General features: G+C 39.1%; 1 long non-coding RNA gene, 1 other non-coding gene and 1 pseudogene across 5 annotated transcripts; 1 reads left to right on the top strand and 2 right to left on the bottom strand.

Moving 5' to 3' along the window:
- Positions 1-8,540: 8,540 nt before the first annotated feature.
- On the bottom strand, positions 8,541-68,476 carry LOC121824631 (large ribosomal subunit protein uL1 pseudogene; annotated as a pseudogene). The gene is made up of 4 exons (XR_013046784.1): positions 67,724-68,476; positions 65,327-65,875; positions 52,321-52,574; positions 8,541-10,011 (listed from the first exon to the last, which is right to left on the bottom strand). The product of XR_013046784.1 is annotated as a large ribosomal subunit protein uL1 pseudogene (transcript).
- LOC121824916 (U6 spliceosomal RNA) lies at positions 11,663-11,764 on the bottom strand. Its single transcript, XR_006066915.1, has one exon. It is a non-coding gene; the product is annotated as a U6 spliceosomal RNA (small nuclear RNA).
- Positions 68,477-83,049: 14,573 nt separating the features above from the next.
- LOC121824781 (uncharacterized) lies at positions 83,050-92,150 on the top strand. Of its 3 annotated transcripts, XR_006066762.2 has the most exons (6): positions 83,050-83,169; positions 85,828-85,914; positions 86,447-86,510; positions 86,601-86,748; positions 89,868-90,021; positions 91,697-92,150. It is a non-coding gene; the product is annotated as an uncharacterized LOC121824781 (long non-coding RNA). The 3 variants fall into 3 exon arrangements; XR_006066761.2 differs by lacking the exon at positions 91,697-92,150 and having other exon boundaries at positions 89,868-91,598; XR_013046783.1 differs by lacking the exons at positions 86,447-86,510; positions 91,697-92,150 and having other exon boundaries at positions 89,868-91,598.
- The last annotated feature ends 23,676 nt before the right edge of the window (positions 92,151-115,826 follow it).

Here is a 115,826-nt window from a genome sequence, read left to right as displayed (position 1 = left end):
TGTCTCTTAATCAGGAATCATAGCTTCTGCCACAGGGCGTTAGCTCCCTTGCACTCTCCTACACCTTCAGTGTTTGCTTAGATTTTTCTAGTTCAGCAGCCTGGAGTAGCCAAGGAGGCCTCCCAGCAGTCAGGGCTGTCCGGCAGGTGAGAGACAGAGAAAAATCTAAGGAGGCAGACAAGATTTATGTTACAGCGACATTCTGCTGAGTGCTAGGATTGGATTATTATATTACAACTTCATCAAAATCATTTGAGAAGTCGATTAGATTCTGACTTTGCAGGTTAGAGGTCTGAAAATTAAAATAAGAAGTAGACTGGGGTGTTTATGGGAGCTGTTGGACCCAAGAGCTTACACTTTGACTGGTAGGCAGATCTTGATTTTGAAAGCTCTCGGAGAGTTTAGAGCAGTGGTTCTCAACCTTCCCAGCGCTGTGACTTTTTAATATAGTTCCTCATGTGGTGGTGACCTCCAGCCACATTCCGTTGTTAATTCATCATCATTAATTTTGCTACTGTTATGAATCATAATGTAAATATTTGTGTTTTCGGTGGTCTTAGGAAACCTCTGTGAAAGGGCCATTTCAACTGCCAAAGGGGCCAAGACCCGTAGGCTGAGACCCACTGGTTCAGAAATCTTAGTAAAGTGATATAATTCCAGGAAAAATATACAGCGGGCTGTCTTGAGAAGTAGGACTGGACATTTCCACTGCTTCCAGGACAACTGGAGAAAGCATTCATACTTTCAGGGCATCTCTGGTAGCAGCTTGTGCACAAACAACAGAAAATTCTGATAAATATTATAAATGAATTGATTAGAAACTATAGGTAGACCACAGGACACATATTGGATGCTCAAGGAATGTGGGTATCTAGAAATCCTTAGGAGCATGCTAAGTGTCTACCGGCTCTGGAATGCTCTGTTTCTGTTTTTCCATCACATGGTCTGAAATTCAAAGCTGCAGGAAAGAGAGCAGGTTGTGTAAGAGTTATTGAGGTGCCAGCCTTTAGGTTGCACACAATAACAGAGAAATCAGATGGAAGAGCCTGGAGTGATGTGTGAGTTTGCTTTCCCGTTGGAGTTCACCAGACGGGGCAGACAGTTACACAGGAGGATGTAAGATGCTATAAGGATTGGCTGGGGAGGGAAACTGATCAGACACAACCACAAATGTTCTTGTACCCTTCTCATCTCTGTGCTTACCACAGCACACAGATCGCCGTTTGTGGACTGTTTTTGTATTTGCACATTTCTATAAAGATGTGGCCAGCCTCAATGCATTTCAAAGAAAAATATAAATGACTTTCAGGTCTTCTGTTCTGAATTATTTATGGCATGACTCCCTTCTTTTTGAACGGTCTACATCTGATCGTGGAAAATGACAGTATTATAACCTTCCATCAGACAAAATGTTAGCTCTGTATTTCTTTATTTACAGACACTTTGTGTGTGTCTGTCTCGTATTTACCATTGTAGCGGATGCTGTGGGAGACAGCAAACCTCTGGGCAAGGTGGCATTACCATTTTCTAGTTGGTATTGGATGTAGGAAAAAATAAAATAGAATAGATAAAGGTTTATAAAATTGCATAATCAGATAAAAAATATGTCCATGTGAATAAACATAGTGTGGTTGAGAGTATAGCTTGTGCTAATATGTGGAGAGTTAGATACAGAATACATAATTAGATCTGAAAGGATATATTTGATCTGGAAAAGAGATAGATTTTGTGATTGGCAGCTAGTTGACCTACATCTAGACTATGTTCATCTAATTGACAATTTCTGCTATTCATTTGTTCCAGGAGATAGGACAGAGATTGATTTAGTCATCAATTACTCTTCTGTGTATCGTATGAAGAATTCATTCCAAGGTCATTCCTCTTGCTCACGGCCCTGTTCTGTAGCCTTGCAGAGAGATGCTGTTATTCCGCCCTTTGTCACCATCACAGACTCAGTCCACCTGTCTACTGCTCTCTTTCCACCATTAATGTCATGAAATGCCTCTGGCAGCATAAATAACTTTATTACTAAGCTGTAAAGTAGAGCAAGAGATTAATATTGTATGAATTGCATTCCATTCAACATTTTTCCTCTAATGGGAAGAGACCTCAATATAGTCTAGAAAATATATCCTTAAAACTGCTGAGTAGCACGTATTGGGTGAATGGCATTAGCAAGCCCTGTAGCTGCGGGAAATTTTGATTGCGGGAAATTTTGATTGCAAGGTTGTTTTTAATAAATTCAGGTTTACTTCTGGGGTCCTTATTTTCTTCAGGAATTCAATTGATTAAGGCAGCCTAACTCTCAGGAGTAACTACAAGAAATTAGATTTGACTGTGAAGTCTAAGCAAGGCCCTGACTGATGATATGACCCTCTCAGCGTCATCAGGAGGCCAGCGTGACCTGCTTTGTTATGGGAGGTAATTGACATGGAAAGCTTTTGAAAACTGAGGTTTATAGGAGCAAGAACAAGTCAATGATGTTTTGTTTCATCCCAGGTATTTCAATAAGATGTTAGTTGTCAGGTCCTAATGCTGAGTTACGAAACCCAAGTTTAGGGAAGATATTAACCTCCTTTGCAATAAACAGAAGTTAAGCCAGAAAGGATAAAAATAAAATTCCCTATAGATCAGTGTGATTGCTCTTTAAGGAACAGAGGAAAAAAGGCTTTTCAGAAATAACAGACTCAGCTTCGTTTGATGTGAGTTTATTTCTCCTGGGCCATTTAATAACTCCATCTTAAAATTTCTTTTTCTTCTTCTTCTTCTTCTTCTTCTTCTTCTTCTTCTTCTTCTTCTTCTTCTTCTTCTTCTTCTTCTTCTTCTTCTTCACTTGAAGATTAGAATTCATTTTGCCTTTTATTGTAAATGACTTCAAACGAAACCTTCATCAAAATTAAAGATACTGGGGTCCAGTCCTGAATTTTCCTGCCCAGTGAGTTTTAGCCTTGATATCCCCAGTGGAAGAAACACTTGACTGGCAGTATTGATTTGTACAAGACCTTTCCTGAGGGCTTCCCAGGGAGTGCTCCATTCCTGGATCATTAGCACGGAAAAAAAACTCACCCTCCTCTCTGCTCGAGAATGGATTCTGCAATGCAAATGAGCATAAGGTTTTAGGGATAAATCAAACTTCTGGTCTAGTTCATGAATAAAGTAATACTTCTTACCTGTTCCCGTGTCATTATCGGAAGCACACCACTCATGAGACATTTCGAAGCACTGTGACCTACAAGGTAAACACCTGGCGTGAGTCAGCAGCTCTCAGAAGAAATGTCTTTGCTTAGTGAGACCAGAGCTTCGCTTTCAGATTCTGACTTTGACAATGACAAAGGAGTATCACTTGGAGGGCATATTCCCACTGGCATTTCGCTGAAGGGTTATGGCTTGGAAGCACTCTAACCTTTAATGCCCATGTTGGATCTGTCAGACATTATTAATGCATCATGAATGAATTATAATACAAATGTTACTGTGATGCAAATATAAAATTCCCATTTGCAGTCCCTTCCAGTCATTGGGGAACTAGGCTGTAAGTCTTAGAGAGGTCTGGGCTATGGTCCTTGTTAGTCACTCTTCTGTCCTCAAAGCCACACAAGGAGATGTCCAAAATTTTAGTATAATATTTTATATATATATATATATATATATTATTGTTAAATGTGTTAGAAACCCAACTTGTAGGTACTTAAGCAAAAAGGAAGTAAGCTGTTATGTGTGGTCAACCCTAGAATGAAATGTGTGCACCTGGCCTTAGGAGTGACATTGAGGGACCCGAATCCATAGGCCTTGTCTTCACCACTCAGTGTCTTTCATTAGGTGAATCATGACCATAGGTAGCTCATGGCTTTTATCAGTGCATTAGCACCAAGGAGCTGTCACATCCCTTCTTTGGCTTGGGGTTTCTTTAAACTGCTCTTAGTGAGTATGTGCGTTAACTCTTGTCGACTTAACACAAACTTCGAGGCCCATGAGAAGAAAGAACTGAGGTTCTGAATTTCCTCCACCAGATTGGCCTGTGGGCACGACTGGGTGGTGTTTTCTTGATTTATTGTTGATGGAGGAAGGCCCAGGCAATTGTGGATGTTGCCGTCTCTGGGCAGGTGGTCCCAGGCTGCATGCAGAAGGAGACCAGCTGAACAAGCATGGAGAGGAAGGCTCCAAGCAGAGTTCCCCTGTGGCCTCTGCTTTAGTCTCTGCTTCCCAGATTCCTCCCTCGCGTCCCTGCCTCGGCCTCCCTGGATGATGGACTGTAACCTGTAAATCAAATCAAGTCAGCCCCTTCCTCCCCATGTTGGTCTCATTAGTGTTTTATCATAGCAATGAAAAGTAATGGGGATGGTGGGGAAGTTAGGGACCCAGACAAAGCTTGTAAGGAGTTCTTTTTATCAGGAATTTGTTAGTTTATGTTTTAAAAGTCAGTTGTGAAAAGTTTAAAAAAAGAGTGTTCATAGACATTTAATCATACTTTTAGCTTGCTAATCTTTTAATGAGAAACAAGACTTAGGGGCCTGGAGAGATGGCTCAGCGGTTGAGAGCACTGACTGCTCTTCCGGAGGACCCAGGTTCAATTCCCAGCGCCCACATGGCAGCTCACAACTGTCTGTAACCCCAGTTCCAGGGAACCTGACGCCCTCACACAGACGTACATGCAGACAAAACACAAATGTACATAAAATAAAAATAAATAATAATAAAAAAGACTTTTCCTTTTGTTTGGAGAGCCATCTGATCCTGCACTATCTAGCTATGATTTCTTGAGGATGGAGCCAAGATATAAATGCACTGGTAAACAACCCTCATAGAGATCCTTTCTAGATGTTTAAGATTGTCTCCTTAGCTGAATATAGTGGCATTACCTGTGATCCATTTGACGGGCTTGTTTGGTTATCTTTATTTGGTGTTATAATTTCCCGTTATGAGGTTTTCCCAAAGCTTTCAGGATACGTTTGGCAAGAACCAAACTTTGATTTCTGCCATGCTTACTTTCAGATTTAACGGAATTGTGTGCTCACGACAACTGGTAAAATTGGCAGTAATATGCGGGAATGAGGCGTTAAGGTTGAGGAGCAAACACCTCGAAGGGATAAGTGAAGCTGGCAGATGCTCTGAACAGTGATGGGTAGCCACCGTGGTCACTGGGACCTAGGTGTCCACTGGTCTCTGAGACAGTTTGTGAGAAGCAGACACCTCCATATAAGAACGTATATACCACAGTGTAGTAAACTGTGGTCAAGACATGGGAGCAAAGAAGAGCCAAATTGGAGCTTAGGACAGCAAAAGGTGGAAGATTCCGGTAATAGAACAGTTCAGATCCTGAGCCACTTCCAGTTGTCCAGGGTTCCAGATGCCAGATGTTAAACACCAAAAAAAACAAAACAAAACAAACAAACAAACAAAAACACCAAAACACCAAAACACCACAATCACAAAGTTTTTGAAAATTGTTGTGTATTGTAAATGTTTAGATCAAGACCATTCATACACACCAGATGCTACTCATAGGTCACCAAGGGCCTTATTCAAAAGCCACCTAAGCAATAGGGCTCATTGAAAATTGCATGAATGGCAAACACCCTGTGAGAATATTTATGTGACTCTATGAATACATAGTGTTTGAAGATAATGCCAGCATCTCAGCATTGAAGTAGTTCTAAATGTTAAACTGTGGCCAAATGTTTCCCCCCATGTGAGCATCCCCACTCATGTGCACCTGGATAGGGCACATTAGGATGAATGAAAGCAACAGTAACCAGAATAGATAATCTCATCTCATCTTCTCTCTCTCTCTCTCTCTCTCTCTCTCTCTCTCTCTCTCTCTCTCTCTCTCTCTCTCTCTCTCTCTCTCCCCAGTGGGAAGTGAAACACATCATGCAGGACCTCACAGAATTTTAAAATAAATGTAACAGAGAACCCAACAATTCTCCTTTCTGAGAAAAGCCACTGGCAATGACCAGACAATGCTTGCATTTTTTCAATTCTTTATACTGCTTTCATGTAAAGCTGTTATCCTGTCTCAAGGCATTGAGTGACCTTAGAAGTAAACATCAAATCATTGTTTGCCCATCAAATCCGATAATAAAACACTGAAAAAATGTCCTTAGTTGAGGAGCTTGGAATGTTGAATGATTTAGCCCTAAAAATGAAATTGTGACTTATGTTAAATATGAAAAATGGTTACAGAAAATACCCACTACAGGAGATTTGCACAGATTCTGATCTAGATAAAGCATCCTCGCATCCCACAGGTTCTGAGGCTCTTCTGCAAGCTCCTGCCACCATCACTCATTCTGACATAGTCTAAAGGGATTTGGCCAGCAATGACTCTCCCTCCTCTGTGTTTTTGTCCTGGCAGGTATGGCTCTCAGTGATAGATGTCACAAACATGCACAGCCAGCATGGATATAAAAAGGCTGTGGTGTCTCAGAGGGAAAAAAATAGCAGGGAAAGTGATAAAATGTGATGAACAAGCTTATTTTCTCACAGTTACTAGTCACTTCACTTTTTTAAAAGAAAAAAAAAGGAGTGGATGTTGGAAAACATTATTAGGAAGAATAACCTTTAATTGAGGGTGATGTCTTTGACAGTAAATTGTGGGTGGGTTTTAAGGGGGATGGATGCTGCTTTAATGAGCTCCCATAAACTGGGAGGAAAAAATCATGACACAGTTGACAGTTTTCCAGCATGAAAACTTTCCTTTTAGCCCGAATCACGCAGTTTGATTCTTCGGGCTTGACCAGGCACTGACAGGACTAATGTGTTGACTTAATACGATTGACTGGGTGGATTAAAGAAGATTTGAAAATATACTTGGCATGTCCAAGGGTCATACATACATAAAATTCATTTGTGATGTTTATTTTTAGTTGTTTTTTTTTTTTTCTCGACTAATCTTGCTCTTCCTATGGGGTGAAAGCCTTTATTTAAGTTCTAAAATTATAGGATTAGTTATTGATCATTCACCTGCAACAAAATAAGAAAGCCAATGCAAAATGGTAGATGAGGTAGAAATGATGAGATGTGAAGGTCACTCTTGGAGATGTAGCATTAAGATTTAGACTCAGACAGCCGAGGCAGGCCTAACATGACGACGTGCTTGGCTGGGCTTAAGAGATGCACCTGTACACCTGTCCTCAGCATGACTTGTCTGCTTCAAGCTGAGAGTTTCAGATTCAGCCCAGTTCTGCATCTACTCTGCTGTCTCATGTTTGGATCCCCAAATGGCATAAATGTATTTACAGAGAAATATTTTTGTTATAGATGTGTTTTTCTTTAGTCCTACCAGTTTGAAGTTATAGCTCTCATTGAAGTAATGCAGAGTTAATGTTGAATGACAAATTGTATATTAGTGCTTCCATTCTCCAATACTGGTTTTGGTGATAATTCATCTGTTTCTAGGTATATGTAGCAGCTTATTGAAGAAAGTATTCTTTTGTTGTTGTTTTCTCATATATTAAATCCTGACTGTATTTTCTCCTCCCTCCTCTCCTTCCAGTCCCTTCTCCCCCATCTCCCCTCTTCCCCAGATCCACTTCTTCTCTGTTTCCCTTCAGAAAAAAGGAGCAGGCCTCCCAGGGATATCAACCGAACATGGCATAACAAGCTATGATAAGACTAGGCACAAATGCTCATATCAAGGTTGGACATAAAGGACCATAAGGTATATGTAGAGGACCTAGCGCAGGCTCCATGATTGTCACTTCTGTCCCTGTGAGCCCCTATGAGCCCTGCTTAGTTGATTCTGTGGGCCATGTTCTTGTGGTGCCCTTGAACCCTCTGGCTCCTACAATCCTAAAGCAAGTATTCTTTACTGTGACCTCCAGTAAATAATTTATCAAATGTGAACTTAATACATTTAAATTTATAACATAGATGTTTATGAGATGCCCATATTATGTTATTATGTTATATATATTTATACAAGTATTTATATAATACTTATATTAGTTATATAAAGAGTTTCATTTCACAAAGCAAGCTTACCTTATTACCACTAGTAACATTTTTGAACAAGGATCCATAGGGTGTGTAGAGCTCCTATATTTGTGTGTGGACACTGTTATGACAGCCCAATCTCACACAATCCCATAGAAGAAATATAATGCCAATTAACAAAAGTAACTTCCTCATCTGATCACTTTGTGAAATCAGAGTCTGTTCACGGGACCCTAATACAACACCATAAGTCTTGGACTTAAAGGTTTTTGAGGCATCTAATTGACTTTAGGTAGTAGTGTAGGGTTATAGAGTATCTCAAAGAGAAGAAATTGGAAACAGGTCCCTATCCAGGGCTTTTGGTAGTCCTAGGCACTGCAAGGAGAGGCATCTATTATGGACAAGGGAGGTGTTAAGAGCACTATTCACTCATTCCTTCCTTTTCATTCTTTAACAATGTAAAAATCTCTTTTGGTGTCTCTAGATTGACAATACCCCATCTTTAGGTTCCTTTCTTTCTCTTTCTTTCTTGTTTTCTTTTTTCCTCCCTCCCTCCCTCCCTCCCTCCCTACCTACCTACCTACCTCCCTCCCTCCCTACCTACCTACCTACCTTCCCACCTTCTTTCCTTCCTTTCTCTTTTTCTTTACCGAGGCTGTAACAGCTCACAAACACCCTACCCCCAATCACAGGCAGACCAAGGGGATGGTAGCACTAATGTTTATTGGGGCACCCTAGTACAGATTCTGGGGCTTGCCCATGGTGCTAGTTCTTCTTGAGCAAGGACACCAAGAAATTGGCAGCCAGATTATCATCAGTCCTCTTCATGTGCCCAACAGCAATGGCCAGACACAGCACCTTCGTCATCTGGACCTTGATTATGGACTTCACCTCATCTACTTTGGCCACCATGTTTTCATTGTGTGTCAACAGGGAAGAGAACTTGCCAGTCTCGCTCAGGTCTGGGTCCAGGATACATGGGATTTGCTTGATTAGAGACTCAGAGGCAGCATACTTCTTGGTCAGCTTTTGGACCAACTTCTTGTTCTTTGTAAGCTTTCTTCAGCACTTCACTGTCCATGTAGGGGATCTCCACGGCCTTGGCTTCATCACAGTGCTGGTGGTCTCCAGGATACAGAGAACTTGGGGTGAGAAGTGCACTTAAACCTGATGGTGCTCCAGAAGTGTTTGTCCTTCTGTGGGTCACAGCTCTTCAGGCTGATCTGCAATGCCACCATTTCCAGAAACTTGTGGCCCTTGCTCTGGTTCCTGTGCAGGATTTCCAGCACTTGTCTAGTACAGGGTATTGTGAGAGGCTTTGCTGCCCATGGCTGCTCAAGCCACAAAACCTGGAAAAGAGCCTTCCATCTTTTCATTTGATGTCCTGGAGAGAATTTGGTCAACTAAGTTTGAATGAATTATCTAGATCTACAATAATCAGTTATGGACAAGAAAGAAGAAAATAGGATTTTATAACCCAGATAAGAACATTTCCATTTCTATAGCCTTCGTCAAAACACAAATCACAACGGGTGGACACCCCAATGAGGCAAACTGCTACTCTTAAGTGGCGTTGACTCTAGGTACAAATATCTTTGGGAATTTGAACCCCAGTTTTGAGCTTCTCAGATTTCAAGGAACATTGACAAGTAATAAGTCTAAGAATCCAACAAATGAAAGTCTGATTACTCAGAACTGCATGGGGAGTTTCTGGAAAAAAAATGAGGCTAGAGCCAGGTCTGTAGTACCATGATACTTACTCAGTGCAATAGACTTAGAACCCCATTGGTGCTAAAAATTGGTTCAAAATGTAACAAGTCTCTTCATCATCCTCGTTAATATGATGCTCTCTGAAAAGGAAGGCTCCCTGTTGCTCATTGGGCACTGAAAGGGCTTGTTTGATCCTTGGCTCTGGAGCTCATCGTCAACCAGCAGTCTGTAATTTCCTGCGATACTCCTTTTGCCTTTTTATTAGGAAGGAGAAGCATTTCCCTTATTTCATCTTCAGAGATTTTTTTTTTGTGTGTGTCCTTTATAATTCTTCAAAGTGATTGAAGAGTAGCTCTGTAGCGACAGCTGTAAAGCAATTTGTGAGCCTTCAAAAAGATGCAGTTCAAGTAAAATTTATTTTTCTGTGTTAACAAAGTAACACATGACACCAAATGTATCCTGCCCAGGTCTCCTATCCAGAACCCTGGCTGTTCCAGAAAGATGTCTCCGAAAGTATATCTTTAAGACATGGAAAAGATACTGGTAGCACTAAAGAAAAAAATCTTTTATTTATTATTTTTTTTGTAAGAGCTAGTGGGATTATGAGAGCTATTGATTGGGAATATTGGTCCCACACTAAACATTGCATTATTCTTTTTGGGTTTCTGTCAAGACCCTGATGTGAAGACTTTGCAATTAACAGTTGAGAACTCTGACTTGGCAAAAATCATTATAGTAACCATTTTCTACATTTCCCCCATAAAATTACCGCAACGAACACGAGTACTTCAATGAGGCATAATGATGCAAACCTGTAATCCTAGCACCAAGTAAGCTGAGGCAGGAGAATATCAAGGTTTGGGCTGTTGGGAGGCCCTACTGGTCAGAGGTTGCAGTCTACAGTGGCCTGGCAGCTCTCTCTGAGCTTGGTGCAACATAGAGGACTCCTTCCCAGCAGCAGAGGCTCCCTGCTCTCTCTCTCTGACCTTATTTGGAGAATATCTCTAGGTCCAGATGCCTGACTTATCTCAAGTATGACCCTTGACACAGTTCCCTGTGGAAGCTTTGCCCCTGCGGCCCATATGGTAATTAGACTTTATGATAGGCCGGTGTTTCCACATATGATAACTAAGACTTGTACTAGGAATCTTATGATAGGCGTATGCTGTTTAATGTAGATTAGGTTCTGCAACAGACACTGCCCTCACCCTTGAGTAACATTGAGCTGTAACACTGAAGCAGAGTCCTGGAAGGCTGTTTCCATCATACCACAGGCAGGACGAGGCCCTGCTTATCGCTTCTGCCTTTTCTGCCCTTGTGGCCTGGTAGTCAACAGACCACAAAGAAAGAAGAAACCTCCACAGGGCCAGTTTGGGATACACACTGAAACCCTGTATGAAGATATAATAAAAGAAAAGAAGAAAAAGTATGCTGTAAAAGTCTCTCTTCTCTCCCCCACTTCCCCCGGCTGTGTGTGTTGTGTGTATACATGCACATCTATGCATGCATTCCAGAATATGCATTTTGTTTCATGATATGAAGCATGCTCCTCTTTCAGCAAAAGGAGGTTCCAGGAGATACTGAGATGTAAGGAACTCAGTTACTGGTCAGAGAGGAACTTCTATGGAGGCACCAGTTCTGTTTGGTTAGAAGTTAGTATCTGGTCGCCATCATCATCACAAAGAAATCTCTGATTTCTCCTTCAAAAGTCTTAGTTCAGTTTTAACTCTCCTCTGATGTTTCTTCCTAGCATCCTGCTCCCTACAGGAAGGGCTTCAAATGATCCTTTATTTTCCAAACCTAACTGGATATAATTCTCTCACATACACATTGTTGTCCCTACACAACCAAATCTTTTGAGGTTTTCAAAAATTAACTTGGGCTGTTCTCTCTTTAAACCATCATTCAGCCTAATGAGGCACCGAGAAAGATGATAAAGGTAGATTTTTTTTGTTAATGAAAATAAGCTTTATTACATCAAGTAATAAATACAAAGATACAACAGTTTCAGTTGTCTAAAAATATGGAATGCTTCACCAATTTGCATATCATCCTTGCGCAGGGCTGTACTAATCTTCTCTGTATCGTTTCAATTTTAGTATATGTGCTGCCGAAGCTCGGCAAGAAAGATTTTTTTTTTTAACCAAAGAATGGTCCAAACAGACTCAACACTTTGTGGGGGAAAGGAGAGAGTTCTGAAAATGTTCTTAAGCTTTTGGGGGCTCACTGATCTCTGCCTTCAGAGAAACTTGCTCTTCCCTCAGAGGCCTCCTCAAGCCTCTCCTGGATTGTAGGCAGTCTGTCATTCTGTCATTCAACTAGCTCTCTCTGTGGAAATGTTCTCTCCTCCATTTAAATGGAGCAGGGACACAACCTGCTTGAGGAAGAACATAGAGCACGTGGCTGAAGTGGGGACTAGCAGAATACAGAAGTCTGCAGGTGTCCAGACAAATTATTGATCCCAGTTCACCATAAATATTCCACTAGATTCAGGGGGTAAAGTTATTGCTTTTTGAGAGTAGTCTCCTAGAGGGAGCACACCATGAGAGATCGGCTTTTCAAAGACAAATATTAGATGATTCCCCAGGGTGGGGAGGGATGACTCCCTTAGGAAGTCATTACTTCCATGTTGAGCTCTCAACAACCCACTCCCGGGCTTCAGTCTAATTAAAGTGTACACATTTTAGGGGGTGTAAAATAGAGATGCTGACATGCCTGCACTTATGCCACTGACACAATGTTCCGGGTGTACTTGATATAAATGGTGCTGACATAAGCCTTCTCCTTGACAACAGCTGCTGGAGGTGCCTTCTGGCCAAATCCCCAGGGCTTAGCTCAGAGCACTGTCTAGGCTGAAAAGGGAAGCATCTTCTACCAAGAGTTAGTACCTAGTCTTAAAGTTTTACCTATTGATTTCTCGGTTACTTAATTCGCTCATATTAGCGAGTCCTTCTGTTGGGGTATAGCTTCTCTTAATGCCCATCACTAGATGAAGATAACTCATTATCTTTACACCACAGGCTTCTTTTGCCTTCAAAAGGTGACAAGTACTTACTGAGTTTGGGATGGAAAATGAAGCCATAATTATTATTGTGTAAAATGTGTTATTTTATGCAGATCCGTATTACTGTTGTTTGAGATCTAACATGTTAATTGACATGTTAGCCACCATTGCTGATAATTTAGCAGATGAAGGCAATGAAATGAAAGGCTAAGATCCTCGTAGAAATTTAGATTCAATATAGTACACACTTAGACAAAGGGTTTAAGACAACCTGTCCCTGTGAACATATGAGTCTCCTCCACTGACCCATTATGTGACTAGAACCTGCATTTGACTGCATTTGGAGGCACAGTGTGTGCAATAAGGCTTTTAGAAAGTGACACCTTCATCCACAGTATCTTCCTTTGGTGCCTCTCACTGATGATTTTGTAAGGTAGCCAACTGTCTGAGGTGTCCGTTCAGGTTCTCCACAAAGCTAATGGCAAGATGGGATTTTATATGGAAGAGATTTATGGGGAGAGCCCCACGAGGCATAAAGGAGGCAGAAACAGGAGGTACAAGTTGAACCGGCAGATCCAGAAGTGTTAGGGGTTCCACTTTGAGTGGGATAAGGAAGCTCTAAGATCTCTGTATGCTCCATCCTTGCCTGGAAGAAGCTCAGAAGAAGCACAATGGACTTGAAAGAACAGGACCCAACCCTGTCCCCACGCAGGGTCTCTTCAAAGGAGATCCAGATAGTCATCTCTATAGCAAACAAAAGGGGTCTTTCTGTGTACACAAAACCTGAAGTTCCTTTCCTCTGGCATGTCTGTTGTGCTACTCTGGGGCCATTAGGAATCTACCAGGCAATGTTTTGGGTACAAGTCATGGGATATTAAATGTATGGCTTCACTTCTTACCTCTTTCAGCACAAGACTGTAGCCATGGTAACTGTGTTGTCAAGAGGGAGATCAGATGGACGTTATCCACAAAGTTTGAGTAAATCCTGAGACAATGCACAAAATTGGATGAGCAATAAAAAACTAAGACCAAGAGGACAATATGTGCATTCTCTGCTGCTCACTTCCTGAGGGGAGGATGGGTGCATGGAAGACCCGCTTCTCTAAGCAGTGGAGCAGAAAATGAACCACTATCTCTGGAAGTCAGGGAGATGCATTACAAAGGCATGGCGTATCATGGAGGCAGAGGGAGGTGTTCTGAGGAGGGAAAAAATGGCAAGAACAGGAGGAAGTTCTAAAGAGAGGTTTCCTGGGTAGGAAATGCAAAACTTCAGAAAATGAGAGTTCTTAGAAAAATCACTCACTCGTGTAACCAACAATTGTGAGTCAGTTAGTGTGCCAGATACTGTTGTGGGTGATCGGGACATGGTAGAATCAAAGCAAAGATCCCTTTGTCTGGCTCAAGTTTTAGCAGGAAGATACTAACATGTACATAGAATATAAAAAACACATAGGTAACCTATCTGAAGAGGTTTCACATAGACTAACTTTGTTTTTCGGCAGGAGTTGCCTTGTGTGTGATTACTGGGAGCCAAGTCTGAACCCAGTTCCCTTGGCTCCTCTAAGATTTTCCCTGAGTTTCCTATGGCTTCCCTGGGGAAGGACTCACCTTATTTGCAGAAATTCATCAACTGTAATTTCCAGGAAGTCACTAGCAGAGTGAAATGACCCCGGATATTTTATTTAGTTAATATATTTGATCTCCACTAAAGCCCCGCATTCAATTGGATTTTAATTATCTTCCCCAAACTGCTTCAGAGGCTATATTTAAAATGACATAATCGACTATTGCCAAATCAAAACACACAAGTCTTCAGTGGTAAATTTAATGGAATAAATCTACCAAGATGGAAATGTCACCAGCTAAAAAGAGCCATGAGCCTTCACCGTCATGACCTAAAATCCATAGATCTCCTTGGTCATAAATAGTGGATGACACAAGAAGATGTACTTCACTGCAAGGGTGGAGGCATGTCAGTCCTCTCTTTGCTGCACTAAACAACGCCCATGATCTTTGTTGACAGGAGGAGAAAACCACATGGGAAATAATGACTTCAAGTATGAAGGGTCACAGTCAGACCCTGACCGCAGCCCGGAGCAGCAGGCATATACAATTTTTATTAGCTTTAGTGATAGTCTGTGTCTCTTTGGAAGGGATCTTTTAAGATCTTCTTGGTTTATCTTTTTAGGAAAAAAAGCAAAACAAAACACAGAACAGATGATTCATAAGAACTGTGACATACTTTAAAAGAGAGTAAAGATGAACTCTCAAACTATTTCTCCAGCCCAATCTCAAGACTATAACTATACTAGGTCGTGTGTGTGTGTGTGTGTGTGTGTGTGTGTGTGTGTGTGTGTGTGTGTGTGTGTGTGTGTGTGTGTGTGTTGCCAGCAATGATCTCAGGACATGGGGCACATTAGCAAGTGACCTGCCATTAAGCTCTATCTCCAACCCCATATATTACATTATTAACTTCTTAAAGAAGCAAAAGTTAGTGGCTCTGAGCAGTAGAAGCTTCAAATGCAGTGGAACTACACTGATCACTCTCAGTTATAAGATGGTGGCGGTGACAAGTGACAGAACTTACAGCAGCTCTGCCTATGCCTGTTACAACAGCCACTTCAGGGAGCAGCCACCCTCACTCGCCAGCTTCACCCTCCTCTGCAGCTCTTCTGCATTCTGTTCCCTCATCTGGTGAAGCTGCGTTTGTGGGGGTCGCCATGAGGAGGGCTCCATGGCCCTTCTTCAGTTTGACTCATGTTCTTAGAGCATGCCATCTGCTTGCTTCTCCGACCCTCTCACTTCCTTCTTCCCAGCCCTTTGTTTTTTACATAGAGGTAGTAAGTACCTGGTCTAGTAATTGTTATGCTTCTCTTCAGTATCTCTTCGATATCCTCCACTTTGTATTTTCCACTGCATGCCCTTAACGTCTATAGCCTTCCTGAAAGCTTAGTCTTTGAATACACCACTGTCTGCTAACCATCTGTTAATGGTGATCATCTGCCTATCGAGTCCAGAAGCCTGAAGCAGAATTCATGTTCTTTTCCTTCTGTTCTTCCTATGTTTATTATAGCCTCTAGAGTTTCTCCGTCCTTTTAGCTAGGAATTGTGGCTATAATAACCTTCCAGTTCTTATTATCTCTCATTTCTATATTTCATAACTCAGCTAATTGGATCTATTGTCTATTAATCATTTTTCATTTCACCCATAGTTCCACCTTCTGAATTTAGGAAGACTGGACTATCCCACTAGCTTGTCAGCTAGAATCTCTCCTTTGCATTCTTCAAGAAATGTTGATCTTATTATATGCCAACACTGTGCTAGGAGCCGGGGGTATAAAAGGAATTAGACTAGCCTTCTTCTAGGAATGCACAGTCCTGTGGGAAAGAAGGATGTGAACTTAGTTCACCTAGGTGTGCCATGGTGAACACCAGACATATGGTCCAAAGTGAGGAGTGGTAACTTTGGCTTGCCGGAGGTAGGCAGGAGTTAACGAGGGCTTACATGGAGAAGGTAGTTTAGAGGCTAAGGGTTTGGGTCAGATAGGGTTTCCCCGGGCAAAGCGATGGGAAAGGGCTTTTTGGTCCCAGGTATACTACATCACAAAGACTCTAAGATTTGGGGAGTGTTTAGCTATCCATTGAGCATGAACATAAGGCAGACAGTAGATAGACAGGAGACAGGTATGTGGTGTGGGCCAGATAGTGTGAGGTGTTCAACAAAGCATGGGGGCTGTGCTCTACAGAGTTGGAATGATCGATTTCAGCTCTTACATTGGCTCAATGCTGATGGTTCAGTAGACTCAAGAAACTACTATTGAACTGCGTTTCTATAATTCCTTTGATCTTGTCTTATTTCTGGCCCTGGTCTTAGAGTCCTTTAGCCAAAGTCCTTCTCATAAGAATAAACAAATGCTTAGATCTCATCTCTACCATTTAATTAGTCATCTTTTACCTTTCTTATTAGAATCATATAAGACTGATAATACAAGATGTGTGCAAACATCCTAGAGAATAATCTATGAATACAAATATTTTGGGTTTTTTTCCCCACTTTTACTAAGTTCTTGATAAATCTCAGTGTGCAGACTTTTTGCTTGTTTGCTGTTCCAGTTTGGTTACTAGGCAGTGGTAAGTTATCTCCAGATGGGACTAGCCTTAGGTAACATCCTGAGTGGTAAATCATTTTCTTCCCTAGGGACATAATGGAAGTAGATAGAGCCCTCACGACTGGACTTGGATGTGGGGGGACAGCAAGTGAAGCTCTCCTGTCTGTCAGCTCTGGAGGAGCTCCTGTGTCTCACCAATGGGTCAGCAGCAACTCAAACTGTTGAAGTACTTCACATAGGAAGGGTACAAGTACAAGGCTGCAGATACCCACCTATTGTCTCAAGTGGAAAATGGATAGTTTATGGAATTGTAGAATAAGCCTTTATTGGATTTGAAAATGTTCTTTAGTGTCTTGCAATTTATTGCTCACTTTGACGCAAGAATATCACATCGACTTTCTGTACTGGGCCCCCAGATATGTAGTAATTGTGTAATTTGAACCTCCTTACTAATTCTTGACATGTGATTTGTGGAATCTACTGATTGATTTCTGAAGGTCCTCAGGCTTCCTGAAGTAGATGCTCATTTTGAGCAAGATGTACATTTTAGCAATAGCTCCATATCTTTTTATCAAAATTCAAGTGGCTCTTTCAACCTACTAGAATAAGATTCTTGATAAGTCTGCTGAGAAGTAGGGCACAGATCATTACATTTGCTAGAAAAAGTATACAGAGTAAGAATGGATGACATTGTTGTAGAGTTGATAACAAATAGAGAACTTCTTTTATAAAAATGTTAAAACTGAGGTCCAAGAAATTGTAATGATTTTCCCAAGGTCAATTATACGTGGAACAATATAATTTAGATTTAATTGTGTATTATCTTCTTTGACGAGTTTTCTCTCACATTTTCATTGTTAACTTTAATTTTAAGTTAAAATACAATTACATCACTTCAACCTTCCCTCTCCTCCTTCCAGCCCCTCCCATGCTTCCTCTTTAGTCCCTCTCCCCTTCAAATTCATGGCTTTTTTTCTTTAATTATTTTTTTACAACAAAATATTGATTCTTTGGGAATTTCATATCATGCACCCCAATCCCATTCACCTCCCAGACTCTCCATATCTGCCCTCCACCCCTACAACAACCCCGAAAAGACTCCCCCCCCAATTAATTAAAAACAATATAAAACAAAACAAACAAACAAACAAAAAAAAAACACGCCTCCATTTTCCCCGACTCTCCAACACCTCTTCTAGTGGCATTGAGAGCTTCGGCATGCCAGAGTATACCCTTTTGTCTAATCAACCCTGCCTGAACATGTTTATTGCAATGAGTCATTGGTCCATTAATACTGGACCTCACCAAAACTCCTCTTGGATATCCTACCATTGCCCTGAGTCATGGAGATCCTGTGGCTATCATTCTGCAGGACTAATCCCTTCGTGTGCTCCCGCAAGCCATGAAGGTAGATGTTAGGGTAGGGCAACCAAAGGCCCAGGATGTGGGTCTGGGTGGTAGTTAAGCTGGTCAGTCTGGGCCTCTGAGGACCACACCCCTCAGGTGAGGGGAGGAGTCAGCTCTCCTACATCTGCGGTGAGGGATGGGATCATCTCTCCCTAGTGCAGGGAGGTCTGGCTCTCGTGGGACCCGCTCTCCTGCTTCAGTGTCAAGTGAGGAACAGGACCAATTATCCCACGGCCAGTGAAGGGTGGGCCAGCTCAACATGGCCCTCAGATTTCAACATGCATGGTTTCTATGGGACCCTGTGGTAGCATGGGCCATGGACATCAACACAGATCCCAGCTTCAGCAGGACCACGAACCCAGACAAGGTCCTGGGTAGCAGCTTGGGCCTGTACATCACCATAGCCCTGGTGGCAGCATAGGCATCCCAGATCACTATGGCCCCAGTAGCAGCATGGCCCTCTGACACCAACATGGTCTAAGGTGACTGACCAGATCCTGAGCATCCACACAGTCCTTAGTTGGTAACAGGAGCCACAGACATCAACTCAGTCCCCGACTACAGAGGGCCAAGAACCCAGATATGGCCCTATGTGGCAGTTTGGCCCCAGACAACACCATGGCTCTGGTGGCATCACAGGCCACCGAGATCAGTATGGTCCCAGTGGCAGCCTGGCCCTCGAACACCAGCATGGCCACAGGTTGTGGCCTAAATCCTGGGAGTTTGTGTAGCCTTTGGTGACAACATGGGCCATGGACATCAACACAGGCCCGGGCTGTGGTAGGACCGCAGACCCAGACATGGTCCTGGGCCCAGATGCCACCATGGCCCCAGGTGGCAGTGCAGGACCACTCAGACTGGCATGGCCCTCAGACACCAACGTGGCCTCAGGTGGTGGCCCAGACTCCTGGCATCAGCATGGCCTTTGATGGTATCAGTAGCTACAGATACCAGCACAGACCCTGGCTGCTATGTGGCCGTAGACCTAGACATGGCCCTTGGCAGCAGCCAGCCCAGGGCCAGACATCACCCTGGCCTCACGTGGCAAGCAGGCCACCCACATCAGCCTGCTCCTCACCGCCTTCACTTCTTCGGTTCTGCCTCTTTCCACAGCACATGAACATTCTTCTCTTTCTCTTCCATTTCTCCACCATATATTTGCTCATCATAAAGGCACCTACCTACCCAGTACTGCATAGCCCTGGGTGGGCCTGTGGATATATCTTCAGCCAGCCTGGACTATGAGGACTCAGGCTGGCCTGTGGCTGTCTTTCACCTGCCTGGGCTGAAGTGGCACCAGGCAGGCCTGTGGATGCCTTCAGCCAGCCCAGACTCTTAACTGTTGTTACATATATATGCATAAATGTATAGATGCACTCCCATGAGTCCATATAATATTGCTGCTGTGTATATAACATTAGAATGGATTTGTAGGTGGTACAAGGAAGTCATTGTGCTATAAAATGATGACTTATGACCCAAACGACAAAGGTGATAATAAAGGATGATTCTAGAGAAAACCGAACATTTCTAAATTCAGGCCAAAGGTTAGGAGTGTCACAGCAACATGGAAGAAATGTACAGTTACCTACCATTACTGCTCATGCAGTTGGAGCAGGCAAATTATGTCTTCAAATTCTGGATAATGTCAAGGTCATGATTAGTTTCTGTCAGCTTCACACAAACCTTGGTATACTTACACAGAGGGAATCTTAAAGGAATTGGCTTTATCAGATTGGCCTGTGCGCACATCTGTGGGGCATTTTCTTATTGCTAAGTGATATAGGATGATGTCTCAGCCCAGTGAGGGTGGTGGCATCCCTAGGCAGGTGGGACTAGGCTGTATCAGAAAGGTAGCTGAACAAACCAGAGAAGCAAGCCAGCAAGCAGCATTCTTCCATTGGATTTTGCTTCAAGCTCCTGCCTGGAGTGCCTTTCTTGGTTACCCTGATGATGGACTAAAACCTGTAAGCCAAATAGACACTTTCAACTCTAAATTGTTTTGGGCTAGTGTTTCATTACAGCAAGACACAGTAACTAATGGGCTTACAGATTTTATTTATTTATTTATTTATTTATTTATTTATTTATTTATTTATTTATTCATTCATTCATTCATTCTGGTTTTTCAAGACAGGGTTTCTCTGTGTAACCTTGGCTATTCTGGAATTTGGCTTTTCTGGAACTCGCTCTGTAGACCAGGTTGCCCCCCAACTCACAGAGATTCGCCTGCCTCTGCCTCCCGGACTAAAGGCATGAGCCACCACCACCACTAGCCTTGAGCTTACTGATTTAAATCAGAAACATTTAGTGTGCCAGGGAATTTAAAACTGAATGTCAGTTGTTGTTGTTGTTGCTTAATGAAATATTCTTGAAATGATGGAACCTCAATTTGTAGTCCTCAGAACACTTGTTTTTTCTTCCACAGGGCAGCCAATTTCTTTATAGGCTGACTAAAGAAAGATACTTCAGTTATCCTGAGCTATCTTTGCTTTGGCTACAACAAGTGAAAAGTCTTGTTTTTATACCTTTGTTTATGCTTACCATGTTGCCCAAATTTTATCCTCTATTTTGCTGATTTACAAAAGATTTTGGAACAATTTATTTTGTTAGAGAACCAGAGTGCCCTCTACTGTTTATTTTCTATCATTACAGACACATTAGATGCTCTCTAGAAATACAAGCAATAAATTTATTTCTAATAAACGATGGGTATTTGTGAAAAAGGAAACTACTAACTAAAATTCTGTGAGGTACTTACATGTCTTATAATTTGATCACTAAATAAAACCCAAGTGTTTGCCTTAGTGATTTTCAATTATGTATTTTATTCTAAATTTCTACATTATGTATGCAAACGCTTTCAACTTTTAGCATCAGTTTCACTTTATACATTTTGTTTTCTTCCTGTGTTACTTGACATATTTTAAAAATGAAAAAACAGGCGTTTCTAATTTAAATTTCTAAAAACATAAAATTGTGAAGGCTCAGTTATGATTTTTTTCTCAATACAATTAAATTTATTGAAAAAAAAAAGGTCTTACAATGTCACATGGTTTACAAAACTACAGAGAATCGAGGAATACCAAGAATGGGAGAAATAAGTTTCCCCAGGGAAGAACACACCAGCACTCCAGCTGGTCCTCCAATCCCAAGTGGTCAGCCCTGAAGGCGTACATACAAGTAACATTATACAGACGGATCAGGCTGTACATATGCAATTAGGAATATACATACACATACATATATATTCCTAAATACCTAAGTATATACATATTCTTATATGTATGCATATATATTATACATACATATATAACAACAATGAATGAAAAAAGAGGTCATGAATTTTTAAAGAAAGCAGCAAAGTAGGTATTATAGGAGTTTGGAGGGGGGAGGAGAAAATAATGTAATTAGACTATAATCTCAGAAAAGAAATAGTTTCAAAAAGATGTCATGTGATTGGCATTCTGAATAACTTAGAATAGCCTTTTAAGGTTACATATCTGCTTATTGTGAACACAAAATATTTATTTTTACCAATAATCCCTCTCTAAAGGATTTCAAGTTACTTCAGACTTATTTTCTCTGCACTGTACTAGCAGCAGCATGTAGAGAGTAAATATCTCCTGGTCTTAAAATTTCTGCCAACTAACACTTAGAGGCCCAGGATCATGAGAAAATATTCTTTCCAAAGCTCATAAATCTAATTAATTCAGAGGCATTCTCTCGTTCTCACTCTTTTCATAGGACTCTTGCATCATTGCCAAAGCTTTAAAAAAAAATTTTTTTTTCTAGCTTTTTAGTTCTCCCACAAAGAGGCAGACCTTGGCGCTGGCCTTTTGGCATCTGCTGATATTTTCATAGACCTAGGCTGAACTTTCAGTCTGTTCCTGGAACTTCAGAGGCTGACAATAGAAACAGTGTCTATTTGTCATACTCACCCTTTGCTTTTAATCCCTTTCACAAGCCACTTGAAAGTACAGTAAGAGGCAGTTTAGGGACAGGGAGGGGAAGCAAACGGGTGTCCCCTCCTCAACTCTTTGCATCTATTTTCATTTTATCCAGAAAAAACAAAAACAAAAACAAACAAACAAAAACCATGAAGCAAACACATTAAAACTGGTAGTGACAACGTGCCTCTGGCTGGATTGCCGGCCAGAAGAACCTTGATCTCATAATGTAGTCACTTGAACTTCTTTCTCTGTGCCAGAGGCAACCACATAGGTTCAAGAAAAGTGGGGACGGCTTAGCAGTGCAGGGCAGAAGCAGGAGGTACCTTCCAGAGAGCCGGGGGCTCACACTTAACAAAACTGCACAACTCAAAATTCCCTTGATCTGTGATCCTTCTTGGGCCTTTAAAAAGCACTTTCACTTTTCCTCAAGCCCAAGGGAATCAGCTTTCAGTTCCTCTCCCCTACCCTGCAGACTCTCCTCCAAGGGAAGAGGCACTGGCTACTGCTGCTGGGTAACTGCTCTGGGCTTTTGTTCCAAAGTTCAATCCTTCTGGATCAGAGCTCCAAGGCCTCAAGGCCACTGGCCTTGCATGGCTGTGAATCTGGGTAACAGCAACTCCCCAGCAGGGCAGACAGGTTGCACTATCATGGCTACCGATCTAAACGGTAGTCATCATTTAAATCCAACTGTTAATAAAAATGTCAGGTGGGTTAGCCAGATGATTACAGAAGGATCATTTATTGTAACGGGGGTTTTTCTGATAGACTTTCATGTCCTGGTTTTTATTGTGACATAACCTCGAGTCACCTGGAAGTGGGATCATCAGTTGAAGAATTGTCTAGATCAGACTGGCCCATTCCCATGTCTGTGAGAGATTGTCTTGATTGATGATTGATGTAGTAGGCCTGCCCACTGTGGGTAGCACTACCCTAGACAGGAGAACCTGTTCAGTAGAAGAAAGCTGACTAAGCATGAGTCTGTCAGTAAGCAACACTCCTTTATGGTTTCTGTTTCAGTTCCTGCTCTCACTTCCCTCAGTGACAGATTGTGACCCGGAAGTGCGAGTTGAAATGCCCTCCCAAAGTTGCTTTTGGTCATTGTTTATCACAGCAACAAAAAGCAATACAGAACATTGTGTCAGCTCTGTTTTCAGCTTGTTATGTATATTCTTGGCTGCCAAGTCTCAGCACATCCACAGTGTAGATCATCTTGAGTTTTCCCGTCAGCTACTGAGAGTTTTCTACAATGTGGCTAACTCATGCTGCTGTTGCTTCTGATATTTCTAGCAAAACTTTTATATTAGTTACTTTTCTTGTGACTAAGACAAAATATTGACAAAAGTCATCTAAGGCTGGAGGCCTTTATTTTTGGTGCACAGTGTGAGGGTATGGCCCACTGTGGTCTGGGAGGCATAGTGGCGGGAACATGGGGCAGCTGCTCATACTGTCCTCAGTCAGGAAGCTGAGGGAGAATGGTGGCCCGCCCCCAACAGACCTCTTTCTCCTTTTGATCCAGTCTAGGACCTCTGCATCTGGAATAACGCCTCCCAGAGTTGGAGGCTTTCCCAACCTCAATGAACCCGATCTATAGTCCCTCACAGCCATGCCCAGTTTATTTTCATGGTGACTCTAAATTCCATCAAGTTCACAAACAATATTAACCATGACAACATTCAATTCATAATGTAGATATACACACAGAAGTGGAAATGCAGAACCAACTGAATATAAGGAGAGCTGCTATTGTATTAAAATCCTACTTTTACGTGGCCTTTGAAGATCATTTTGCAAGCAAACAGGATAGAAGTAAATGACAATTGTAATTGGTGAAATTCTTTAATGTCTTGAGGATCCATATAAATTTGACAAAAATGTTGATTTTGTTTTCATGAGAAGGTACAGATTTGAACATTATGCAAAATACACATTATCACAGCATAACATACCTCATTAATGTGGATCATTTTCATGGATTGGTTAGAGATAAATTGAAGTAATTGTGGGTGGATTCTAGGCTATAAAGGCAATGCCAGTGTTAGGAGCTATAGGTAGAGCATGTTTTATGAGCTGTCCTGAGTTGTGGAGTCTCATTTCTAGATTCCTGGGTTTCTTTCACTAAGGTCAGTCTAGTTCTAGGCTTGCTCACTGTGACTCTGGTCTTTGCTTCTTGGCCGTTTAATGGGGGGGAGTAGGGGGTGGCACACCCACAGAATACATAACCATGTATACGTGTACATAGAATTTCATACACAGATGAAATCAGATGTCATAAAATCAAAACAAGGTGCCTGGTTCAAAGCCCCCCCCCCCAATTTGTCTTGCTTTCTATCAGTCTGTATTTCTGTGCTTCTTTTTCCAGTGAGAACCCAATGACCTCGCGGCATTTACTCATTTATTCAACTATCTAATACATTTAAAATAGGTTAGGAATGACCTTATATGTGCCACTATGACAACAACATGTAAGCTGTTCGCAGCTCTCCCTTCACCTCTAATCCAAGAATAAGGGTATGCAGTGAAATGTGTCTAGAAACTGTTCACTCATTTCTTTTTCCCCTTGTCGTGACCTGGTATTCACTGGAAAATCAACTAGGTATGTGCATTTCATTTGTACTCCCTCCTTCATCTCACTGATTTTACTTCTACAATATATAGAATATTAATTAGCATGATTTCAAACCCAGCTATGTGAAGTGCTATAATCAGAGTTCCTCCTTCCTGTATTCTTTTTGTCCAATTTCTCTATCCCCCATAAGTAGCCAACTGGACTGTCCTCTGCTTTGTTTGTGTTAAGAATTTTTTTCCTTTTTACAATAGTTAATATACTTTACATGCTTTTTCTAACTTTCCCACTTAATTATACTGCTTGTAAATCATTCTTTATCCTTACATAGAGTTGTTTTTAAGACAGGGTTTCTCTGTGTAGTCCTGGCTGTCCTGGAACTCACTCTGTAGACCAGGCTGGCCTCGAACTCACAGAGATCACCTGCATCTGCCTCCTGAGTACTGGGATTAAAGGTGTGCACTACGACAGCCAGGCTAGAATTCTTTATTATTCTATTTAAGTGCTCTGTAGTACTCATTTGCTTGACAATCACCAATAGTATTTTACGAGTAATCTTGTACAAAGATATTTTCATATCATGTTACTGGGGAAATGTGGTCAAGCTTAGAGATTTGTGTGTTGAGATGTGGAGCTTTGTCCTTTAAGTACCACATAGCCATTGCCATCTTGAAACCAGAGCAGTGGGGTTAACTGTACAAGACGCTTACACTAACTTCTCCTTGTGGAAAGGAGAAAGCCTCCTGAGGCAGCGCAGCTAGATGGCTAGATCATGAGTGGCACATGGTACTCGTGCACAAGGCATGAATGTGTCTGTTCCTCCAATGTTCCTGACAGTAATCCCAGTTAAACTAATTGCCAGACTAGACTTGGGAAAAATTGTTTCTTTGGTCTGTGGTCGGTTTCCTATCAGGGATGAATGGTATTTGTTGATATCTCCCTGAAGATAAGTAGTGCACAGTTAGATGAGGTGGGTTAGAGACAGACAATTTCCCCTCTGTACAGCTATTGCCCACATCTCCTGGCCATAGACCTGTTTATCACCTCACAAACAGAATGGATTGTAAAACTTGGGGATGTTTTTCCTTTCCAGTTTGATGTGTGAAAAGTAGACCTTCCTTGTGGTTTTCATCATTTATTTCGGTGTGGATGTAATTGCCGATCTTTTCATATGATTAAGGACCATTTTTTTTTTTTGTATTTTTTAGTTGTTTGCTCAAGCTATTTGTTCAAGTCTGTCCATATCTCCACAAGACTTCTCTATGTCCTTATCTTTAAGTTTCAATCTCAATAAATTTAAGAGTAGTGGCTTGTTGGTGATACATGCTGTAAGTACCTTTTCTCAGCTTCTTTACTCTGGGGTGTACTGGAAGGACTACACCTACTTCAGCAGCCCTGTACTACATTAAACAGGCCATCTTTGTTCATGGCAGTTGAGATAACATCTACTATTCAGTGAATTCCTGTGTAGTTCAGCTGACCTCTGTAGGTTCTTAGTAATTTCTTAGCTATGCTTGTCTTTACCTGTTAGTTTCTAATTTTCAATAGAAAATTTTAGCCAACACAAAGGTAGATGGACTTTAGTATATTGTTAGTATAATAAGTCTGAATCTTGGGACTTTGTTTTTTATTTGTTTGTTTTGGTTTTTTTTGAGACAGGGTTTCTCTGTGTAACCGCCCTAGCTGTCTTGAAACTTACTTTGTAGACCAGGCTGGCCTCAAACTCACAGAGATCTGCCTGTCTCTGCCTCCTGAGTGCTGAGATTAAACATTCCCTACCCATCAGGGACTTGTTATATATTCCTGACTGTGAAAAGCTATTTAATCTCCATACAGATTGAGTATTATGAGATCACTGAACATGACTGCAATTTAACAGTCTTTAAGAGACATCGCTTCACTGTTTTTCCTACTCCCTGTCCCTGACACCGAGGAAGGGGAAACCGTGACACTGCCATAGAATTAGCAGCTGAGAACGACCTGCTGCCCCATCACTTTTTGGATTATTTTATTTCTCAGTGGTATCTACTCATGACCATATCATTAAAGACAACTACAGCCAAGGGGATCTGGATTTTAAAAAAAGACAACTGCAGCCTACTGTTTCTACCTTGGGATGGATATACACTAAAGGGCTCCTGGCTCCTAGAGAAGGACAAAGGGAAAGGGACCAATCCTAATTACACTATGGTAATGACATGGGTTTAAATTGGGCTAAGAAAATCTTAGGCTAATTTCACTTCTTTCAAATCTGATTCCAAAATAGTACTTGGTTGGGCTAGGGATGTAGCTTGCTTACCTTGTGTGTGAGGCCCCAGGTTCAGTGCCACCACTGGAAAAAAAAAAATCTAACAACTACAGTGGCAATCATGTTTATCACAATAGATGTATCTTTTCTTCCTAGCAGGTAAAAGCATTTTAAAACTCATTTTTGTAAGAAAGGTTTCATAAAAACCAGAGCCATTTTCTCCATTAATTCTGATTAGTTTCCTAATCTCAAGGATAAACATACAGAGTAGTTGATCAATAGGATTGTGGACTCCATTGGCATAGTCCATTTTTTTTAAATGCAATTCAAGTATGTCATGTCAACTCAGATTTGAAACTTTATGTGGTTATGTGAATGAAGCCAATGAACTGTCACTTGAAGGCTTAACCTTCCAGTCAAGAGCCATTGCCCTGAGTACTGCACACCTTCCACTGTGGACAGTTTTACCATTTTAATAGCTATCTGAATGTCTTCTGTAAATTATGTATTTGTTGAAGTCTGTATTGTGGTAAGTCTTACACACAACTGTTAATTTTCTCTGTAAGTGTCCAAAATTCCTATTCTCTTCATATTTTATCTCAATATGGAGTCTACTCATCTATGCTTATATGGTTCTTCATTGTATTTTTAAAACCTGTAACACTTGGCAGTTTCCCCTCCATTTGCAGGTAATAGATATTCCACATTTGACCTTTTAAAAATATTTCACTCTTCCGTATGTCAATTGTCACTTGCCCTACAGAAGCTTGTACAATGTTCTACACCCTCATCACCGAGAATAAGAATGCTTACAGGGACACTATATTATCCCCAGATTAGGAACTACTAGACAGTAGGATTCATGAATGGTGGCTTATTCATATAATGATGTATTTCTGAGTAATCAGTTTTGAACTTCAAATTTTCAAATACAAGTAGATTTCCACCTTCAGAAAGTTTCTGGTTTGGTGAAGACAATTGTTCTTTTTTCTAAACATATACTACAGTGAACTGTATAAAATTCTTCATGAATACCAACTTGGCTCTTTGGTTATGGACAAGAATTGAGGTTCCTATCCCTAAAACTATCTGATCAGTAACTACCCACCCATCCTCATCAGGATCTGATTAAATTCATGTGTGGTGTGAGTGCATGCGTATGTGTACACAGGTGCTTGTGTGTTCACACCTAAGGACAAGCTTGACCGTCAGTCTTCACCTTCTATCTTGTTTTGAGACAAGTCTCTTGTGCACTGCTGCCTTGGCTCTGCCTCCCATCTTACCACAGGAACACCAGGGCTGTAGATACCCACTACTCCACCAGGCTTCACATGGATTTGAACCCAGGTCCTCAGGCTTGTGAAGCAAATGTTTCATCAGCACTGGCCATCTCTCCAGCCCCATTATTTAGAATTTTAATGTTAAGTCAAAGCTGAGAAGCAAGCCTGGCTTCTGCTATGGCATTAACAGTTATCATAGTAACCACTAGTCACAGGAGACATTACATTCCAGAAGCCTTGATGGGGTCAAGAGCAGATATTTGAGCCCTTACTGTGTAGTGTAGCTTAGCAATGTGGCAGACGCCATGACTCAGTCAAGCATAAAATCGTGGAGTGGGTTGGGATGGTACAGCCTAGCGTAACTGCAGAGTGCAATGCAACCAACCATGTCTTATCAGACATTAGGCAGTAACTGGTCTCTTTATGCATATACATGTCTGGCTTGCAGCTGTATTAAAATTCTGCAAAAATTAAATGAGATTTCAAGGAAATTTTATTAGTTCTTTGAGAATTTCCTATTTGATCTTATTTACCTCCTCCAATCCTGCAACTCTTCCCAGACTCACCCAGCCACCCCACTTCCTTCTCTACTTTGTATCCTTTTTCCTTCCTATCAAGACCAAATATTCTTTAATGTGTGGCCTACATTGAAGTTGTGGTTGCCTTACCAGGTACTATGTACACACTTAGAACAAATTTGCCAAGCTCCACGTCTGGGGTTGGGGTTTGACAGCTCACTCTCTCCGGTATGCTGGGATTTGGTCTGGCTTGAGCTTGCACAGTTCCCATTCACTGTCACAGGCGCTGAGTTTGCAAGGACAGACAGATGCCCTGCTGTGTCCAGAAGAGCTTCCTTGGCATCCACTGAAGGTTCTTTTAGAGGGTCTATGCCTAGTGTTGAAAGCTTTTTAACAATGCTTTAAAGTCACAGCTTTTTAAGAACTGAATGACACTGCCACCAAGTCCCAAGTGCTGCTGTCAGATTCTCAAGCGATAATCATGATCAGACTACACAATATCTGGGTTTGCCCTCATAAACCTTGGAATTGAAAATAGCATTTTCCCCTGAGCCAAAGAAGAGCAACACTTTAAGAAACACAGTTGAAGTTTAAATATCTAAAGTTTTAAATTTCTTTTATTTTCTTAGCAAACTTGTTAAGAAGCTATATATCAAATTCCCATATCATGGAAACCAACATATCAGGAATTCACTCTTTTAAAAACACAATCTCTTTTCTTTTTCCTAAGATACCTGCCCCTTAAACTGAGGTCACTATTAAAAATTAAAGTTTTAATTCAAACAAAACAAAACAGCACTTTAGTGACAAAGCCTTTGAAAAATCTCAACATTGTAGGATGTGTGGAGTCATTCTAAAGGCACACAATCTACTCAGGAAACTTTTTAATCTTTAATTTTGATTATTTTTAGATGACCCAGATCATATGTATCTTTTCCAGGCCTATAGTGTCTCGGGGGTACAGTACAGATAGCATGAGAAGTTCCAATTCCAATGAGAATTAGACTATCTGTAAGACTGTGTTTCCTGTTCTACTGTGATTTGGGCTGAAATGATCTATTGTTGAGTGGCACTGTCCAAAGTGTAATATCTCAAATGACCTACACATGGAGCTGCACAGTCCCCAGATGAGAAGTATTCTGTAAAGCCTGGGATTTGATCTATAACAGGGTCAAGATTTTTTTCTTTTGGTTAAATATAGGATTAAAAAAATTAAAGTGATGTTTGATGAAGAAATATTTCCTTAATGAAAACTTTTAAAAGACTATTTCAAAAAATCATAAATCATTCTCCACAGTAAAATTTCAGCTACAATAACCATTAAAATAAGAACACTAAATGTACAGTCTATTTGTATCCCTGTCTTTAAAGAAATTTTTATTTCAAAAATTTACCGTGATGGTGGAGGACTAATTTAAATTTTATTACATTTATTATTCAGCATGTGTATGCACACATCAGTATGCACATGGAGGTCAGAAGAGAACTTGTGGGAGTTGGTTCTCTCCTTCCAATATACAGTTCTTAGGGATTAAACATCAGGCTTGGTGGCAGACACCTTCGCCCACTAAGCCATGTCAAAGGCCTGACGATGGCTATCGAAATCCCTTGAGGTATCACAGGCAAGGAGCTAGCTAGCAGTGGCTTCTGTCACACCTCCCCGAGTTGAAAGCCTCCTTCCGGCTAGGTGAGCCAGTCTGCCCTGACTTCACTCTTCAGTGCAGTGTGGAAACATGCCAACCCCATCCCCATTTTTGTTTGTTATTTATAGTAATTAATACTATAATAACCTACTTTCTATAGTTTCAAAATGAAGAGTTTGAATATACTCAAATTGAGAAATTTAAGTCAAACTAGTTTTATAGAAATAGATTGCCACTAGACATACAATTAATGTATTAAAGATTTACTAATTTGTACAAGAGTGGACAAGGAGATAATTGATAGATGAATGAAATATGTAAAACACTTATTTTTATTGAGTTTTAAACAACACAGGCTTACAATAAATTGTTCATTAAAGCTTATTCTTCCAATAGAACATTTACCTCTACTCATAGTTTATTCTTTTAAAGTGTTTACAGCGTTTTTAAAAGAACATACAAATATAATGAAAAGATAAAGCTACAAACCTGAACAAAGGTTCAAAGCAATTAAGTTTACTTGTACAACTACAATATTTGCATTTATGTAACATACACTAAATATACATACTTTTACATAACTGGTTAACAATCTTTTCAGCAAATACATGTGATATGTATATATAATATATCAAAACAAATAAACAAACAAACAAACCACTGACCTCTCAAGCATGCTTACTTATACAAGTTAGCGATGTCACATTCAGTACTGTTCCAATGAGAACATACTAGGAAGAAAATGGTTTATGCCTGGAGGCAAACCTAGAAAGGTTAATGACCCATCCAAGCTGAGTGGCTTAGCTAGTGCTTCATCAGTGTCTGTAACAGATTCAACACCAGTTTGTCCAAATACTTCCTTGAACTCACATGTTGAAGTCACTGTACTTATACTTGTTTTTACTAGACCTACATGAAGCAATACTTCTTATTGTCTTATATGCTATATTTAGGGATCAGGGAAAATAAAATGTTCTTCTAATATATTTAAGGCAATAGAATGTCTTTTAGTTTAAATGACTGAGGTATGCTAGCATACCAAGGTTACAGTATGTGAATAAATATGTATAACATTTACTATAAGCATTAAGTATGTTAACCTCTTAAGAGCTTGCTGTATAAGAACATACTTCATTTACATTATCTCTGAAAAGAAGACTTTTTTTTGACAGTGATTAGAACAAAAGCAAAACTTGGGTTGGGAATGTAGCTCAGTGGCAGACGCTTGCTAGAATGCCCAAGGCAAAAGACTCAGATTTTAGAGACGTCCAAATTCTAGATGAAGTTAAATTATTTACTGGAAAAAGAAACAGGTTGCTATTTTTCAGGTTAAAATTGAACCTGGAAGCTAGCTGTACAGATTGATTAAAATTCTTTTCTTATATGTCCTCTAACTGCACCCCACAATCCTATCTTTTCAGGAAAAGTATATTTATATTGTCTTTTAATAGCAGGCTTTAGTCATATTGCTTATCATACCATTCTTTCTGTATGAGGATCTACACTGCCTCTGATCCCTGATAAAGTAGCAAGTCCCAGTCATGAAAACACAAACTCAGTGGGTATGTAATAAACCTTTTATAAGATATGGTTTTTGGATACAGTTCAGGCTAGCCTAGAATCTGTCATGGTAGCCTAATCTGGTTTTACATCATTATCCAAGAGTCTCAGCTTCCTGAGTACTGGGATTTTAGGGACACACCATCATACCTGGTCTTCTTAAAGAGTTAAAAAATAACGGATCTCGCAAAGCATCATGCATTTCTTACCATGAGTGAGTTAGTTCACCCTTTTACCTCTTAGAGTTGATCTCATAACAGACCAGTGACAAGATTAACTATAAGACACAGGCCATCTAAAATTCCTTTCTCTTTAGTTGATTTCCAAGGCAGAGAGAGTAAACAGCCTTCTCCCAGCTTTCTTACTTTTCACAGCTGAGAGTGTAGGATGTTTACAGTATCTGTCACTCAGTGCTCTCTAGAGCAGGTTGGTGGTGAGCAGCACAAGCTTCAGGAAGCCCAGCAGCATTTGGAGAGACAAGAATGTGTTAGAGCAGACGAAGCTTCTAGGTCTGGAGCCGGTGAGAAGGCTGCAGACTGCTTCCTTTCCTGATGACTGCTCAGTTCCTGTTCTGCACATGCCAGGATTTTTCTGGGGTCTGTGGGGTTGGCCCTAACCACTTGGGCATTTGATTAATTTTGAAATTTAACATTCTATGCTTTCCCAAAATAGTCTCAGAAGGTTCCTTTCTACTTATAACTATGCTTTTAACTTCAGGAAGACAAGTCCACCTTCTCATTATCTCAGCCAAATGACTCTGTTGTGCTTTACTCCTGCATAGAACTGAGAAAAACTGTTCAACTGTGTCTGCAGACAGACACCATTCAAAGGTTTAATTACTGATAGCCGGTTATCTTAATTATGGGCTATAAAGTCATAAATCAATCAAATGAGCAGAGTAAACATGTCAGTTGGGATACAAATTACATGCATTAAAATGGTGCACTAACTATTCTAACATAATGCTGGGAATTTAAAGTCTTATATGTGGAAGGAAACAAATCTATAACTGGCAGCGTACACATAAACAGAGCCAGTCAATCCCTAAATTCTTTAACAATGAATGACTCAAATGGTTCTTGGAGGTCATTTGCTAAACTGATTTGTTGGATAGTGAAGCAGAAAGTCATCACTGATACAACACACTGAAAAAGAAGCCTACATGATGAGACTCCCACCTATGAACCAGAGTGGCACACATCTCAGGAACAGACACAAATCCCTCATTCATGCATTAGACAAACATTTAGAGGTACCTGCCACACACTAGCAATGTTGTAAAATGCTAGGTAAGGAGTAAGGAATATTACCAATCTTTTCCCTCAAAACAACCTAATCTACAGGCCATATGCATCAATCTCAGTGTAGAAGGGACTGTGGTGGGTCAAGACACACCCCTGAGTTAGATGCTAACTGAGACAATGCTGAATATTAAGTAAAGTGGTTAGATGAAGGTATGTTGTAGGGACCTGAGAGGGCTGTACACTGAGGAGGACAGTATATATTGACATTTATCAGAAAAAAGTCATGGAGAAATAAAAGTCTATATTGAGACCCTCCAGAACTCAGTAGTTAGAAGATGAGGGGTGAGAAGTGAGGCTAGTGAGACAGGTGCTAGGGAAGGAAGATGGGTGACACAAGTGCCAGGCTGTGTAACTGGGAAAACAGCAGAGGATGTGGGTTATTTTAATACCAAAGCTAGAAAGCACAAATAGGAGAGCACTCAGAGAAAGCAGAGATGGGGAAATCGAGTTCATTCCTCACACAGGTTTTAGTTACAACACTTCCCAAGGAGAAGTAAGTGCTGAAAAGCCACACATCAAAGCTGACATCCCCTAGAATCTGGATGGAAGGCTCACAACCCCAGCGTGCTACATATTGGGACTTCTGGTGCACCTGAAGGAATGGCATCTCAAAGAACTTCAAGAAGCACATTCTTCACTCAACTGTTTCTGCACTTTTGATCACCCAACTAGCTAGCCCCATACTGTCAGATCTTAAATCCAGAATCTCTTCCAAAGCAGTCCCCACTGATCTTTGTCTAAATCTGTGCCCTGTCACCCTGGAGGAACTATCTATTCCATTCCACGTTACTATGCTCTGCATGCTTGTCTACCACCAACTCATAGTTCATTACCATCATTATTATAACTTTCTATCTCTGAGAAACCAAGCTACTTGACAAGTTAGTTTACTTCATTCTGTTTGAAGAAAATCTACAATATGGAGCCAGAGTTTATTGGGTATAATCAGTAAATATTTAAAGAATAAATATATGAATGTTGCTATCTAATGTCTGGTATTTTAATGCCTTCAAGGTAATTATTTGGACACACTAACAGATGAACTTGTTATAATTCATTCATATATATTTTAAAACTTCCGTTTAGTGTTTTAAGTGTGGAAAATCCAAGTTAAACACACACATACACACAAACACACACTTTGGGATCCTAAGGGTTTGAATGATGATATGTATGAATTTTCAATGATGTAATGAAAAAAATGTTCAAGTAAAATTTCCTCACAGCCAATTTCAGTCATATTTCCATGTGAATCATGAACACAGACCACTTTGACACCGTTAGTCACAATAAACAACTGTGGGTCTTAAGTTGAAAAGTTAGCTAATTCTGGCTATAACCATGGTGATGGGTATGTGGCAGTGGCCAAATCAAAGGTATTCTGACCAGTGTTTAAAAATTGAAACATTTATTAGACAACTGTACAAGTAAATCACTGTTTTTATAGTACTATCAATCTTTGAGCTAAATCTTGTACATCTACTATAGGCATACTGGAGCAACTTTAAAAACAACTGTCATTAACAGAATATCAAATTGTTAATAGCATGACTTAAGATACTAAGACTATTCTGTCTCTCTAGTGAATGCTTTAGTACAAAGTAGCTTCTGACAACTAGCCATTGTGTTTCAAGTCTACAATCAAGCAACAAAGTACGTGCATGTGCTTTTGGGAAAGGGTATCTGGCAACCACAGAGGAGTAACAGCAGTAATACAACCAGAGAAAGAAGAGGGGGGCTGGGTAAAGATGATTTTAACCTTCTTGTCAATACTAATTTTTAAAAAGAGAATCTACTCCTGCAACATTTATACAAGTTTAAAAGTTGCATTGGTGTACTGTGATTGTATGGTGTTTTATCATTGTCCAGCATTCATTTGAAAACTCTGGCTTCACCAGAAATGGAATAAAACTGCTAACTCTGTCTTTGAATACCCTCAAATGATATAAAATGATAAAATAACATGGCAACACCTCATGATGTGCCAGGCATGTCCTCTCAGAGTACCTGCCCTTAGAAGCACTTCCTGTGATACTATTATACAGATGTTTCCAACTTTAACACATAACCATGTCTTCATTCTTTTGGCCTAGTCCCCTCTGGAGGAAGAGGTTAGCTCTTTCTCTCAAGCCAAATGTAAAAACCAAATGTTGGTTGCTGTCTCCACCAAAGCCACATGCTACACAAGATCATGTGGTGACATTAAAGGGAGGCCTTTTGTGACATTCTAATGGATTAAATGATTCCTTCTCAAAAAGTGGTCTAGAGAAAATAAATCACACCAGCAGGTGTCACTACAACGCAAAGCTCCTCTGCTTCTCTGCCCTAGTGAGGGAACGGAGCTCTCCATTACAGCAGTGAGCTCAAGCAGACTCCAGTGCTGCTGGGTGACACTGCCACACAGTGGCTGCCTCATGTAAACAGGAGAGAACAGGCAAACCTCAGCTAAAACATACTGTACAGTACACAGGGGATGGATGCTAGAAATGACTTCAAATGCATTGAGTGGATATTTTGGGAGGTCAAAGACTTTGGATATTCAGGTCTGTCCTTTTAGTAGGCAAACCTGAGGGATCACTCTATGGTGATGTTTGATGGAGACCGACTGAAAGCGAGTGAGCCCAAGTGATCACTCAGCACTAAACTCTCCACCTCCCACACTGAGCTTGCCTCCTGAGGAAGTAAAAGCAATCGTTGGAGATATTCATAATTAATAAATCATAATATACAAGATTTATTTTAGAGATGAAACTACCTAGGCATTTAGTAGCATTTTGTATCTTCCTTTAACTTCCTAAAAGCCCATGACTACCTATAGAAATGTTTATAACACTATACTTTGGGTTTTAATATAGATGTACTATAAGTGTCAATAATCACACAAAGCAGTGGCAAGGTAAATGGACCTGTATATACGCACATAATTACATGTATATAATTATTTTATCCACGTTAAAATTGACAATGATTTTAAATTGATTATAATACATTAAAGAGGCATATTATAGCCACAGAATAAAAATCAGCAACACCACTTCTTAGGGCAAGTCTAAGCCAAAGTATTGATGTGGCTGCACAAAAGCTAGACTTACCTAAACACCTCCAATGAGGAACGCACTATGCAGCCTCTGGTCCATGGCTGCTATATTTCCTTTTGTTTATGCTTTAATCTATTCAGTTTACTTTCCATTATAGCAGTTTGGTTCTTATCAATTTGTGAATGACAAAACAACTATCTCTGTATTGTACTGGCTTTTAAAATTTAAGGTCATAATGAGCAACAATCAAAGCTTATTTATTGCATTAGATTGCACAATCTTCTACATGGGTAGGCACTGCATGTACTTCTCAGGAGATCATGAAATGTCTATAAACCACTGTCAATTAGTGTTACAACAGGCAACTGTGGAATCAAGAATGCCTGCTGCTAGGAGCTATAATATGACTTACCAGAGTAATAAAATAATAAAATGCAGGGATCACTAGGTTTTTGTAGTCATCAAAACTAAGGTCAATAAATATTTTGAGTTAGCATTTTGCAGCTAATAAATTATATATGTATACATATAAAATCCTGGCATGGCTCACAAATCTGTTATGCTTAAGCAAAGTGCCCCACCCCCAAAGAAAGCAAGCAAACAAACAGTAAAAACAACAAAAAACCTTACTTTTTTTTAACTTGAATATTTTTAAGATAATTTATCATGATAGCAGACTGGTAGAAACAAGGATCTACATGAGAATTATCAGTTAAAATGAAAGCAATTTCGAGAGTAATTTGGCATAATGTATTGTATCAATGTAACACATTCACTTAAGTCATCCACAGGATATCTATTTATGACACTTTCCTAAGTACACTGTTACTTTCAATATAACATAATTGCATGGCTACAAAAATGGACCAGTACTGAATATGTAAAAACATAAAACATTTACGTTTGAACACTAGGATGGTAAAGCATTCCTTTGTGGACCTTTTGTTATACTTTCTCAACGTTTCAATAACTTTTTATGACAAAGAAATAATGAGATCTCACAGACTCATGATGCTGAGTCTATGGTGAGAATTCTTTTTAAGGAGATGAATAAAAGACATTTGCTGCTGCCCAATAACCCATTGCTTTGAAACAGCAGCAGCAATGCACATATTTCTCAGGTAACCTACTATATTTGGTGAAAACAGAGCAGAGGGCGTTTTATACTTTAGGCAATCTGACAGTGATCCTTGTCACAGCACCGAGGGCAGTATCCCAGGGCAGGGTTTTGTGGCTATTGTATATTAACATGACACAATGTTTTCTTCTGATGAAAAACAGAACCCAGGAGAACCAAGTGAAGAAAAATGTGCTAAGCTTATACAACAAACTAGCACTGAAATACTTTGGACACTGTCTCAGTGCAGAACTAATTTTTAAGTCTTTCTCATCATTGACAAACATTAAATCTACCAGTTTTTCCTTTCCATTATATTAAAGATGGAAGCTTATTTCCACTGGAAAAATTAATTTATGAGGAAAAGAACTGTGGCAAAGGAATTGTTTTCGTATTTTCATAAAATAAAAACTTCTATCCTAGTTCACTCTTTTTCCTCATTAAAAAAAAATCAGAGAAAACTGTAATCCTGTCACTGAAATTCATGTGAGAACTGTATGTTTCCTTTCTAACCCATCAGAAGACAGAGAAGTTTGCAAGAAAAGCATGAAGTCCAAATACATCAAATGCACACACAGAACCCTGCCTGGCTCAAAATCTAACTGCTTAAGCCCCGTGCTAAAGTGTCTTTGGGCAGCAAGAGACACCTAAGAGGATTTAAGAGCAAATTAATAAATAAGCAAGCTATGTGTCCCTAACTCTCTCCTCCCACAGGGATTGAAGAAAAAACAACACTAATCACATCTTCAGGAATGAGCAGTTGCCTTAAAGTGGGCCTAAGAAAGTGGTCATTTCTTTAACTGGATGAAATCAGAAATCTAACTGAATTCCTGGCATCATAATACCTACAAAGAGACAAATATAATTACTTATGAAAATAATATACAATTTTACAGTGATGGTAAATTCCCCATATTATGGTATCAGTTGTAGAAGCCCATTTTAGATGGATGAGACGATTTAGAAGAATAGTCATGTATGGCCCTTCTTACTAAAGTGATAGTTGACCAGAAAAATAAATGAAATAAATGTTTATCTGGCATTTTTACTTATATGCCTAATTACGTCTAGACATTTCCACATCTCTATGTGACATGCATACATGTGTGAGACCTATGTATATATTAATAAGAGACTGAAAGAAATCTGGAAGCAAACAGACCACCAGGAAACACAAAGAAGCATTTAGACGATAGCAGTGTTGAGAAAAGGAAACATTTATTTTCCCTTGGGCAACTGAGTGACACACAGACCTTCTATATTTGAGCAAAAATACTCTAGCCTAGCATCCACAGGAGACCTGGGAACCTAGAACCAGGCTTCTGCAAGCAGTAACCTCCAAGGGACCAGACATTTCCTTTTTCCCAGTCTTTTAAAAGGGTTACAACATTTTAGACTAAGAATAAGCTGCACCAGATAAGGGAGAATGAACTGAGATAGGGTTAAATAGGAGTCCTGGCCCAGTTACCTTGTGGTTTTCCACCTACACACCTTTTGAGACCTGTGAACAGGACTGATTAACTCAGAAGTCGGCTCAGGTATAGTGTACACCTAAACAAAGAACTTTCAGAGGATGATTAATATGAACTCTCTGAGGCAACAGTGAGCCAAGTGGTATTGCATAAGCAATTCTCTGAAAACTCTCTAAAGAGCATCAGACTTGGTCAATGTCGAAGACTGACTCATTGTTCTAGTATTTTCCTCTTGGTAAAATAATCAAAATTCTAAGTTCAAGGACATTTACTTCACACGACAGTGTCACTTTTAGAGTATGTTAACCAGACTGTGAAAGCTATTACTAGTATGCACCCGAATTACTGACATGAGAAGTCTAATATTACTAATTAATGCTTTAGAAAGCAAGCTGCTCCAAATTTCAGTTTCTTGGGGTTTATTTGTTTCACAGTTCTATCAGTTTCCCAATCTGTCTAGACCTTGATAAGACATTTAATTTTAGACTCTCAAAAACTTGAAAGGCTTCCATTTTAGCATACACTATTTCTCAGCTCTGATGGGGCCACCACCTATTCAGCAACTGCTTCTCACCCACTCCTGACAACCTTACAATGTCTGGCGGTAATGGACAAGAGAGAGCAGGGAGAGCACCTGACTTGTTCATAGCTATACCAACAACCCTAGCACAGAGTCCTACTTAGAGTAAGAGATGAACAAGTATTCATGAGTGAACACACATCTGAAATCCTCTGCCTTGGAGCAGCAATCATGTTTTAAATTTTTTTAAAGGTATAAGAGAAGGTAAGAGGAAATTTGTGTAATTTGGGTGTTGGTTTTTAATTTCCTCTTTTTGAATGATTAGTGGATGGACAGATAGAGAAAATGTGTTATGCAACACATATCTGACCAGGTCTCTCAAGATGTCCTTGTGGAAAAATTTAGTCAGAATTCTAACAGTTGTGGAGAGTCTTACGTGTAGAATAAATGTGTCCTAAAGGAACTGATAGCAACAGAAACCAGCCAAGCAGAGTGGTGAACTCCAGTCTTCACTGACTGGACTTTGGATATTTACTGTATAACATGGCAACTTCTGTTCAGATGGCCAATTAAAGTAGAGAGTAAAGGTTTCCTAAACTGGACATACACCTTAAAAAGCTTATGACTTGGGGTCCACAAAGACATGGACTAAAGATTAGCACAATGAACCACATCAATGTCAACAGAAGGCAGTGTGTCCTAGAAATTGCCTGTGCAGTACACTTGAGGTAACTGTTGCTAGAGGGCTTCTCTCCAGGTTCCCCAAGCCCCACAGTCCCACAATCCACTTATAATCACTCAGACGTTTATATCACTTATAAACTGTATGGCCATGGCAGGCTTCTTGCTAACTGTTCTTTTATCTTAAATTAACCCATTTTTATAAATCTATACCTTGCCACGTGGCTGGTGGGTTACCAGAGTCTTTTCATGCTGCTTGTCCTGGCGGTGGCTGCAGTGTCTCCCCTCCTTCTTCCTGTTTCCCCAATTCTCCTCTCTCTTTGTCCCACCTATACTTCCTGCCTGGTCACTGGCCATCAGTGTTTTATTTATATATAGTGATATCCACAGCATAACTCCTGTGAGGCTTAAGAATAACTTTAAGTACCTATTCAAATTCAGGTCATGGAAGAACAGAAAAGGACCCACTGAGGCAACCGAGCAACTCAAGAGAGAACAGGACAGTGTCTTCATGGCTATGAAGCCCAACCTGAGTAATACTAACTGAAAAAGGCAACAGTCAGGGAGAGTCATGCTATCTTTAAAAGTCAGTCAAGTATTTATGGAACCTTTTCTGGCACTGTTCTAGTGCTGTGGGGATAGAGAAGTAGTAGGCACAGTCCCCACGTTTTAAAGACACAATTCTGTCATAGGAAGACTACAGTTACAGTCCCAAGCCCAAACAGCAGAGGCCTCAGTGCACTCAACAGGCACAGCACAAGTGTGATCTATAACCACAGCCTGAATTTACCAAACACCGCTGAAAAGGGGCTGTTTCTTTCTTTAGAGAAATCAACAAGGTACAAACACACTTTAGAAATTACCTTTTTGATTTAGTTGTTTTAGTTTAAATGGGATATAATTCACTTATCTGGAAAATGAAATTATGGGGATTAATTCTTTCCTAAAAGCACCCTCCCCCATAAGCTGAAATGTACAGACCAATCTATAACATCTGAGAGAAAAGAGAAAAATAAAAATAAAAATAAGGTATTCTAGATCTTTTGTGGACTTGAGTACTTTAAGGTCATGGTGTAACCAGACTCGGTAGATATGACAGGATCACAGATAAGGAAGAGATTTGTCATTAAAAAAAACAAAAAACAAAAAACATCCTAGTATACTTAATAGCTGTGGACTCCTATAGTGCGTTCTCATCTTAAGTGGGGTTCCCAATATACAATATTCTTATTTCTTGGTGCCTTTATTAGGACTTTATATAAATACTAGAAAAAAAAATGCCTGAAAAACGAATATATGTCACTCCAAAGTTGTGACCTTTTAGCTGGTCCCCAGTGAAGCAGAACTTTTCATAGCCAGGTTTATGGTCTCCATGCTTTTCTAAATCTCTGACTCTTCATTCTCTTCCTCCCCTTGGCTGTGCCTCCCTCCCTGCCTGTGTTACTGACAAGGATTTCTGGCTAGTGATAACCTCCATCATTCTTGTGTTCAAAGCCTGTAACTACTTAGGACTTGGAGGAAAGGACTCACCTTGTTCCTCGGCAGATGTCCTCTGTACTACTAACCAACTCTCCGGTACCAGCCCTAAGAACTTTGTGTCCTCAGCTGCCCTGGAGAATTTGTGTGACTGGGGGCAAGCAGGAGATGTAACAGGAGTATCTTTTCCCCTAGTTTGTGTAACTAATTTTTAATGTAAAGCTATTTGTGTGCAAAGCTTTTGAAACTATCGGGTCTTCTAGTACACGTGTGAAAGAAAAGAACTCCATTGTTTCTGGCCTAGTTGAAGGCATTATAAGACCTGTAGTTGTTGAATAAATTCACCTTCCGAAGAGATGGTTACTTCCTCACTAATTCCCCTCAAGCAAAATATTTGAGATCAGTATGAAGAGACTACATACAGCTCTTTCTTCTGCCAACTCCCTTTCATGGACATGACAAAATGGAAAAAAAATATTACACAAAGTCCAATAAAGCAGACAAATGCTCCCAAGTCCACAGACATCCTCGTTCTTAAGTACCCTCCCTCTACTGGGGGGGGGGGGAACTTCCTTAGATCCATTCAAATAAAAAAACACTCATTACTACATTGAATTTTATAAAATCCCATTGTTAAAATACTTCCTGTCTAACTCTTGCCAAATGGGAGGATTACTGCTGAAAGACACAAGGCATTATGTGACCTCCTCCCCCTCCCTGATGAATGTCAGGGTTACACTCTGGCACACATACAGCTCTATTTTCTACAGAGGATGCAGCTTTCCAGAGATGTGAAGGATCTGGAATGAAAACACTGGCCTTCATCAACTCACTTCCTCTATTGGAAGGGAGTCTCCCAAATAGCAGCCTAAAGGAAATACTGAAATGAAGTCACCACTGTTTAAACACAACATAAAAGTAGCTTGATGATGTGACTGTCTCACAGTGGTGACTCAGGTACAGCAGTCAGACCTAGGAGTAGAGTCTCTGTGAGATTTATTGTAATACCTGGGAATGAAACCCAGGGACTTGTACACGCTAGACACTGAGACTTTTATTAATGTAATTTTAGATGAACATCTGCATAGGTGCACACAAAGTAGGACTCTAAGTACTACTTTAAAAAAAATATAAATGCTGGGAAACTTAGAATAATGACTAGAAAAATACAGAAATTATTTGCTAGAGTTGAAAAATGTTCATTTAATAAAAAGGTACAAAGCTGTGTACAAAAAAGGAGCAAAGTTTTCTAGCAAGCAAGGCTAGTTGAAATTTAGTAGTTCACTATGGAAGCCATTATTTGTTTAGTCAGCAAGCGAGAATTCTCACTGTGCTATACAGTGCCAGGGACAGTCTTTATCTTAATGCCTACTGTTAGAAGAACAAGTGATTATAACTACAAAAATATTACTTCTGAAGCAGCTCCTGAATATATAGCACTACATATCTCTAAGATCTGTAAAGCATAGAAGAGTCTTATTAATTCAGAAATGAATGTGACTGAGATGGCAACAGAGTTCTTGAAAACATGTTAACTAAGTGGCCCATGTGTCAGCCGACGTTCTTGCTACATAACACAGGAGAGCCTCCAGACTATAATTTCAACATATCCTTAATAACATCAACATAGACTAAGCCATGGGAAGCTTGCATGGCATCCTTTTTGACTGGGGTGTTTCACTTCTTATAAATAAATATTTTTCTCATCACACATTGAAATTACTTCCCTATCAAAAGGTATGTAAAATGAAAAGATTGTTAAAGTATTCATATATTGCCATAGTTTTGAGGTAGATGTATGAGCTGTGATGGTTAATCTTGACTGTCAACTTGGTGGAATTTAAAATAACCATAGAAACAAACCTCTATGCACTTCTGTAAAGAGATACCTTCCCCCCCTAGATTCAGTTAAATAAGATGGGAAGACCCACTCTGCATGTATCCGGCACTGTACCATGGGCTGGGGCCCTGAACTGAGTGAAAAAAAAAAAAGTAAGTTAAGGGGTAAGGTCTAGGACTCACCTCTCTCTCTCTCTACTTTCTGACTATAGGTATAATGTGACCAGCTACCTCACAGTCCTGCCACCATAATGATAGACTATGTCCTCAAACTGTGACCCAAAATAAGGCCTTCAATTTGGTCCTTGACTGGTATTTAATTACATCAAGGAAGAAAGTAACTAGTACAGTGACTGAATAATCAGAATAGTACTACTGGATTACTCACACTTAATTCTGCCAACAGCTAAAATGTTTACATAATAAACCACTGTTCATTTATAGAAGATCCATATGGAATCAAGGATGTAAATATATAGAAAATCAAAGACCAAAAGGTGTAGTTGTATGTGTGCATCTGTTTATAAAATACCTTTGCTTCCTGTGCTTATCTTCTGATTTTCTTCGTTTTAACTCTGAAATATAACTTAATTGGAATTAATACTTCACTGAGGTTTAGAAAAAAAATAACAACTTTTTTTTTTAATTTTTATTTACACAGTAGGCAGTCAAATATGTCTACCAAATATTTTTCCAATGTATGCAGAAATATTTGTGGACAAACCTGAAAGTAGTTTTGTAGTGGAAGAGGAAGGGAACAAAGTGCTTTCACTACAGAGCGGCATTTACCACGCGTAGGAGCCCACGCTTCGCTAGCTCCTGTGCCCGGCCAGAGCTGGTGCTGGTTATGTCAACATGAGTTCTTTCGTCTCTAGCACAAAGCACTGGCTGTGGCCACCAGCTATATCAAGGAGGCAAATCCAGAGTCCAGCCCAGGACAGGTAAGCAAAATGAGCAGTTACTTCATGGTGACACCAGGTAATTACCTTTCTAAGAATTAGAGAAAAGTGGTCATCTCAGAGAAATATTTAAGGAAGAATAAATGTTAAAGTTTGAATTCAGGGCTGGGGATAGAGCTGTGATATACAATACTTGTCTATTGTGCAAAAGGTCCTAGTTTCAATTCATAGTACTGAAAAGAGAAGTTTAAATCCCATTTAATTACAGATGGGAAGGCTACAAGCCTATCCAAGAACCTACAAAATAGGGGTGCAATAGAGAAATACCTTAGAGGAGAAAATCAGGTTTCATTCACACCCTTAACTCAACAGTCTATGAAGGTGAAGTACATGAAAACTCAAAGTTCCTGCACAATTTGGCAGATCATGGTTCTATTTAAGAAAATGTTTTAGAAAACTGAATGATATCCCCCTAGAATTTTTTAGAGATCTTGGTGAAGAGGGGATTTATGGAATAGAAAAATGATACCCCACTATGGCTAACTTTGCCCAAAGGGCCTCTCTCTCTACATGTACAGTATGACCCAGCCTCTGGAGAAGAACCTGGAGAAAGACACCAAGGCAGGCAGGAGATGATGGCAGCATGAGAAGCCCTTACTGAACAGAATATATCATTTCATTCAACAGCTGCCGAAGCTCATTAACTGTGCTGGCATGAAATGATTCTTTACAACCACAAAAAGAAAGGAAAACAGACAGCAGCCTATTTACAGATGCAGCAAGAGTGCTGTCCCTTGTTTGAAGCTTTGAAGGGACACAAAACAAGTCTGCATAATAAGTTTAACCTATAATTCAACACTCTTTTTAAAAGTGTAGCTTGCCATTAAGTTTGGAGAGCTATTTTTGCACATTTTCAAACTTCATAAATATTCTAGCTTATTTCCTCACCATACTGCTTCCAGATAGCCTTTTACCTGCAGCAGGCCAGCCAATTTAGGCAATCTCTGCTGGTAAGCACTCACCTTGCACCCCAACATTTCTCTTCACACCTCCCTTGTATTTCATTTCCTCAACCTGTGGAGAGTATGCTTCATATGCCTTCACACCCTTTCAGCTCAAACTGGTTGGTCTTTATCATGGGAGCCTCAGTAGCTTATATTCTTACTTTAGATTCCTTGCCACTTACTGAAAAGCTCTGAGTAACTCAACCTGTCTAGGTCTCAGTTTTCTCATTTGTAAAAATGTAAGATTTCACTTCTATCACAATACTTTTGTGCTAATTCAGCTGTGACAGATACAACAAAGCACTCAGAACAGTGCTTGGCACATGGCATCTACAATTTTAACAATGCCACCAGCAGTCCAGGGCACCAGGGAGCAATACACTTTTGTCATAATCACTTCCAATGCCATCACTGGGAAAATTGCTGAAAGGCAAGTAGTAGCACCCAGGGGAAGAAAGATGTATGTAAGCATCTTTCCTTGCCTGTCTTTCTCTCCTTCCCTTTCTTTCCTCTCCACACTCTCCAGCCCGATGGTGGGTTAGGGAAATGAACACTGAAGGCTCAAGAACACATGGACATGGTCCTTATCCCTTTTGTACAGACTTCCTCAATGATGCGCTTCTGCTTCAAGTTTAAAGAATTTGTTATGGACAGGTCTTGATTTTTATTTCCCCTTCATTATCTAAAACTTTCTTGTTCTTTAATAGCCCATATACAGAATAAAGGAATGTGAAACAAATTATTCCAACCTGGCTCATTTACATAGTATATTAGAGTTGGAAAAAATGTCCTGCTTAGTGGTGATAGTTTATTGTTTTTCCTCTTCTTGGCATGGAATTCTTGTCGGACCTTTTCTGGGAGGACTGACTGGTATTAGGTCGGATTCAGGAAATGCTGGTCACTGGTCCACCTCACATTGTCTCACTCCACCTATTAGTACCACAGTGGGCAAAGATTTTTTTTTCTATGTAAAGCCTCAACTAGCCTTCCTACACATGAGGCATTTACTAAAGAAAGCTGATAATCATTAATTTTTTTAAAAAGTCATATTCTGGTAGAATCGAATTCTATGTCTAAGGTCTTATCATTAAACTAAATTCAAAATCCAAAGTATGTTTCATAGAAACAAATATTAATCTAGTGTCGATTAATATACTTTAACTGACAACTATTTCCTACAAGGATCATCTGGCGGCTGCTTACCTCTCTGTGACTCTTACTCACTACAGTGAGTATCCTTGAATACCTCCTAGTTTTTTATTGACACACTTTTTGATCATTTACTTGCTGTTTCCTCTGCATTTACACTGTGGACAGCAATTTGTAGACAAATGAGGCCACAGCATAAAAAGGAATACAGGCATTCTTCACCAAGGAAATGATATTTAGAACCAAAGATAAAGTATGAGTGGGCGTGCATGTGTGCAAGTGTGCAAGTGTGCAAGGACTTATGTGTTTGGGAGTAGCAATGAGTGATGTAAGAACAATCATCTGTCAGTGGAAGGAACTGAGGCAAGAGGAAGGGCCCAATGGACTAGAACAGCATAGCTGGGGTTTAAGGAGGCGAGGATGGCAGAGGATGGGCACAAGCCAGATCAGAAACACCTCTTCAGAAGGGTCTCTCAAAAGGAGGCAATACAGTGTTTTTGCACCTTGGTACTGAATTAAATCTACATCTAACATACAATATTTCTTAAAACTCTAACTTCTCTGGCTCTAGTTCTACTACAGTTTTAGATGATAACTTGAAGGATATTAATTTTAAGTGGTGTTAATTAGCTAGTCAAATAGAAACATTCAATAATAATTAAATTTATACCAACATGAAGAAATTCTATTGCATAAAAAAGAAAAGATAAATTATGCTTTAGCAGATTGCACTCTGATTAACTGAATTTACATTTTAAAGTCTCCTTAAACTTTGAAAATTTCTAAGAACTCACTATGATTTTTTCAAATTATTCATAGATTTAGCCTGAATTGTAAGAAACCAATGAAATCAACCCAAAATCTAAAGCTATAGTATGGAAATTTGGAAGACTGTTTCAAGATACAGTTAGACATTATCCTATGAGCAATCTATGCAGATTTTCTACTTCTAGTTCAGTTTTAGACTGTTGGAACTTATTTTAAGTAAAATATTGGTTACTGGTTAAAATTACGTAGCTGATATGACTAAGAAAGCCACCAAAAACATAAAATATTTATAAAAATTATATTTCCTAGATAGGAAGTCCATACTTACAAATTACTCATTGCCAAATAATTTTAATCTAAGACAATAATTAAAAATTAAGTAAATTAGCAAAATGACTTCCTTGGTATCTACTGTGTCAAAACAAGAATGCTCAACAATGAACATCTGAATTTGCAAATTCTACAAATTCACTGTCTTATTTCTGTACAGTTATATTCAAAGCAAATAAGTCTTCATCCAAACAGAGCCAGGATGTTTTGATGACATTAACTCACACATCCTGCCAGTAAATAAATACCTACTAACTGGGGGAGTTATGACAAGTGATACTGTTTTATGACATTGTGTATTTATTTACATATTCAACTGTGGTATTTCTTAACTAGTTTATGTAAATTTCCTTTACTTAAAGACTTCTCATATAAGCACTGTATTTTTCAAGAGTTTCATTCTTGTGCTAAAAACTCACAAAATCCAAAATTTAGCTCTTGTGGTCAGCCTTGCAAGAAATCACTGCGTGTAACAACTTAAGATACAGTATCACACTGTTTTGTATTTCCTAACAAGAAAGATTCTGATATTGTGAAAGGGAGCTTGATGGACTTTATTCCTTAATCTTGCTAACCATGGGAGGCTGTGAAGTCTGTGGAGACAGTAGTTCACATTTAGTGACTGTGCTGAATGACTCCCCAGTCTACTTTGTTTAAATTTGCATTTTGCAAGAAAAAACTTTTATTCTAACAGCACTGCATTATTAAGCTTATATAATAATTGAATCTAAAAATTAGAAGGGCCGATTAAGTCTAACTTGGCAACACTAACTTACTCAACCATGTTCACAGTGCCAGACTTTAAGTATATATTAGTGAAGATAACTTGTCATGAATAACTGTTAATGAAGTCTATTAAAGAATATTTAATTCATCAAATACCATTTGCAAGATCCAGTTGTCAGGATTAAAACATTCCTTTTCTGAAATGCACTGCATTGTGAGTCCACAAGTAAATGTTTATGTGTGTGCGGTCTATAGTCTGCATGAGGAAGTGAGAGAACAACTGTAGGAGTCGCTTCTTTCATTCTTCCCAATGAGGCCTAGGACTGAACTCAGGTCATCATCAGGCTTGGAAGCAATCACTTTACCCATGAGCCATTTGGTTAGCTCCACATTTAATAGATTTACAAAAACAAATAACAAAAGAAGCACCACCCCCAAAGTAACCTTTATTTACTGAATTTCTGTCAATCAGAGGAATGAAAATGAAGAAAAATAATAATCATAAAAACCTCAATTTCAAAAGGCTCAGTTCTGTATTTGCGTAGCCACACATACAAACAACTATAACATATATACTATATTATATATATATGTATGTATTATACATATATGCACAACTAGAATATATACTATAATACATAATTTATATAATAGTATATATAATTTGTATAATACATACTAATAAGCCCACTTTCCCATCTATTTAGAATCTCTAGTACTTTTTCCGTACTATTTACAGGGAGGGCATTGTGAAAAAAAATTTCAGTTCCTTTAGCAAGTTTTTTAAGATAGCTCACTAGAAATCATCTTTAGGATATTATTAAGTCACTTCAAAAATTAAAAGAAACACTTAACATCCTATTACTTTCTCAATAGACAAAAATAACTGGCAACTTCAAATTAATGTTATTAAACCATTAAAATCTGACAATACTTATGAAAGACTTTTTTCTTGATAGGTAACATTTAGCTAATACTTTGCATAAGAAAACAACACAATCTAATAGCAATGCAGGCAGAGATGGCACTCACCGGTCTAGGTACAAAATTCACAAAGGACCCTGTCATGGTCTGTGATGACATATTGTGTATCCTAATAAAATTTGCCTAAAGGTCAGAGGACAGAATAAGCCACTAGATTAAACATAGAGGCCAGACAGTGGTGGCACATGCCTTTAATCCTAGCACTCAGGAGGCAGAGATCCATCTGGATCTCTGTGAGTTCAAAGCCACCCTGGACTGTGTGAGATTGACTCAGTCTAGGAGAGAAACAGAGCCAGGAAGTGGTGACACATGCCTTTAATCCCAATACTTGGGAATCACACGCCTTTAATCCCAGCACTAGGGAAGTTGAGACAGGAAATGTTGCGGGTGGGCAGAGAAAGGTATATAAGGCGTGAGAAGACAGAAAGCTTTTCAGGCTGAGGAGTCCTAGAGGTAAGAGGTGGCCTGTTCCTTTGTCTCTCTGATCTTTTTCATTATAAGACCATTAGAAATCAGAACAACAATGTTCAGTTTTGTCATCACAACCCTCACAGACTGCAGCTGTCCTCTCAGGGAGGAAAGGAGTTACACATGTATGCTATTTATGGAACATCCCATAAACTTAAGTGTGGGTTCAAGTCAGAGTTCAGGAAAAAATAATATCATTTAAATGAATCACCAATGTCACTTTCAGCTCTTACATTCGTCCTTTAGAAATCTCCTTTCAAAAGACGTTACAATTGCTATTTTGGAAAATTACAAATAAAACTAAATATACACTACTTAGGGTTTTTAGGCATGCTGCTCACTTTTAAATCATTACTAACTTTAAAACACTTGTTTTATGTTGTAGTTCAAGTAAGATGCTTTAATGAGCAGATATGGATGTGAAATTTAAAAGAAATATTATTAAAGAAAAAATAATGAGCAAGTTAATTTATATAAAATGATACTTAATCTTACTGAAGTGCACAATAACTTTGACTATATAGTTATATAAATATAATACTACTAAGTTTTAAACTTAAGTTTATTTTTATAAAATGAAGAAAAAAAAATCCAGATCTTATTTCAACTATAAATAGCACATTGTTGATATTCTAAAATAGCATTTTAGATTATTACTGTGGAAATGAGCACAAAACATAAGAGGTATTAATTTCAAAATGAACCAAAATAGCTAATGGAGTTTTATATCTGCTGGCTTAAGGAATATCTAAGAAAATTTACAAGTTAAAAAAATTCCAGTAAGTAACTTCTTATATAAAGGAAATAACCAAATAGAAGTGGAAAGTGGAAAATTTAGAAGTCAATGAAGCAAAGAAGGGAGTGTGAAATAACACAGGGAGAAGATAAAGAAAGTGAAGGTCAAAGACTTTCTTCAAACCTACAGCCATTTCCCTGGGAAAGACTGTTAGTTTCCCTAGGACATAGCTGAGTTACTTACACTGAATGTTTTCAGTTTACCTATTAAGCAACACTGCACTCAGTTTCAGACCCGAGGGCTCTCTATCCAGCCCCCTGTTCCAGAGGTAGTCAACTAACTCTTCATGCCTAGCATGACTAATTGAGTTTTCTCACTTGATGGCTTTATGTATGAGGGAAACTCACTTCTATACACCCATCTCTCCATCAGCCACCAACATGGCCAGCACTTATGGAATGCAGCACAGTCCTTCAGTATGTCCTCTATTAATATGATCAACGCATTAAATGAGAGAATAGAAGCTGTAGTTTATAATGAAAATACTATCTTTCAAAAAACTGTGTTTTAGAAGATAAAGATACTGCCTGCTTCTCTTTTTAAGGTGTTTCATTCCCACAATTTAACTAAACATTCACATTAAGCCATAAGAAGAATATAGATTTTCAAAAAAGGCAACTTAGAAAACGTGTCCTTCAGAGATCTGTGATAGACTTCCCATTCTGAAACTGTCTTCATAAAGAATGGAATTTGATACACTGACTGTTTTGAAGAGAGACTGGTTACTTTACCAGTTCAGCTAAAAGGAAAATCTCAAAGAAGACCGTACAGTATTTTTGATCAGCAAAACAAAGCCAAATATACTTTTTAAACCCTTTGTGAAAGACTAAACCAAGAAGGGATAGGTGGTTTAATTCAAGTAGTATGAAACATGAGTTAATTCTCTACTTTGGATTTTACTTTCTCTTTTCAAATAATTTAGCTACATTAACAGAATTTTTTTGTGAATGGCTCTAAAAAAAATACCTACTCTGAGAATTAATATATAAATAGTGGATCAAAGAGCCCATGTTTTAGAATGATTTTTTTTTAAAAGCATTGTCCTACAATGCTTTAAAAAAAATAGTTAATACTATATAATACATTACTTCAGTTATCTCAAGAACACTGTTACTTTTTTTTTTAGTTCATATACTGCATATTCTACGCATAGGAAGAATACTTCTATCTGTGGTTTAGAAGTTGCTTAATTTATATCTTTTCCACCCAAGCTTTGTAAAAATAAATCAGAGAAAACAAGGTATTGGTTTCAGCCAACAAGATACCTGCTCCTTGAAGTTGGAGGCAGTAGGCAGCTGCAAACATCCGACTGAAAGCCCGTTTGTGGCTGCACAGCTTCCAGTCGAGGATGTTTACAGTCGCTCACTGTCAACAGAGAGAGGCCTTCTGCAGCAGTCGGTCTCACTGACCCGACAAGTCCCCTGTAGGTGTTTCTGAAATGTACAGGCACCATTTCTGTAAACTGTACAGCCCCGTTCACACAAACAGGCCCTAGAAAATGACTGTAGTTCCAAACAGATAGATGCTTCAGGAACATCTATTATTCATCTACTAAGTGTGAAAAACATTTACTAAAACAACATATGTAAATGGACTTCATCCATTACTGTTGGCCATAAGAAACAAACAGGAAAGTGGTGAGGTGACTGACTAGGATTACAACATGTACAAGTTCATCAAAATCCTTCTTGGAGCAAAAGTAACCAGGAAAAAACGTAATTATCAACACAGCATAAAATGCACATTTGACATTAAACACTGAAATAGGGGAGCGTAGACCAATAAAAACAGTAAAGTTATAAACAGACAAAAGACTTACGTGCTGCTTCTACAGATCACCTTTGTTCTGAAACCCGCGTTCATAGAGGCCTTGTCCAGTCAGCTGATGTTTGAAGGAATAAGCAACAATCAGGAGGAAAGCAGAAAAGGCAAGGAGGTGCCGGTCTGCAGGATCAGTCGGTGGATCTGAGTTTCCCACTGGAAAAACACAGAACCTATCGCTGGCAGCAGGGGCTGGCAGCAGTGACGCACATTAACTCCACATCTGAATGTTCTGAATTCCACTCCCATTCTCTAATGAAAATAAATGAGGAAAACGGAAGGTTAAGCTCTATCAGTCACTACTTTTCCTGAAGTAATTCAAAACCCTTCTGAGTCTAGTGAAAGACTAAGCTGATACCGCGGGTGTGCCCTTTCTCTGAGATTGGGTTTTAGATGAAGTTACCACAAGGTTAAGCTGCCAATGCCTTGGGATTTTATGATACAAAAATCCCCACAGAGAGCTTCATGTTTGTGGAAACTAACAAATGTGATGAGCTCCATAAATTTCTTTTTCAAAGCAAAGGGTAGTTCTATCCCATTATGGTTAAGAAAGTTAATCTTTGAGGCAGCAGGTGAAAACAAGCTGAATTATGTTGTGGCCATTCTCTTTATTAACTAAACACTTTGAACTATTAAAACTTCCTAGGGAATCACAACTTCTCAATGGGTCAAGTCACACGAGGGAACAAAGCAAACCCTATCAGTGCTGGCAAGTCTACATTCCAAACATTCCTAGTACTTGGCATTCATAGACCACTGCTGCCCCAGCTAAGTCAATCCTAAACTCAGCTACAGCCACCAACCTTGTGAACTTCTCACCAAGACACCCACTCCTTTTAAGTGGCCCACAAACAGAGAGGCAGGGTGCTCTTTAATTAAAACATAAATACCAGAACTGGCACCCCAGAGGATATTGTATATCAGCAACTGTTTACAAAAAGAAAAGGTTTTCACTCCCATAAATTTTTCTCAAAGTAAAGGATCTCCTAGTTGCCTTGGAATCTGTCCACTTTTGAGTAATAACTTAAAATTAAAAATGGCAAAATCATTAATTTCCTGGTATATACTAAGCAAACAACTTCCAATAACAATTCTTTGTAAAAGAAACATAAAACTTCAGCACCACTCCAGCCTTTTGCTCAACACTTTATGAATAAAGAGGAAAAAATTCTTTGAAACATGAAAGACTAAGATCATATATACAAGAGCTCAAACATGCAAGAGCATTTAACAAGGAGCAGCTCAGGGTCTCACAGACTCTACATGTAGGGTTTTTTTTTTAGCAAAATACAAGCATAGTAAAACTTCACACAAAAGCTAAGTCAATTTATTCAAATGGATAACTTGCCACTTCAGGTGTAGGTCTGTGTTAGGTAGTTGTTTCAATGACTTAGGATTTTATTTGTTGTTGAGCAGCAGAGATTCCACTTGGAACCATAATTCTTAAAGTTTGAGGGTTGAGATAAGATAGATTATCCATTTGGCTTCTTCTAACCCCACATACCTAAATTTCAGTTTGCCCCACTGCTTCTCCAACTCTTACTCAAAGGTGGGAAGCTGCTGGGTGTATACACCTGACAAAAGCTACCAAATGCTTCTGCTACACCTTTCCAGCAGAGAACCACTGACGTAAAATATCTGAACTAAGTAAGTGTGCTTCTGACCAAAATATCTGGAAAATATGAATGTTTTTAAAAAGTGCTGCAGGCCGCAGGAATATATCATAAGAACTCAGCTGGTTATGGCAAAATCACTACCTGGAGGGATCAAGGATTTCCTCCAGAGGAAGCCAAATTCCAAGGAGCTTTTGGTGTTATTTGGCTTGTTATTTATCAGCTGTATTCTGTTATGAAAATCATGTGTGCCCTCATAGTTTTCCCAATTGACTTTTAGCTAAGAAGGGCTAACAATGTGGACCGATCACTCTCTAGACATACACATTCCAGGTATTTGGAGAACAGCCTCAGGAAAGGCTTTCTCTGGAATCAGATATCTCCCTTAGCCACTTTCAAGGACTACAGGAAACACTGCCCAGGTGGGTGCGCAACTTCTGAGGATAACAGTGATAACAGCCCACATGGGAGTCTCTGGACTTAAGGTAAATTCCACAAGGAGACACCACCCAGGTGGTCACTCAACTTCTGAGGATAACAGTGATAACAGCCCACATGCAAGTCTCCTGACTTAAGGTAAATTCCACAAGGAGACACCACCCAGGTGGTCTCTCAACTTCTGAGAACTAACAGTGATAACAGCCCACATGCAAGTCTCCTGACTTACGGTAAATTCTACAAGGAGACACTGCCTAGGTCAGGTGAACGTTAATAGCTTTACACAATTTGGCTTGGACCCTCCCTATGTATACCGGGACTTCCAGGGCACAGGAGTGAGAAGGGAAAAGAGAATGGAAGAACTAGATGGGGAAGAACTAGATTGAAGGGCTAGAAGAGAAGACTAGAGGAACGAGATGGAAGATGAGGAAGAGCCAGATGGGGAAGAACAAGATGAGGAAGAACAAGAGAAAGAGAAGGAGATGGGAGAGGAGCTGATATGGGAAAGCCCTAGCTGGGTAAGAACAAGGTGAAAAGGACCTAGATGAGGCAGAATTAAGACGAGAGAATTAAGATAAAACTTAAGAGGGAGCAGTAGATAAACAGAGAGAAATCAGGCAAGAAAGAAGCTAGGCACGAGAACAGAACTGAAGCTGTGTATATAGGATGTTATCCCAGACGAATTAAAGCAAGTGGACGATAGAGTGTGGTGTGCTGAGATTCTATTTCCTGAAAATAGTCCTCGCCGTTAGTAGTTCTCTCTCCTGAGCCCCTGGGATGTATAATATTAAGGCTGGTCCCTCAAATATTATACAAGAAAAAAGCACGTCTTAACAAATATGAAGGAATAAGATTCAATTTTGTTTAGTACATCAGACCCTGATCTGCCTTATATAACCCTGGAACACAGAAAACAAACTTCCAACTTCAAAACTATAAGCACTCCATGGTTTCAGATCTGTGTTGTGAGTCAAGGTTCCTAAGTCTGCCAGCCCAAAGGTGTAGCTGTAGCGTCTTGGATTCTACCACACATCCTTTATGTTTTAACTATTTAAAGGATTAACTCATTCAGGTGGAGGAGACTGGTCCTAAAATCTTTTAAAACGTTTTCTTAGCTAGTCAAAGAAATGAAAAAGTACAAGGTGCCCTGCGCCTCCAGAAAATGACACTTTTCCTTCCTTCCATCTTACTCCTTCCTATCCATATCACCTCCCAACTTCAGGTTTGCAAGTTTATAGGAGTACTCCAAGAATGGGAGGTCCCTTGTCAGCCCAGGCTCCACTGCCTAGGATCTGCATCTTTCTGCCTGGGAATCCTAGGGTCTAGGAAGCTGCATGAACATTACTGGAATATCTTGTTTTTATTTTGACACACCTGTAAAGAACGAACACCAACTGGTCTGTTTCCTTTTGTTGAAAGCATGCATAGAACTCATCTGAAACAGAGTAACTAAATGTACAAACAGAATTCTGAACTTCAAATCCAATCTCCACCTTCTCTGACTCATTCAAGGTGTAGTTTTCCTCACAGTTTTAGCTAGCCTAAGGGTTTGTATTAATCCTCATTACATTTCCTGTTAATCACGACACCAGTGAATCTTCTCTTGATTTTCTTTAGTGCTGTTGAAGTAATACTAATAAAAACCTACCTGCTATATTCCTTGCTTTGTGAAAATTAATAGAACCATGGAAATTTACTGGGAACAACTTCTCATGGAGTTTGCTCATGCAAACAACTGTTAAGAAACTCAAATTCTAGGAAGAAAACCATTATCTTGGATAGTAAAGAGTTTAAATTTATGAAGATTAAATCCTCTCCTAGTCTAGAAGTGAACATAATTATTTTATTCAATTATCATTCTTTTTTTTTTTTTTTTTTTTTTTTTTTTTTTGGTTTTTTCGAGACAGGGTTTCTGTGTAGCTTTGCGCCTTTCCTGGAGCTCACTTGGTAGCCCAGGCTGGCCTCGAACTCACAGAGATCCGCCTGGCTCTGCCTCCCGAGTGCTGGGATTAAAGGCGTGCGCCACCAACGCCCGGCTCAATTATCATTCTTTACTAAAGTGGCAATACAAAATAAATAAAAAATTAAGCATATGTACTCATCTTTATGACTTTTAGTTTGGAGGTAAGGGGGTCCAAATGTAGCCCAGCCTGGCCTTGAACTACATAGCAGAAGTTGACCTTGAAATCCTGATTCTCTTGCCTCCACCTACCAAATGTTGTGTTGGGATTACAGGCATTCACCATGCTTAGTCTTGTACACATTTACAAGCTCAGTTCAACTGAACCTCTCCTAAGTATTTCCTCCTGTCAATCGATATCCACCATGCCACTTTCATCTTGTCCCTGTTACAGCGTGATAAGCCGCTACCAAGACAAATACACCGTCACCATAACGCTGAGGAGGACACCAGACTTGCAGCACTGAAATGGCTCACTGCTCACTCCTCTGTTCTGGTGTTCTAGAGCATTTGTGGAGTATGGGAAGGCATGCATTTGAACAAGAGTTAACAGTTCGATAATAATTGTATTTTCATTATAACCAAAAAATTAACAGTTAAGAACACCTTTCATGATAAAATAGAATTGATTTGCTCTCCAAGGCAAGTTTTCAGATATTCTCAAAGGCATCAGGACCTTAGTCTTACCATTCATTCTCCACTCACCCCTCACCTGCCAGTAGCTCTCCTCTCTTACTTTCCCTGGTATTCCTACTAAGGTGGGACATTCCAGAAGGTCAGGGCCTCTGAGCCTCCAGGCTAATGGGGGACTTTCCCACCCCATTCTATCTACCTCAGCTCCCTTTTCTTACCTCACTGTCAGCAGTTCCCAGGCAACCTCCCTCAGACCACAGGCTGCTGGCTCAGCTCTTTCTGCCAGACTTTGCTCAATTAGGCTCCTTCCAAAGAACAGAAATACCCTCCTGCTTCTGCTGAAATACAGAATGCTTCTAAAGGAATATCAAGTACATTTAAGTTTTATTATTAACAATCACATGGCAGAAATGAGCTCAAATACTGAACTACTTTAAAAACAAAACTAAAGCTATAATTCCCACGCTATAAAAACTCAGCATGATCAGTATTATTCCTTCAGGATAATATATTGTTTCAGATGTGAACCATTTTATAACAAATGCTGCCTTTTAAAAAAATATTTATTTTACCAGGCGCGGTGAAGCACACTTGTAATCATAGCACTCAGGAGGCAGAATCTGAGGCTAGCCTCGCTACTAAGAATATATAAGGTGTTTCAGGTCAGGCAGGGCTACACAGGGAAACTGTCTCAAAACAAGTATTTGAGTTGGAGCTGCTACACACTTGTAGTTTTAGAAGGACCAGAGTTCAAGACCAACATGGATAACACAGTAAGACTTTATTTAAAAAAATGAAAATTAAAAAAAAAAAGTCTGTTAACCAGTATCAGTAACTGGAAAACATCTATTTTTAACTTAGGCCAACTGTCCAGAATGTGTGTGTGTGTATGTAACTATATATGTATAACTATATATATATTAGTAACTTAAATGATTTGGTATTGTTAAATATTATAGAGTAGTCTACTACTTAACTAATTTTCTTTGAAAGCATTTAAAAGGCAAGGTTAGTCTAGTCTTTAATAATAATCAACTGCCATAAAATACCCAGAATGTCATATTACCAAATTGATTCATTCTGTAAGCACTTATGACAATGCTTTCAAAGTTATGCAATGAGAGTATTAGCTATGTTATCAATAAAAAGAAAGTCAAGACAATAACCAAGTCATATAACTGTTACTATGAAAAACTCACTTCCTTGTTTTTCTATATGATGTACATTACTTTAATATGAACTTTAATACAGAAATTTAGAAAGAGCTGACCAATTTCAGACACAGGGACTAGTATCTTTCACACCTCCCTACAAAGGCAAGTCTTTGAAAGGAAAGAAACTACCTTTAGTCTTTGCCCGTGGCCATGATTCGATCTCCTGCCATCTATAGAAGTGCCCCAAGAGGTGCCCTGCAGAAAGTGGGTGCTTAGTATATGCTGGCTGAATCTTCAAGACATCAGTAAGAGAATTCTTAAGATGCATCTTTTTAACAATTAGACAACATCTTTTGGGAGCTTACAACTCAACAAAGAAGCAGAAGTCACAACATCAAGATGCTGCTCCCCACTCTCCCCTGTGAGAATTCTCCAAGACCAGCTGGTGAATCTTAAATTACAGGAAGACAAGAAACACAGGGTTACCTAGCAGACACCTGGGGGGTAGGGGAGATCTGTAACTTTGAGCCCGAGCTGCTTTCTCTATGAAAGGAAACAGTAATACCTGCTCATCAGACCTTCCTGGAGAAGTGACCAAGGTGTGTGTAAGAAGACAAAGAACACATGTCCCTACTAGTAGTTATGTTCCTGGACTGTCCTTTTCTGATTATTAGAAGGCTAAGGAAGCTTAAATAGAACAGTATATACTAATGGAAACAAACTACTAAAATGTTATTTAGGCTTTTAAACCAGCTAGTTACCTGATTTCATTAGACTACACTGGATGTCAATTTTCTCAATAAGAGGGTTAATAAAATTTTCTATAAAATCCTTACAGCTATCAAGCGCCATGACTAATTTCTTGATTTTTTTTTTAAATTTATGAAATACAGTGGAAACAGAGTAAAGATGGGTTGAAAGATTTTAAAATTAAAGATATATAAATCATGGAAGCGGATTTCTCTTAACCAGTGATTTTTTTCTCTTAATACAAAGTCACCAATTACCCTGAATTCATTTCACCACCACTTTCCACACCCACATTTTTTTTTAAAATAGCAGCATTACACAGCTGTTTGAAAGTACAGTTACAGACACAGCAGTTAGAAGCTAACTTAGAAAGCTTCCTGTAGAACTTGCCTACAGTGCCATTTGGTAAGAAACACAGATGCAAGCAGGGAACAAAGGAGGATCACATACCTTATGCCGAAGGCAAATAGCAATAAAGCACATAGAAAATCAGGACAAAAGTCTTATTCAGAGTCCAACCTTTGAATCAGCTTTCACAACTCTGTATCGTTTCATAAGAGAATAAATAGCTTGCTTACCTGAAAATTAGGAGAGTTTTATGGGAAGTTAATATTTGATTAAAAAGTGTTTGTTTGGGGTTATCTAAAGCTAAGTGGCTTTTAAGTAAGAATTTTTAAAAATTTCATGAAGTAACTATAAACCTGCAAGATAAAAAAAAATACTCCTATGTAAAAAATAGTTACCCACTTAATAAGTACTCAGTAGATCTGTGATGAATGTGAATTGACCCACTAGGGATGGCTGACATTTCCAGTGTGACTGGCTCAAATTTCACTTGTAAAGTTAAGCATTAAGAGTGGAGGTTAAAAGACAGCTCAAGCCAGGCGAACAGCAGACATAGGAACAAACAGCGGCAATAAATAAGCAGCACTATGCAGCTCATGCTTCTGGGAGAAGAGTCCAAGAAAGCTGGGACCCTTTCTACATGCTTGTAGGCCCAGGTTCCAGTTCTGCCTAATGTGGAAAACTGGGCACAGTGGCAATCTAGAGTGTAATGAGAACAGTGTCAGAGGAGGGGGAAGTTTCCATGACAATAGCGAAGAATGGACAAGTACAAGAATTAGATACAAGGAAAATAAGAAAGAAAATCTGCCTGCCCCTTTCTGCTTCCCAGAGTCCATGAATGCTTGAACAGAATGCCAGGGCTATGCACTGACTGGGAAAAGCATGGTTAATTCACATTATTTCACAGATGGAGAACTAAACAAACCCTGTCAGATGCTTCTCTACCTGGGAAACAAACAGTCACTCAGCTATTACTTTGTCCAAATCAACAGTTTACGATTTAACTCGACATTTTGTTATTCAAAGCGACTATTTTTTCATAAATGTGAATGAGTAATCTACTTTTTATACAGCTAGTAAGATAAAAAAGTGAGAAAGAGGCATAAAATGAGTTACCAGAGAGTTTAAAAATAAGACTGGCAATGTATCTTAGATTTTGTGAAATGGTTATAATTTCAATTATTCTGTCCTATTACAATCATAAATCAGGAAGAAATAATTTGAGACCCATGATCTGATCAAGGATCTTTATACATGACCAAAATGGAACTTAAAAATCGGGCTAAAATCCCTCCAAATTCTTTCTAACTTTAATCTCATATTCTGTGGAATAAAAGTGCTGCACTTTTATCTAGACAATTAAGAAGGTAATATTACAAAAAAACTATTTTACATTTAAGTTTTTAAAATGCTGGACCCTAACTTATGCTCTCTGAAGAAAAACTTACATGTCGGTCAGCACTAAGTCTTAATTTCCTTTCTTTCTTTTTTACTAAAGCTATTCTTAAAGTTGCCTCTGGTGTTTTCTAAATGTGCTCAGAAGTCTTAGGGCTCTGGCAATTTTTTAACTAGTAAAATAAACACAGCACTGGAGTACCTGCAATCCTTCTAACAGCACTGTTTGTGTTATAAGCCCATCCACAAAGGCTACACAGAAATATCCAGTATCAACAAACAGTACTCAGATACCAGTGGCATCTTAGCAGCACACCCAAGTCTCAAAATGCAAAAGGAAGAAAATTTCCACTCCCACGATTCTCAACTCCCTGGCTCAGCACACGTCATGAAAAAGAAAGTGACATTGCCTGTTTCTGTGAATTTGGGGAGGAGGTGTGGGTGTGATGCAAATCAGCAAGTCTCTCCTTTCCTTTCCCATCATCCTCCTGCTCCCAATTTATCTCTTCATTTCCACAATGTTTCTTTTCTCCCTTTTTTTCTACATTTAACTGCTCTCTCACCTTCTCTCCTGAATTCAAACAGAAAAGACTGCTTTGCCCTTTAATTCTGTTACTTACTATCAATCTCTAAGTTTCATACAATATGCACATAAAAATCACGACTGAGTACTTATTTTCACAGGAATATACAATGGGCAAGGGGAGGATGAACTGGCCTGAGGCTAAAAAAAAAATCTATTATTTCCAAAGCTCAGGCTTCCAACAGAGGGAGAAGGAAAACCCTCCTGGGGCAAAACTGCCTGAGTCAGCCAGAAAACACCAGGAGGAGGAAGACATGAGGGCTCCTGCAGCCCTAGAGCAGGAGCCTCCTCCACCTGGCAGTCTGAACCCTCAACTGAAACCTGAGAACATCTGCCCTGTGCTCCAGAGCCACTGGAAAGAGGGCCTGCTGCTCTCCATCCTGGGCCCAGCTCAGTCTCTTGTTCTCTCCTAATAGACCCATTTTCCTCAGATCCGGCACAGCTTTCTGTTGCTTCCGAGGACTAAGATTGTTACCTACTTTTCTTACACATCTGTCTCCTCAACTAAAGACAAACGCTTGCACCATTACCTTCTCACTTGTAAAATGAAGACACAATTTTAACATGGAGAATATTAAGTAAACTAACAGTTATGGGAGAGTTTAGGCCAGGATTCTGTATGTGAAAACACAGAAAGTGGTTAAATAAACCACCTGTGAACATCTTCAGCTCTGCATGACAGAACATTCTTTATGATAAAAAATAAAAGAATAGTAAATATTTATTTTTGTTAATGTATCACCCACTCAATAGACTTACCAAACTAAGGAAGTTTCCTGAGGCAACCAGTCTTTATATTAAAATTACATTTAGTTATTTCTGACTTTAAGATACTAGCTATTGATGAAGAAATACACTGAAATCACAGCATACAAAAAAGTTTGAGATGTCACCCTTGTTCTAAGTATCCTATACACTCCTGTTCACCACTGAACTAATTCACATCCTTTAGGTTTTAATGAAATAATGTTACTTAATATGTTTCACTGTATCTCCCCTATCCCCAAAAAAGGATAGTCTGAAGTTAAACATCTAAGCGAAAATGATTAACCTTTTCTCTGGAGAAGGTTCTATTAGCTCTAATGGAAGACAGCAAAAAAGCAGAAAAGATGAGATGACATAGAGAATTGATGCAAAAAGATCAAATTTTGTAGCAGGGTAAATGTTTGCTTTACTCATACTGTACGAATAAGTAAATGATATAATGACATCAAAATTTACAGTAGAATACATTTTAAACATGGAGGCACATATTTGAAAAGTATAAAATTATCTCACGAAAGTGAAAATTCTAGTTTAAACATCAATTTTCCTACTTAATAGCTGTGTTAAAGCAAAAGCATTCAAAAGAACACATGAAGCCTCAAAGATAATCATCAAAAAAAATGGTGGGAACATGTTAATTTTTCAATCATAATTTAGCAAAATGTTAACATTTCCATACTTATTAAAAATATTAACTTAGGGGCTAAAGAGATGGTAATGATCTTCTAGTGGCCCTGGGTTCTATTCCAATTACCTACATGGCAATTAACAACTGTGCAACTCCAGCCTCAGGGTACCTGATGCCCTCCTCTAATCTCCACAGGCACCAGGCACATATATGGTACAGCCAAACATGCAGGTAGAACGTCCAGCATGGTCATACACACCTGTAGTCCCAGTCCTCAGGAGACTGAGGCTGCAGGGTCATGATCTCAAGGCCAGTCCAAGTTATGTGAAGACACTCCAAAGCAAAGCAAAAATAAATAAATAAAAATAAAATAAAAATAAAAAAGCCATCAACTTAGAAGTCAATTGAGCTCACTATATCAAAAATACTTCCAAAGACCATTTTCATAAATTTAAGTCCCAGAAATTTTAAAACATTTCAGCAGATATTCTCTAGATAAAGCAACATAAGTTATCATTAAAAAAAAAACAAATTGGATTTTTTATGTTTTTACAAATAGTTTGTCTATAATAAAATTATAATCACAATAATTTAAGGAATACAGTTTACTATGAAAACAGTTCTTTTGAATTCTTGTTCAATAAAAACATTTGCATTGATGATTTAAATACAATAATAGAACTGAAAGGCTCTTAGAAGTTTGTTGAAAAAATAAACAATTTTAAGTGTCAAACTTGTTTAAATTTTAACATTGTACCTTGAAGAGCTCTAGTTCTTGCATAAAGAACAGTACCCTTTATTTAGGCAAGCAATTTCCATTCCTTATGTATGAAAAATATCCCATACAATGACTGACAGGAAAAGCCTTAAAGTCAAACCTCTAATGTTACCTAGCCTGAAGCAAAGTTTAAGAAAAACAAACCAACTAACAAACAAATAAAACATAAGCACAACTCACATTTTCAGGGAGAAGAAAGGAAATAAGCAGCAATTATGCCAAAGAGAGAATTTATATGCTAAGCACGACTGGATGTAAAAATTCCAGAGCAGTCAACCATAGCTTTAGCACTTTGAGTATGATTAACAGAATGAACCTTCAAAGGTCAATGAAATGTCAACACACTTTAAAGAGATATCCCTAAAGTCTGGTCAATGTATAATAGCATCTCGTAACTTCAGAGTATCCTTAATTTAGGTGTAATGTGCATGTGATGTATGTTCATATAGATGTAGTCTACAATACTCACCAGCCAGATCAGTAGAAATTCACCAAGTATTTTTCACTCTAGCCTAGATTTCCTTCCTTTCTATGACTTTTAGTCATGCAATGATTTAAAAAAGAATGCATATAGCCAGTATTACACAGCATTCATCAATAAAAATGAAATGTAAAATATCATTGGTTTTTACATGACATTATAGTTTCTGTGAATCAAGAGTAAGTGTGTATGTAAGTGTGTGTGTGTGTGTGTGTGTGTGTGTGTGTGTGTATAAAAGTATGCTAAGCTTCATGTCACATGCCTCAGAATTCTAGCATTTGGGAAGCTAAGCTACAAAAATTATAAATTCAAAGACAGCATAGACTACATGGTAAATTCCACTCCAGCCTGGACTAAAGCAACACCTTATCTCAATAAATAAATCAAACAACTAACAATTTCATTTATGTTAAACATGTATAGACTTTTTAATCTTGTCACCGCTCCCCAAACAACACAATACAGCAACTACTGACATGGCATCACATTACATTGGATCTAGTCATCAAGAGGTGCTTTAGAGTATACAGGATGTGTGGGGGCTTTGTTCATATACTCAATTACTTTCCACAATGGATTTAAACAGTCACAGATTTTAGTATCTAAAGTGGTAGATCCTAGCATCAATTCCTCCCAACCCCAATCGATAGTGAGGACCGACAGTCTACTATTTTACCATAGTAAATTATTCCCAAGGATGATGTGGACTTTTTTTTTCTCTAATATCTATCAACAGGCACTTAATTGTCCCCCCAACTAATCTTCTTGAGTTCTTTTGTTTAAAAGACTTTCCAGAAAAGGCATATGGAATTTAAAGGCAACAACTTTATATTTATAAATCTCTGTGATTGAACTGGTCCTGAGGCATTCAGTTCTCATAACAACATTTGTAACCAGGAACACTCAATCCCATCCTACCTATGCAAGGCCAAAATGTGCTAGAACCTCAGAAGAAGAAATCTGGCTGATGCTTTCCACTCACTGATCAGGGAAGCAGAGCAACCTGACCTGGCTCACACAAACCCTGATAAAAGTCTTAAAACTCACTCAGTCCAGTGCTTTCTCCTATCAAGTATACCATATATCCTTTTTTGCATTGACTTTATAACTACATTACAACTGGCCAAATGGTTGTGGCTACCATATGAATTCAAGGAGTGTAAGATTCTTAAGAGGTCAGGAATCTGGGAACAGACTATGGAGGAATAGAAACTAAAAAATGGACAGATTCTGGGTGGTTCAAGAGAAGACATCACCAATGAGCTAAGCTACAATGGTTGGTTGTTCCTAAATCTACAAAGATAGTTTTTTAGAGCAGGATGGGACTCCTTTTGTTGATAAGCAATAAAGAGAGATGAGGAGAAAGGATTTGAGGTATTGATTGGAATCTGTCCACTTATAAAGACAGCATTCTAATGGGCTGCCATGATGAGCAAATGAACTGAAACTAAAGAAAGTACGCTGACATATCTAAATATTACCTCAAAGCACAGGCAGTGTTAAGTCCTCAGGTAGGAGCCTCTTTGACCAGAACCTGTTCTTTGGTGGCAAATGCCTATATGAAAAAGAAACTCTTAAGCTGAATTCTGGATCCATTCCAAGCACCATGGGTAGAAATATATTCCTTTCAATAATTCTAAGAGCCAGACCCCATCCACCTCCTCATAAGAAAAACAGCTGCTACCCTTAAACCCAAAAGCTGAGAATCAGTGATACTAAAATCTAAAGCCAAGATTCAGAATTTGAGGCAAACCCCATAACCAGTGCTTCTCAAAGTGAGTGTAGGAAATATATAATTAAGGGCTAAATAAGATGGTACAAAAGGAGATGAGGGTAAAGAAAGCACCTGAGCCAGAAGGCCGCACCATGAAATCCAAGTTTTAGCTGGCACTACCATCTACATCTTGCTCCTACCCTCTTCCCCTCTGCTCAACAATTACTGCTTAGTAATGTGACCTCCCACTGTGTTCAGATTACTTAGCTCATCCAGTGTGTGCTTCCTCTTTTCCTTCGTCAGTGACTCTCCAGGGCTAAAAAGGAAAATTGAAAGTTACAATTAGAAATTACATCTACTGAGTATATACAGTACATTATTAGCAGATGGTATTTTCATGTATAATCTTGCATAATTTTCGAAACAACTCCTATGAGCCAGGCACTATCATCCTTGTCTTTGTAGTAGAGGAGCTAAGGTCAGGTTCATCTGAAGCCACCTGGGCAGTAATGTCAGCTAGGACTGGAAGCAGGTCTGGTAGACTACTCAGTAGTCTTTGAACTTCTCTTTTACATTATTTCTATTTTTTTTTTCAATGAACACAAAAATCTTTACAAGTTGGGGGACATTTGAATACAGAGCTTACAGAAGCCCTTACATAAATTTGTCAACAAAAATCTGTAACAATAAAGGGCAGGGTACATGGATATACCACACACTTGCCTGCCAAAATATTAGCGTTTAACCCAAACCTTCAAATGTGAGTGTTAAAGGATAACAAATGGGCAGCTCTCCTTTGAGAGTATTCTTATTCTAGTCTCTCAGGCTGCCATCCCAGGGTCCATTCTCAACCTTAAGCCGAAAATTTAGTTAACAGGGTAAGTTCACCAGGTCACTCCCACAAGCAGGACAGAAAGGAAGCATCTGTGAACTCTAGTTACACTCTTAGATGCCTTGACTTGGTTGACATGCAAAGACAACAAATGAGGGCTGACACCATGTTTGGCTCCACAGGGAAATGCTTACACACTGAGCATCTGAGAAACTGCCTTAAAAGAAAACACTAGCCACTATCACACTGGCAAGAAAAAAACCAAAGCACTGATGCTTACACTTTTGTGTGACTAACTCTTAAACTGAAAGGAGCTTGAGTACAGATTTAGATTCCCTTCACAAACATCCTGATTCTCTAGTGTGAAGCTTTGCAAGCTCGACAAGGGGATTCTGATACCTGTCTTTATTATTATAAAGAGCATACCCTGAGATGTACTGTTCCCACCTGACACTGGTACACAACTAGGAAATCTGAGTAAAAAACACAAATTCTACAAAGAAAGCTCATTGTTACCAATGTTAGGTCGGGGATGAGTGGTCACTTTGAAATAAAGCCACTCAACTTTCCCTAAGTGTCCCAGCTTCCAAACCTTAAGGCCTTGCTACTCCCCTGATACTACCATTACTACACAGAGCAGGCTGCACTGTGGTCCAAATTGGATCTTTCCTACAGCCAGTGCTTGTCTAGAGCAAAGATCTTCAAAAGATGCCACTTCTGGTGTTTAATTTACATTTGATATCAGATTGGAGATAATTCTTCCGAGGATTTATGTGATTTTAAAAAGATTCCTTCATACAAATAAATTAAAAGCTTTCACGTTATTTTCTAAGAGTTTAAAAATGAGGCAGCACTCAAATGAAAATCACAGTTATGATTGGGACATTTAATTAGACATCCAATCAATGCAAACAGGTACTGATTATTTAAGAAACACACCTCTTCAAAGGCTCATGCTCAAATAAAACTAGGTCATGAAATGTATTATGTTAACTCAACATTGTTAGCATTCTCCTAGAAACACTACCAGTTGTCTTTGTCTCTAAATATGTATCCCTATTTTAAGCTATAAACTTTCAGGCTAGGTACAAGAATTAAACTTAACTTTTTCTGTAAATTCTTTCTTTGCTATCTCTCTTCTTCCCAGAAAAGCATGGTGATAATTCTCTTTAATAGTTCAAGGGAATTTTTAATTATTTTTATCTGGACAGTGGGTACTTTAGTGAGCAAATATTTGCTGAATATCTAAGGTACATCCTTGCATTGTTTATAAGTGGCGTGGTGGAGAAAACATGGCCAGCGGATCACCTGACATCTAAGAAGCACTCTCACTACAGAGAGAACTGTGGTACCTGATCATTGACAGAGCAAACACTTTCTTTATACACTGCTGACAAAGTATATATGCAGTATTTACAACGGTTCTGTTCATGGAAACGTCTGTTTTACTTTTGATGGGGAAGTGTAGGTTATCACGATAACCAAAAGTTACGATTTCATTATTTTACATTTCAATCTGAAACGACAAGAGTTACACGACAATGTCAGAACAAACCTTTTAATCATTCTTTAGAATTATACGCGGCACTAACACATCTCAACAAAGAAGATTATGTAAGTGAGCTGACTTGGCGTCAGGGATACGAACACAGTGGCTATTTCAATCCTTCATTAAAATTAGATCAAGATGTACTAGCACCGCTACTGTGCCCGCCCGCAAGGGAGATTTACATTACTTTTAAGATTTACTTGGATTACAGATAAAGTTTTTTTTTCCTCTTCTTTGTCACAAGAGGACCCCCCCTCCGCCCCGAGCGCGCGCCTCAACACACACACACACACACACACACACACACACACACACACACACACACACACACCTCACCCTTCAAACAAAACTTTTCAGTAGGGAGCAGCAACACAGAAACCAACGCCATAAACACAACACCTGCCCTGTTTCCTCCTTCCTCTGCATAATAAATACCTCGTGCTTCTTCTACACTGAGCAGAGAAGGGCTGGCTGGGGGCACCTGCCTCTTCACCCTTAGGATGGGGGTTCTGCCCCCCACCCCACCCCACCCCGGCCCTCGGACTTTCAAACATCCTAGCAAGGTAGGGCAGTCTTAAGAATCGCAAATAATGCAAGCGATGTCTATTTTTTCCCCTCGAGATCACCTTTAAGGAGCAGTGTTTTTAAGCCACCCGACTTAAAAGTTACTTCGGAGTAAAGCTGAAGGGTGAAGCCGGGCGCCTATAAATACACCCCGGCCTACCACCACTTCCTAACTCCCGCACCACGACGAGGCTTAAGGAAAAGGGAAAAAAAAAAAAAATCCTCCATCGGAGACACATTTCAAAGCGACCAGACTCTCGGAGCCGCTGTCGCCTCCCGGATCACCCTCCCGAGGCGATCCCAGCGGTTAAATCATTGGTCCAAGGTCAAGCAGAGCCGGTCGCAGGCAGCGCAGCTCGGCGACCTTCTAACCTCTCCACCCCGCCCCCGCCAGGCCCAGGGCAAGCCTTCGCCCCCGAAGGGTTCCCACGGAGACCGGCCCCGCGTCCGCGGCACGCCAGCGCCTCTCGCCCGCCCGCCCGCCCGACCGCACTTGTATTTTGTTCTTCCCCGCCCGCTCCAAAAAAAAAAAAAAAAAAAAAAAGTATTCAAGGCTGGCCTCACGCCTCTCCAGCCGCGCAGGCGCCCGAGCTCGCGGGGCCCCCGTCCCGAAGCCGGCTTCCCTAAGCCGCGGCCCGGCTCGGCCCGGCCCGGCCCCGAGGAGCCGCTGCAAACTTTTCCCGGCTCGCACGGCTCGCCTGTCGCCCGGGTCCCCGCCCGCCGCATTGTCTCCGCGGCCTGGGCGCTGCGGGCCCCGGCGAGCCGCCCCGCACCGCCGCCGCCGCGCTCTTTGTGTGTGTGTGTGTGTGTGTGTGTGTGCATGTGTGTGTGTGCGCGTGTGTGTGTGTGTGTGTGCGCGCGTGTGTGTGGTGTGTGTGTGCGTGTGTGTGTGGCGGCCGCGGCTGACAGGACGGTGGAGGGCTCGGCGCGCCGGCTGCTGGGTCCCCGGCGGCCGAGGACTGCGGCGAGCTCGTCTCGCCCGGGACGTCCGTCCGCGAGCCCCCGGCCGCCCGCCGCGGGCCCGCCGCCCCTCGCCGCCCTCTCGCCGCCCGCCGCGATCCCTACCTCCGCAGCCCGGCGCCGCGCAGCCCCGCTCCCGCGCCTCAGCCCCGGCTCAGCGGCCCGGCGCGCTCGCTCAAGAACCCCGGGGTGGGGGAACGCGCTCCGCCCCCTTGACTGGCTGCCTCCAATCAGCTCGGCCGGCGGGGAGGCGGGGCCGTCCAATCCGATGTCGGGACGCCCGGCAGCGCGGCCAATAGGAAGCGACTCCGGCTACACACCCGCCCTTGATCCTCCGAGGAGCCGAAGCGCTCCAGGGGCCAGAGGTGGGACCTGATCCTGCCGCCTTGAGCAAGTCCAGTCCGCGCCTGAGCGGCGGCGTCGCTGAGGGAGGGGACCTGGGCAGATCCCGAGCCTGACTGCCCTCAGTTGGAGGCAGGTGACTCGTGCTTCTGAGGTTCAATAAAATCCCCACCCTCCACCCAAACTCCTCCCATGCAAGAAAGCTGCACACATGGGTTTGCAACGTAATTAATTTTTAAAGTTAAGTAAGGCCTTTCCCTTTCCAAGACTGCATAACCAGACAGCGCTCAGATCGGTGTTTCTGCAGTCTTGAGCATCTGTGTTCTTAAAGAATTAGCCAGAACATCAGGTATCTCACTCAGGTTAGTTTTTGTCCTGATATCAAGTCCCAACCGTCAATGGCATAGCCATGATTTTTTTTTTCTTAAAGGAAAATTGCATTCAAGATTGAAAAAGTGAGTGTAATACATAAATCGTTTTTTATTACGAACCTCATTGCTATCGCTATGTTGTTGTTTTGAGTTAGGGTCTTTGTGTATAATCCTATCTGGTTTAAACCAGTATCCTCCTCTCTCAACCCCTTGAGTGCTGGTATCACAGGCATATCACAGTGTCCATTTGTGAACCTTAGTTCTACAGTAAAGTTGCACAAACTGTCTTCAGTACAACTTGTGTGAAATACCTGAATTGAAGGCTATAGATGGAGTGGATGTGTTCGTAGGATGTTTCTAGCTACCTACAAAAGGCTTGAGTAAAGAAGGCGCTGGGTAAAGATGGTGGTCACCCTTGCAATAAATAGAAGCTGTGTAGTGATTTGCTTATTTTATAGGACCACTGTGCTTGCTGTGATAAAACACCATGACCAAGGCAACTCTCAGAAGGAAGGATTAATTTGAGCTTGTGGTTCCAGAGGGATGATGGCAGAGCAGAGGCAGCAGGTGGCTGGTATTGCTGCAGGAGCAAAAGCTGGCATGCTCACTTGAGCCACACGCAGGAAGCAGATAGGGAACGCAGAGAAATACGTCTTCCAATGGGGCCACACTTCCTAAGCCTCCCCAGACAGCATCACTAACTAGGCAACAAGGATTCAAACGCTGGAGACTATGGGGACACCCTATTCAAACTACTACAACCAGAATTACTCAGTTTTCATTGTTTCTATGAAGTTAATAGTTTTGTTGATTTCCTTTCTGAAAATGGACTACAGGATGATGAAAGAAGTATTTGGTAACATATGTGCACATTTTAGAATAAAACTTTATCTATTTGTATACTTCACATAGCTTGCATGCTCAATTTCTTTATTTTGGCAATAAACGGCATTTAAAAATATTTGTACATGTGACCTGTTCCTTTACATAAATTGTTTTGATGACTAATGTCATTTCTGAAAGGATGATTTCTAGAGTCAACCAAATGGAGAGAAAAAGGGGGAGGGGAAGAAGAAGGAGGGAGGGAGGGAGGGAGGGAGGGAGAGAGAGAGAGAGAGAGAGAGAGAGAGAGAGAGAGAGAGAGAGAATGCCAAACAAGAAAAAAAATTCTCTGACCACCCTCATTTCACAATTGAAACTCACCATGACTAGCTTGAAGAGAAACAATGATGTCCAGGACTTAGTTTTGTCAAAATATCCCAGTTCTGGCCTGATTTGGGGCACATAGGTTAATGACTAACTCTGTAACCAGAGAACAACATACCCGGCTCTGTCTGCCTCACTGGGTGAGATCCAGCCCAGATAGTTGTCGAGCACTTTGTTTTCTGTAAGATCCTGCGCCAAGTGCAGAGCAGCCTCAAGTGTGATTATTATTCTCGACATTTCTGTCAAAATACTTGCCCACCGGCAGCCAATGAGCATTTCCTCAGTCTTCGTGATCTTTCAATCTAAATATTTTTGAACCCATCAGTTTTTTTCTTAAAATAGATATGAATTAAGCTTCTGCCTACACATTCTAGAAAGAAAAAAAAAAAAGCAGTCCTTCTGTGTTAGGCACCACAGTGTGAGCCTGTTGCCCCAGCTGCTCCGGAGACTAAGGAGGGAGAATCCTGTGACTCTGCAGTTTGAGGGTGATTTGGGCACCATAGACTCAATCTCTCTCTCTCTCTCTCTCTCTCTCTCTCTCTCTCTCTCTCTCTCTCTCTCTCTCTCTCTCTCTCCTCTGTTCTTCCTGCCCTCCTTCCTTATCCCTCTCTCAAAAAAACAAACAAAGCATGACTTCTAACAGGTTTTTCTTCTTTTTGTTTCCATCCCCGCTCTTTTGAAATAGAAATGTGTTAAAAGACAAGAATTATGTCTGGAGGGATTATGAATGGAAAAGCTTTAAAAAAGTTCTTTACCGGTTGTTATTAACATATGTCTCAAAACAACAAGATGCATCATAATGTCCAATGCAATACTGTTCCATTCATATTTAAAATTCATGAAAATTTCAGCATATACATATAAATTAATATATCCTGTGCCTGCTAATGTGCGTAACTGTCCATGGAAATTAGAGTGGCTGTGTCAAATTTATACCCGTATAGTCAAATACTGAATTATTTTTGTAGGCACTTATTAGGGGTTCACTTGAGGTTTTTGTGCTTAATTTTCAAAGAGGAAAGCAAAATGTAATTTTAGATGTATGTCCATGTGTTGTAATTTGTTTACTTTATTTCAAAACATACAATCTAGTAAGGAGCTTAATTGTTACCTCAAACAGACATACATATGATAACTCTAGAATTTGTGAAATTTACTAAATTTAATTGAAATACTAGTTAATTTCAACTAATTTTATATGCATATATATAAATAGATAGATAGATAGATAGATAGATAGATAATTTTCTGAGTGGAAATGATGGGAGAATTGATCAATATAAGTACACTAAATATGACTTATATATATCAAGGACAGTATTAGGTAATGTCTTACTAATCTATAAGTTCACACACATTTTTTATAGGCAATGACTCTTTCCTAAGTTAGCTGGGTAATACTTGTGATTGCACTCAGGTGTTATATCATTTACAAAGTGATATTTTTGTAGTTTTCCACAGTGACTTCCTCATTAGTTGTCCATTGTGGAACAGGAGAGTTATAGCATGAGAGAGAGCTATTGGCTTTAACATACATTTAAATGATTAATATAGAAACTCTGACTTTCAGATTAACATTAGCACTGGTAAAAATAATTTTAGTACATAAAGATCTTTTCTAAGCTGAGTCACATGTCGGTAGTAGTATTACTAAGGACAATCAATATGTTGTGTAATTATTTTGCGTTTAAGGTACAATTGTCTTGAGACTGCATTATCACTGAGCGTAACAAACAACAGGATTCAGATTTTCTGGATTCTGATTATTGAAATGCCTCTGAGTTTTTGTGTCTTGGACAAAGCAGACTTCCACATGACTTGTCTCCAATTCACTGAATCCAATTCATTCATATGAAAATGATGTTGTTAGTAATAATGAAATAATATCTATAGAGAGAATAGAAAAATAATTAGCTCCATTTTTCTTTCTATTTCTGACATGGATGAAAGACAATTGCTTTTTGAGGCATAATGCTAGATCCTTTAACACTCCCTTTACAAAACATACATTTTTTTCCTGAATTCTTCACTTTACTCATGCTGTTTTCTCACTGTGTGCTGTGTTTATGTAGATAAATGGACAAATAACATATTTTGAGTTTTTATAGCACCTGGGCATGACGAGCTTAATGCAGTTTATGTGCAGTCAAGACAACATTGAGGCTCTTTCTGTGGTTCTTCTTCACAGAGGAATAGAAATTTGACATGTCAGGTGTCACCTCTCAAAAACTTTCTCAGAGGGTTCTGTAACTCTTTTGTCTGAATTGTAACATTCCCTCCTGGAGGGAAGAGGAAAACTCATAAGGCTCAGGAAGTCACTGAAATGTACAAGACTCACAAGCCTCTCAGAGATTATATAAGCCGTGAACCATTGCTATCAGAGAGGGGACTGTTCTATGGAACAGTTGCCAGAATATTCACTGCATAGGAAGCTCCACTGACCTGGTTTCCATGATTCATTCATGTGGGGGGTGGGCTATTTGGCGATGAACTGCCTGAATGATCTGTGCTTTCTTTGGTAAACCAAGCTAGATAAGAACACTCATTTCTTTGGTCTGCTGTTGCTACTTTATTTTCTCAGTAGATGTTTGTTCTTGTTTCCCCAGGGAAAAAATATCCCATAATACAACTGATGCCCAAACAGACTGACAGAGCCATTCTGTGCCCCCCTGCTATGGGAGAAAAGACATCCGATTGAGATTGATCCATCTGAGGCTGGCATGCATGGAGAGAGAGTCCCAGTAGGGCCGTCTGTCTTCGTGTGCTGAGGGATGCTGTGTCTCCTTCCTGTCCCAGTGGGCTTTTATGATGCAGGGACCCGAGTCATTTATGCTTCTTACTAGTTCAGCAAGCCAGACTGGGGCAGAATAGTTTCCTATCCTATAGACTAGATAGATGTTTGATCATGCCTCCCCAGAGGAAGCCCTACAACAGGCGGTCAGAAAAACAACGGAAGAGCTCGAGTAGAAAGAAAGCGTTAGAATCATCTTCAAAGGTTTCTAAAGTGACTTTACAATAAAAACACTAAGTATGATAGTGACTTAGAATGTTACAGAACTGCAGCTTACAATTTTTTTCTTTCGTTTTTAGCAATTATATCTTCCTTACCTAGAAGTTGCACGGTCCTTTAAAACAGTTTACAAAAATAGCATCTGCTCTCCAGGTCAGCAGATCAGTATGCAGGAAGTTGAGGAAGTCAGAAGGGAGAGAAAACTTAATATTACATAATTATTGAAACTAGTTTATTCTGTCACTGATTTAAAGCAGGCTGACAGGTGGGGACCAAAGAAAGGAGCAGAAGATAGGTGGAGGCGAGGTCATGAGAAGGGCTGTCAAGAAAGCAACTGATGCTTCCTGGTCAAGAAACAGCAATATAAGCAAACTAGTTCTAAACTGCAACCATCAAACTGAAAATAATGATGTCTTTAATAAAATTACACCAATCATAGATTGTCTAAAGTAAAAGAACCATACCTCACTTTATACATCTGGTGACCAAGATGATAAATAATATAGAAATAAAAATAGAAATGTAGTAGTAATTTCATCATCATAATTTCATTATTTACGTTTTCTTTCTTTTCAAGTAGCAAGTCTTCTTTAGCTCTTTACAGGCAGAAAACTAAAAGTGTAAATGCTTGAAAGGTTTTTCATTTGGGAAAGGTTGTTGTGTTTGAATAGGAGGAAGGTTGGGATCTTGTTAGATTTTTGTAAATATTATCTCAAGGAAAAGACTTTCACACGAATTTATTAAAAACTAAATGTAGGGTACAATATAAGCTGTGAAAGCACAACTGTAGGACTGCAGTACATAAAATATTAACACAAAGAATATAGAGGATGGTTTAAAAAACACCAACATAATAGATATTCAGTGAAATTATTTAATGCACTTTATAAGCAATTCATAATAAAGATTTTGTGTGTGTGTGTGTGTGTGCGCGCACTAGAAAACAACTGTGTCCTTGGGTCCCACAGACTTCAGGACAAAATGAGGATGGGGAAAGTGTTTCCTAAATGCCTATTTGTTTTTTGATGAAGCGATTGTATCATTTAAAACTGTTTGACTCAGCATACAGGAAAACTCAATTGAAATTTTGCAAAGTGTGAGCTTTATGGCTTGAGAAATGAATGAAAATTATGGAGAAGATTCTGTGGAAAGTTACAAAAAGAATTAGAAATCCGGAACACAAATGGTATGAGAAATTGTCTTATTTGAGCTTTCAAGTGTCTAGATTTTCAGATGAAAATTCATTGGTAATTCTCTATGCAAGCAAATGAGACTGTTGTACCCACTGGAAAATGCTTTAGGGTCCCAGTGGGTATGTTAGGATGAGTGTGTCTAATCTGTTGCAGCACTACTGGAAATCATGTAGTGTGTAGGTGTATGTGTGTGTCTATATATATGAGACTGAGCTGAATAAGTTTTGAATTGCTGTCAGGGTCCTAGAGGGTATGTTAGGATGAGTGTGTCTTAGGTAGAGGTAAATCAGTCTGTTGCAGCACTACTGGAAATCGTGTAGTGTGTAGGTGTGTGTGTGTGTGTGTGTGTGTGTGTGTGTGTGTGTGTGTGTGTGTCTATGAGACAAAGCTGAATGAGCTTTGAATCAGTCAGTTGATTAGCAGCAGGAGGGAAAATAAAGCAAAGCTGGAATAAGTCAAGAAGCATGGTAGACCTGCAATAGTGCTGTCAATGGTGATGTTTAATCCTGATGTGCAAAGCTTTGCTGCGTGACATACGTCATTTGGAGGCAGTATATGGAAACTAGATTAACTCTACTCAATGCATTCTCATTGGACTGAATCTCCCCAAAGTAGTCTAAAAATTAATGTAGCAATAACGTTTCCTTTTTTCCTTTATTTTTTTTTTAATTTGGAAAGCACCTTCCTATGTATAAAGACATTGACTCTTCAGAATTTTCCCCCATGATAAAGAGGCAGCTTGGTGTGATGATTAGAGTTAAAGAATGGTTGAGCTTTCCTATGTCAATAACTAGCAAACAGGTCATTAGTTCCTCCAGGACACTAAATGAGGAATGATAGCAGCTATGGATGCTGTGTCTCTTTCTTGCTATATTAAGGATGGAAACACTTGTTTGTGGGAACATGCTTTGTAGACCCCATATGGGTAGCCAATGCTCTTTAACAAGCTTTATTCCCATTTTTGTGTGGGTTAATGGAAAGAAGATGGTATGTAAAACCAATTAACCAAGTTAGATAAGCTGCAGTCTGTTGCCTCAGGTCCTTGTACATCTTAATGATGAGCAAGTGTTCAACGCACTGCTTTGAGCTATGCTTTGAGTGGTGATTAATAAATATAGAAGTTGGACTTGTCTGTGGTTTCCTCAATTTCTCTTTTGGATCAAACAGCTAGATTAGTTGATTATCAGAATCTCCTGTCTGTAAACTCTACAAGTATTGCATATTTGATTCTCCATCTGCCTAGAGGTCCTTGTTGCTCTACAGGGCCTGCCTGCAGGTAACCCAGATAATGATTCAATAGCTCTGTGTACAAAACAGAGAAACTGCCCTTGCAAAAGAAGGGCAGAAAGAAAGGGGGGGGGGCAGAGAACCAAGAAGATGATTTAAAGTTGAGAACTTCAAACCATGAAACAATCCACAAGTATTTCCTAAACGTGGAGGTGGAAGGGTCATGAAGAAAAAAATAAATAAATAAGGTTCAAGGACAAGCTTCCAATGAAATCTCCCAAGCTGTGAAAAAAAATAGTTTGAGAAAGTTAAGGCTATTTATCATCTCAAATTTTGATTTAATATATCATCCAGCAAATATTTTGTTTAACTCATACAAAAAAGGGTAAAAAATATAATGCACCAAAGATATAAGATACATAAATGTCCCTGCCTGGAGATTTCTTTTTATGTTTTCTGTTTATTTCATTTCAAAAGGTTCATGTACAGCACAGAAAAATAATAGGAAACACCTTCCTTTGTTCCTTTAAGATCTTAAGGAAAAATGAGCAAATCTTTGAGTTTCTGTCTCTAGATGACATATAGAAAAAAATTAAAATGAAAAGCAGGTCTGGGGACATAGTTCATTGGAAGAGTGCTTGCCTGACCTATGATAACCTGAGTTTGATCTCCAACACAGTGAGAGGATTGAATAATTAAATCAAGGCTTAAATTATGGTCATGATACTCTTATCTTGATATTGTTAAAGACAGAGAAATAGAAAAGTGCAGCAGATAGAGGGTTTGGGCACAGTATAATTTGCCTTATGCTTTGTTGCTTGCGAAAGCTAAGTGCAGTTATCATTGAGAATTTTGATCATTTTGTATCACTCAGCAAATGCTATGTTTCATTCATGTGGGCTGGAGTATAGATTGTGATTTGGTAAGGATATAATATAGGATACATTTATATGAATCTAATGAAATATGGAAACATGTAATCACATATTTTTCTAAACTTTCTGACATGTTTCAAGTAAATATGTTACAATTAAAATAATTACAAAGATGTTTGAAGGTTGTCTAAAACTGGTGTGGGAAACCCTACTCCTCCTTTGCTACGTAGTAATTAAATTTACAAATAAAAGCGTATTCACATATTAAATCATACTAAAAACTCCTTACTTGGATGTTTAAAACAAAAACTTAGATGTCTGTTGTGCTAAAATAATTTAGATGACTTTGATGATCAAATAAAAACAAGAATATAAAAAAGTAGAGATACACAGAATGAAACACTTGAAATACCTTTTACTTGTTCTTTGACAATTTCATATATGTATAAAATTAGACCAGATGTGCATCTTTGCACTCACTGCTTCCTATTGAAAACAGAAGCTCCTTTGATAAAGGTTGGGAGCAGCACTAACCAATGACTATAAACATAAATATTTAGAAGGCAGTTTGATAATGTGAAAAATATAGTTCTACATTTGGTAGAACAAAAGTAGGTTCCCTCTAGGGCCCATAACCTCCCCAGCTGTAGACTTTTGGCCAGGTTTACAGTTTCAGGTATGAGTTCCCTCTTATAGAGCAGGCATCAAATTCAATCAGAAAGTGATTGTTTACCCCTATAACCTTTGTGTTGCTGGACATTTATTTAACTGTGCAAAGATGTGTTGCATTTGTTTATGTTGCAAAATATTTAACTATGTAAAGATTTGTTGCATTTGTTTAATTATGTAAGGAGGTCTTACTATTTTACCTTGCCTGCCTAAAGCACCTGGTTTGTCTTATAAAAAGCCGAATGGCCAATAATGAGGAAGGAGATACAGGCAGAACTTCTGGACATGGAGAGTAAGTAGGAGAAAGAATTTAGGCTCAAGGGAGAAGAAAAAGGAGACAACAGGGAGATGCCAGGGGTCAACCAGCCAGACATGGAGGAAGCAGGAAAGACATATAGAATGAAAGAAAGGTAATGAGCCCCAAGGCAAATTGTAGATGAATAGAAACAGGTTAAATTAAGTTAGAGAGCTAGTGGGATAAGCCTAAGCTAAGGCTGAGCATTCACAATTAAAAATAAGTCTCTGTGTCTTTATTTGGGAAGCTGGTTGGTGGCCCAAAGAAAATGCCAACTTGGTGCCACTATTGCATCAGTAGACACATTTTCCCTGGTAGATCAGCGTTGTAGCATTCAAGATTAATCACTAGAGAATATCATTAATTGATTTTTCTTCCACAATGAAATTTAATAATTACTTCTGATGTTCTAATTTATTTTTGTTGGTCATTTTTCTTTGAAAGATATGGAAAGTCATTGTTATCTTTTATCTGACAACTAAAAGACTCTTCAAGGATTTTGTTTCAGCCTAATCCATGATTAGGTCTCATTTTCTTCAGGGAATTTAAAAATTATGCTTTCTGCTTGTTAGTGCTAGAATTTCTTTTCTTTTTCATACTACTTGAAAAAAATTACTCTCTGAAAATTTCATGCGTGCATACAATGGACCATGATTATATTAACACCCCCCCCACAAGTACTTCTTCAACTCCTCCCAGGCCTCCCCAACACATCGTTGTGCCAATTTCATGCCCTCTACTTGGTTTTGCTTTTTAAAATGAACCACTGTGTCCAATTAGTCTAGTCATGTATACACGAGTGTGGGGCCAATCATGGAGTGCTGGCCACATCCCCAAAGAGGAATGAGTCTTCTACCATCAACTGAAGAAACTCCTCAGTTAGGGGTGGGGCTTTGGGAGCTCCTCCCCCATAAACGCTAGAATTCTGACTGACTTGATCTTTCATAGGTAACTGTGTTACCTATAAAAGCTGCTGTGAATTCGTGAATGGACTGGCCATGGCATGTTCAGAACAGTGTTTCACAGCTCTTCCCTATCATCTGGCTCTACGTTCTTTCCTCTTTCTCTTCCACAAATTTCAGTGGAGGTTATCACACCTTATTTTTTTTTCTCTAGAAAAAGGATATGTAGAACTGAATGGTATTGTAAAATAAAATAAAAGGAAAAAAAATAAAGCAAACCCTGAGTCAAAAGGCAAAAAAAAAAAGGTATTAATAAGATTGGTTATAAATAAGAATTATGGACTTTTCCTGGAGCCGCACCTACGTATGCAACACTCCAGGGAAACTGTGCAGGCATGGGTTAGGGTCCTGTGCACTCCTGTGAGTGGCTGTGGTTAGTGCCCAGCCCGGCAATGTTAAGGGGGGGCTCAGCACTTAGATGGCTGGCTGCAGCCAGCTCCTGTTGTTCTGGTGTGGGTGCCCCCCCAAGCTTCCACATATTGCATTCCTAGCTTCCTAAGGCTTGAGTGGAACCAAGTGGAAAATCCATGTCTTTGATGGCTTCACAATCCAAAGATCCACCAAACAGGCACAAGTCTCAGACCTTGAGCATCTAAGTGGCTGCAGACATGAGAAATAAGTGTGAGACGTCAAAGAATATAAAGAATTATGTTTTAACCAAAATATACCATTTGTCCTTTACTAATCTTTTCCTAAAAAAGCAAAGTGTTTCATGAAAAAGACTGACACTTAATGGTTATATAATTTACTTATAATTAAATATGTAATTCTTGAAAGAGCCGCAAAGATTTGTTGAGTAGGTTACAAAAGGACATGCTGAGGAAGAAACTTAGTAATACTTTCTTTGTAGTATGTGATATAATTGATTTCATGAATCAGAAAGGCATGTGTCCTGTTTTGTCTTCTTGTCAACTTGTCTCAAGCTAGAGTTGGCTGAGAAGAGGAACCTCAAATGAAAAATTGCCTGTAGGCAATCCTGTGAGATATTTTCTTGATTGATGATTGACATGAGAGAGCCCAGCCCACTGTGGGCACTGCCACCCCTGGGCAGGTAGTTCTGGGTTCTATAAGAAAGTGAGTTGATCAACCCACAGAGAGCTATCCAGTAAGCAGCACCCCCTCCATGGCTTCCGTTCCAGTTCCTGTTTTCAGGTTCCTGCCTTGAAATCCTGCCCTGACTTTCCTAAGTGATGTAGTGTGACCTCCGAGTGTAAGCTGAAATAAACTCTTTCTTCTCCAAGTTGCTTCTTGGTCATGGTGTCTTATGACAGCAGTAGACTCCTAACTAAGACAACATGCTTTTACTCTGGTAAATATTATGCTTTAATTGGTATTGGAATCAGAAGAGAAGAAGGATTACAGAGTTGATTTGTAAATTCCCATGTTTCTGTTTTTATACTTTCACAGTATTTTCCATTAATAAATACTTTCTTTCCAGCCATACAGTTGATAGTTGTCCACTACTTATAACTTGAAAAATTCAAGAAAATACAAAATGAAATTTTTCTCTCAGAGGACATCACTTCCAACAGAGATCAACTCAGTTTAAGTTCTTCCTTAAAAGAAGGGTCAGTGTGTATCTAACACTGACTTCAGGCCCCATCACACCGTGGAAACCATTTATTTGATCCCACATCAAATTTCCTCCACATCAAGGTTTAGCAAGACTGCACCAGGTATCTCTTCTGTGGTTCTGTCTTTTTCTCTCCCATGTGCACACAGGGAAGGAAGGCTCTGCTTTGTGTACTTTCCAGAGCTCCATTCCTACCTGTGCCACTTAGAAAGTGTACAGTAGCCCAAGGAAGCGGGGAACCTTCGCTAGAGCCTAACATACTGTATGGTGGTTGGTTTACCACTTTACTATTGGTAGCAACAAGTTATACAAGACACCTGACAACTGATGATGGTGAGTGTCGACATCTTGGGTTATTAACACTGAGTTGAACTAAATACAGGCATAGCCCAGCAGTGGATGTATGTTCCTGTCCCTAAATTCGTAGGGGAGTTGTCAATGAGAAACTTGCTGGCTTGGAGGGCATTGATCACGGAACCAACTCCCAAACCTGTTTTACAGAATAGCCCCAATTTCAAATTTGACTTAGTTAAGTGAAAAATACAGTCTTCTAAGAAAAGTATTTAAACTCTTACTTATTTTTAACTTACCTTTCTCTCTGCTTCACTCTTTCCCTCCCTATCTTTCTTTCCTCTCTGTCTATTCATTCCCCTTGCCAACTTTTCTATTTGCATTTTAAGATTCACAAAAGCTCTTTAGACATTAGTTTATTATACTACTTATCATAAATCTCCATCAAATACTTTCCCCAGCTGTGTGATTATAGATTACATTTTTTCCCAATGAAGATAGAGATTTCAGTTAGATTTTTGTTGCTAGTTCTCAGACGGAAACTTAAATTTTAGTCTCTATGGCCAAATTCATACTTTTTTGAAAAAAAAAATATTAAATTTTTATTTGCTTTATGTGCATGTATGTTCTTTATGTATGTGAGCATGCTCATGAGGTCAGAGGACAACTTGTAGGAGCTGAATCTTCCCTTCCAGCACACGGGTCCTGGAAACTAAACTCAGATTCTCACGCATAGCAGCATGCTCGTTTACCTACTGAGCCATCTTGCTGGCCCAACAGTATTTTCCGGTTAGCATTTCTTCCAGTGTGCTCGTGGTTAGAGAACATTCTCCACCCCTGAGATAAACTTAGTCTAGACTTGAGTGTCTAGGTGCAAGGTTCCAGTTTTTTAATTTTAAAATATTTACTCATTCTATCATTTATCGGGGACTATGGGGGTCCAGTCCCTTGATAGTCCCCTCCCAGGGTCCGGGAAGAATCTACAACCAGCTGATAATTTAATCTTTGATGAAATGAAATGAATGTACGTACATGCAACTCCTTAGTCCACACACTTTATTATTCACTGTCAGTTCTTTCTCTACAAGGTTTTATTCTGCTCTTAAGTCTAGCTCCTTGCTTGCCTGATTTCTCTCTACATTAATCTGCTGTCTCCTCTAAGTTCTATCTTAATTTCTTCATCTTGGTTCTGCCCCATTTGGTTCTCATCCATCTAGTTCTTTCCCATCTTAGCTCCTCTCATCTCCTTCTTTCTCATCTTGTTCTTCCCCATCTCGCTCTTCCTCATCTTCCATCTTGTTCCTCTGGTACTTTCCTTTAGTCCTTCAGTCTAGTTCTTTCCATCTAGTTCTCTTGTCTCTGTCTCATCTTCAAGTTCTCTCTTCAAAAATCCTCCTCTCTCTCCTTATACCTTTCAGTTCTCCTTATACTGTCCGTTCTCTATAAGTCTCTCAGGAACCCAGTTATAAACCCAATCAATAGCAATCCTCTTGCAGAGCGAGGTCACCAGGCTTGAATTCTTACTAGGTCATAAAGGCAGGTAAGAATTTTCCTCAGGCAGTAACCACCAGGCTTTCTTTTATAATCCAAAAGGGGAGAGGTAAAGGAGGAGGTCAATAGAGAGCTAATGATCAGTTAGTATATCAAGAAGAGAATTTATATGCTCAATCTACATTCCTAGAAGTGGTTAGGTAAGAAGTTAGGAGTTAGGGGTCTATTAGTAAGGTTGAATAAGAAAGGAGGGTCTCACCCTAAATTGCACAAGAAATGAAGCTATCCGCCTGAACTAGGAGATGGGTGTTGTTTCATTTGGCCTTGGATGCTTGATAGGTATTTTAGATAAATACTGTTAGGAGTTCTAGGATATACTAAAATATCACCAAGACTACTTCTTTCTTTCTTTTTTTTTTCTTTTTTTTTTTTTTGGTTTTTCGAGACCAAGACTTCTTAACCCATGGCTTGACCTTTGGACAAGTCCTTGACTTTTCCAAGTGGTGGCTTTTGTGATAGCAGCTGAATTCCACTACATTTTCCTGCACCTTGCGGCAATCACTTGTTTTGTTTTCTATTGTGAAAGATGGGTGGTGTTATTTTATAATTATTTATTTTTATTTTGTGTGCATTGGTGTTTTGCCTGCATGTATATATGTGTGAGGGTGTATTATCCCCTCAAAACCGGAGTGACAGACAATTATGAGCTGCCATGTGGGTGCTGGAAATTGAACCCGAATCCTCTGGAAGAACAGCCAGTGCTATTAACTGCTGAGCCATCTTTCTAGCCCTTTATTTTCATTTGTTAAATAACTGTCTCAGACCATTAAGAATGAATTGCCTTTTATATCTTGATTCTTGTAATTTTACCTTTATTTCAGATCTAGCTCAAGCTTCTTATTTTTGTTATTTTGTTTTTTAAACTCATAGAGTTGGCTTGTTGCACAGCTATTCTTTATCACTGTTAAATATATTTTCATATCCCACTGAGATGTCTCCCTTTATTAAGCTCTTTTTTTTTGCTGATTTATTCCTCTGATAAACTTTTGGATGATTTTCAAAATACACTCTATCACACTCATTGTCCTAGAATTTATTTGGGGGCTTTGATGGATTGCATTAATTTTATTTTCTCCACATTCAGCAGCAGATAGCCTCTTTACATGAACGCCTTTTAATTTCCCTCGCGGTACTCTATAATTTTCACTGTTAGCAGCACACAGTTATTTTAAAGATCAATTTTCTAATTGTGCATCATGGTATTTTTTTTTTAATTGTGAGTGTGTTTTACTTCTTTTTAGTTGAAGGTTATTTTAGCAATATTATTGATTTTTGTATATTTATTTTGGATTTGATCACTTAATAGAAGAGCCACTAATCCCAGTGATTTCTAAAGTCTTTATAATTCCTTTAGATTACTTAGGTAAACAAATATATTATTTGAATATTATTACTCTAACCCTCCTGTGGTTTTTTAATTAATGAATGTACCTTTTATTTCTGGGGATATTTGTGTATGTGTGTCTTGTTTGCGATGTCTAGAATATTTGGAAATGGTGGTGATCAATAATGATAAATACTGGTTTCTTTTATTTTTTTTTTTTTTTTTTTTTATTTTTTTTTTTTTTTTGGTTTTTCGAGACAGGGTTTCTCTGTGTAGCTTTGCGCCTTTCCTGGAACTCGCTTGGTAGCCCAGGCTGGCCTCGAACTCACAGAGATCCGCCTGCCTCTGCCTCCCGAGTGCTGGGATTAAAGGCGTGCGCCACCACCGCCCGGCTTCTTTTATATTTTTTAAATTTAATTTTTTGAGAATTTTATATATGAATACTGTATTTATGTCATTTCCTCCTTTCCCCTCCCCAAGTCTTTCCATAACCCCCTTCTCAAATTCATAACCTCTTATTCTTTGTTATTGTTACAAATACACACATACACATTTATAAATACAACCTTCAGAGTTCACTAGTGTTGTTCATGTGTATATGTGTTTAGGTGTCATTCTTGGGATTGGATAGTTTATCAGGGGCTCATCCCTGGGAAAGATTGAATCTCCCTCTCTTTGCAGTCATTAATTACTTGTAGCTCTTCATCAAGGGGTGAAGCCTTGAGAAAATTTGCCCATGTTTATTTCCCCATGGCATGTTAATTGCTATCGTCATTTTTCAAAACTCTTTAGGCAGCCGTATTGTTGAGATTTCATGGGTATAGCTTTCCTATCATATATAGAAGACACTATCTCGCAGCAGACATTCTGGTCCCCGGACTCCTACCACCATTGTCTCTTGTCCATGATCTTCCTTGAGCCAAGTGTAGGAGTCGTGTCAGACCTCTGTCAGTTGGGACTAAGCATGCCACAAGTCAAAATACTGACTTCTTCATAATGTATCCAGAACATTAGAAAAGAAGATGTTGGCTATATGTCAACAATAAGTACATTTTCTTTTCATCTATTTACTTAACTTATTGAGACAAGATCTTACTGTGTAAGCTGGCTTCAAACTGGCAATTTTCTTTCTTCCACCTCTCTACTGTTAGGTTTAGGAATTTTAACTGCCATGCCTGACTAAATGTTCCCTATTATGTCAATGAAGTATCATTTTAGCCTGAGGATATTTAGTACATTTTAAAGCCCAAGAATGTTTATGAAATGTTATCAAATTATTTTCCAGAGAGAAATGTCTAAGCATTTACTTTGCAACCCTTTGGTGTGACCTTTTCTAGCATGTATATATGCACATTTTAGGGTAATCTTTAAATATTCATAGTAAATTATTATTTAAATGATTGAATCTTATAATGATTGAACTACCTATGCTAATCTTTTATTTAAGTTTTGAATTTTTACTAATCATTTTTAGGTTTTGTTTTTTCATTTGGCCAACAACTTTTTCATTCATTGTTTCATTCACTTGATTCTCATTCTGAAGAATTTGAAATGTATTCAGGTAATTAATTTATATTAATACTTTAAAATCATATTTTAAAATAATATATAAATCCACTATTAAGTCCTTTCAAAATTTTATGTTCCTTATTTCTAATTTTGTTTGCCTCCTTTTTTCATGATTATATTTGCTAATATTTTTGTATTCTTTCTTTCTTCTTTTAGAAATTCTGTACCATAGTTTATTTACCAATTATGTGGTGAGGCATGTATGTGTGTGCGCATGCATGCGTGCTCCCCCCACCCCAGCATACCCATACACATGTGTGTACATGCATGTAGAGGTCAAAGGACAATCTCACTTGTTGTTTCTCAGATTTGTCTCTATCTCCTCAGTGCTGGGATTACAAAAGGCACCATCATACTCAGATATTTTACCAGAGTTCTGGGGATGGTCATCCTGTTATGGGACCTCACTTCACCAACTGAGTTATCACCCTACTTGCCAATTTTAGTGTTTTCCACGTTCTTTTGCATTAATTTCTATATTTATATTTTTCATGTTCTAACTATGATTCTGTTGACATCCTTAGGTTCTAACTTTTTCATTGGAGTTGAACTTAATTAACTTTTAAAATTTGAGCAACAATATTTCAGGTGGGGTATTTATCTTTGGATGTATACCTTGATAACAAGGGTTTGATTTTCAATACATTAAAACAAGTTTGCAATTCTGTCTTTAAGCAGATATTTTGGAAAGCATTCCTAATTTGCAAAACGTGTAAGTCTTTGCTTGTTCCAGCTTTAAGAAGTCCGAGGTCAGACTGTGCTGTGGTTGGAGGACAGTCTCCATGAGCTCTGCCTTGGGAACTTGAGCACTGGCTTCATGGCAGTGGTAGGTAAGTAGTTATAAAACTGTTATGGCATAATTCTGAAAAATTATGCATTTATGTTTTCTGCTGTTAGAACAGACAAATGAGTATATCTGTTGATTTTAATACTGATTATTTAGCAGGGACTAATACAGCATATTAATGGCTTCTATTACAGTTTAGGTTTCCATTCACATCTCTGATGTTTTAACGTCTTGGCTTTATAGCTACCGAGACTATGCTGTTTTACTGACAAAGGCGAATGATGTCATGATTTCCTTTAAATGTGTACTCATTACTCACACTGACTCTCTTGGGTAGGATTGCTATCTTTATGCACCCTCTGAAGTTAGTGTTCTCTATTTTATTTTGTGAGTGGCTGATAAATATTTCGCCCTCTGTGTACTGTCTGCTTTATTTATTTTAAAACCTCTCTTGTAAGCATCATGGATCTGAATTGTTCTTGCCTTATGTTAAATCCTTGCCAAGTATTCACTGAAATTGTTATAATCAACATGCTTATTTGTTTATTTTGTATTGGATTGCGATTTCACATATTTCCTTTTTGACACTGCCTCATATTTTAGAAGATAATTATTTGACATTTTGTGTATGTAGTATTGAAATTGTATTTATTTGTATTTCCTTATGATCACAATTATATAAGAAAAGATAAATTTGGCCTCTCTTTACACAAAATAAAAAAGCTATCTTATTTTCAAACATGTGTTTTATTTTTCCTGCCTTCCTGTTCCCTTCACTATAATCTACACTTTTAGACACAGATATTTGTTGATAATATTTAACTTTATATAGTTGCTGCAGCGTTTTGAATAATAAATGTCCCCCATAGACTTATGTATTTGGACACTTTGTCCCCAGTTTGTGGGGCTATTTAGGGAGATTATGGAGCCTTTAGGAGGTGGAGCCTTGCAGAAGGAAGTACCTCACTGGGGGTGGGCTTTGAGGGTTTATAGCCTCACTCCATTTCCAGTTCTCATTCTCTGCTTTCTGTATTTGCTTTAAGATGTGATGTCTCAGCCTTCCACTCAGTCTACCTGCTTCCATACCTTCCCTAGCATTAGATTCTCCCTCTGGAACCATTAAATATAACAATTTCTTCCTTCTATAGGTTGCTTTGGTCATGCTATTTTATCACAGGAAAAAAAATACACTTGCCTGAGCAAGAGTTATTGAGATTTACATTTTTTTTGTCCACATGGTTCTAATGGCTGCTTCTACTTGGGGTCCTCAACAGGATTCATCTTTTGGTCAATAAAGTACAGCCTTAATGTTTTCAAAAGCGGTATGAGGGGAGTTTATCTTCTGAGTGCTTGAAAACTTCAGGAATATCTCTTCAGGGCCTTTCATACCTAAAAGCAACATTATCTGGGATGGCATTCTGAACTTCTGCCTCTGATTCTTCCCTTTAAGAGACATCCTACAATATTTTCTATAATTTTGGAGACAACAAGTGCTTTGATTTTTATTAGAAATAATTAATACTTTTCCTTTCTAGATGTTTGATCTTAATTATTAAATTATTCCCCCCCAGAACATAACTTGATGTGGTTTTATTCACATTTTTATCTCATACATTTTTGCCTTGAGTACGTTTGATTTTTCAAGTATGTATATGGAATGAGATTCACTGACGTCCATGTATATGAGGAATTTCAATCATATTTACCTGTATATTGCCCCTTCCACCTCTTTTCTTCTTCCCCCCTCCCTCCCATACCCTTAACAGTCCTTTCTCTTTTGTGTTCCTGATAACTTCGAATTCCACATATCAGAGAAAACAAGTCATATGCTTATTTTACTTAACATAGTATCTCCAGTTCTGTCCATTTCTGAAAACATCATGATTTTGCTCTTCTTTATGGCTAGATAATACTCCATTGTAAGTGCTTTTGTTCTTAGTGGACAAAGACTTTTAATGGAACTATTCATATAAAGTTTTGCACGTTTCTCCCTATCTGGGGCATCATTCATGTTTGTAGCTGCTCTGATTGGGTTACTTCTTCCTGGCATTAACCCGTCTGAAGTTCTGGTTCTCTGTCTTTCCTGACTGCTTTTCTCTTGGGGTTTTAACTTGCTCATCATGTTCTTTGCTCTCTGAGAAACTTCAGGTGTGCCCTTTCAAATTCTTTCATAATGACTTTTAACCATGAGGCTGCTGGGCCTTATTGTTTTATTATGAATTTCATCTACATAGTAAGTGTTCGAGTATCAAAACTCTTCATTTATTTCATAATGGAAGTTAAGTTACTATCAGACTTTGGCCAGCACAAATTTCTCTACTCTAAATGTTCACACATGAAACTCCTGGTGTATCTTGTTAGGAACATAGCAACTTCCTCTAGGAGTACATGGGTATGCATGGAATTTCTGACAATAATTTCCATTTTTATGTTCTTCTATGCCCTTTTATCATGTTCCTTTTAATTGTATCTCATTATTATCTCTTTTGTCTTTATAAATTTCTGCTCCTATTTAACAGAGAAATATTTTCTTACATCCTATCAACGATGACAGGCATCATTGTAAGGTAGGAAAAACAACTTTATTTTTATTTTAATTATTTGTTTGTTTGTTTTTTGAGACAGGGTTTCCCTGTGTAGTTTTGGTGCCTGTCCTGGATCAGGCTGGCCTGGAACTCATAGAGATCTGCCTGGCTCTGCCTCCCGAGTGCTGGGATTAAAGGCGTGTGCCACCACCGCCCAGCCAGAAAAGCAGCTTTAAAAGACATTTTTATATAGGAGTGCTCCCACTTTTCTTCATTTGTAACATTTTCCCTTTGTTGTGGGTTTTTAGCTTTTTCTTTCTATTTGTAAATATCGACATTTCCCGTGTGTTCCCGTATATGTTAGCACTACGGCTTTCTAGGTGGGATTAGTCAGTATGACACAGGCTACTCTATGAACTCTTAACCCAGTCAATATCACCTTCTAATTGACATGTTTATTGCCTGGGATGGACTCGTCTCCCTAGACCAGAATTTCTGTCCCTTTGTTCATAGAGTAATATGTAGTCCTTGTTACCTGAATTCTTAGCATTGCTTTCTGCCCCTTAGATGGCATCCTTAGAGCTCCCTCTGAGAGAGTCATAGGATAGTCTTTAATTGTATTTCATCTTTCAGGGATGAAGCTCTGACTCAGGATCTCACCATGTAACCCAGCCTGTCTTGGAATTCAAGATGCTCCTGCCTCAGCATTGAGAGAGCTGGAATTGGAGGTGGAAGTAACCATGTCTGGCTGTTTTCATCATTTTTCTTTAGCTTTGAGCAAATTTGGGTGAGAAGTTGGGGAAAGCTTCCCAGTCCCCGAAGTCCTATAATACCTTTATTCTAGAGGACACGCTGGAATTTTATCTCCACATTACTCAATTATGCAATCAATGACAAGAATGAATAATTCAAAGAATTGATCACATGCATGCCAGTGGTTTGTGTTTTTCTCCAGCTTGGTGATTCCTGCTGACCCACTTCCTGATAAAATAACACACTTTCTTCTCATGCAGATGTTCTTGAAACTAACAAAGAGTGCCATCTGCCTCTATGTGGGGTGTGTTCTCCAGGCTCAACTCCACTTCTTTTGTAGAACTCAAAACACTTCACAATTTTCTTTCATTAAATTTCCCCCCAATATCTTAGGCACAATGTATGAAAATTTAAAAACATTCTCATCTTCCAGAAAACCAGAACAAGGCAAAAAGCGCTGATTGGGATGAGACAGGAAGTCACTCAGAAAATCAACAGTGTAATATAATTCAAATTATTTCCCTGTGGGCCATTTCCCCTTCTTATCCCCTAGTATACTTCATTTGTGAAAAGGCACTTGTAGCTATTTGTGGAGTTCCTCCCAGATCAGCTGCTCCTTCTGAGATAAGTCTCTGCAGGCATCTGTAGGTCCATCCAGAGGAGGAGGCAATGAGAAGAGCTACCACTCCACTAAGTAGGACATCCTTAAATTCAGTGTTGTGGGCATAACCAGTAATATTGCTTAAATATGTCCACTCAGGAGGCTGGTAAGCATTTAAATGATCTTAGAACACTTATTTTTATAATTGCAGAATTATTGGTTGTTTTCAATTAGAGAAGCTTGCTTGTCCAGAAAACTAGAAAATAGGTTTAATGAAGATCTGTTACCTTAGAGGGAAAATGCACATGGGTATCTGACTTTTATCAATGTTTTAGTGTTTTTAGCAACAAGCTGAGGAGAGATACATACAACTGTACTGTCTTGTGACTTGACAGGCTGCATTACCAAGGGGTTAGCTGTTCCTTCCTCTAAAGAAAGGGAGGTACATAAAATAGTGATACAAATAGTAATACAAACAAGAACAATTCACTGTTTCGCAAGTTTACTATATTTCAGGTTCTTCTCCACACATAACTCATTGAATCCTCAGTATAGTTAATTAACATTATTATTATTGCCGTTGTTGTTATTTTGAGATGGGGCCTCCCTGGCCTTGAATTCATGATCTTGTGACCTCCAACCTTAGCAGTCGCTGGGATTACAGGTGCACCCACCTTCAGGTAACAGCATTAGCTTCATTTTACAAAGGAGAATGGTCGTGATAGGAAACCCTCTTAGGACCTCACAGCAGTCTACGGTGGAGCCAGAAGTCCCAAGCAGTCTGGTTTAAGAGTGGTGCCCAAGTACTTCCACCCAGCCATCCAGCCGGCCAAGAGATCTTTAAACCCCGTTTTGTAAGTGAAGCTGTTAGATTTAGACAACGGATCCTTGGTGGGTGAAACAACCGCTCAGATCAGAAGGGAGAAATGAAGAGACTCTTGCCCCAAAGGGCGAGTATGAGAAAAAAAGGAATAGTGCTAAGTGGACATGCTTTGGGGGTTAATGCAAAAGAGGTGCATCTGTGTGTCACCTTTCCTGGTTCTTCTGTTTCAGTCCACTGGGATCTGCCCAGCCTCCAGCTGAACCTTTGCTTCTTTGTCTTACTTAGGAGCCTCAAAGTGGGAAATGTGGGAAAAGAAGCACTGGTGTCACAGCGGCCAGCTGGCAGAGGGACATTTCACAGCCACATCATGTGTCCCCTCCCCTTGTGAGCTTTTTCTTTCGACTGTTCTTTGAGATGCACAAGTCAAAAGCTCGGTTACTTATGTGCACTGGGATATTGTGAAAACTGTAACATCCCAAGTACTCAAACATGGCTAACTGGATCTGATGTTCATGATTTTGAAACAAGCGATAGCAATTGAGAAAAATTCTGACAGTGCCTGGGTCATAGGTTGTTGAGTAATAAAGTTACAAGACTGAGAAAGAGCTACCTCCTCTTCTGCGGCTTTGGGGAGGCAGTGCACTCAAGGCCACAGAACAAGCCCTGAACACCACTGCACTGAATTGCACATAACCGTGCTCAGAATGGCTCCGTGACTCTGGAGCATCTAGGCAATAAAGTCAAAGCATGTTGCTTGGCATTTGAAGCATTCCGTGGTCTGATCAATCCCGTCTGTCTAGTTTCATCCCTAAGACATGCCGAATTGTCACTCAGAAGCGGCACACTTCCACTGCTCCGTCACCAATCTCACACATACCCAGTGTTGCTGCTTAGATCAGGGTTAGAGGTTTTGTGTGTCACTCACCTATGCTTCATATGCTTTTAAATGACACACTATTCTCTGCTGCTGCTAGATTGTATGCTTCTTAAAAACCGTTCGTTCTTTCTTTTCCCACTTCACATTTCCCATGATGCCTAGCACTTTCTGGGGGCATTGTAAGCACTAAATACATTTGTGGTGCGGACTACAGAATCCCAAATGCTGGGAGAATGTTCTTCTCTGTTTCTTATACTTCCCTGAAAAGGCCAAACAGCTGTGGGTGGGTCTCCAGGGAATGAGAGAGGGGGAGACACCTGGAACAGGAAGCATGTGACTACCCCCCATTTCTTTACAAAGCGGTAAAGCAGAGAGAAACTTCGAAATGATTCTGGGTCTTCATGGCAGGGAGAAGAGAGACCCTTATTAGACTCTCAGCTAGATTCTGTAGGAAGTGGAATAAATAGGCCAGCATCTACAGAAAAGCAGACATTAGGACTTGGAGACTGAAAACTGTCCAGGGGCTTTGTACTCAAGATCCTCGTGTACACCATTGCTTTAGCCTCGGGAAAAGAAACCTGTGCCTACTGATGAGTCAAGGAATAAAAGAAAGACAAGGTATGGGGACACTTGCCTGGAATCACATCCCTCAGGAGACAATGGCAGGAATCCATGGCCACCCACAGCTGTGCAGTAAGTTCAAGGTCAACCTGCAATACATAAGATCTGGTCTCAGACAGCAAAACAAAAGAATGACAGCAGCAAAAAGAAATGAAGGGAAGTTACATTGATTAAATATTTATTTGTAGTCTCTTTTAAAGGTATTTAAAAAGCCAATCTTATATTTTATGCCAGATTTTTTAAATTCAAATTCTGGTTCTACTGTTCACTACATATACTATCTGTTTCCCAGGACAGTTCAAAGGGATTGTAAAATCAAGTCAAACACTAACCATTTATAAAGCGTTAAGAGTACAGGCCAAGGCACAAAAGATAGCATGTAAGCATGTATTAAAAAGAAATGTGAATTCAGTTTCCCAGATAATCTTATGTGGTATTATTATATAGTCTGCTGTAATTCTATTTTGCACCAACTTCAACAATGATGGTAATAGATGTATATTGTATAGTTGAACAGTTCCTCTTTCATGAATTTGCTTAACTAAAATGTTAATATATGGTCATTGAATGTGTACACTATAATGTCTGAGGCAGGACAGTCATAGTAATTTGGTATGGTAATCCCAAACTGGAAACCAGAGGTATCCTAACAGTAGAATGTTAAGGCAATCGCTATCTATATACACGCAATGGTATGCCAAGTGTCCATAGAAACACAATATCTCAGTTTCCTGTGGGTGATTCTGAAAAACACAAGAAGTGGAAAAAAAAAAAAAACAGGCAAAATAATACAGAGAGTAGGATTCCATTTAAATAATAAAAATAGGAAATGGATCTGTGCTGCTAGAGGTCAAAGTAATAGTAACTCTTGTGGACAATAAAAAAGGTTTTAAAACACATGATAATAAAATAAGAACCTAGTACAGCAGTGAGCTAAGTGGTCATAAATTAATATCTGTGTGAAAGAAAATCAGGAAGATCACAGGTTGGGGAATGTGCAGATGGAGATATGTTGGTGCTTATAACCCAGCGAAGAAGGATTGTACTGAGTAGCTTAGCAAAGGGCATCTGCCACAGAGCCGTCTTTACAGCGGCACAGTAACTAGACATCCACCAGAAAGGGCTCCCCAGAAGCCGCATGGTCCCCTCTGATAAACGGGGCATTCATTTGAGACCTTTGATGACATCTTCAGAAATTTAAACTAAAAATACATTTCACTTTGGGTCCCAAATTTTCAGTGAAGAATATGTGTAGTGTTTCTTAAGACTTTAAAGATTTTAGTGAGGTGCAATTATGTATTCTTGTTGATAAGTGTGGCTATATCTATGCAAAAATTCAATTAAATACTTTCCAAGTGTGACCAAAATTTTTGACATTGTGATGTGACATTGTCATCTATAAATTTCATTCTGGGGAACCACACAATCAATTAACAAATAAAATAAAATAAAAAATAATTAAGAAACCTCATAATGGGGAGTCAGCAGAGCCTGGTACATTTAGTAGATGGGGGAAGTTGGAGGGGTGGGAGGAGGGAAGAGGGGCATCTTTGATTGGCATGTAAAATGAATAAAAAAATTTTAATAAAAAAAGAGAGAAAAAAGAAAGGCAGTAATAGAAAAAGAGGAGGAAAGACTGAAAAAAAATCCTCATAATATTTTAAGTAAGTTTCAGTTTTCTATAGGGCTGTATTTATAGCCATCCTTGGCTACACATAGTCCATGAACCATGGGTTGGACATGCCTGGACCAAGTTTATAGCTCTAATAAATTCATCATGATGAACATAAACTCCAAGCATAATGTGAACAAAATAGCTAATTATATTTTGAGAAATTTTCTTTCAAGTGATTAGGTTTGTGGTTGTAGACGCATCTCAGTTCTTCTAGATAACTAGCATTTTGAAAAAGATATAAAAGACCCATGTGAATACTGAAGAGTTGACAGCCCGACATTAGCATCTCCTAACTGGTAAAGCAGATGATTATTCATTCTGTGACATATTTTACATATTTAAACAATCCTTAATTCTTCTCTCTGTTAGATTTTACAAATTACTTTTCCCTGATGAGAAAAAAAAAAAATCAAGATTCAGTAAGTAACTTGCCCAGGACATAGCGCATACATGCAAGAAGTAAGATTAAATGCATGTCTATATAGTTTAAAATCTGTTTTGTTTCTTACTATACAACACTGTCTCTAGGTAAAGTCAGATAAATGATTGCACACAAGTATCTGTATCCTAATATAGAATCCCAAATTAGTATCAAAAGCAAGCAGGTCCTTTATTATGTAGGCAAGCAGAAAAAAAAAATGATGCTAGACAAAGCATATTCTGCACCAGGTTGAATAATAGAACATGGTTTATTTTTATAATCGTTTAACTGCAGTCATTCCATTGTGATTCAGATTGTAATTGAGGCACAGTGGGAGTTGAGGAATTTTGGGTGGTTCATTTCACTTACCTCTTTCTTTGTAAATTCACTGGTTGCTAGGAACCACTGCACTCCGAAGGATTCCCTTGTTTATACACCCCAGTTCCTGTGACACCATGTCATTCCCGTGATGACAGTGGGGGGCTCTTGATGAGATCTTCTTTGCACTTTTATTGTCAATGGAACTTAATAGAACAACTCTCTGGCTTCTTCGAACATAGTCTCTCTACTTCAAAGTATGTCATTACTAAATCGAAATTTCTAGGGAAGGAAATAAACCGTATGCTGCCGTTCCCTACAGCGTAGACTAACCATATGCTACTAGAAATGGAAATGCAACGGTGCTATTAATTTAGACTCCCTGAGTTCCCAATGCTACCATTCCCCAGCTAATTTAAAGAAATCTTTTCTATTGGGCTGGAAAAATATTGTCTTTGAAAGAAAAAGAATAGGATTAGAAGAGACCAATGAGACTAAAAATTGTCCTCCTGTGCAAGTGGCCCTGGGGCTAAGAACACCACACACAGAAGACCAGAGTTCATGGAGTACACATTACTACATTGTGATCATTTAAAGAAAATGTCCCCCTCAGTCTGGGAAGATGTGTAAATCTAATTAATCTTATTAATAAAAACCAGGAGTCAGATATTGGGGTAAAAACCTGAAAGATTAGAGAAGCAGGGGAGCAGCCACCAGTGACTTCCTACCTCTTCCGTTCCTCCATCCCAAAGGGCCGAGATTCTGTCTCAACCATGCCTTACCACTTCCTGTCCCTCTCTCTACAGTCCTCTAAACCTCTGTGGTTGACTAGTGGCTAGCTCTGCCCTCTGACTCCAAGCAAGCTTTATTTGTCAAAACACAAACAAAATATCACGCGACACCTGGGTGTTTGAACACTTGGTCCCCAGAGTCCCAGTTCGTGGCACTGTTTGGGGAGGCTGACGGGGTGCAAACTCACTGCAGGACATACGAGCATGCAGAGCCTTCCCCAACTTCTAGTCCACTCTTTCTGCTTCCTGCTGGAGGTTGAGGATATGAGCGCTAAGCTTCCGGCTTCTGTTCCCATGCCTGTTGATTGTTCCTGTGCTTCCTTTCCTACCACCGAGATGGACTCTTATCCTTCTGGAAACATAAGCTAAGCTAAACTTTTCCCCCATATGTTGTCTTAATCATGTGTTTTATCACAGCAACCAAAAAAAAAAAAAAACCAATTAATATATAAATCTTGAAGCTGTCTTTCTAGCTGCAGAACTCTCAGGCTGACATTAGTACACTACTCACTGCTAATGGAAAGACTAAGTCTAGAGCATGATATTTCATTTGATTGACACTGAGTACTTCAGAAGCAGGAGTTCTTCAAGGCACACTAGAAGAGTATTTTCAGTGCTAGACAAATGACAGTCTTTGAGGTAAATTCAATAGAATTTTGAGGTTGTATAGAATTATATGCAGAGTCAAGTTTTAGGCTTAGATATTAACAAAAAATAGTAAAATTATCATGTGTAGGAGCAGTGTCCATATATCACATACAGCTGTTCATCTAAATTAAAAAAAAACAAAGGATTACATGATTTTGTTGCATAATATGATTACATGGATGTAACCACCCACCCTCCACATCATACACAAATAATAAACAAAATAAAATGAAGATTTTAGAAAGCACAACTCAGAGCTTTGCAAATTTCATGTTTCTGCTTCTAGTTTGATTTTCATTTTGCCCATGATGCCATTTATTTATTTTTTAATTTTAATGTGGTCATGTTTATAAATCTTTTAGGAGTGTTACTGTTCATTGAGTCTCAGGGAAATTTTCCATATTTCAAACTCACAAAAAATAATGTTTTCTTTTAGTATTGTTATTTTTATAAAAATCTTGAAATTTTGTTCTGTGTATAATAGATTTAGATACCTTATTTTTTTCGACCTGTGTGGGAAAAAAATCAATAATGGTTGTTTCATTTATTGGATAATTCACATTCTCCTGACTAATTTGTAATAACCAATATTTTTTTGAGATGTCTCTGAGTATATTTACTGTGCATGCAATTCTGCATCCTTTGCCAGTTTTTGGCACCTGAGCTAATATATTCCTGTTTTGGTCAGCATAAGTATAGAAATGCTATTGAACAGGACACATCTCCATTTAACACTATTATGTTATATTTGTTTCAGCTATTCTTGGCCTTTTAATTCCAAATTAAATTGAGGATGAATAGGTAAAATCCCTCTAAATACATTATAGTTTGACTCAAATGCCATTGAATTTAGAGAAGAAATTGCAAAATTGTTCCTTTATACTTTTGCTTCTCTGACTTCAGTCTCCATAAGTACATGTTATTAGAGTCTAAGCTGTTGGGAATATTATTTTACAGTGTGTTACTTTTGTTTATGTTGCATTTGTTTAACACTGTGCAGCTGTGTTATTGTTATCTAAAACACCTGATGGTCTAATAAAGAGCTGAACGGCCAATAGCAAGGCAAGAGAGAACATATAGAAGAAGAAATCTGGGAGAAGAGATCTAGGAGTGAGATAAGGAGGAGGACACTAGGGGCCAGCCACCCAGGCCCCCTGCTATCTGGCCTTTCAGCCAGCCATCCTGCCAGCCACAGAGTAAGAGTTAAAGTAAAATACACATGAGCAAGAAAAGGTAAAAGCCCAGAGGCAAAAGACAGATGAGATAATCTAAGAAAAGCTGTCAAGAAACAAGCCAAGCTAAGGCTGGGCATTTATAATTAAAAATAAATCTCTGTGTGTGATTTATTTGGGAGCTGGTTTGTGGCCCCCCCAAAAGAGCCATAAAACAAACACCACCACCAAGCACCTGTGGATCTTGAGGGCATTTTAAGTGGAGTCTTGTTTTCTCCTGTTTTATTAGTGGCTGCTGTTGGTGTATTGGCTTATATTTATTTTGTATTTTGAACTCATAATTAAGAATCTGTTGACTTCTTAATATGTAAACTAATCCATACATCTTCATGGATGTTTTTATTCAGTGGTGTCATGGATTTTTTTGTGTATTTCATTTATTTTATATTTTTGTATATTTGATTTGGTTTACTTGTTTTACTGCAATGAATAGGACTTCTGACAAAATATTCAGTAATATGCTGGTGATAATCATTTATGATCAACATATAGTGTATATGAAGAGTATATATAAATAATTAAATAATAAGGTAATACCTCTAAAAGTCCACAGCTAATGACAATGCTTGCTTTCAGCTTTTTACAGATAATCCTCATTAGGAAAATGAAACAGCTTTCCCTTCTGAGAGTACTAATTATTATAAATATAGCTGAAAATGTATATATTTTCAGAATATGCACAGATAAGTATAGTATTTACCTTTATACTTGTTACTCTGGTGTACAACAAATAGATTTTATGGTGTTGAATCATCCTGACACTTGAATAAACCTTTCTTACTCATTAGATATTTATTTTTAATAGAAAACTTAATTATCTGTTTGTATTTTATTTAGCATTTTCATTTATGTTTATAAATATATGTTAATACTATGTGTTAATACTATACTATAGGTTTCCTTTACATTCTTTGCCTAGTATGTTAATACTGATGGTTGGTTTCTTGTTACTGGTTTTTTTTTTTTTTTAACTTTTCTCCAATATTTTATATAAAATAATATCCTAGCTTGGTTTCTGTTGCTGCGATAAACACCATGACTAAAAGCAACTTGGGAAGGGAAGGGCTTATTGAGTTGACAGGTTACAACTCATTATCGACGGAAGCCACTTGAGGAACTCAAGGCAGGAACCTGGAGCAGGAACTGAAGTGGACACCTTGGAGGAATGCTGTTCACCGGCGGGCTCCACCATGGTTTGCTCAGCCTGCTTTCTTGTGCAACCCAGGACCACCTGCCCAGGGATGGCACTGCCCCTAGTGGTACCATCATTTATTGACGAAGAAAATGCCTAACAGATCAGGCCAAAGGCCACTCTGATGGTCCCTTTTCCCAGGAGGCTCTAGTTTGTGTCAAGTTGACAAAACTAACCAGTGCAAACAATAATACTTGTTTTCTGTAGAAGCCGGGTTACTCCTAAAGTGATCTGGGCCTCAGTGTTTCTTTAGGTCCTGACAATAGTCACCTTTCTGCTTCCTTGCCCTTTCGCACTTCCCCATTTAGTCTTCAGCTTTCCAGAGCGACTTAAGGTTGTACAAGCACTCATTCCATTGATGTTGTAAAGTCGAATTACTCCAATTCCTCTACTATGATGCGATGACTTTTTAGAATCTAATCATTATTTATATGGCTATTTCTCTCGTTTTTATACTGTTTATCACATCAACTCAGTTTCCTGAGTAACTCTGAAGGCTCTAGTTAGTTTTCGTGATCCATTTTGATGTCTCTTAGCTTAGCTTTCTAGTGGTTTCTCTTATTGTCATTGTTTTCCTTTTGCTACTGAGGTTTACATTATTGTTCTTTTGTTGTTGTTTTAAGTTGAGCGTACTTTGCATCTAATAGTTCTTTCCTGTTTCTTTTTGTTTCAACGTGTGCACTTAGGTCTATAGACTTACCCGCAAATGTTCTCTAGCTTTACTACACACATTTTATATCTATATTCGATCCTCTGTGTTTTTCAGGTTTCATATCTGCATATTCCATCAAGCATGGATCAAAAAGATCCTGAACATCAATAGAATATGTAATTTAACCTGTAGTGACATTTTTGTCCTTTTCCTGAAAATAATGAAGTATATTAACAATTTACACATCATTTACATTATACTTGGCATTGTAACTAATTAAGGTGATTCAAGTATATGAGGTAGTGATGTCTTTATATATGCAAACGCAATGCCAGTTTATATAAGAGGTTTGCATATCTGTGAATTTTGGGATCTAAAACGGATTCCTCAACAGTATCATTGTAGTTTGTACATATTATTTTTAAATGTTTTGTGCGTTCTAGTATAATTCCCTCTTTGATTCAAAGGTAACTTTAGTTGCTGCTGACACACATGTACTTCATTGTATTTTTATTGGTAATTTACAATTGATATCAAGAACATGTTCTATATAATTTCTTTGCAATATATTGAAATTGAATTTGTGTACAACATTATAGATGGTATTCTGAACATTATCTATTTTTGAATATATACTGATTATATTTATCTGCAGATGTTTAAGGCTGTTGTACATTTACATGTTCACTAACTATGTTTCTTATATGTTTACTACCTTTTTGTCCTTCTCTCTGTGTTTCTAATAAGACTGTGTTAAACTTTTGAACTGCAGTAGAAACCTGTTTAGTTTCTGTGATTCTTAATGATTTTCCCATTACCACTGATACTTCTTCTCTATTGTTTCAACAGAAAATCAGAACTAATATGAATAATGGTGAAGAAGTGATTATTATAGGGCCATGTATGTGCAGCTGTGTCCCCATATGACACAGCTGCCTCCCATCAACAGCATGCATAAGCTTATCTGTCTGCATGACTTCATTTATGTCTGAAGGAGGCAGTCCAACAAGAACAAAAATGGATATGAAGCGAGGACAGCAGGGAGGAACCAGAAGCTGAGAGGGCAAGAAAAGATGTTTGTGTTCTCTCCACTGACTTTACCTCCTTGGTTGGACACTATAAAATGTGTTCATTTACTTTTAAGTGTTATTGCTCAGTATATTTTAGGTACAGATACTTTATTATACTTGTTTTCTTGCTAAAACAGATACGTAAATGTGTGTGGTATTTTTATTTTTGTTTTTGTTTTTGTTGTTGTTTGTTCTTTGAGACAGGGTTTCTCTGTGTAGCACTGGTTGTCCTGGAACTCACTTTGTAGACCAGGTTGGCCTCAAACTCACAGAGATCTGCCTGCCTGTGCCTCCTAAGTGCTGGGATTAAAAGTGTGCACCACCATACCAGGCTAGTTTTAATTTTTAGTTGTTTTCTTTGATAACTTTTGACATGTACATAAGGCATACTGACTTCTCTCTCCCTCCACCCTCTCTAGGCCCCCAACTCCCCCTTTTTATACAGTATTTCTCGACAAATCTGTTTCTTAATTTCATGCTTATTTTTCTTGTCTACTGAATTAAATAAAAAATTTTTTTAATGGGCTTTAAGTTATACAGAGCTGTTGTCAGTTGGTGGTTGCTGAAGGAAGGACAGTCACTTTTCTTTGGAGAGGTGACCATTGTTTGTGGTTGCTTGTGTCCCCATGGGTGAGCCTACACCCATATGCATATTGCCAGCACTAATTAGGCTCAAGGGGTTATTATTATTATTATTATTGTTGTTGTTGTTGTTGCTATTAATTGTTTTAGAAGAAGACACGAAGTTCAGAAGAGACATGTCACATCCTGCAGGGCACAAGGGACAGAACTGACTGGGTGTCAAGGGACTGAAGAAATGACTGTCCAACACATGTTTCTATAGAAAAGCTGGAATTGGGTGGAGTGGGTTGCTGCACACAGCTGAATAAGGAGGCAGAGGTAGTAGACACCATTGAACAAGGAGGCAAGTTTAATTCATCTCAGTAGGAACAGTCTCTGTAGGGGAGCAGTCTTCAGGCCACAAATATCTGGGGGCAGAAAGCCATGGTGGACATTTTCTTCACATACTATCAGTGTCCACACATGGACCAGAGGAAGGTTTCGCCATGGCTCTGAGTCTTTTCCCACCTCCCCTGGGGTGTGCTTTGTCATTTTCCCACGGAATGGACAGGGTCCTTGACATGGCTGGCTCACATCACACATTCACTTAGGACTTCACACACTTAGGGCTTCCCTGGACTCCACAGAGCTGGGTTTAGAGGTTTCTCAGAGAGTTGGAAGAAGGTATTTTGGAGCAGTGAATACCATCTACGATGTTGTACACAAATTCAATTTCAATATATTGCAAAGAAATTATATAGAACATATTCTTGATATCAATAATAAATTACCAATAAAAATATAATAAAGTACATGTGTGTCAGCAGCAACTAAAGTTACCTTTGAATCAAAGAGGGAATTATGTTATGAAATACATGGCACACATATATGAAATTTTCAAAGAATTTTTAAAAAATTCTGTAAAAACTCCTTTCCTTCTCTCTCTCCCCACTCAGTCCTCTTTCCTTTTTTCCTTGAAAAAGTATCATTTTTTCCTTTGAAAACTGTTTATGCATTCATGTCTGTGTTTTTATTTCTTTGTTTCCTTTTCACAACTCCAGTTCCTTTTGTATTCTGTCTTATCTCCCTTCATGACATCATGTGTCATTACATCAGCAGTCTGCATCCTGTGGCCGGTGGTCCACATCTGCCTCTACTCTGCTAGCTCCTGTAGAAAGGTTTCTTGGCATGCAGCCATGCCCATTCAGTGGCATGCTGTCTATTGCTGTTTTCTTGCAACCACAGCACAGCAGAGTAGTTGTGCAAGAGACTGTGCAGCCAGGCAAGCTAAAAAAAAAAATAGTTGTTACTTGGTACTTCACAGAAAAAAAAATTATACTTACTTTAGACAAGTTGTAGCCCTTCACTTTTGAGTTTTGATCATTTAGAATATACTTAAAATTCTTTGTACAGCATGATTTCTTCTGAAAGGTTGCCTTTTTATGGATTGCCTTTTCTTTTTTATTTATTTATTTATTTTACAATACTATTCAGTTCTACATAATAGCCACAGATTCCCTTGTTTTCTCCCTTCCTGTCCCCCTCCCCTTCCCCCCAGCCCACCCCCCATTCCCACTGCCTCCAGATCAAGGTCTCCCCTGAGGACTGGGATCGACCTGATAGACTCAGTCCAGGCAGGTCCAGTCCCCTCCTCCCAGATTGAGCCAAGCGTCCCTGCATAAGTCCTAGGTTTCAAACAGCTAACTCATGCAACGAGACCAGGACCTGGTACCACTGCCTAGATGCCTCCCAAACAGATCAAGCCAATCGACTGTCTCACCTATTGAGAGGGCCTGATCCAGTTGGGGGCCCCTCAGCCTTTGGTTCATAGTTCATGTGTTTCCTATGAATTGCCTTTTCTTGTGTACCTTAGAACCTTGGATTGCAGACTCATTTTAAGGAGAAATGTTTTGGTTTTAGAAGTAGTGCTCTTCTTTTCTCCTCTCTATGACAGTGTTTCCCCTTGCCAAGCCATTTTGTGGTTAGCACCATCAAGTCCCAGTGCTACAGTACAGAGGTTGGTCTTTTGTGGTTTTAATCAATGAGGCTTTCTTTCTTGATCAAGGGACACTTGTGGGTCTCCTCGTCAAATATGGGATACTGTGTCTAGTTATGAGACTGCTTCTTTCTGCCTCCCCAGATTCTACATAGGTCTTAGACACTAGTAATAGTCAGCAATGTCTAGAGAAGGCAGATTTATTATAACTACTAGCGTCAAAATTCACGTTGGTTCAGATTCCTGACACCATTAAGAAGTATGTACCTTCATGATGTACTTCCAAACTAAAATTTGGAGGGGCCTGTAGTTTACACCTGCTCATCTTTTTCACCTTGGTTGTTTCTGAACTACAGAATTGCTTATTGTGCTTTTCAAATCTGACTCTTACATTTAGCTTTCTTAAAAAAAAATGAAGTATAAATACTGCTGTTGTGATCTGAATGAGAATGACTCTTATAGGCTGATGTATTTGAGCTTATACTTGGTCCCTAGGTGGTAGACTATTTGGGAAGGATTAGGAGATGTGGCTTTGTTAGAGGAGGTGTGTCACTGGGGATGGACTTTTTCAAAAGACTCATGGAATTCCCTGCTCCCCCCATCTCATTCTCTCTTTCTCTCTCTCTCTCTCTCTCTCTCTCTCTCTCTCTCTCTCTCTCTCTCTCTCTCTCTCTCTCTCTCTCTCTCTCTCCCTCCCTCCCTCTTCTCTGTAGCTGTAAATCAAGTTGTGAGTTCTCAGCTATCTCTTCACTCTGCCCTCAGGGGCTCTAACTCTCTGAAGTCAAAAGCCAAATTCAATGGTTTCATTTATAAGTGCCTTGGTCATGGTGTTTTATAACAGCAATAGAAAAGTAACTAAGACAATTGCATTTGGCGGAGAAGGACACATCAGAACATGAACTTATAGCACTCCTTTGACTAAACATTGCCTCTCTCTTTCTCACTTGACTCCCCCATGTATGTGTTTGTGTTGTGTGATAATATATTAGTATATATTTACTTTGTAATTGATATCCTGAGTCTAAACACACTTACTCAAGGGACTGTGAAGGGACCATTTTAATACCAAGTTGAATTCAAACTGACTTTTCTTGTAAATGCATCACATTTTGAAAATTATAGTATTTAAATAGAATTACTTCAGTAATTATAGGATTTAAATTGAATTATCCAAGTAAATCAAATTCCTAATTCAACATAAAAACATCTTTATAATAATTATGTGAAACTGATTTCAGTAGAGAATCTTAATTCTACAGTAATATATATTACAAAAATAGTTTTGTCAAGGAAAAGAAGCAAAGGGAATTATATGGAGAATATATATGTTTATTTTGATTTATGCAACTAACAATATTCATTAATAGGTTTTTTTTGGACTGGAGAAATTGCTTGATGCTTAAGACCACATAATGCTATTGTAGAGGATCCGAGTTCAGTTCCCAGTACTCACAATATACAGCTCATAATAACTGATAACTCCAGTTCCAGAAGAACTGACAACCTCTTCTATTTTTCTCATGCATGGGCACCATGCACATGTGTGCATAATTAAATATAAAATAATTAAAAAAAATAGTTTTGCATATAAACTGAAAAAGTAATTTCATAACTCTTCTGCTTAAGGTCTAGCTGTTAGGCTATTGTTTAATGTTTAAAGAAACACAATAAGTAATCATTCACTGTTGGGAAATTGGATTTGATTTCCTTTTATAAATCTTTGCTCTATTATTGATTTCTGCATGAATCATGCAAGTATATGTTGAATATCCATAGAGTGAAGGAGTCTGAATCATGACCTGCTGCCTGGCTAGGCACACCCACACTGGACGGCTAAAGGAGCGATGGGTGACTTCTGTTGCTCCAATGAGATCTGGTTGTTTGTGGTACTGTCATTAGTGTTATCATAATGTAGTCATTAATGTCATCATAATAAAGGCGAGTCTGCATGCTACACTGGCAACTTACACTTACTCTCCCAGCAAGTTAAAAAAAAAAAGTATTTTTATTTTTAAGCTTAGGCCTATGATTTTCTATAACTCTAATTTGTATATGTCAGAGGAAAGCAGAAAATTATGTTATATTCATGAAATGTATTTTCACACGATCAGCTCGTGTGCTTTTAAAACTGAGAACAAGCTGTATTTTGGTAATGGAATTCTAATTTTATTTTCTACTGAAGTAAAATAAAACACCATTTAAATGTTTTCTTGGTGATTTGTTTCTAGTCGACGGCTGCTCATTTAATTACTTAAACTTGGTCTCAAAGGCTAAAATGAGATGTGAATAAAGCCTATGAGACTCTGAGAGTTTTCATTTAGATGAGTATACTATATAGTTTGTCAAATCTTAAGCAACCAAAATAGAGTTCTTGAGAAGAATTATTTTAGAAGTAGTAAAATAAAGGGATGTCAACAATTATGTAAACAATTTGCACTAGACTTTCTTGAAATTGCTTATCCCTTTCTTCTAACAGATATTTATTGAACCATTACCGTGCACAAACTACCATGATGGTTCCTGTAGGCAAAGACAAAGAAATAGAAATCATTGTCGAAAGCTTGTGCCCTCCAGAATCTTAAATTTTGGAGACAAGATGTACTTAAATACATTATAAGAAGCAGTGCATGGTACACACCAAGGGTTATAGAGCAATAAACGAGGTAGGGTGTAGCTGGCATTTTCTTTGGGCCACCAACCAGCTCCCAAATAAAGACATGGAGACTTATTATTAATTATGAATGCTCAGCTTTAGCTTAGACTTGTCCCACTAGCTCTTAACCTGTTTCTATTCATCCACATTTTGCCTTGGGGCTTTTTGCCTTTCTTTCATTCTCTATGTCTTGCTTTCCTGTTTCCTCTGTGTCTGGCTGGATGGGCCCTGGTGTCTCTTTATCTATCCACCCACTGTCCCCAGACTCAATTCCTCCTCCTACTTCCTCTCCCTGCCCAGAAGTCCTGCCTATACCTTCTCTCTTGCTATTGGCTGTTCAGCATTTTATTAGGCCAATCAGGAGTCTTAGGCAGGCAAGGTAAGACAGCAACCCATCTGATATAATTAAACGAATGCGACACAGCTTTACATAGTTAAACGAATATTCCACAACAGGAGGGAACTGAAGCAAAGGACTGATGCTGAAGCTCCATCAGAGGTCATCAGAGTGAAGTTAACTCTAGAGGGGATATCTTGGGTATATCTTACCAAGATAAAGGAAGAGCATGTGTACCTGAAAGAGGTTGAGCAGCTACACCCTAAGCTTCAAACACAGCAAGATGATCTGCAGCATAGCTCTCCAGATCCCCCATGCCTGAAGTTATGACACTCTCATCACACTTTGGAGAAACACATCGCTGGGATTGAATAACAAATCCGTGTTCCATGAAAATAATGAATATTTATTTGAGATTCCTCACTGAGCCAGAATAAATATCTTCTGTGCATTATGAGGAGAGGAGTCAGTCTGGATTTGGGATTGGAAACCTTAATGGTTAGAATATTTATGTCTTTATGTGATAAGCTAGGTTAGTAAATTAATATCATTGTACCTCTGCTCTTTATGTTAGCTGAGACTAAACATTTCTCATTTTTTATGTGAATACCAGATCAAATAAGAGCTGAAAGATAAGGTGTTTGGTGAACTATAAATGCTATGTAATTGTACAAAGGTAAAAGATGCATAGTGAATAATAATGGATGTTTCATTGTTACTTCTACCAATTGCAGGAGTTTTTACTCTCTCCCTTCAATTTGGAAGGCCATTCTATTTTGAGTAAAAGAACATGGCAGTCGTGGTACTGAGTGTTTTGAATCATGGTTTAAGAGATTCGTGGCTTTGAATCATGTACAGGAATTTTTGCTCTTAGATCTGAGCTGTCATGCTTTGAGGAAGACCAAGCAGACCCATGAGAGATGTGTGTGAGGAACTCAGGACCACAGCCAATTACTTCAGGTAAGGCCCAGCCAACAGCTGTGACTAACTTGTCAGTTAATGTGATTGAACCATCTTGGAAATGCATTGTTGAGCTCCTCCAGTGAACACTATGTGGAACACTTATGAACTGCCTTGTGAGTTACATTTTTGTGAGTAAAGTAAATGACTATTGTTGTTTTAAACTACTATACTTAGGTTGTTGGCATTCAGCAATGAATTAACAGAAAGGGTGTTGGCATTATTTCGGAGTATGTTATAACAATTCATCCGATATATTTTGTTTGCTTCAGCTATAATTTTATGCTATATTTGAAGATGTCTTCACTAGATAGATGCCCCAGCACAAGGAAAGAGTCCTTTAGTTAGTCTTGGCTTCATTCAAAGTATCTCTACCATTGAACTGTAACAACTGATCCAATGACACTGAATTGTTTATGATAGATCAACATGAGATATGAGGCCTATGGCTGGGTGAAACAGAAAAGCATCTTCGCAGAGAACCCACAGAAAATCCATTACCTCTTCATGAGAGATGATGCCTTTGGAAAACAGCTTATGGTTTGCTATACACACTTTGCAGAAACGTACCATCTGAACCCCAGAATGCTTGATGTATTCAGAGACTTTCTTTCAATGTATCTTAAAGTACTTTTTCCTAGAGCCAAGCCCTTTCATGTTTTTATCTCTTTTAAAATATGTTTATTTCACTTTAGTTTTGGAAGGAAATTTTCATGAGTGACAGAATCCTAAAGTGACAGTTTTCTTTTGCCTCTTGACGTCTTAGGTGTTACAGCATTGTGAGTCAGTTCTCTTTCCTTTGAGCAGCCTACATTCATTCCCATTGTCCTGCCTCCCCCATGCTAACTGCTGTGTGTGTGTGTGTGTGTGTGTGTGTGTGTGTGTGTGTCCTGCTTTTAAGATGTGTTTATTGCAGTACAGTCACAAAAGCTAAGTTGTGGAATCACCCTAGAAGTCCAAGAACAGAGGAATGAATGAAGAAAATGTGACATACGTACACAATGAGATTTTTTTCAGCTATAAAGAATAATGAAATTTTTGTCGTTTTGTAAGAAAATGGATGCAACAGGTGAAAATATTACTAAGCAAATAAAACCAGTCTCAGAAAGATAGATATCACATTTTTTCTTTAATTTCTGGTTCCTAGGTGTTATGTAAATGTATAAAAATCACGGATGAATATAGGGCATGAGTAGAAATGAAAGTTTAGTGGAACAAAGGGGACTGGGGGAGGAGCACTGAAGGAAGGGGAGCAGGGTAGGAGGAATGTGTGAAGCAGTTTGGGGTACTTGGCAAACGTGGAGGAATGTGCAAAGCAGTTTGGGGTACTTGGCAAACGTCTCTTCGGTTGTTTCCTTGGCTGCCTTCCTTTGCTTCTACGTCATGGTCTCACCCAAGGACATCTGACCACAGTGTCCAATAGGGTCTGGATGCCTGGGTACTGCTCCTTCCTTCTCTTCTCATTTCAGTTCCTCGACAATCTGGAAAACTTCAATACATTTATCTCTAAATTCATTGATCCTTTCTCTTTTTAATGTGCTACAAAACCAAGTTCTTCATTTTATTCTCCTATATTTTAAAATAGCATTACAATGTGTCCTAATCAAACTCACCCCCTCTCAGCTCCTCCAAGATCCTCTTTCCACCCTCACCTAACCTATCTAACCAACCAATTTTGAGCTCCCTCCCTCCCTCCCTCCCTCCCTCCCTCCCTCCCTCCTCCCCCCCATTGAATTCTGTGTGTGTTGCAACTGTTTTTAGAAGTAGGTCCTGCTACAGATTGTAATCAGCCTATCAGGGGGTCACACTACTAAAGAAAATTGTCTCTCCCTCTCCTAGAAGTTATTAAATGCCAATAGCTTCCCAGCTAGTGATTGGATTTATGTTCACCTCCCCCGACCTGGAATTTTGTCCGGTTTGAGCTTGTATAGATCTTGTATGTGCTGTCACAAACACTGTGAGTTCATATGTTAGCTGTCCTGATGTGTCTGGAAAACCGTTTCCTTTAAGGTATCTATCACCTCTGGCTCTTACAATATTTCTGCCCCCTCTTCCATGAACACTCCAGAGCTCTGTGTTTTGTGTGTGTGTGTGTGTGTGTGTGTGTGTGTGTGTGTGTGTGTGTTATGTATGTTCTATTTAGAGAAGAACACCTCACAGTTTATTACTCTTGGAAAATCAACCAGTTAAAGGTCTCTGGGTTAAATGCCGTCTACTTCAAGAAGAATTTTCTCTGTAGAGGGTGGGGAGATGCAGTGATCTATGGACATAGATCAATATGAGTCATCTTTAATATTATGTCCTTTTAGCAGAATAAGAAGATACACTTTCCCTCTAAAGCGTATAATTAACAGCCACAGGATACTGGCCCCATGAACAGCGCCAGGTATGGAATAGGCCTTTGATCCAATCAGGAAGTGATTGGTTACTCCGATGGCATTCCGGCCACCATTGCATCAGTGGTCATATCTTCTCTGGCTAGTCATTGTTGTAACTCCTAGGGTTCATAGCTTGGTGAGATTGACAATTACTTCTTCCCTCTGGTAGCACATGCACAACACCTTCTAACATATGAAAGGTAGCCATGTGTTGGTTGCCATTCCAGGTTTGGTATCAGTTTGATTTCCCCATGATTCAAGTATGTGATGTTCTCCGCAATGTGGTCTTACCACCAAGTTTTAGTGGGTGTTTTTCTTTGTTTCTATGTTTCCAGAGCTCTAGTGACATCTCTCATCCATCTCTCCATGTTAACTAAGTTTTCTGTAAGTTTTTATTAGTAGTTTTATTCCTTCTCCGTTTCACATATGTGATATATTTTGTTTGTTTTTACTTGTCCATTACTCTTTCTCACTGCCTCCTGTTTCTACTGAATCTCTTCTTTCCTGTAAGATCCCTTCTACTTTCATCTCTTATTTTGGGAACCACTGAGTGGAGTTAGGGTTGCTTGCCTGAGCAGGGATGGGGACATTATTTGTTAGAGCATGGGCAACTTAACAGTGGTTATACCAGTGAAGAAACCCCAGCAACCATTAACTGCCGAAAACTCTTCCAGGGACAGATGGGGCCTCCTGAGGTCCTCCCCTTCCATGCTGCCAAGTTAATTGCTTTGATCCTGCTCAGGTCTCTGTGGGCAAGTATAGCTTCTGTGTGTTCATGAGTGCAACACTGTGTCATATCCAGAAGACAGTGTTTCACAGTACTTCCTCCAAATCTTCTGGCTCTTACAGTCTTTCTGCTCTCTCTCCCATGATATTTCCTGAGCCAACAGAGGCACTCTAGACGAGTGGATAACGCTGTTCCCCGAAGTCCTAGGTTACTGAATGGAATCCCAGGGGAATACGTCACTGTGAGTTCTTGGTCAGAGAGTCCCCAGGTGCTCACTAAAGAATTCGTGCTGCTGGCATTGCTCATCTTTCCCACAAGAACTATGTAGTAAGACTCTATTACACACGGCACGTAGTGGTTGCAGGACAGGAGGAAATCAAGCTGGAGCTGAGCTGGAATCCTATTCCCTGCTGGGTGGCTTCCATACCAACACGCCGTGCAAGATGTGCTCACTAATACAATAATAGAATGATCATTATGATGGTAACCAGGCCACTTTCTGATTAGATTTCACACCTACTCCATAGAAAGGAATTCCTGCATGGTACTGTAAGCCTGACTAAGAGTCCATATTAAGGAAGACCATAGGCTTAGGGAAGAAAACAAACAAACAAACACTGTTTGCTAAATGGATATGCTATCAGGCTGCCTTCTAAATACTGATATTTACAGCCACAGCTTAGTGCTTCTTTCGGCCTTGATCAGAGAAGCTTCTGTTTTCAGGAAACGGTAAATAGGGCAGAGACTCAACAAGGTAAAGTGCTGAGAATAAGTGACCACCAAGTACTCAGCCCTAAGCAGGACACACACATTCCTAAGTTAAAAAAAAAAACTAGAATATTTAAATCCTGTTTTTATTTGTTAGTTCTAACAATTTGGCTAAGTTTGCATCTATGTCTACTGACTATTTATTGTCATCATTATGCTTGATTTCAGTCCACACAATTCTGAATTTTGTGCCAGAAATGGTATATAGAAGGAATATGAATAATTACTGTTCAAGAGCAAAGTATGCTCATGCCTCTAATAGGCTATGTGTAATGAAACTGAAATAATTTTACCTAAAATGGAGCTGGGTCTGAGGTTTGTTGCAGCTTTTGTTAGATTACGCTTAGTATAGGTTTCATGTGTTTTATAAAAGAGATTGAGACTTGTTGATCTGAACACCGGTTTAATTCGGGAGATGTCTTCCTATATTATGTCTGGGTGGCAACCTTTTGATGCTCTCCTAGATTATCAAGTTTTTGCAGTGGTGTTTTGCTTGATAGCTTGTGAAGATAAGGACTTTATTTGAAGCCAAGCTGGCATTGATCTTGCCATCCTCCTGTCTCAGCTTCTCTAGTGGTAGAAGGGCAGTCATGGACCACCATGCCTGTCTCCTTTGGTGGTCTTCTGGCTCTTCAACTCTGATCCTGACAGTCTGAGCGTCACTACAACTAACAAAATCAACTAGTCCTTTGCTGCTAGCTTTTGTCATACTATCATCGGCAGCCATGTGGAGGCTGATGTGGATGTGGGGTGGCTCTCAGATGTACTGCTATGCCTCCAGTGTTTATTTGCTGTATATTTAACCCACATCACAGTGCATCTCTCAACAAGCTAAAGATCAACATTTTTATGCCTTCTGTCACGTATGAGGTGCAGGCATCTCTCATTGCCTACCTGTTCTGCCTCAACCTTTTGTGAACCATGCCTCGGTTCTATCAATATGAAAATGCATTCTAAAAAGACGTCCTTGACACATTTCGTTCATGGTGCCAACCTCCATCATGACAAGATTCTCAATATGAAATATCCTTCATCTGATGGAGTCAGTCCTCTCACTGGTTGAAAGTAGTTGAGTTACCACTCAATTGATTTGGAGAATCTAGAAGACAAGGCATTTGATCAGTAGAGGATGTGAACTATGAATGATAAACCAAGGTGCGGGACATTGAACCAGTACTGACTGCCTTTTGCTTAGGCACCGCCACCTCATATAGGAGATTATGCTTCCTTAATGTCAGGTTTCATTGTGTGAATAGCACAGACCAGTGAAAAGTGACAATGGTATGTCTGTCTCCATTCTGGGTAGAAGTTTTGAAAGTCATTGTATGGTTCCTTTCCTGTCCTCTTCCTCCCTATTATAAGGTTAGTTGAGTCCTTGGTAACAGCAGAACCATGGGCCTTTATCTTAGAGAAAAGAAGGCACATGAAAAAAAATTATCCATTGTAATCTAATCGGAAAATAAACTACTGTCATAGGCAATTAATGTTTTTAAATTGTTGTGGCATAATCAAGTTAAATTTTACTTTTAGTAATAAGAAATTCTGAGGGTTTTGAACTGTACATTGTTTACCTGCCAAAGTCATCATAGGAGTACCATTTCTTGAAAAATGATTGTATTTCTATATGTTCATTCATGAAAATATATTTCTTGTAAGACTGGAGGTGGGAATTTATCTATAAACTAACTTCTATGACTCCCCTACTTCTTCATCTACCTTTTCCTCATCTTCCTTTTCCTCCTTCTGTGTTCTTTTCCAAATATATAAATATTATTTAATTAGCAATCATATTTGTTTGTAGGCACAGTGCCTAGCACAGTACTGAGACCACAGCTTGAGCTCATACATGTTTATTCATGTGTATAAGTAGGTCTATAATTTGAAAATGCCAAGGTGGCTAATTTGCAGCAGAGTTTGACATGTTGTGAACTCATTTGGCAACAGAATTTGATATGATCTGATAAAAACTATATATATAATTAGGAATTAATTAGCTCATGTAAAATAGACCTTCATAATTTTTGTAGGGGAAAACCTGTTTTGTGATAAGGGGTTTGTATACAATTTCTGGGTGATGGTACATTACATGTTATATACATTGCTTTGCCTCTCTAAACTCTGTCATCTTATGATTTCTAATGGTCATCTAGCCACAACTGTTTAAGATGAGACATTGTGGGCCTGTGTCCCTAATGAGTTGTTTCTGGAATGTGACTAGTGCTTTTCCCTCACTGTATGTCATAGGTACCTTCATATTTGATTCATATGGATCTTCCATAGCCATCTTGAATCCATGTCCAGCTTTCAGGAGCTGAGCACTTGTCTTCCAGAAAAGAACTGCACATTTGCAATTTCAGCATTCACTGTGTGGTTATAACACGACTACTATGACTCACTTGTAGGTGATGATGACTCTTATTTAGAAAACCTGCCACTCTAGCATCAAAGAAGACATAAAAATATTAATATGATACTTTTAATTTACACAGTGACTTCACTGATTAAAAATGCCTAATCTGGAACTTTAACAGAAAATTTAAATGCAAAGAATACTATTTGTTCGAAGTAACTCTGCTTACATAGGAAATAATCATCCTGAGCTAGGGATGGAGCTAATTTACAATCACACAGCAGATAGAAGAGTCACACAGCTATCCATGCATATGCAATGACAAGAGCTACGTGTTCCCTTGCATAACCCAAATAAGGATGAACATCTATGTTACAATGTAAGTAAACATTTTTCCAAGCTTTAAATGGCACAGCTTAGTTAATGCTGGTCATGCTTAGTCTATAGAGAATTATATTTTTATCCATGTGTTTAAAATTGTATTCAATCATAAGGAAGAGGAGAATAAGACATACCCCCACAAGATTCCTAATGAAACCCATGTCATTCATCTGTTTTGATAGAACCTGCTTTATATTCTGATTATGTTGCTGCTATGAAATGAACAAAGAGTAACATGGAATTTGATAAAGACAAGAAAACTTTTATTAAACTTTTACAACAGTGAAATAAATTATTCATGCAATTGAATGAATAATGGTATCCATGCTGATTAAATCAGCCAAGAGGAGGCAAAATATTCACGTGCATGGCATGAGCTCCATTTTCAAACAGTTCTGAAATGAAAATGTAATATAAAACAACTCAGTAGTTGGTCCCCAAAAATGGAAAGAAAGAAAAAAGTGGAGTACAGTATTAATTCAAAAGAGGAGGGAAAAGTTTCAAGCACTCGCAGTTCTGAAATCCATGAGCCAGAAGGAATTCCTCAAAGACAGAAAAAATAATCCACAGCTTCAAAGGAATTTAATGAAAGAGAGAAGTAGCAGCAATGACTAGGGTGCAAGAGAGGCAGACCCAGGGCTTAGTGGAGGGAAAAAATGGGCATTTATCCAATGACCCATTCACAGCACATCCCATCTGGGCTTTGGGTAAAATAGGATCCTCTCCAAATTGAGCTAGCTGTTGGGCACACGCCAGCTTTGTGGGGTGGCTTGAGAAAGAAGCCGGTGCTGTAAAAGGTGCTGTCCACATCTCCTCTGCCACCTGTTTTAAGATTCGTGACTATCACTTAACCTTTCATCAAACTGTTCACAAAAAAAGAAGTGTCAGAGTTTGTACTTCTCTTTCTCCACCACTGACCATCTGAAATGGAAGAGAAAAACCCCTGCCACCCACAGAATTCCAAAGAGCTGAGTGAATGCCTCACAACCCACTAAGTGGGAGGATGGAGGAAAATATCTCATAAATGAGCCAAGCAAAGAAAAGGGCAAAGTGGGGAAGGAGACTGACCAAATGGTCGAACTCCTACCAGGAGGCACAGATCCACCTTTAGAAAGAGTCTTCCTGCAGGACAGGGAGGATGTGATCTTCACTCCGAAGCAGTCCCTTAGGTCAGGAACTGTGCACTGTGCCTAAGCCAATGAGGCTGGGTGGCAGTAACCCAGTGCCCAGGCTCTGTGGGGCCCCACTAACCTGTTTCATCTCTTTCCATTCTGATCAGTAGGCTGGATGCTTCGACTGGGCAGCCAGTGGCATGTCTTCTGTTCCCTAAACCAGCTGTCACCTTGACTCTTCATTCATGGCCCTGAAAGCACCCAGAGGGGGCCACTCACCAATGCTGCATTGTGTTTCTGCTGTGTGTCCCTCCTTCTGGGTCCCCATGGAGCCTTTCCTTAATTTTCTTCTTTTCTAACTAGACCTTTGATTTTTTTTCCAGTGCATCTGCAAGCATAGGAAACGCTCTAGGTCTGCCTCAAACTCATGTGGGAAAAGCTATTATTGTCACCCGTGTGGCTCTCCTTTCCTCAATTTTCAAGGCTCCTCTTTCTTGCGTCAAATAACAATCAGCTAAGTTCCCACCTGGTCTGACTGCAGGAAGTGCAGACTGGTTCATTCAGTATCTCTGTCTTAGTTACTGAAAAGAGACACCATGACCAAGGGCACTTTGTGGAGGAAACAGTTTATTGTGGGCTTACAGTTCCAGACTGTTAGAGTCCATGATGATCACAGTGGGGAACATGGCAGCAGA

The sequence above is a fragment of the Peromyscus maniculatus genome, chromosome 21 (assembly GCF_049852395.1).
Source record: "Peromyscus maniculatus bairdii isolate BWxNUB_F1_BW_parent chromosome 21, HU_Pman_BW_mat_3.1, whole genome shotgun sequence".
NCBI classification, from domain to species: domain Eukaryota; kingdom Metazoa; phylum Chordata; class Mammalia; order Rodentia; family Cricetidae; genus Peromyscus; species Peromyscus maniculatus.
This window is presented reverse-complemented; position numbering and strand designations above follow the sequence as displayed.